The sequence below is a fragment of the Pelmatolapia mariae genome, linkage group LG23 (assembly GCF_036321145.2).
Source record: "Pelmatolapia mariae isolate MD_Pm_ZW linkage group LG23, Pm_UMD_F_2, whole genome shotgun sequence".
In the NCBI taxonomy this organism is placed as follows: Eukaryota; Metazoa; Chordata; class Actinopteri; order Cichliformes; family Cichlidae; genus Pelmatolapia; species Pelmatolapia mariae.
This window is the reverse complement of record NC_086246.1, coordinates 19,614,826-19,754,743: the sequence shown is the minus strand read 5'-3', so window position 1 is coordinate 19,754,743 and position 139,918 is coordinate 19,614,826. Positions and strand designations below refer to the sequence as shown.

The 139,918-nt window shown below is 40.0% G+C and overlaps 10 protein-coding genes across 14 annotated transcripts; 9 read left to right on the top strand and 1 right to left on the bottom strand.

Annotated features, from left to right (window-relative positions):
• Positions 1-23,242: 23,242 nt before the first annotated feature.
• LOC134621387 (uncharacterized) lies at positions 23,243-24,980 on the top strand. The gene is made up of 5 exons (XM_063467862.1): positions 23,243-23,412; positions 23,517-23,837; positions 24,028-24,142; positions 24,546-24,573; positions 24,655-24,980. The coding sequence occupies exons 1-5, from the start codon at positions 23,343-23,345 to the stop codon at positions 24,802-24,804; spliced, it is 684 nt and encodes a 227-aa protein (XP_063323932.1). The 5' UTR covers positions 23,243-23,342; the 3' UTR covers positions 24,805-24,980.
• Positions 24,981-41,518: 16,538 nt separating this feature from the next.
• LOC134621174 (OX-2 membrane glycoprotein-like) lies at positions 41,519-46,657 on the top strand. Its single transcript, XM_063467610.1, has 6 exons — positions 41,519-41,554; positions 43,520-43,622; positions 43,793-44,041; positions 44,224-44,538; positions 45,531-45,618; positions 45,716-46,657. Exons 1-6 carry the CDS (start codon positions 41,519-41,521, stop codon positions 45,765-45,767), a joined length of 843 nt encoding a protein of 280 aa, XP_063323680.1. The 3' UTR covers positions 45,768-46,657.
• A 10,786-nt stretch (positions 46,658-57,443) lies between these two features.
• Positions 57,444-58,964, top strand: LOC134621173 (OX-2 membrane glycoprotein-like; the record flags this gene model as incomplete). The annotated part of the gene is made up of 2 exons (XM_063467609.1): positions 57,444-57,795; positions 58,630-58,964. Coding segments are annotated over 2 exons (687 nt in total), but the record flags the coding sequence as incomplete, so codon positions are not given.
• Positions 58,965-63,448: 4,484 nt separating this feature from the next.
• Positions 63,449-67,187, top strand: LOC134621378 (OX-2 membrane glycoprotein-like). Of its 2 annotated transcripts, XM_063467849.1 has the most exons (6): positions 63,449-63,538; positions 64,934-65,272; positions 65,405-65,704; positions 65,781-65,819; positions 65,913-66,013; positions 66,419-66,525. In XM_063467849.1, the coding sequence occupies exons 1-6, from the start codon at positions 63,475-63,477 to the stop codon at positions 66,422-66,424; spliced, it is 849 nt and encodes a 282-aa protein (XP_063323919.1). In that variant the 5' UTR covers positions 63,449-63,474; the 3' UTR covers positions 66,425-66,525. The 2 variants fall into 2 exon arrangements, with proteins under 2 accessions (XP_063323919.1, XP_063323918.1); XM_063467848.1 differs by lacking the exon at positions 65,913-66,013 and having other exon boundaries at positions 66,419-67,187.
• A 2,758-nt stretch (positions 67,188-69,945) lies between these two features.
• Positions 69,946-72,722, top strand: LOC134621172 (OX-2 membrane glycoprotein-like; the record flags this gene model as incomplete). Its single annotated transcript, XM_063467608.1, has 3 exons — positions 69,946-70,297; positions 70,420-70,713; positions 72,652-72,722. Coding segments are annotated over 3 exons (717 nt in total), but the record flags the coding sequence as incomplete, so codon positions are not given.
• An 11,544-nt stretch (positions 72,723-84,266) lies between these two features.
• LOC134621171 (uncharacterized) lies at positions 84,267-86,547 on the top strand. Its single transcript, XM_063467607.1, has 5 exons — positions 84,267-84,392; positions 84,974-85,107; positions 85,398-85,545; positions 85,916-86,089; positions 86,286-86,547. The coding sequence occupies exons 1-5, from the start codon at positions 84,337-84,339 to the stop codon at positions 86,545-86,547; spliced, it is 774 nt and encodes a 257-aa protein (XP_063323677.1). The 5' UTR covers positions 84,267-84,336.
• Positions 86,548-87,302: 755 nt separating this feature from the next.
• On the bottom strand, positions 87,303-92,497 carry LOC134621384 (uncharacterized). Of its 4 annotated transcripts, none has more exons than XM_063467857.1 (11): positions 91,892-92,497; positions 91,429-91,514; positions 91,120-91,334; positions 90,819-91,015; positions 90,647-90,733; positions 90,387-90,485; positions 90,044-90,198; positions 89,793-89,921; positions 89,423-89,563; positions 89,031-89,148; positions 87,303-87,875 (listed from the first exon to the last, which is right to left on the bottom strand). In XM_063467857.1, exons 6-11 carry the CDS (start codon positions 90,400-90,402, stop codon positions 87,658-87,660), a joined length of 777 nt encoding a protein of 258 aa, XP_063323927.1. In that variant the 5' UTR covers positions 90,403-90,485; positions 90,647-90,733; positions 90,819-91,015; positions 91,120-91,334; positions 91,429-91,514; positions 91,892-92,497; the 3' UTR covers positions 87,303-87,657. The 4 variants fall into 4 exon arrangements, with proteins under 4 accessions (XP_063323927.1, XP_063323930.1, XP_063323928.1 ...); XM_063467860.1 differs by having other exon boundaries at positions 90,856-91,015; XM_063467858.1 differs by having other exon boundaries at positions 91,120-91,514.
• A 3,177-nt stretch (positions 92,498-95,674) lies between these two features.
• LOC134621170 (OX-2 membrane glycoprotein-like) lies at positions 95,675-99,267 on the top strand. Its single transcript, XM_063467606.1, has 5 exons — positions 95,675-95,732; positions 98,197-98,535; positions 98,631-98,936; positions 99,016-99,054; positions 99,161-99,267. The coding sequence occupies exons 1-5, from the start codon at positions 95,675-95,677 to the stop codon at positions 99,265-99,267; spliced, it is 849 nt and encodes a 282-aa protein (XP_063323676.1).
• A 4,890-nt stretch (positions 99,268-104,157) lies between these two features.
• LOC134621169 (OX-2 membrane glycoprotein-like) lies at positions 104,158-110,016 on the top strand. The gene is made up of 4 exons (XM_065469757.1): positions 104,158-104,176; positions 108,890-109,225; positions 109,371-109,685; positions 109,910-110,016. Exons 1-4 carry the CDS (start codon positions 104,158-104,160, stop codon positions 110,014-110,016), a joined length of 777 nt encoding a protein of 258 aa, XP_065325829.1.
• Positions 110,017-112,254: 2,238 nt separating this feature from the next.
• Positions 112,255-125,763, top strand: LOC134621168 (nectin-1-like). The gene is made up of 8 exons (XM_065469756.1): positions 112,255-112,327; positions 112,479-112,492; positions 115,083-115,238; positions 116,093-116,210; positions 124,573-124,920; positions 125,043-125,339; positions 125,419-125,471; positions 125,746-125,763. The coding sequence occupies exons 1-8, from the start codon at positions 112,255-112,257 to the stop codon at positions 125,761-125,763; spliced, it is 1,077 nt and encodes a 358-aa protein (XP_065325828.1).
• The last annotated feature ends 14,155 nt before the right edge of the window (positions 125,764-139,918 follow it).

Sequence of the window (139,918 nt, the reverse complement as noted above, 5' to 3'; positions counted from 1 at the left end):
GAAGAACAGAGGCTGTCAGCCTTGATAATCACATGTTTTATAATAACTGAGACCATTCAGTCTTAACACTCCAACCCTGAAACAGGTTCACAGATGTGTTCTTACATGTTCTGCAAACACTGTTAAAACAGTACAAATAGATCAAACTGTGCCAATATGAATCCTTGTGTGGGATCAGATTTATGTTTTTATTACAGTCACTTTCAGAATATTTTAAGGTTTTCAAGGCCAGACTTCAGACGTGATTCTCACCATCACTGCAACAGAGTGATGAGTCTGGCTGTGCTTCCCATTGTGTTTAAAATGTTGGTTAATAATGAATAATTAGAAGAAAAACAATAGCTCTGTGCAGTCACGTACACAGTATCAATGCTGGATGTAGCTGCAATGACATCATCTACTGGTTTCTGAAGTCCTTTGTTGAAGCTAGAGATGAAGGTTTGTCTTCATTAATCACATTGATCGTATTTGATGGGGTGCTGTTGGTGTCTGACTGTGAAAGCACACAGTTATTGGCTGACTCAATGAACTCACCAGGGAAATGTTTCCAAAGGTCAAGACAGGAACCCCATTTCTCAATATGCGTACTTGCGCGTACTTGCGTTCTCATGTACTCGTGATACGTCATCAGTCGGAGACCAAGTACTGTCCCAATTCAAAGTACGCATCAAGCCGAGAACGCGAAAAGTCCCGGATGTGTTCTCGCTCCGCCCGTTTTATCGAGCATGCATTGGTGGTGACTTGTGTGGACTTGGTACAGCTAAATATCCCAGAATGCATTTCGTCCAAAACTCAACAGCGGACTCCCGGCACATCGTTTTCAACCCCCCCCCCCCGCGGTCTTCTCACTACTCAGGTTAAACAAACCCCAGCAGCTGTCTATTGTATTAAATGTCCACTAAAATAAAAATAAAAGCGTTCTAACATCTCACCTGCTTGTTTTTATTAAGGTATGTACACGTATGTACATGTACACTATTTTTATTAATAGAGGTTTCACTACTGAGGTTAAAAATGATATATAAGTCACTTAGATCACTTCTAAATGTTAATGTTTGGTTTATTTCAGTGTTTTATTTGTCCCTGAGTAAACCGGTTTGGCTGTGATTAAAGTTAAGCTTCATAACATGTTACTCACAGTTAAATTAAGAGGGGACGGCAGTAAAAACTCCGGACCTGTGACATCATCACGTACGCTGGTGTTCCAATTGTACAAATCGCGAGTCCGTGCTCGCGTTCTCGGCGAGTCCGTACTCCCGTGCGTTCTCGGCGAGTACGTACTCCCGTGCGTTCTCGGCCAGTACGTACTCGCCGAGAACGCGAGTACGTACTCGCGTACTTGAGAATTGAGAAACGGAGTTTGCCTTAGACTTCAAGATGGTTGGAAGTGTTTTTGCAGCCACAGCTGTCGCCATCTGGTGGCCTTCAGATAGAAAGCAGGTTTAAGACACTTTCGCATGTCTTCATTTAAGAAATTCCAAATGACTGTCTTACTGCATCCCACCTCAGCAGCGATGGCACGCTGCGAGGGACCCTGCTTATGCAGTTCAACAACCCGACCACGTTCAAGAAAGGAAAGTTGTTTTGCCTTTGCCATCAGAATGTCATGACAGTGTGAGTACCTGACAGAAAATGACAATGAATCCCCATTATTGCACAGATTTGGCCTTTTAAAGGCATGTGGTCGGAAACTTTTGATCAGCTGTAAAACAACGTGTTTAGGTTTAAGCGCTGTTTTCAATAAATTGCCTGCTCAAAAAAATGTTTTGTCTCACTCCCATTTCTTCTTGTTGCATGTTGAAGCTCTGCTTGGAACCTTGTTAAGATCCAACTATGCAAAATATGTTTGTTTGTTTTTACCATTTTTCAAGTGGTTTTAAATTTTTGATCGGGACTGTATAAATATTTGCTTTCAGTTTTTCACTGTGAGTTAATGTCAAAATAAATGGAATAAGTGAAAAACTGTTTATTTGCTCCACATATTTCTGTTAAATGGTGTTCTAAAAGATCTGTTCTTCAATATCTTTTAACTTGCATATATTTAAATGTATATTTCAATAATGCTGACACCTCTTCTTTTTCAGTGTGATGGTTAAAGCTATTTTCATACCCACACACACACACACACGCACGCACGCACGCACACGCACGCACACACACACACGCACACGTGTTTTGCATCACGTTGTTGAGTGCACAGTGCACAAGTTCATTCCTCTAAACATGTGAAGACCACAAAAACCAACCAGTCACTTTTAGCATTGTGACTCATTCTATGTGAATCTTGCCAGCCATACAAATTAACCATTTGAAACCCATGTGTGAATGCTTTATGCTACAGTGATACACTGAACATGCCACTAAAGCTCATCGTCTCCTCTTTCTGAAACTACTTCAAATTTGTCTTTATCACAAACAGTGAAAAGTTACAGTAATATAAAGACCATTTACAAAATTGTCAGGCCCGTGGTAAAGAAAAGGTTGACACAAGTAAAGCACAATTTGGTCTTACCGGCTGCCACATAAAGTGTGGCACTGTTTTTTAAATTTTTTCTTTACCTTTTATTATTACACCTACTGACATGAAAATGAACAAATGAGTTTTATGTTTGTATGTGAGTCTGCTCAGCGTTTCACTTTAAGAGTATTTTAATATAAAGGAACAAGCAGTCATGTACACACACTTCCTTTACAGAAATATCCTCACCAGCATGTACCTCTGTGAGTGATTCTACTTTAAGGTCTATATAACTCTTTTCAGTACATCATCGTCTGTACTGTCAGCAGCAGTTACACTGTTACTTTGACACCTGAGCAAATATGGATGCACTGAAGCTGTACTTAATTCTTCTTATACCACTAACTGCATGCTCACAGGATTTAGGAGGAGGTAATGTAAAGACTGCTTTTGTAATATAACATTTATTTTTTAATGATACTCCAGCCTCTGGTTTGACTCACTCAGACTGTGCATATTGTTGTTACTGATTGCAGAAACTGTGGTGAAAACAATTGGGAAACAACCAGATGTCACTCAAATATGCACCAGTGAAACACAGAACATCATCACGCTGATCGTTTGTACAATTAGAACTCAGAGAATGGAAGGAGGAAATTGTAGTCTGCTGTATGAATATGGATGGGGCTTTCAGCACAAATGTGACTACAGGTTCACACTGATGAAAGAAAATCAGACTGTGTTTCTCCACCTGATCAATTTAACATCAGAGGACAGTGGGAGCTACACCTGTCAGTGTTCAGCTCCTGAAAGAACAAATATTCTCCATCTTAATGTCACTGTGGAAGGTAAACAAGGTAAAAACAACTTTTTTTTCCTTCTTTTAACCATAAATTATTTAGCAATATAAAATCTGTAAAAGGTGACCTTCACGATTTGTTAACTTTGAGGCCAATAGTCATACAACACAATCTTTGTTCAGTAGTAATGCAAATACTACGTCCATTTTTCTAACAACTGCTTTTCTCCTCACAAAGAATTAAGCAGCAGGTCTGGAACAGAAACAGTTCCTCTTACACTGATTTGTGTAACCGTGTTCATCATTGTGAGTTTAGTTATCTTTGGATTAATTCACGGACAACTGCATCACAGGTGAGAAACCACTGTCAGAGCTGTGTTTCATATGTTTCATGATTTACCTTTTAACACGCTTCATAACTTTAAAACATGTGATTCTCTTTGCTCTTTTCATTTTGGTTAATCCACTTTAGCTTAAGTTAATTTTGATGTAACGTCGCCGTATTGTTCTCATGTTTAAGTGAATTAAAGTCAATTAGCTGCCTGATAATAATTTATCAGACATATTGATCATGAAAAAGTAATGCTAACATCATTTCTTATCCAAAGTGGCTGTTCAAGGTCAGAAACATCTGGACTATCAGTGAATGAGACTCACGGCTCTTTGGTGAGTAACTTACTTGTAAAGACAAAGCAGCAGGTTTAAAGTTTGTTTTACATCCTGAAGCTGTCGTGAAGTTACTTTGATTCAACATACCTTGGGTAACTTGCTGGAACAATGAGTTTTCTAAAAAAAAAAAAAATTTTTAAATCAGACTTTTAATTTTATTTTGCAGGATGAAAATACGCAAGATGACCCTTACACAAACCTTCAGCATCCAATGAACGATCTCTACCAAACTGTCACCTCACATCACCAAAAACACAATGAAACTACAAAGTAAGCACAATTAGTGTTGGCCTTTATAATCATATCAATTAGTGTTGGCCTTTATAATCAAACTCTTTAATCTATGTAAATGTTAACAGTTATATATAATATATTTATATATAATATGTAATTATATAATAATAACTGTAGGTGGCACATGAGTATTAGTTGTCTAAAAGAAATTGTTTTGGATTATCATTACCTGCCTTTACTTTCACTGTTTTGTAGTAACTGGGGCCATTCAGTCATGACACTCCAGCTCTTTTAAACAGGTTCACAGATTTATACGTGTATATTCTGCAAAAATGGCTAACAGTATACAAATGCAATAAACTGTGTCAAATATGACTCCTCGTGTAGCATTTTTAAAGCACATTTCTTTTACTGTCTGTTACTGATGTTCCTGATTGTGACGTGTCACAATCAGAATTTTCTTATTCTAACAATAATTGTAATGTCCATCCAGATACACAAAGATATCAGTCTGACTGTCTTAGTTGTGGCTTAAAAAGTGTTGGTGATGAATGAAAAATTACATCAAAATTTAAAATGATTTTCTTTTGTATTTAAGTGTTTATGTGCTGTTTGACTTTGAGACTAACGGGAAACAACAGCTTCCACTTGCACTTCTATTATAGATATGGTGCACGTTGACTTTAAGCATTTCTGCTTTCAACATAGTCAAACACTTCCAGCTGCAGTAACTTCCTCACCCATATGACAGTGTGGAAACTCTGCTCTGTACTGCTTCTACTTCTACTTTATTATAGTACATATTTATAATCATACATATATATATATAAACAACCACCTATCCCTGTGTTTTAAAGATGAATGCTAAACATTTTATTGCCATAATATTACATTTAAATATAATATCTGATTAATTTAGAAGAGTGTGCATATTTTGCTAGCATATATATGTGCCACCTCAGTGTCGCTGTCTGTCAAATTACACCAAGAATGTCAGCTCAAGGGGCAGGACTCAACAGGTTGATTTTCAAAGTTTAAGGCAGAATGAAGCAGGTGGTAATCTTAAAATATTTTTGTTTTTTTACTTTCATCACCTTTTGTTTTCTTTCGTATGTCCTGCAGTAGCGTTACGAAATGTTTCAGTTTCAATATGAACATCAGCAATCTTTTGTCTTCCCTTTCCTGTTTTCCTCTCTCTTATTTCTTCCTCTTCCTTGGCACATTATGTGAGTCTCTTTCACACAGTGGAAATTTATATTTATCTTTTATATTGGTTTTATTCTGATTCTTATTGTTTACTTGCGAGTGCAGTTGTTATTTGCATGATTTTGTTCTGTTTATATTGCATGTTTTAGTGTGTTGTTTCACTGTTTTAATCCACTGTGGATTGGCTGGGCATGGGAGAAATTAGCTGATAGTGATCACCTGCTGAGGCATGGGTGTGTCCAGAGGTGGCCTATCAGCAGTTTAAAGGACCTATTAAAAGGAAGCTAGCGGAGCACTGAAAGGAGAGAGGCCCCAGGTATGAAGAGGAATGCATGAAGGCCAGGTGGAAAAGAGGCCTGATTGTGGGGGTGTGACGCCTCATCTGGAGACGGACCGGTCAGTGTGATGTGGCGACCCTGTCCCAATAGTAGGAGGCAGTGCATGTGATTGAGAGCAGGCACCTCTGCCTGCATTTGTGAGTAGTGTCTCCTCTGTTGTTCACGGGGTGCAGCCGTGTTGGGAAAGGGTCTCCATGGCTGTAAGCCAGGGCGGCTTCTGGGACAATGGTTATGGCCCCTATTTGTTTATTCACACACTGATGACGCAAGGGGAGCCGCGATGGCATCAAGTGACAGATTCTAGTGCAGAATGAAAGCTGGGCTGGGATGTGATGGGCCCAGTGAAGGAACGAGAGGGGGACAGGTGCTCCTCCTCGTCTGCCTGGAACGAGGCTGGCATGAACCCCGCTCTGGAGAAGGAATTTCTGGACTGCTTGTAAACCCATAACAAACATTCATCCTGGGTTGGGGGACAGTTACATCGTGGGACTGGGTGGGACTTTAGTGCATGCAGAAAATTGTATTTTTACAAGTTTAAGAATAACTTTATCTAGTCTTGGTGGAACTTTATCATGTTGAACATTGTATTGTATAAGTTTTCTTAATATTTGGTTTGTTTTATTCCTGCTGTCCACCTCGGGGAATAAACTGTTTCTGATCAGCCCTGCTTCATCTTTGTGCCCTGGGTTTCTGACTCGCTTGCTCCTACCTTGTATCTAAAGAACGATCCTCTAGTATGACATTCTGGCACAACAGCTTTAGTGTCTACAGCTGCAATCAACTCCATACTTAAACACACTATGAAAACACTTTATTACCCTATTTGTGTCAAACACCAACCAGCACCACAAAGTGTTTTAATGTGAACTCTTTCCTTTTCAGTGAGTTCTCAGTATCTTACCATTTTGAACAGGGGTGAGGAATTCAAACTGAAATCATGCTTTTTATACACAAGTTTGAGCTGACACACTGGACTCCTCTGATTCTTTTGCTAAAAATCAAATTTAGTTTTGAGTTCTTGAGTTTTAACTTTGATTAATTAGGAATTCATTAATGGGTAGAATTTTTAACTTGAAAAGTAACATCCAAAAAAGAACTTGAATTCAGCTTCCTTTGTAGTGGACGGGCTTATGAACTCCTTCTTTCAACGTCAAGCAGAGGGCAGAGTGAGGAAGAAAGGATTTAACTCAAAATTGTGAAAGCAATAATGCTTTAATGAGATGAGGTAGAGGAAGGCAAAAGCTCAAAGGTAGACATACCAGCTTGAGAGCTGGCATGTTATAATGCATTGCAATTTATAGAAAAGGCAATAAGTGCCTTTTTAATGCACACAGACACATGCACGTCAGCTAAAGGTTTGATGTGTTCAACTGTTTACCCTGTTGATTTTTAAAACAATGCACTTTTAGCATGTTAAACTATAGTAAAAGGTTTTTACATTTCTGTAACCCTTTTATTTTACAAAAATGCACAAGTTATTATTAAAAATTGATAATTCAATCTCCCTCCCAACCACAAACGGTGAGCGAGTCCTTTCTATCGATCCAGATGAAATCCTCTGGACACAAATAAGTACCTTCAAAATGAATGAATGAGCTTCATAGGCCACTGCTGGTTCAGCCGTTCATGTGGCTTTGCTGGGGGTGCCATCTGTTTCTCCCTTTTTAACTACAGGACAGTCATTACATCTCATGACACATAGCCATAAACGTAGGACCTTGGTCAGGAGCAAATGGCGCTGATAAGCATTTCTGACCAACAGTCCAATGCTTGCGTCGCATTTCTCCCCTCAATGTTAATAGCAGTCTAGCTTTCACACAAACTAGACTGTAAATCTCTTTGGAAAGTAAAAAATCTCATAAATAGAATGGAGCAAAACTGCCTTGATCTGCGAAAAATGGAAATATTACAAAATGGTGAGATGGGAAGTAACGCATTACTGTAATCTGATTACTTTTTTCAAGTAAAGTAAGGGATTACTATTGCAAAAAAAGGTAATAAGATTACTGTTCTCGTGTTTCCTGTAAGCACGCTGCGTTACTGCGTTACTAAAACTGTGATTTTTTTTTTTTGTGAGTGTCTCATGACAATGACATAAGCGAGTGCGGCGTTCGTGACAACAGCTGTGTGCAGATGAACAATGGATAATATATCGAGTGCGGGAGAGTCCCCCGGACCAAGGAAGAAATAGAGAGAGCCTCGACGGGTGCAGTAATTTTTACTTTGAGATTCATTCAGAATCAAACAGTGCTGAGGTGCGCCAATGCACCGTGAAAACTAAACAGAAACACAAAATACATTTTCTTAGACGCTTATTACAAATATGAACTCAAATAAAGCAGAAAATACAACAAAATATCAACTAAGCAATCAAATACAACTTAAAACATGTACCTCGCTCCGCATTCCAAGGGCTGCAAATTGTTAATTTTGGCTAGAGTCCGGTATCACGCTGCTTCACGCTTCATTGAGAGCTGCCTACTGGGACATGTGCGCCACGAAATCCGGTCTGAGCTGGAAGTGCAGCTTGCCGCTAACTAAGCAACAGAGCCCTCTACTGGACACTACGCGTAGCTGTTCAGACTTAGATCAATAAACAAAACTGGACCTTTACACTCCCACCAAATCATGTATAACAAACAACAATCTATACATGATTTCCAGACTTAACATATGGACATTACTACAAGAACAAACACAATTTCAAGTACATCATCAATAAACCTTCGCCAAAATACGCCTGATGTGACAGTATTGATTGAAACATCAATTAGTTATTTTCTAACAGAACTACAAGCTTTTGAACAGGTCGCTCAACTATGTGAGGTTTGTGTGCTGTTCCCTGCTTCTTTATTAAGCCTCGATCGCCAACTTGAAGCTTGACTCTGCAGACCAAACCGTCATCTTCTCCTGGTGCTTCAACCACTCGAGCCAGTTGCCACTGATTTCTGGGAAGCATGTCATCTTTGATAATGACTATGTCATTGACCTTAAGATTTCTACGTGGTACGTGCCATTTCTGTCTCATAGATATGTTCAGAAGGTACTCTCTTTTCCATCTACTCCAAAACTGCTCAGTGAGATACTGTACTCTGCGCCACCGTTTCCTTGCATATAAGTCCTCTTTCACGAACTTTCCTGGTGGAGGCAGTGCAACCTTTGATTTCATCAATATGAGGTGATTTGGAGTTAGAGGTTCAGGAGATTTAGGATCATTGATTCCATCGACGCTCAGTGGTCGGCCATTAATGATAAACATCGCCTCATAGAATAGAGTTCTTAGAGAGCTGTCATCCAGCCTGCCTTGGCATTGAGCAATGGTGGCATTGAAAACATTGCGGATGGTTCAAATCTGTCGTTCCCACACACCTCCGGCATGGCTAGCAGATGGGGCATTGAAGACGAACTCACACTGTTTATTGGCAAGGAATGCTTCTAAGGCATCTGTGTCACATTGTTTAAAAGACTCCCTTAGATCATTTTGGGCTCCAATAAAGTTTGTACCCTGGTCACTGTACAACTTACAAACAGCTCCTCTTAAGCTGATGAAACATCTCAGAGCGTTGATGAAAGAGTCAGTAGAAAGATCCTCAAGCATCTCAATGTGGACTGCACGTGAGGAAAGACATGTAAAGAGGAGTCCGTATCTTTTATGCTCTTTGCGACCTTGTTTTGTGACAAATGGTCCGAAACAGTCCATTCCGCAATACATGAAAGGATCTGAGATTTCAACTCGTTCCTTTGGAAGTTCACACATGCGTTGTTCTTCTGGTGAACGTCTTAGTTTTCGACATTGAACACATTTGGTTATAAGTTTTGCAACTTCCTTGCTCCCACCAATCACCCAAAATCCGTTTGATCTGATTTCCATGAGAGTTTGGCTTCTACCTTGATGACAAATCTGCTTAAGTCCCTGACAGAGTGTGGACTTCTTCAGTCTTCCTCCAACAAGGAGAAGTCCTTGATCTAGTACTGGATCTACTCTAAAGAGGGGACTTGAACTCGGAAGGTTATCTCCCACCTTCAACACTTCCAAACGGCCTGCTGCTGAAGGAGCTTTATTATTGTGTCAGCAGCTGTTTTCCGTTCGTTTACTGTTACAAAGTTTCCATACTGAGCTTTGCTGGATCTCAATCTTTCTATCCTTGCAACCACTTTAAGGAGCACTGACCAGCTTGAAAACCTTGACAAACGGCTGAGGATATTGTCTTGTTCACTTGTTTGAGTTGTGAGAGCCTTGACTGCTTTGACTTCTGGATCCCCTACTAACAACACAGCTGAGGGGCTGGGTGCATATGAAATGTCATGTTCCCACAGAAACTTTGGACCAGACAACCAACATGTTGACATGATCTCTGATGCACTGAGCCCTCTAGAGGCGTAATCTGCAGGATTCTGAGCCGTGTCAATGTAGTACCATTGTTTGGGATCTGTAGTTTGCCTAATTAACTGAACACGGTTAGCAACAAAGACGTGGAACCGTCGTGCCTCATTGTTAATATAGGCTAAGACTACTTGGGAGTCAGTCCAAAAGAACTCTTCATTAATGCACATCTGAAGTTCTGCTTTTAGCATGTTGCTCATTCTGGCTGATGTGACTGCGGCTGAGAGTTCTAATCGTGGGATACTTGTGACCTTGGTAGGTGCGACTCTTGCCTTAGCCATAACAAGACTACAGTGTACCTTCTCGTTGCTGAGGTACCTAATATAGGAGCATGCACCATATCCTAAATCACTAGCATCACAAAAGTGCAATTCCACCTTTACAATGTCTGTCAGTTCTGGTGGGTGGTAACATCTAGGCACTGCAACCGATTTTAGTCTTTCCAAACCATCTTTCCAGTCCTCCCACCGTGAACGTAAGTTGTCAGGAAGGGGGTCATCCCATTCAGTGCCTCTGCGACACAGTTCCTGTAGGATACCTTTGCCTCTTAAGGTGAAGGGAGCTACGAACCCTAGTGGGTCATACAGGGATGAGATCACTGACAGTATGCTCTGGCGAGTAGGAGGCTGGTCCTTAGTGTTTATTTTGAAACTGAAAGTGTCATTTTTGATTGACCACTGGATGCCGAGTACATGGCCTTCAGCTGTTGTGTCAGGTTTGAGATCAAGCGGTTCTGTGGTGTCTGCTCTGTCTGAGGGTTCCAGCTGTGAAAGCGCATCACTTTGGTTGGAGTTGAACTTGTGCAGATGTAGACCACCAAGTCTACAAAGCGCTTGCATTTCGGTGATGAGTTCTTGTGCCTCTTTAACTGATGGGACACTAGTTAGACCATCGTCCACATAAAAGTTCTGTTCAACAAACTCTGAGGCCTTAGGATAGTCTGCTCTGTACTGTTGTGCTAAGTATTTCAGGCCAAAATTAGCACATCCAGGGGATGAACTGGCACCGAATAGATGTACAGCCATTCTGTACTCTCTGGGTTCTGTGTCTAATTGTCCATCCTGCCACCACAGAAATCTCAGATAGTTGCGCATGTCTGGACAAACAGAGAACTGGTGGAACATTCTCTCGATATCACAGATTATGGCTACATTTTCCTTTCTGAAACGACAGAGTACCCCCACCAATGAGTTGATCATATCTGGACCTGTGAGAAGAGTGTCGTTTAATGAGACACCGAGAAATTTTGCTGAACAGTCAAAGACGACTCTTAGCTTGGCTGGTTTTTTCGGGTGATATACCCCATGGTGTGGGATGTACCATGCAGTCTCGCCATCAGACAAAGGAGGGGCTAATTCTGTATCACCACTGCTGATAATGTCTAATGTCTAATAAAGGAACAGTAATGTTCATGATACTGTTTATCAGCCTTTAGCCTTTTCTTCAGGTGTTGCAGTCGGACTGTGGCTAGCTTCTTGTTGTTGGGAAGAGCTGGCGGATCATTGCCCTTGAAGGAAAGCGGCATCTCATAGTGTCCACTGAGGTATCACGCTGCTTCACGCTTCATTGAGAGCTGCCTACTGGGACATGTGCGCCACGAAATCCGGTCTGAGCTGGAAGTGCAGCTTGCCGCTAACTAAGCAACAGAGCCCTCTACTGGACACTACGCGTAGCTGTTCAGACTTAGATCAATAAACAAAACTGGACCTTTACAATAACTAATTACTTTTGTTAAAGTAACTAATTACTTTTCTAAAGTAATCAGTAAAGTAACAGAATTACTTTTTGGGGGAAGTAATCAGTAATTAGTTACTGATGACTTTTTTTCAAGTAACTTGACCAACACTGATGGTGAGGATGCAAAGGAAGGTGAGCCTTTCTCAACCAGTGCAAAAAGTGCTCCTTAGCTCTCTTTATACAGCTCTGGTTTGCAGTGATCTGGACAAAGTGTTCTGTACCCCCAGGAATTTGGTGTTGCTAACAAGTTGAGGATTATCTCCTTTCTTTTGTTGACATTCAGTTCCAAGTTGCCTGTGTTGCACGTGCCCACTGGTTGGTTCCCCTCACCTCTGTAGACCAATAGTGTCAATGTTCTTGATGAGTTATGGCAGATTTTCCTGATTGAGAGTTTTTGATTTTAGATTTCAGGCCTTATTCTTACACCCACTTCAGATGTTATCAGCCCATACAATGGTGAAGCATTCACATAAGCATCTACCTCTGTGAGGTATAATACTTTGAGGTTTATGTAACTCTTTTCGGTACAGCATGGATGCATTGAACCTGTGTCAGAGTGATATTTTAGGATTGTCATTTGTACTTAGAAATATAATCATTTATGCTTAGAGATACGTAATCTTTTGTATATTGATAGAATGTCTCATCCTTAGTGGGTCTGTTAAGACTCTGTGTACCATGAGAAGGGGGGCGTTCACTCCTTAGGGCAGTGGTTCCCAAACTTCTTTTGCTAGGCCCCCCTTTATTTTACAAGAAAAATGTTCGCGCCCCCCCCGCGCGGGCACGTACAACCGCACACACCCATATTTTGCTCCATTGCGGTTTCTTTCACACCTAAAACATTTAGTAAACAATTAAGCAAATACAAGTAAACTGCAATAAATTACAGGTAGTAATACAATAAACTACCAACTCTGTTACGCTACGTCCACACCTAAACGGGTATTTTTGAAAACGCAGCTGTTTCTATGCGTTTGGACCTTTCGTCCACACGTAAACGGCGTTTCAAATCGCCGAAAACGGAGATTTTTTTAAAATGCCGTTTTTTGCGTTTAGGTGTGGACGAGGAATACAGAGTTCGTCACGCAACGTCAAAGGTATGTGCCTTTTTTCACGTCACGCTGTGCGCCACGTTATTGTTTACATGAGATGAATTGCAGAATGGCAGATAGTCAGAGACAAAATACTGTTACTGTTAATCTATCTTCAGTTTTTAAACGCTTAAATATACATACACAGTTACTGTCCCTCTATTTAGAAAGGCAGAGGCTTCACAGTGTAATTATTTTACGTGTAGTTGTATTTTTCCTGTGTAATAATATTCAACATTGCTATCAATACATTTTTCAAAAAATGCCTCTCTGTGCAAAATGGGTTCAAAAACATAAACAACTGTGGGATACTGTTTGTCCGGGATTTGAGCCGGGGAACAAATCGTGGCAGGATCAGCCTGATATTATTTGTATCCCACTGTAACTTTACTGTATAAAGAGCTAACAGCTCCAAAATGTCAGGAGTAGTTAGTCATTACAAGAAGTGTTTGTGAACTAAAAATCAAGAATGTGGGATACTGTTTGTCCGTGATTTGAAGAGCCCAACGCATGGTCCCGACGCAGGGAAAACCAATTCTGCAGGGGAGACCTACCTTGGCACTTGTGCAGGTGAAACCAAAGGGAAGATATGCTTCACCATATTTTCTAGTCTTTGGCTTAGAAAGAAGTTGGTTTGGAAACATATTCAGCGATGCTTCATCTCCTGCTTTGCGTTTGTGTGGGTGCCCCTTGCTAGCAGTGTCCAAGCCTCCCCCCGCCCTTTTCATACCGCGCCCCCCCTGCAATGGCGCTGCGCGCCCCCTAGGGGGCGGGCCCCACACTTTGGGAAGGTCTGCCCTAGGGTGTTCTGGGAGGCCATGGAAAGGTCGCACCTTCTCTTGTGATGTATGACAGAACTTGCACTCTGTATCTGTTCAGTTACAAGAGCCTTTTGTTTAGGTGGACTGTTACACTCCTGGCGCCAGCTATCTGGGGACTCCACACTGCCCACCTTCACCCAGTATGTGACCTGCCCAACCAGAGACAATAAAACACTGGACTTACTGTATGCCAATGCTGAAGAGGCATACAGTTCATCACCTCTCCCTCCCCTGGGCAGATCTGATCACAACCTGGTGCACCTTGTCCCTGTGTATGAGCCCTTAGTGCGCAGGGAGCCACCAGCCACCCGCACAGTACAGAGATGGTCGCAGGAGAGCGAGGAGGCTCTTAAGGATTGTTTTGAGTCGACTGTGTGGGAGGTGATCTGTGATGACCACGGAGAGGACATCGACAGCCTTACTACATGTATTACGGACTATATTAATTTCTGTGTGGATAACACCGTACCTACCAGGACTGTACGGTGTTTCTCCAACAACAAACCTTGGATTACCCCGGAAATTAAAGCTGTCCTCAAGCAGAAGAGGAGGGCCTTCAAATCCAAAGACAAAGAGGAGTTGAAAAGGGTGCAGAGAGAGTTGAGGGGACTGATAAAGAATGGGAAGGATAGCTACAGGCAGAAGATGGAGAACCAGCTTCAGCAAAATAACGTTGGTGAAGTCTGGAGAGGCCTCAGAACCATCTCGGGCCACAAACATCAGAACTCTCTGCCTGGGAGGGATGTGAGGTGGGCAAATGAACTGAATCATTTCTTCAACAGATTTGATTCAGCCATGAGGCAGTCTCCAACATCGGCTGCAGACTCAACCACCCCCACTGCTGCTGTTCCACCTCTGACACCTCAGACACTTCACACCTCCTCTATTCACCCTGCTCACTCCTCCCCACCCCCAACAACAGCATCCAATACACAATCAACACAAGGCTCCAGACTGTCTCTCTCAGCCACCCAGGTTAGGAGGGAACTGAGGAGGATTAATGGCAAGAAGGCAGCGGGTCCAGATGGCATCAGCTCGAGGGTCGTCAGGTCCTGTGTGGACCAACTGTGTGGTGTGATGGAGCACCTCTTCAACCTGAGCCTGAGGCTGGGAAGAGTCCCACAGCTCTGGAAAACCTCCTGTGTTGTACCAGTGCCAAAGACTTCACGCCCCAAGGACCTCAACAGCTACAGGCCGGTGGCTCTGACATCCCACCTGATGAAGACCCTGGAGCGGCTGGTCCTGGCTAAGCTTCGGCGCCTTGTGAGCTCATCACTGGACCCACTTCAGTTTGCCTACCAGCCTGGCATTGGAGCGGATGATGCCGTCATTCACCTCCTACATCGCTCCCTCGCTCACCTGGAGACTGCTGGAAGCACTGTGAGGATCATGTTCTTTGATTTCTCCAGTGCCTTCAACACTATTCTTCCCTCGGTTCTGAAGGACAAGCTGGAGAACTCTGGAGTGGACCATCACCTCACTACCTGGATTTTGGACTACCTCACCGACCGACCACAGTATGTGAGGACTCAGGGCTGTGTGTCGGACAGGGTCGTCTGCAGTACGGGGGCCCCACAGGGAACGGTTCTGGCTCCGTTCCTCTTCACCATCTACACTGCAGACTTCTCCCACAACTCCACCCAGTGCTTCCTGCAGAAGTTCTCTGATGACTCTGCTATAGTCGGCCTCATCACTGATGGGGACGACAAGGAGTACAGAGGACTGACTCAGGACTTTGTGGACTGGTGCCAGCTGAACTACCTCCAGATCAATGCCAGTAAAACCAAGGAGCTGGTGGTAGACTTCCGCAGGCACAAACATCCTCCACTGCAACCACTGAACATCCAAGGTATGGACATTGAGACTGTGGACAGCTACAGGTACCTTGGTGTTCATCTGAACAACAAACTGGACTGGACTCATAACTCAGACGCCCTCTACAGGAAAGGGCAGAGCAGGCTGTACCTGCTGCGGAGACTCAGGTCGTTTGGAGTGGAGGGCCCACTCCTGAAGACCTTCTATGACTCTGTGGTTGCCTCAGCCATCTTTTATGGTGTGGTCTGCTGGGGTGGCAGCATCTCTGCTGGGGACAGGAAGAGACTGAACAGGCTGATCCGAAGGGCCAGCTCTGTTCTAGGATGCCCTCTGGACCCAGTGGAGGTTGTGAGTGACAGGAGAATGGTGGCTAAGCTGTCATCCCTGCTGGACAACATCTCCCACCCCATGCATGAGACTGTGACAGCACTGAGCAGCTCCTTCAGTGGGAGACTGCGGCACCCACGGTGTGGGACGGAGAGATTTCGCAGGTCTTTCCTCCCCACTGCTGTCAGACTCCACAACAAAGACTTTAACTGATCATACACACACATCCACAAATGTGCAATAACACAAATGTGCAATAATCTTTCTGGCACCGTTGTATTTTTCACTCTGTTGTATATAGCATTTGTATTCTATTTTTATCCTATTGTATATTTTATTCTATTTTATTCTACTGTATATAGTATTCTATTTTTATTCTATTCTGTACAGCTGTGTACTGTATTTATTCTTATTTTATTTTATTCTAATTGTCCTTCATAACTTTTGCACTGTCCACTTCCTGCTGTGACAAAACAAATTTCCCACGTGTGGGACTAATAAAGGTTATCTTATCTTATCTTATTCACAGGGTCATATTTTGACCCCCCCCACACACACACACACACACACTTTCACACACACGCGTACCTACACGTGCACACAGACAGCTACTCTTTGTTCATACATATATGCCTGTTTAAGATTTCACATGCTAATGAAACTATTCATATTCATGCAGTGGCGGTCCTACCCCCCCCACACACACACAAAAAACATATTAAGAATTGTACATTAACATAAAACTGTTGTCGGAACCATACTGAATTTCACCAGAGAAACAGACACACACACACATATATGAAGAGAGAGAGAGTATGCATGGTATGCAAACGGCTACCAAACGGCCATCATAATTCGTCATACACTGAGAACAGGACAAATCAACAATTGACACTGACTAATTAATATTAAAATATGTAACATAATGTATTGTTTTGAGTTTAGTCTGTTACTGTTACTATTTTTACCATTTCTTCTTGGAGCAACTGTAACCCACATTAAACCTTAGGGATTAATAAAGTATTCTGATTCTGATTGTTTCAGGATGACCTGCCATTATCCAATGACACATCTGCTTACCTGTATCTTTTGCTCGTTTCTCCTCCTCTTCTTTTCTCTTTTTTCTAAACTGAGGACCTGATGGCTTTGAACTTTTCTTGTCCATCTTCCATTGGTTTTAATTTTGCACTCCAGTATGAACACCCATCCCCCAACTCGAGGATCACCACAACATAACCTAATAGACCTACACCTTAGTTCACAGATTGACTTTGTCTAGGGTTTATTTCTGGGATTTCACACAACCCAGGATTCAAAACATGAATACATGATGGGCTTGGATTTATAACATTATGAATGAAATGCGCTCTATTTGGAAGCAGCCGGCCCCCTCCCCTTTCGACGGGTTGTGTGTGAGACTTTAAATCATCAAACTGTAAATTATAAATTTTAAATTGTTATTGATCCCTTTACCCCTGGTCCTAAAGTGTATATTTATTTTCTTACTCTTCTTATATATATTGTTTGTTTACTTGCACTGTTGTAACTGGAGCCTCGTCGTCTCGTCTCTCTATATACTGTATGTATGACAATAAAGTTTACTTTGACTTCAGCAGCAAGCAGGCGCACCGAGGGCTCTCGCGCTCACTTTATAGAATTTCGAAAAAACATCGGTGCAAATTATAAGTCTGTATCATGATGTCTGGTGTTTTCGTGTTTGTTGGTTTGATTTTATTTTGTTTTATTTTGCGAGTTGGTTATTAGACGCTGCTCCAGCCAGCCGGAGAATTCCCCGCAAATGGGCGATGGAAATCCGATCCGTGCCTATGCCATTCCCAATATGCGCTGGCATGACGTCGGGGCAGCATGAGTACGAGCAATTTTTTTTTCCGATGCCCGTGATGCCGCCCCCCATCACGATGCAGCCCCGGGCAACCGCCCGTGTCGCCCGTATCAAAAACCGCTACTGTACTCATGTAATTGCAATAAAAGCAGCGCTACAGGGGAGCTGGCCGAGAACCTGACGGGGTTCAAGTGGGAGGAACAGCACTTGATCTCAGTCGGTCTCCCTCATGGACGAGAGCACACAAAGAGCTCTGGTGTCTTGTGTCTTTAAGTTGCTTGAAGACCTTTCACCTCTCATCCAAGAAGCTTCTTCAGTTCTAGGGTCAAATCATGGAGAGTCCAAAATTTAAGCTCTGTGGGAGCATCCCCCCGAGAGGGACAAAAGGACCCCCTAATGATCCTCTACCAAATTACATGAGCCAAGGTATGAAAATGGGTGTAGGTCACAATCAGCCAAGGTTTTGGGTGAGCTCATTGATTGATATACCTTTATTAGTCCCACAAGGGGAAATTTCATGTTAAGGCTGCCGACCTATTGCACGCAATGGCGGCGCCATCTTACCCTCCGACCATACATACATTACACAAAAACATCACATGGGGAAGACAGGTCAGAGGGGTATAACAATGGAAAATGCACCACATGAGGAAAGATAAGGAGAAAAAAATAACAACCCTCAGATTGAGCTCCAACAGGGAGATCAGTTTGAGAACAGAAAAAAAAACCACCTCTGCACATAGCACATGAAAAAACTCTTAATACACCAAAGAAACACATGACAAGCAACAGGGGTGGGTAAAGGGTGAGAGATAGCCGATGTAGACAGTACATCCGGGCCTGCAGCCTATGCGCTGGTCTCCATGATCCACCGTCAGCATCGGAAGGGAATAAGCGTTGAAGGCGTTTGGAGGGGGGATGAGTGTACATCTGCATGTATATATATGTCTGTGTGTGTGTATGTGTCCAGAGTTCAGCTGAGACAGTGTCCTTCGCCCTGCCAGGCTAAGTAAACAGTCTTCCAGCCAACCCAGGTGGCCTTGCATAGAATGGGAAGAACAGTCTAAACACAGTGAAACCTAACCCCACCCTATCATGTGATTTCTTGAGGTCAGATGGCCCAGGGTGTGAGTGGGTGTTAAGATGTGTGGGAAGGGATCTTAAAACTGGATTATAGATGGCAGACAGTTGGTGTCGTAAACCACCGCCTCTGTTCAAAGATGGTCGCTCACAGTGGACGTAAATGGCTTCTTTTGTCTTTGGGATGAACCAGTTTCTGTCTGAGTGTGTTGCTGGGTCTGAAGTACACTGGGATGCTTGGAGAAGACTCTCCTGAGTTTCTCTGATACACCGGCTACATAGGGGATGACAATGTTGTTGCGTTTGTCTTTCTTATCCTCCCTAGTAGGTGTCTGATCTTCTTTTCTGTGCATCTTTGCTGACTTTATAAACGCCCAATTAGGATAACCGCATGTTTTAAGAGCTATCTTTACATGTGTGTGTTCCTTCTTTTTCCCTTCAGGCTTAACCGGAACATTCTCTGCCCTGTGATGTAGGGTCCTGATTACTCCAAGTTTAGGTGGTGGGAGTCAGAGAGGAGGTACTGGTCCATGTGCGTGGGCTTCCGGTAAACTTCAGTGTTGAGGTTCCTATTCTCTTAAATGCGCACGGCGCAGTCCAGGTAAGGCAAACAGTTATCCTTTGTGTCTTCCCTGGTGAACTTGATGTTTTTATCCACAGCGTTAATGTGCATGTTCGCTGTGCTAGACAAAGGACTCAAGTTTGCCATTTCTCCTCAACAGTTGCCCATAGTGGACCTCATCACAGCCACGGAAACTGCCATACGGATTAATAAATGATCACAAACAGAAACAGAGCAAATCAGGATGAAAGTTTCAGCCACCCTCTCAAAAGATTTTACCAGCATGTACATCAGGCTACAAATGCATACATCCAAACCTGATGTCTCTTGATGTTAAAGATGGAGCTGCCAGACAGAAGAAAAACCTCATGGATGGGTTAAAGGAGGACATGCGGTGGGTTGATGTGACAGAGGAGGATGCTAAGTATAATGGAAGCAGATATGTCTAGGTTCTGAGTCTTTGACCCAGCATTTTGAGTTTGGTGTGGATTCATTATTCTTTCCTTTGCTTCCAGAGATTATTTAAGTTTAAGCTTTGTGCGGTTTAGCCTTGAGTTCAGTTCTTTTTAGTGTCTCTGTATTTGTTTTTCTGATTCATGGTTCCTTTTGTGCCTTGTCCTCAGCGCCTCATGTGAAAGTCAGTCTTATCTCTTACCCCAGTCATGTCTCTGTTTATTCTCCACTTGTCTTGGTCAAGTTTGTGTGTCTCTGTCTCCATGTTAGACACATGTATAAAAGTGCAAGTAGTGTAGATTGGGTGGAGATGTATGGAGAGAAATTGTCTTCAAAAGGGCTGCAAATGTGTACAATATTATCCACAAACCAAAACTAAGCTTTACAAATGTGTCCAATGATTTGTGTGTAACTTTTGAGGACATCCGTGTGCTTCAATCCACATAAAAATACAAAGTAATTTGACCACACGTAAAACTATTTTACAAATGCCTACACCCAAACCGGAATAAATATTAATCGTTTACACACAATGATTAAGTTTGCCTCACAAATCTGATAATTTTCTCTTTCTGTGCGTACAAATATCTTAAACTACACGTGACATCTTTGTCGCTCGTTGAAGCCACAACAGGTTTCTTACAAGGACGGTTGCAAGGCTTTCTGCTTTTAAAACATTCTACCGCACACTGTCAGCCAAATTACTTCCTCACCAATATGACAGTGTGGAAACTCTGCTTTGCTCTGCTTCTGCTTCTACTTGTGGTTGTTGCACTTGTACTTGTTTCTCTTTCTGTCTATCACATTCTGCCTCTCCGTCTCTCTCTCCCCATTCCCTGGCTCTGTCATGTCTCTCTGTTTCTTCACCCTTTTCTTGTGTCTAGTTGTATTTTAGTCTGCATCTCTGTGATTGTGTTTGTGTGTTATTTTCTGCTTTGCCTTCCTTGGTTCATTAGCAGATTTTGTTCAGCTGTGCTCCTCAGGTGTTTCCACTCTACCCTTACCTCATGTGTTTATTTAAGTCTTCAGTTTTGCTTTTTCCCCTGGATCTGTGCGCTCTCCTTAAGTGGTATTGGTCCCTAGTGTTACCTGGTCTGCAAGTTTTGTATTGTGAGTTCTGGGGTTTCAGCAATAAATCTGCTGTTAAAGTTTAACCTCGTATGTGAGTCCTTACTCTGCAAGCATACAGCAGGCTATGACAAGGTAATCCATCTTTGTAAAACCTTAAAGGGAGAAATCAAAAGAAGAAGAAGACACTATGACATAATTAAAGGTTATTTGATGCTCTATTAAATTAACATTTAAGTGATTATTTGGTTGTATGATGCATGTATTGTATGCTATAATGTCTTCCCTTTTCTTTATATATAGTTTAAATAGCAGGACATCCTCACTTATACAAGAAACTGCACCTGTTTAAGGCGGACATAGGTTTAGCTTATTTGTGCATTAAAATCTGTCTGTGTATAATTATTATATTTGTGGCTACATTAAGAGTTAAATTTCAATAGAAACTGTAAACTGTATGATAGATGTAATTTATGATTTGTGTTAAATGCAGATGATGTAATATGAGATTAAACTATTATCACAATGTTTCCTTATATACTGTATAGATTCAAGTTTATTTTTCTGAGGGGAAAAAAGATCTTTTAAATATTTTAGATGCTAGGGGTTCAACAGAAATATGTTTCCATTTATCTGGTTGGCTCAGTTGTTGGAATCAGTAACTGGAGTTATTCTAGGATTTATGTACACAATGAAAAGTCACAGGTTATCCCAAGTGGATGTTCTAGGTCAGAAACATCTGGATTATCTGTTCATGAGACAGCACTCTGAAAGTAACTTACTTATAAAAAAATAAAAAAATAAAACATATCTATTTCCGTCTTTTATATCCATTTCTATTTCAGGGTGTTAGCTGAGGTTTTTTTGTTTTGTTTTTGTTTTTTTAAATGGCAAATAAAAAAACAGTGGATACAGGAAGATCAAAATATTCAAAGACTGCTTTTATCCAGCTGGGAATATAATTATAATATAAAAATGTATTAACATAATTATGCAGTATGACTTTTTATTGTGAGAGATAACCTTTACACAATCCTTCAGCAGCCAACATATATTAGCTACGAAACTATCATCTCAATTCAACATCAACACGGCACTAAGACAGATTCAGCAAGCAGAACAGAAACTCTCTGCCTGCATAATCAGGAAATGAATCAGAATTCTAAAACCTATGAAAACAACCCCCAGGACAACATCGCTATGAAAAGCAAAGGCTTTGAAACTTCCATATGGGTTTTAGAGATTTTCAAATTCAATAGAATTTTACAATGTTCTGTGCAGTTTGATGATGGGGTATAGATTGTGCATCATTTTATGTTGCTATTCTGACTGGAACTCATCATTGCACATGATCATGGCTTCAAGTGGTTTTAAAAGCCTAATTTTCTGCATAGTTTTGTTACATGTCTCAAATTGACATGATTACTCATCATTTTCTAACAAAGGCTGTCTTTTCTTAAACCATCAAACTCTTTAAATGTGGACTGACAGTTTGAATGAAACGTTTTTTTCTGTTTACATGTCTTTCCAGAGGGCTCTTCCTGTAAGGCCGTGCATAATGTTGCTTACTAACTAATAACCTTTTAAAAAACGCTACATTTCTCTCCTCTCTTCTGCGCTTACTCACTGTTTTACTTCTAGGCTTCCCTAGAAGCCTAGAAGTAAAACAGAAGTTCCTTAACTTTTATTTATAAAGTTCAGGAACCAATATTTTCTGTTTTTCTAGGAAAATGAAAGACGTGCTTCATTTTCAAACAATTAACTGAAATATAATGCTTATTTACATTGTATTTCATATTAAAAGTTACTGACTTATGACAGAGACTCTTGTTAGTTCAGCAAATGTCACTCGAACATGAAACACCGAATATCACACTGATAATCTAAATGTCACCGCAGAAGAGCAGAGGAGGAGTGTAACCTGCTGTAACATTATGTGACCTGCTTCTTTATGAACACAACTCCAGGTAGGAGTCAGGAGCCAAAAAAACATGGGAAGCAGGTCAGTTTACATAAATATGAAATATACAGCATGAAGGTGTGCTGTATTCTATAGTACAATAGCTTGTGTTAATTTAAATGAGTTGTAGTTTTGAATCACTGATAACAACAATCATCAGCCTCATTGATTTTCTGCTTTTCAGTGCACTGCTTTTGTAAAGTAAATTATATGCTGGACTAAAAGCAAAAACAACTTCAGTTTAAAAGTTATTGTGTTTTCTTTTTTTGGACATGAGACCACTCAGTGTTTCACTTTTAGAGTGTCTTAATATGAAAGCAGAAGTGGTGATGTAGGTGCACTTCCTTTTGAGAAGTGTTCGCACAAGACGTACGCAAGACACATGAGAGCTAATACTTTGAGGTTTATGAAGGACGCTGTTTGTCCTCCTTTCTTCAGCGGATCATCTTCTGCACTATCAGCAGCACTTACACTGCAAATCGGACATATTGGCGAGCATGGATGCATTAAACCTGTGCTTTATTCTGCTTATACCACTAACTGCATGCTCACAAGATTTGGGAGGAGGTAATGTAAAAACTGTTTTCATAATGTAACATTTATTTTTTAATGATACTCCAGCCTCTGGTTTAAATCATTCAGACTGTATGTATTATTGTTACTGATTTCAGAGACTGTTGTGAAATCAATTGGGAAACAACCAGATGTCACTCAAATATGCACCAATGCAACACAGAGTATCATCACACTGATAGTTTGTACGATCAGAACTCAGAGAACTGGAGGAGAAAATTGTGTTCTGCTGTATGAATATGGACGGGGCTTTGAACAGAAATGTGACTCCAGGTTCACACTGATGAAAGAAAATCAGACTGTGTTTCTCCACCTGATCAATTTAACATCAGAGGACAGTGGGAGCTACACCTGTCAGTGTACAACTCCTGAAAGAACAAAAATTCTCCATCTTAATGTCACTGTAGAAGGTAAACAAGGTAAACAACAAGATTGTTCTTCTTTTAACCATAAATTATTTAGCAATATAAAGTCTGTACTGGTTTTATAGGTGACCTTCAGGATTTGTTAACTTTGAGGCCAATAGTCATACATCACACTTAACCTTTGTTCAGTAGTAATGCAAATACTACATCCATGTTTCTAACAACTGCTTTTCTCCTCATAAAGAATTAAGCAGCAGGTCTCCAACAGAAACAGTTCCTCTTACACTGATTTGTGTAACCGTGTTCATCATTGTGAACTTAGTTATCTTTGGATTTATTCACGCACGACTGCGCCGCAGGTGAGAAACCACTGTCAGAGCTGTGTTTCATATGTTTCATGATTTACCTTTTAACACGCTTCATAACTTTAAAACATATGATTCTCTTTGCTCTTTTCATTTTGGTTAATCCACTTTATCTTAAGTTAATTTTGATGTAATGTCTTCCTCAGAAAAACTTGCCCTACTGCTCTCATGTTTAAGTGAATTAAAGTCAATTAGCTGCCTGCTAATAATTTATCAGACACATTTATTGTATTAGTGGAAGTGCACCACTGCTATAAACAATTTCTTGTCTTCAAGTTTCATATGAGCTGTTGAAGGAACATAGTGACTTTCATTTCCTGTTGCCCCCATTAAAACGAGCTACACGATGCAGCGACTGATGATCAAGATCATGTTTGTTTTTGTGTTTCTCTTACAGAAAACCATCGCGTAGTCCTCAAAACACGGTACTGAGCAAAATATGTAACTTTTTATTCATTCATATTGTTTACTTAACCTTAATTTTTTAAACATATTTGTTTCTGCAGGGGTCAGAGGACATTGAGCCGTACAGCACCTACATACGGAAAGAAAGTGGACTTTATTCAACTGTTCAAATGCACGACTCTAAACAGAATACTAACAGTTCACATGTGTCAGCAGACACAATTGAGACAGTCTACGCAGGAGTACAATAATATTATATCAAATTTTTCACAACTCACAAGTGTACTTTGGCAAATTCACCACAGGGTGGCATCATTTGACTGACAAATAAAGAACTGACCAGAATCAGCTTTATCATCTTAGCATTTTAGTATTGTGTTTTTATGTAAATATTTTGTTACAAACTGCAGTAAAACTTTATCCATCATTTGTCGTGTTTTTCATTTTTTTAATGCAGAAGAGAGAACTTTGTAAATTATGGGTTTTCATATGAGTAAAATCATATAGTCAACAAAAATTCAACAATTTCAGATCCCTTTTGCTTTATTCACTGTGACCACTTTCATGTAAGTTTGAGGAACTAGGAAGTGGGACATCTAAATAATTCATCTTGTTTTGAGAACTAAGATGAATAAATGTAATGACAGATAAAGGATTACTAATGTCCTGGTCTTTCTCATTAGACTGAATAAACCAGATCCACATCATGGTTTCATTGCTTGGGTCATCTGCAAGTGCTGATATGAGATACTTGTAAAGGATGTGAGTCTCTGAATAACAGGCTCTTAAACAGGTCAACAGTCCATATTTGCAGTACAAACTGTTTGGCCAAACTAGAGAAAACTCAAACTAAAACAAATAATTTATCTAGAGAACAAAAGAAAAATAACTACATGATAACTCCAAAATAAATCAAACTACTAAACAATCACTTCTGCACCAGGATGTACCCAATTTCAGTACAGGGCTCACCACGATGTGCTCCCTGAAAAATGCTTCAACACGAGCTCAAACTCTTGTAAAGAAAAAAAAGTCAGCAGCTCCTCCCAATCCAGAAAAAAAAGAATTAAACACCAATTAAATATTGAATCAATTCATATTAGCGCTCAATCTGTTGTTAAAAAGATAATAGGAATGAGTTCACAGTGGGAAAACAAATGCAAATACATTTAGAAAATGTCCCTGCTCTCCAACTGCATAAAATCCTTCAAACATCAGATAAAACTTCCCCTCTTTAATATGACATGTGGCCCATTCTTTACCATAAAAGGTCTCAAATAGGGTCTGGACTGGATTGTCAGTTCCTCAGTCCACATTATGAGGAAGTCAAGTGCAGTCTGAGGAGATGTGAGAAACACAGAAATTAGTCAAATGCAAATCTTAGCACTTGCATTTTTAATCAGATTCTCTTTTTTGTGATTACACACACAGCAAATATAAAAGCTCATTTTTAGAGGTCATAGCCATGCCTGTAACTGTCATTTAAAAAGAAAAAGGTGGTCACTGAGCTTGTGAGACATTTCAAAAGAGAAAACAATCTGAAAAAAAAAATGCAGTAACAATTTATTAAATTAAGAGCTAACAAACTGGCTGAAGTGATGCATAACGGGACAATCCCTTTTTTAACACTAGACCAGGTGTAGTCTGGTCTATTGTCCACAAGGTGGCATTGTTTGACTTCAATTCATTAAATACACCATTTTTTTTCTTTACGTTGTAAAGGACTTGGTAAGAACAACAAGCAAGGCAAATGTAACTCTGGCAAGAACCACATGATGTAAAATTGGATTACATTCTTTGGATGTCAGCTCCATAGTGTATGAATAAACTTAAATAGTAGAATGTTTCACTTAAAATTGTGCTTATAAAATGAGTCTAGCTGCAGTACTTTCTTTTCTTACACCTAAAATTAGGATGATGTTTTAGATTGTTGGGTTTCCCCTGCTTGCTTTGGCATTTCCTGCTACCTATAGTGGAAGTGCGAGGTCGTGGGATCTGAAACTCCTTCCTCTTTGGTGAGTGTTACATAAACAATGGATATTAGTGATAATTATAAGTGATACTCTCAGCCCAGTAAAGGGAAATGGGTCAGCTATCATGATCGTGGCTCAAGAGTTGGCAGTTCGTCTTGTAATCGGAAGGTTGCTGGTTCAAGCCCCGGCTCCGACAGTCTCGGTCATTGTGTCCTTGGGCAAGACACTTCACCCGTTGCCTACTGGTGGTGGTCAGAGGGCCCGGTGGCACCAGTGTCCGGCAGCCTCGCCTCTGTCAGTGCGCCCCAGGGCAGCTGTGGCTACAATGTAGCTTGCCATCACCAATGTGTGAATGGGTGGATGACTGAATGTAGTGTAAAGCGCTTTGGGGTCCTTAGGGACTAAGTAAAGCACTATACAAATACAGGTCATTTATAAGAGGATCAAACTCAGCATCTTACTGCATATGACATGGTCTACATTTTCTCATGTTTAGGGAAATTGCACATAATTTAAAAATTATTAAGTCAATCCAAAGAGATTCTTTCAAACTCACTTTTTCACAAATGACTGCAGGGCTGGGTGCTTGATCTTACACATCTGTGGCAATGGAGCTGAAAACAACTCAGTTCAACTATTAAGAGATGTGTACCAGTATATGTCTGTTGTTCGTATAGTGTGTAATCTATGCTTTCTTAATGATTCATTAGTCAGATCATATGCATTCATCATGTTAAAAATGAAACTGATTATTAGGCTGAGTTCACTCTACAGTACAAAAATAGTTGTCACTTTTTTTTCAGTCACATACTTGCACAATCATCTTTTGATATTTTAATCCCTTAAACATGTTTTTATTCCCATAAACTGGAATAACCCTTGTACAGATCAGTCAGGGTCTTTCCTGTTCTATGAAAGCACTTGAAGCACTTAAGAGGAATTAAAATTTTCCCTCTTCACATTATTGTGTAAACAAAATGTCACGAGAGACATTTCATAAAAAATTTTTATTGGACAACAAGAGAATGATGGGAACTTGTAATCACATGAAAGCCAAACCAATCTGGCCGTCGTGTTGGATACTGGTAGATTTTCACATGCTACACAATAATGTGAAAAGGGAGAGTGAGTTCATGCTCATTTCATGTGCTCATTCAAACCAGATTTTTAACATTTCCAGGAAATATATTTATGAACCCACATAGCAGACAGGTCTGGCCCAGATCTGGCACCAAGCTGGCACTTCTGGGTGACCGGTGTCATCACAGAGTGTATGTGAACCAGATGTGGGCCAGGTTGGCAATGATGGCACTGTTTATGTTCCTATTTTCCTATTTTAGTTAGAAGACCCAAATGCCATGTTGCAATACTATACTGCTATGGTAGCCAACGTTTCATATGCAGGTTTGACAGGTTTTATCCAAAACCTAGTGACGGTTCACTCATCTTTTCCAGTGGGTGGCTGTAGCTCAGGAGGAAGCTCAGATCACCTACTGATCGGCAGGTTAGTGGTTCGATCCCTGGTTCTTCCAGGCTGCATGGCAAGAGTGAGAATATGTGTGTGAGGAAGCACTCAGTTTAGAGAAAGTGTGTGATTGGGTGAATATAGCATGTTGTATAAAGCACTTTGAGTAATCTGGGAGAGTAGCAAAGCGCTATATAAGAATCAGTCCATCTACTGTCTGAACAGAGTTTTGTCATGTTACTTTTGCACTATTATGTTCCGGCACATGTCGTTATTACATGGCTTGATTAAGGTACACATTCGGCTGACGTCTGGGGCCAGAGCTGAAACTGTTCTGGGCCAGCACAGGGCCAGCAGTGTGTCTGCAACTGGCCTTGTGGCCATGTGTGGGCCACATCTGGCAAACCAGATCTGGGCCACCAAAGGGCCGTCATTCTTTGTGGTATGTGGGCCATGTGTAAGCACATTGTGTGGGCCAGATCCGGGCCATACCAATTTTGCTATGTGGGAATACACAATAGAACATAATTTCTTTCGAAATGCAAAAACAGATTAATTATTAAGGTACACCATCCAGTTGTCTGAAAACCTGTGAAGTTTTAATGTTAGGTTCATTCAGCTGTTTTATGGAACGTTCGCACATTTGGATCACCCAAAAATATAAAAAAAAAAAAAAAAGACAGAGGATCTTTAAAATCTGTAAATTCTCATTAAATGTTTTGCATTTTCTCTGAGTTCTGATCTTACATTTTCTATTACAATGTATTGATGTCACCACTCCCTCCATTTGCTGATGGGTCTTCCATGATGGGTGCTCCTCCTGTTCCTCATCAAAATCTGTCTTCAGTTGCCTGTGGTATTCTTGGTGTATGTCTGTGAAGGTTCTCAGTCATCCAGGTCATCGTAGTCTAAGGAGCTTGGAAAGAAAAGCGTCTGGACTTGTTAAAGTTGCTTGAAGACGTTTCACCTCTCATCCGAGAAGCTTCTTCAGTTCTAAGGTCAAATGGCCGAGAGTCCCAGATTTAAACCCAGTGGGAGTATCCCCCCAAAGAGGGACAAAGGACCCCCTGGTGATCCTCTAATCACATGAGCCAAGGTGTGAAAGCGGGTGTGGGACCTAATCAGCCAGGGTTTCGGGTGAGCTCATTGTTAAACCTGGCCCCACCCTATCATGTGAATTCCTGAGGTCAGATGGCCCAGAATGTGAGTGGGCGTTAAGGCGTCTGGGAAGGGATCTCAAAACTGGATTATAGATGGCAGACAATTGGTGTCGTAAACCACCGCCTCTGTTCAAATATGGTCGCTTACAGTGGACATAGATGGCCTCTTTCACTCCTCTTTCAAACCATCTGTCCTCTCTGTCCAAAATGTGAACATTGGCATCCTCGAAAGAGTGACCTTTATCCTTAAGATGCAGATGGACTGCTGAGTCTTGTCCCGTGGAGGTGGCTCTTCTATGTTGTGCCATGCGCTTGTGAAGTGGCTGTTTGGTCTCTCCAATGTAGAGGTCTGGGCATTCCTCGCTGCACTGTACAGCATACACCACGTTGTTAAGTCTGTGTTTTGGAGTTTTGTCTTTCGGGTGAACCAGTTTCTGTCTGAGTGTGTTGCTGGGTCTGAAGTACACTGGGATGTCGTGCTTGGAGAAAACTCTCCTGAGTTTCTCTGATACACCAGCTACATAGGGGATGACAACGTTGTTGCGTCTGTCTTTCTTATCCTCCCTCGCTGGTGTCTGATCTTCTTTTCTGTGCATCTTTGCTGACTTTATGAACGCCCAGTTGGGATAACCGCATGTTTTGAGTCCTTCCTTTACATGTGTGTGTTCCTTCTTTTTCCCTTCAGGCTTAGAGGGAACATGTTCTGCCCGGTGGTGTAGGGTCCTGATTACTCCAAGTTTGTGTTCCAGAGGGTAATGGGAGTCAAAGAGGAGGTACTGGTCCGTGTGTGTGGGCTTCCGGTAAACTTCAATGTTGAGGTTGCCGTTTTCTTCAATGTGCACAGCGCAGTCTAGGAAGGGCAAGCAGTTGTCCTTTGTGTCTTCCCTGGTGAACTTGATGTTTTTATCCACGGCGTTAATGTGCGCATTGAAGGATTCCACTTCTTGTGTTTTGATTTTGACCCAGGTGTCGTCTACATATCTGTACCAGTGGCTGGGTACTCTCCCTTTAAAAGAGCCAAGAGCCTTTCTTTCCACTTCCTCCATGTAAAGGTTGGCTACAATAGGTGACACGGGGGAGCCCATGGCACAGCCATGTTTTTGTCTGTAGAAACCCTCGTTGTACTTGAAATATGTAGTGGTGAGGCAGAGGTCTAACAGTGTGCAGATCTGATCGGGTGTGAAGTTGGTCCTGTCCTCCAAGGAGTTGTCTTCTTGTAATCGTTTTCTGACAGTCTCCACTGCCTCCGTGGTGGGTATGCAAGTGAAGAGGGAGACTACATCAAAGGACACCATGGTTTCATCTGGATCCAGGGTAAGTTTCTCGACCTTGTCGGTGAAGTCGGTGGAGTTCTTGATGTGGTGTGGGGTGTTCCCCACCAGAGGTGCAAGGATGGTAGCAAGGTGTTTCGCAATGTTATAAGTGGCTGAGTTTATGCTACTGACTATGGGTCTGAGAGGGACACCTTCCTTGTGGATCTTAGGAAGTCCATAAATGCAGGGTATGGCACCCCCTGGATAAAGGCGGTGATATGTGAGGCGGTCGATGATTTTGTCCCTTTCAAGGTCTTGAAGGCAAGCTATAACTTTCTTTTTGTAGCTGCTTGTGGGGTCTCGCTTTAAGGCTTCGTAGGTATTGTTGTCACTGAGGAGAGTAGTGATCTTTGTGTGGTAATCCGTTGTGTTTAGGACTACGGTGCACCTTCCCTTATCCGCTGGTAATATAGTGATGTTGTGGTCGGCCATTTGACCTTAGAACTGAAGAAGCTTCTCGGATGAGAGGTGAAACGTCTTCAAGCAACTTTAACAAGTCCAGACGCTTTTCTTTCCAAGCTCCTTAGACTATTCTTGGTGTAGCTCATCTCGGAGGACCATCTTTCTGATGTTTTTGTGGTTGATCGTCTTCATTCTGGAGACTCGTTGTTGGATGTCTGTCTTTGTGATGTTGTCTGGTTCTTGTTCTGATAGGTTGCTGTGGACTTGTTCTTAGGTCCACCAGCCAAGTGAGACTGGTGTCATGTGATGCGTCTTTCTCCCAAATGCTCTTCCACTATTGCTCAGTCTCAGCTCTGGGTGGGCATGTCTTATAGCTGTTGATCTCTTGCAGCTGAAAGCAAACCCTCAATGGGCCTTTGGGGAAGAGGCCATTTAATCTCTTGGCCTTTGCTACTCTGGTGTATTTTTTCAGCCCAGTGGTCAGAGCTGTCAACCATTGTTTAGCAGTTTCTAGACCCTCAGTTACAAACATCTTTTTTGTGTCTGTTATTCATCTAGGACCCATCTCTCATGACACACGTTCTGTATGTTAGTTAACTGATTAACATCCTTCCAAAACTTCCCTAATTTTGTCTTCCAGCCTTCTTCTCAATGTATCCCTTTTCTACATTTATTCTTGATTTCATACCTAAGTGCTTCCAATGATTAGTGTGGCAGCAAATGCAGAATCCAATAGCTCATATATGAGCTTACTTGTTTTAGTGGTAGTGGTAGTGAGGATGATCGGTGGTGCTGTTCTCTTTAAGCTCCAAGCATCTCCTCAGATGGTCCTTTGTGAGTGAGCTGGGGGACTTGGGACTAGCATAGTAGCGTTGCATGAATTCTACTGTATGTTCTCAGTCCTTGTACATGTATGTCTCATTCCAGTAGCCTAATACCTTGTCAAACTGGGCATTGTCTAAACCTTTATGGCTTTTACTTTTCAAATCTAAAACTCTAAATTCATCGGGTGGACTCGCTTTTAGGTAGTGGCATTCATCCGCAGATATCTTACAGGTAATAAGAATGTGAAAAAAATGTAAAAATTATGAGCTGCACTAAAACACTGGCTGGTAATCACAAAGACCATTATATCAGATGATAGCTTATGGCTTTACAGATTACCTGAATGATAATTTGGTCTCAATTAATGCAAAGGTTAAACCACATAGTGCTAATTAAAACTGTAGTTAAAGACATTTGACATTTGAATGTTACTGTAAATGCTAAGAATGCAGTGACTGTGTTACAGTTAACTCTGTTCCTTTTTGTTGTCATGCATTGCTGATTAACATAAAAGGCTTAATATTTCACTTGAAGTCTGTGGTTACATTCAGCTGTATTTTCTTTTTTTTTGACCTGAACTTCACACATCAGCGTGTATGAAAATATGTCAGCTGACAGGTGGTGACGTTCATTGTGGGAGCATTATGTCAAACTCCACAGATGTGTGTGTCTATTTTTTTTCTTTTTTCCCCTCTTCTCTGGCTTTGAACAGCAATAGTGTTATCCAGAATATTACATAAAAATTAAACAAATCTGTCTTTAAATGTCTATGCAGACTACCTGCTACATTACCTTTTGCCTTTAAGCCAGGTTTGCCTTGTGGCAGAGGCGTTTCAACCTTCAGTGAGCTCAGTGGGCAAAAGGTAACAATACCTTACCGTGGAAAACTTTTCTTTGCAGAAAGATTCGACCTCAAGTGCAAGGTGTATATATATAAATGGCATATAAATGGATAGGAAAATTAAACTTTTAAATAGTGAGAGCTGTAATTTAATGGAAAAAATAGAAACTGCTAAGAAAAAAGGTTTTTCTGACCTTTATTATTATGTTACATGTGATATTGAGCTGGCTGCAGTTCTCAAACTGAGAAGTTTCATTTGTGCATAAAGGTGAACACAATGAACCACACAAAGGAAGATAGAGAACTTGTGTTTAGCTGCTCCACCACATGAAAACCAGCTCCAACCATAGCATAGAACATTTCAGATGGAGTAACCCTGTCCGACCAACTACAGACTGTGACAGTAAAGAACAGTGACCACAAATTCAACACGAGCAGCAACATAACTCTGAAAGTATCTCCCGATTGGAGTGGACACAGTGATAGTGTGTTGAACTTTTGAAAGATGGGAGAGAAGAAGGAGATGATGCTTTTGTGTTTACCAGATGAGAAGGAGAAGAAAGGAGGAGGAAGAAGAGAGACGTATGCATGAGTCATTTTATGGTATTGTGTTTATGTGTGACACTGCATCCCAGCATGTCAAACTGTTTCTGGTAAGTGAACATGCACAGATAGTTCCTCCTGCTCATGAAGTTTGCAGCTGAAATTCCAGGAGACTATTTCCAAATTATGTTTACCGACAGGAAGTTAAAGAGTAAAATAATGGGACAGAATTTCCAATGACAGCCAGCCGATGGTTCTTTAGTCAGTGATGCAAATAGGAAGTTCCTCTGGGTATCTGGTTCTATAGCGAGGTGTCAGCTTCCTTGAAAGCTCCTAGCAGTGCATGAGGTTCAAATGCTCACTGACTCAAAGTGTGTCATTCATTCACCACAGTCTTACCAAAGGGTTACTTAGGTATAAACTATAATTTGATGTCCAATTTAACCCACGAAAGCACACTGCTGTCTTTTTCGTTGTGTTAATGACTTTCTTTTTCTGAATTTCCTTTTCCCCACCCCTCGACAAAACCCACTGCACAGTGCAGCACGTAAAGTTTTATGACTACTGCATTTTAATTTTGTGTTCATCTTCCACAAAACAACCAGAGTCATTGAGCAGCTTTCAAAACACAGTACAATAAAAGTAACATCTTTTTTAAATTTATATTGTTTACCCAATTTTACATTTTTTTAACAAATGTCCTTCTGCACGGGTCAGGAGACATTGAGCCGTACAGCAACTTCATAAAAAAATAAATTTTACTTTATTTAACCAAACAAAATAAAAAGACTCTAAACTGAATATTAATAATTCAAATATGTTAACAGAAAAAAAAAACATTTCAGAAGGTTCTTGTAGGACTGCAATAGTGTCATCACCCTTTTTATAACATTGAGAAGATTGGTTTGGCATATTGTCCACAAGGTGGCGTTATTTCTCGTGAATTTTTTACATGCACTATTATTAATCTAGAAGTAATGTGTGTGACAAACATAGCGCTGATCAGAATCAGCTGATTTAAAATGCATTAATATATTTTAAGTAAACTCATGCAGTCTATAAATCAGCTGAAATAGTTGAAAAAATATATATTTTTGTCATCATTCATTTAGCATTTTGTAGTTTTTATGTAAATATTTTCTCATAAACTGCAGTGATCATTAACTTTTATGTGTGTGTGTGTGTGTGTGTGTGTGTGTGTGTGTGTGTGTGTGTGTGTGTGTGTGTGTGTTTGTATTGTTTCCAATACAGAAGCGATAACTGTGAGTTCAGATTTTACATATAAGTAAAATAAAACAGTCAACAATAATTCGCCAATTTCACTTCCCTTTTCTTTATGCACTGCATGTCTTTCGTGTAATTTTGCTGTTATCGCATCAGTAAGTGCCAGTAAAAACAGAGAAACTGAGCTGAGTCATCTCTGGACAAGCATCACAGACTGGCACACAGTTCAACAGTGTCAGCAGCTTTCTTTAAATCAACATAAGTATATTATTACTCTGACTTTGATGCTCAGTTATTTAAAGCGGTGCTTTTTCATCATGTTCTGCAGAGCTAGTTCATGCTGTGCAAATCATGAGAGATCAGGCTTTCAGTCACTCAAGTAAATCATTCAGGAAGCTTGGATGTCTTTACAGAAACATGAGTTGCAGTGTGGCAGCAAATAGAACAGAGATGAATACGTTAAATGACCATATTTGTCTTGGCTCAGTTGTGAAGGTTTTCCTCAAGCAGGAAGTTTTTTTTTTACTCCCTCAGGATGTTAATTCATCACTCTGGAAAAACCTGACCTGGCACAGCCATGACCCCGTGAGTGCAGGGTTATGGGCAGACGCAGATATGAGATACTTGTAACGGAGTAGCATCATTTAAAAAGAAAAGGTCACTTTTGATTTTTGAGACATTTGAAAATTGAAAACAGTTTATAAAGAATGTGATAATATTGAGATTTCCTTGATGTCCTCAGGATGTACTGGAAATCACTTGACAAATAATTAAAGTTTGGAGGTGTTGAAAAATTGCATAAATTTTCTTTAAATGGAGTCAAGAGAAATAATTGTTTTTCTGTTTTTCTTGTTTTTTAAACATGTGTTTGAAGTGTGAAGATGCCGTCCTGTCTCCTCAGTTATGTCTACTTCACTGGACAGTTCATCTACAAGTCCAATTTTTAATGTAAGCATTTTTAGAAGTTCGATTTCTCAAGAGTTTGATACCCAACTAAGAATTTCAACTTGGCTCTGCCTAGTTTTTATTACATATTTATCTATTATTATTTATTTATTTATTTATTTATTTTATTCAGTGGGGTAAAAAAAAAAACAAAAAAAAAAACTTCCATATGGTTTCCTGGATGTGTCTTTTATCTCTCCTCTGCCTGTGTGAATGCATGCATGGGTGTTACAGTGGTGGGTGTGGTTTCAGGAAGCCCAGTATTACCTGTTCTCCTTCTTCAGTTAGTGCAGCCCTTAAACTTAGCTCCCAACCACCACTCCTTGCCAAGTTGTTTTTCTATGCATGCAGAGACTTGTTGGAAAGCCTGCTAAATAGTTACCTTTATACACGCTTGACCCACCCTCACTCTGCTTGCTTTTGCTTTACTAATTACTCAGTCTGAAGCTTCCAGTACTGAAGCGCAATCCTGGTAAAAGAGAGTTTTTCTCATGACTGTTTAGTACTGTGCCCAAGTGCCACTCAGCCTGTGTACCTGCTTCGAGAAACACCTGAAAACACTGAAAACACTGTTACCTGCAACAGTCATCTTGAGGTTTCATTTCGTTAAATGTGTTACACTTTTCAACTTTCACCCACATTTGAGTCTTCATGGTAACTTTGACACATCTGACCTTTTCAGACTCGGTCAGTGTGACGCTGAGGATCAGTTTATTGTTCAGGATCAGAAGAAGCGCTAGCCTGCTTTTTCAGTCATATGCATGTTGCATTAATATGTCAGAGGGGGTTAAAAATACTGTAAATTAGGGAAGTGGTCATAATTTGTTTTGGGTTTTTTTTGTTTTTATAATGTGGTAAGCTGTGTTTCTCCAAAGGAGGACCCAGCTAAAGTCAATCATGTGTGTTTGTGTTGCAGGATCATTTTGGCTGACAGGCAGGCAGACTTTGAAAAAAAGTGTTATTTCCCCCCTCATATTGTTAGTAACAGGGTATGAGGTAAGTTAATCTATGGTTTACATTATTTCATGAGGTCTGCAGCTGTTTGAGTGCATGTGTGATTTTTTTTTATCGCCTTGTCTAGTCAAATATAGTTCCCTCTTCGGAAAAGGGCACATGCTAAAATTGAACTTCTCTCTCTTTTTTTGTTTTTTTTAAACGTAGATCCTGTCATACGTTCTCACTGACAGTGCACAGATGTTCATGATGGCATTTCCTGTATATTGCCCTGAGCTGGACTGATGCACCTAAATATAGGCTTGCTCTTGGTCAGACCCTCAGGCTGGGATTAGCTGTTTCTTGATGCACACTTTTCTTTACTGTTAAGTGAAACACATTTTTAAAAAATTGACTTTTTAGATATTTTACATGCATATGCAACTTATGAAAGAACAGTCATTTATAGCTGCACTTTTAAATGTGGCTTACTTAGAATTTTGATGAAAAGTAGAAGTAGATCAGACTTGCTTATGAAACCAGAGTGTCTGCACAATAACAGTAATTTCTTTTCTTACACCTGAAGTGAGGATGTTAGAAATCCTTTGTTTTTCCCCTTGTCTGGCTTTCCCCTGCTGCTTTGGTTTAATATTCCCTTTCTAACCAACATAGAGGAACTGTGAGGTCAGGAATCTGAAAGCCCCTCCTTCTGTGCAGTGAGAGTTGCATAAACAGAAGACATTAACGATCATTAAAAGTGATTGTCTCAGCGTAATTAACGGAAACGTGTCAGCTATCCTGATTGGAGGAGCAAACTCAGCATCTTACTGCACGTGACAACCGCTACGTTCTCTCATGTTCATGCAAATTACCGTAACCGTGACTCAGTTGTCAAAAGGTCATTTATCAAACCTGTGAGGCTAGAAAGGTCATTTAGTAAGAAGCTGGGCTTCTGCTTTCTACATAGATGAAAGTGAAAGTTAGAGGAAGCTTAAAGATGTCTACATAACCACCAGAATCTGCTGCAACATTAAATGTATCAGTAGATTTATCTTTACTGAACGCTCGTTGCAGTCATTATTTAACATAAACACTGGATGCCTTTACTGCTTCAAAGTGGGTGAAATCAAATCAAACTGTTGCTTTGCAGCTGAGAGCCAGGGTGATGAGATAAGTCAGAAAACGAGAGAAGAATCGTCTGCAAGTAAGATAAATAATACTGCTTCTAATGATAATCACACAGTTCCTGCCTGTGCTCCCACTGCTGTATTGCAGGAGTTTGGTATCAGAGGTACTTCCCTGTTTTCCTCCTACAGTAAGTCCCTGATTTCAAAATCTCTGCACTCTATTCTGTGTCATAAATCAGAAGTATGAGTGCAATCTCATCTGTATAATCCTAATGACTCATAAAGCAGTCATGGAATAGTTTCCTGGAATCTTCAGAATGAAACTGATAAATTATCTCAAGCTCACTCTGCAGTACCAAGACATTTTTTAAATATGTTTGTTATCTGTATGAGGATCTTTTGTGGTTTCAATCCCTGCCGTACCTGGTATTCACCTACACTGGAGGAACCCCTGCCCTGTGAATAGCAGCTAGGTTCTTTCCTGTGGTGTGACAATGTTTAAGAAACTTCCCTCTATCCTCTATTGTTTTATAGACAAGATGTCAGAAGGAGACGTTGACAGTTTGTTTTATGGGTAATGTGCCGTCAGAGGCTCATTAGGAAGATGGAAACAATCTGAAGTGCGTTCCTGCTGATGTATCACTGAAACATTCTGCAAAGATCTATGCACAAAAAATATAAGAGTCATTGTTTCAATTTGCAGTAACAGGGAAGTCTGTTTAACATTTCCTTAAGATAAAACCACATCACAATAGTTTCAGGATTACACAAGTGCATTGTCCTCAGGGTGTGACTTACTGCACTGTGGTAAATTGGGTAACACCAGGTAACACCGAACGTCATAAAAGACCTCATAAAAGTAAAGAAAACAGGAATGTGTTATTTTTCTTTTGTTGAAGTGACACGTGATTTATAAAGAAATACAACCTTTGCAGCACAAACATGTTTGGCATAATGCTGAGGCTGAAATTGAGCTCATTAAGACTTAACACAAGGCTGGCGTGAAGCATCCGTTGACAGAGTGCAATAATTGTTTTTGCTGATTATTTTCTGTTTAGCAAAAAGCCAGAAATAAAATATGCTCCTAAAATCCTGTTTTATGCTTTTTCTTTTGTTCCACGGTACCTTACATACCTACTGCCCCCTCATCTGGGCAAACTTCCCCAGCACAGGTTTGGACGTCAATTGAAAGCATATTTGTCAAAAACCACACGAATACTTACCATCAGCCTTCAGTAACACATAACAACAAAACTACAAATGGTTTGGGGACTTCTGCTTTTGGGGTTTTCTTATTTTCTTTTGACCATTTGAGATTACTGGAGATGTTGTAAACAGAGAAGAGAAAAGTGGTACGCCGACAAATACATGACTTCCTTACAGTAGTCATGTAAGTGTGAGTCACTGCCTTTTTAAGTGAAGTTAAAATATCTGAGGCTTGATTCAGCAAGAATTTGGCGCAAAACAGCCATCCCACTAGAAACTCTTTTTTTTTTTTTAACAATTATGTCTTTGCCAGTATGTTACTGACATCATTTCTGAGTGTGTCAGAGGAACTGGAATCCAAATGTGTGATGATGGCTTAATCTGTGGTACTCAAAACCTCAAGTACTTTTTTCTTTCTCTCTCTCACACATACACGACTTCATGTTGAGTTTACTCTTTGGTTTCATATCTTAGTGAGGATATCTAACTGACACAATGCTTTCCCTAGCTGCTTACCCTAACCCTAAACATCAAAAATGAATGTCTAATCCTAACCCTTAGCCTAAACCTAACCATAACCTAATTGCCAACCTGTCACTAAAACCACATTTTGAGTCTCGAAAATGCCTTCAAACTCACAGGGACAGGTGTTTTGTCCCCATAAGGGCTGTTGGTCCTCACAGGTACAGTAACGTTCAAATTTTTGGTCCCACAAGACACCTGAGGTGAACCTTTGTAGAGCCTGTGATGTGTCCAGGGACAGCTAATAGAGAGATAATGTGGACAAAATTTTGTATTGTCAGCATATGCTATAAGACTGACACACGGTTTGATATAAAATCAATTCATATAACTGGAGTTATTAGCCAAGTTTATTTTGTGGAGTCCAGTACATACACAGTGAATCACAGATATCCTGCCACTTTAAGAGGAAAAGAAAACTAATTTAATGGTTCCAGTATGATCTGTGTAACACTGATAGAACTCTTTTTAATGGGATGTTTTGGAAACATCAGATAAGCCCAACCATCCCGAAGAGGGTATGACTGAGGGGACAGGTAGAGAATAGTCTTAACAGGGTTGACAGCACTCCATACTGTACATAAATGCCACTTGTTTTGCACAATATCCAACTGCTGACCTCTGTATATTTTATTTTATTTTACATATATATATATATGTATATATATATATTTAGTATACATTTCAGTAATGTGCATACATTCTTGTATTTGTACATATATTTATTCTTATAATTCTCAAATTCCTATTCTTATATTTTGCTTGTTCTTATGTTGTTGCATTTTGCACACCTCTGTTGCTTGTGAAGCTTGCACACAAGAATTTCATTCGCATGTGCTATACCAGTGTACCTGAACATGTGATGTGACAATAGAAGTGATTTGATTTGATTTAAATTACATTATTTATTTCTAGTGTAAAAATATAACATGCAGGCAATTGACATTTAGAATATATCTGCGTAATTTAGCCTGTCAAGACACATAGCCTATAATGTGCATCAGAAATCTGAGTTGTAGACTGTTATGGATGATGATGATGATCATGATGATGATGATGATGAAATCTGTGCATGAAATCCTTGGATCCATTCTCAGACCCTATACTGGTGTAGAGGGTCCTGGGTTCGTCCTGATGTACGACAATTCCTGGATTCATGACAAGTATGCAAGAAGTTCCTGGAGGATGAAGGAATTGATACCACTGCTTGGTCCCCCTGCTCACCTGACCTAAATCCAGTATAACACCTCCGGGACATTGTCTCTGTTCATCTCCCAGGAATAACTCATGCTTTTGTCTAATTTTGTCTCCCATAGTTTGTGTTTTGTGCTGCTTGTTCTTGCTGTAGATGACTGTTCCTCTCTATGTTGTGGTTTTGCGCCCAAGTTTTAAGGTTTGTGTTTCTTTTTGTGATTCTTCTATTATTGTGCTTTGAGTTGCTATTTTTTTTCTTGCAGATATTCACGGTCGGTTTCTTTGCGTATATCCTTGGGCTATCCCTAGTTTTAGTTTTGCTATCTATTTTAGTTCTCAGTTATAGTTTGCTTATATTCCCTGATTCCGTTTGTTCTGGCTCCCCCATGTTTCCTGTATCTTGCTATCTTTATAAAATGTTATTTGTTTCCTGTTTTATTTTGGTAGCGTTTGTCTCACATGTTTAGTAATCAGTTGTATTTCCCCTAGTCTTTTTTCCATGATTGTTGATACCTGTGTGTTCTCCATATGTGTATTCATTTCCCCTAAGTGGCGCTTGCTTAAAAGACACCCTCTAATCTGTTTTGTTGGTGGATTAGTCATCTGTCATGGTGTGTTGCCAGTAAGTTTTTTGATCACATGACTCTTCTGGATTCCACGGCTTTAGCTTCCTGTTGGACTATGTTATCTTCAAAGCATTCACTTAAGTTTTCCTTTAAATCTGTGTGTGTTGAAGACTGCATTTGGGGGTTCTCCTCCTCATTTCATGACACCCTGATTCTGGTTGTTCTTCCTGTTAAATGGGAGCTCTTCCTTCCTACTCTCGCCATATGCTTGCTCATAGAGGATCATCAAATTATTGAATTAAATTAAATTCAATTAAATTTTATTTATATAGCGCCAAATCACAACAGTCGCCTCAAGGCGCTTAAGGAGTTCTCTTTCTAATATCTCTGTATAGCTTCTCAGTCATGGTAATCTTGAGAGCTTAAAAAATGCAACTGGATGTGTTTAGGTTTTTGAAGATGTGTTATCTCTTTTTCAAGAAGCTTCTTTAGTTCTGCAACAACTGGTGGAGAGTCACAGTTTATTAAACCCCCGGTGTGGGCTGTCTTGAGGGTCATCAACCCACTAGTCATCATATGACTCTTCAGATGAGCCAAGATGTAAAAAAGGTGTGGTTCATTCCTGTCATTGGGGCACATAGTCTTATGTTGGAGAAAGCCTTAAAAAATGGGGTTTTCAGTATCAGGATACACGTTTTTGCTTTTTCTGTGATTTCTTTTGCCAACATGATGACTGCTACCTGCTTAGTCCTGCAGAAACAAGTACAAAATTCTCAGAGGCCCAAGATAAGGAAGAGTGAATGAAAAATAATGTGCCAAAGAGATATCCAAAAATTTCCTAGGCGAGACTTATCAAAGGTCAAACGTTGTTCTCTAGAGTCCTTTATGCTGATCATAGACATAGTCCCTTTATTGCACGATGATTTACAGTTTGCCAGCTTCTGTTAACGTTTTTATTATAAACATTCATACAAAATGGAGCCCATAGTCTAGAAGGTCTTCCAGAAGGATTTCCAGCTTAGTTTAATAATGACTTTTGGAAACCCCTCTTTGACGTGAGAACAAAGACGGGCAAACTGGTCACGGAGCCTATCACAGCTGTTAGAGTGAATTGTTAAATGTTTGTCATTTTTATGCTTACCATCCATTTCTACATTGTTTAACTGTGAGGCTGAAGTGTTTTATCACAGGCAACATCCTTGTGGAGGTCTGTTTGATGTTTGGTAGAACTTCCTGCCCTTTGTATGGTTTCACTGTGTTACCTATGGTAAACCATACATTGGGTGTGGGGGAGACTACCCCCTTTATGACCAAAGATGTTCCTCCTGCTTTTATGTTTTATGACCCTTTGATCAGCAGGAGGACACACACACACACACACACACACACACACACACACACACACACACACACACACACACACACACACACACACACACACACACACACACACATTCTTACTTACATGCAGAAGTTCACACATATACACACAATGTCTTAGAAACTATGTGGGCGTTACTTTTTGTGTGAACTGTCTCTCAATAAAAGGCAGCGAGAGGAGGCCATCGTTGGGGTCATTCGTGATGAGCTAAGATACCAACGAGGCCTCCCTTGCGCAAGTAATCGATCGAACGCTGTTGCCTTGTTTTTCTTTCATGGGAATAAGTCCTGGATACAGCGGGGTCTGAGTTTAGACCCAACAACAGCTGTCTTAGGGCAACAGGTAACCAGTCTGTTGTAGGGCTAACACATAGAGACAGACAACCATTTATACATATGGGCAATTTAGAATCGACAATGAACCTAACAGCACTAACTGCATGTCTTTGGGAGGAAGCCAGAGTACCCAGTGAGAAACATGGGAAGAACATGAAAACTCCACACAGAGAGAGCCTGGCTTGATTGTGGACTTGAACTCAACCGTGCTAATCAATGTGCCACGGTGCTGCCTGAAAAAAATATGATTATATTGGCAAATTAATGGGACGAAATGGAATATCAAACAGAATGAATGCAATGAAAATGTGTCAATTAATGTACATTTATTTGCATTAATCAAGTATTTCTTCAAAAAAGTTTTAGGCACACCATGGCTTGACTACATTTTTTTCATATCTTGCAAAAATATATCAAACCACCAATCACTGCCTCATTTATGAGAAGCTTATAAGCTGAAATACAACCAGAAGCCTATATCATGCGTTTGTCTTACCTCAAAGGGTTTCATGTGGGTCTACACGCAGTCAGGAAATCCCCTGTTACAGTTTCATTTTGAGCAGCATAAATGGCCAGTACAGGGACAAAACGAAAGTGTTGATTACACAGCAGTGAAGCAAAGATGATGTTCCTCCTCCTGATTGTTTTTTGTTTATTCAAAGGTAAGTCTCTCTAAACGCAACTCCTTTATATTATTATTTGCTATTATTATATTAATCATAATAATATGATATACATTTTTACAACCCTGCCTTTTTGTGGTTTTATGATCCAGATCATATTAATTTTACTTTTAATATGCAGAGGGAAATGTATTATACCATTTAAAGAGTTCTACCTGGATTTTAAAGTAAAAATGCAAAAACAAAAAAACAGTGCGAGTTGTAATTTGGTGAAATTTACAGTTTATATAGGAGATTAACTGTCAGGTCTGTTCCTTTTTACTGTACTGCATTACTGAGTAGCATAAAAGCTTTTTTTCCTATCGAGTCTGCACTTACTTACATTCAGCTTCCATTATTTTCAGCCTCGGCTTCACTCAGTCTACATGGAGACACAACAGCTGAGTACGGCAGTGATGCGCACTACAAGTGCGCGCTGTCAAACTCCACAGGTGCGCTTGTTTGTTTTTTTAATTATTATTATTATGAATTCTATCATTCAGTTGTTGTCCTCGCCCAGATCCTAATCTCTGAGCTGCTAATGTTATCCAGAACATTAGTTAAATATTGACACACTCTATGCAGGGTGCTTACTGGATTACCTTTTGGCATTTACCGGTAGGTGTGCTGCAGGTCACTTGGCAAAGGTTCGTCAAGGGGACAGTGGAGAACATGGCAACATACAGCGAGCGCTTTGGAATAGACGTAAACACGCCCTACCGTGGAAAAGTGCTCGTTACGAAAGAGTCTTTCAGCCCTTCGGCGATCAAACTGACGAATCTCACATGGGAGGATGAGAGTTGTTTAGTCTGCGCCTTTAACATCTTTCCTGGCGGCTCGAAAAGAAGTCAGATTTGCCTCAAAGTGCAAGGTAGATTGCTGCAAACCCATTCATATGAACGGACATTATAAGTAACCTCTTAAATTGAGAGAGCCGTTATGTTAAAAAAAATAGTCAGCTTTTTTCTTTCTTTTTTTTTCTTTTCTGTGTTACTTGTGACATTAAGCTGGCTGCAGTTCTCAAACTGATCAATATTTCATTTTTCCGTAAAGGGATATCAAAGGTGAACACAATGCACCACGCAAAGCAAGATGGAGAAGTTGTGTTTAGCTGCTCCGCCACAGGCAAACCAGCTCCCACCATAGAGTGGAACCTTTCAGATGGAGCCACAATCGCAGACCAACCACAGACAGTGACAGTAAAAAACAGCGACCACACGTTCAACACTAGCAGCAACATAACTGTGAAAGTACCTCCCGGTTGGAGTGGACACGCGGCTTGTGTGCTGAACCGTGGAAAAATAGGAGAGAGGGAAGAGAGGATCGCTTTCTCCTCCTCTGCATTGGAGGACGTGGATGACCCGAGAGGTATGCACAAGTCGTTTTATGTAACCGCATTTATGTATAACACTGGCGTAATGCTTGGCAACAAAATATTCCTAATAAATTAACACGCGCTGGGAGTTAATTCTAATCATCTGATTCAAGCGTAGGTGGAGTTTGCAGGGAAAAAGACTTCCATGAAACTATTACTAAATATCTAAATATCGGGAAGTGAAGAGTGAAATTATGAGACAGAGTTTTGAGTGACACCTTGGCTGTGGTCGTTTAGAAAATGATGCAGGTAGGAAGTCCCTGTGGTGATCTGGTCCCAGCTTCCTGGAACGTTCCCAGCAGAGTGCGCACTGACTGAAAGTGATGTCATTCCTCCACCACAGCCTGACCAGAGTGTGATATTGGGATGCAAATCTTGCTTAAACAGGTTTTGTTTTCAATTCGGTGCTAATCAAACAAAGACAGAATACTGTTTGTGATTAACAGCTAACGGGAAAATTCAGACTCACTAAACTGCGTCATTTTTGTTTGTTTATTTGTTTGTTTTTGACCGCAAGGTACCAGCATCGGTGTTCCTTTTTTCACTTATCAGGAACGCAGGAATTCCCTGAAATTCCAAGTCATGTTAAATTCATTTCCTGATGACTTGGGACAAACAGTGTGACAATGTAGCAGACAAGGAGTGTCACACTAGAAAATTAACAAACAAAAGTGACTAAGAGCAGACTGAGTGAATGCTATGCTGTGAGTCAGCTGATGCTTTCAGTACGGCGATGACGCCAGTTTCGCTTCTGGCTTCAGCTAGGAGTTAAAAAAAAAAAAAAACACGTCACGATACAGTGAGCGGTGCTGATGAGCTGTAGCTCTCTGGGGAGGTCATCTGACGGATGATGGACATTAGTTGTTTGGCTTTAACAGTAAATGTGTGACCGTGTAAATCCCCACCCCACCCCCTTTTCCTCTTTCAGAGAAGCGTCAGTCATTTTGTTTCTGGAACAAACTAACCAGGTGCTCTTTCTCTCCAGGGACAGGACCGTCTCCGTCAGCGATCACACTGATCTGCATTACTATAATTGTTTGCTGTATAGCTGTTGCAGTGTATGTGATTAAAAGGTGAGTTTTTTGTGCTGTTTTATAACATCTTAGAGAGTTACTTAACAGATGAGCCGGCTGATAAACTGTTTTCTTTGTATTTTCTCTTTCTTTCTAGGAATTCTAGGAATCACAACCAGGGCGAAGGATCATGCTGCATGCATGCATAACCAATGTTAGACTTTCTAGCTGCCCCTTTTGCGATGCAAGCATTAAAAACACCTTTCTTTGCATATGAAGTGTGAATTAAGGTCATGCATTGGCAGGTAGCTCTAAACTTTCACATCAGTGGACCTGTCCATTGACATTTCTTGTGAACTGCGCTACTCAGCACTTTAATGTCATGGAGCTTTGAGCAAAACATGTTTCATCCGACTCTGAATGTAAAAAAAAAAAGATAAATACACAAATATCATGGAGAATAAGCGGTGCAAAGCCACAAGGATTTGATAGGAATATAGCTTTCGTTTTTTCGGAATTGCATGCAGAACCTTTAAGCAGTAAACCGGAGTGTTTTTCAACAAAAGTTTGTGTGTGTGTGTGTGTGTGTGTGTGTGTGTGTGTGTGTGTGTGTGTGTGTGTGTGTGTGTGTGTGTGTGTGTGGTCACTGGAAGTAAGGAAATACCCTGTAGGCGGTATTACACTGGGGCTGTGCTGCTATCTAGTGGTCCTATCAGGGAATACAGGGAAGCACATGCAGACGGATGCAGGGTCCACATGGCTCACATGAAGCAACTCAAGGAAACGTTCCTAGCAAATCTGAGCAAATACCTCAACAAAATAAATTCTATGTTTAGATGTTATTCACTGCGTCCATATAGTAAATGTGTACTTTCAGTTTGGCACTTTTCTGGCAGCTTGCACTCTAGTGTTTGTACTATTATTAAATATTATTTTTAGTGATACAGTGCAGTCAGTATGCAAATGTGCTGGCATTTAGCTTAAATACATTTCATTTACATTTAAGCTACATGCCAGTTTTAGCTGTGGTAAAATGAATGCGAGTTAGTCCCAGTCTTTATTATGTGGTATTAACCTGTGGTGTGGTTATTCTAAATGTTTGCACTGATATATCTTTAATAATTTATTTTCAAATATTATTTATTGTTGAACTAATTAAATGTGTCTAAACTGTGTGTCTGATTTCATTTGTACAATATTTTTTTCATTTTTTGATGCGGTGATAAAAAAGATCTTGTTTTTTCTTTTTTAAAAATATTGCTTGAAAGGGCTCTGGTTGGGCTGAAAATATACTGTAATTTCTGACATCTAGCTTCTTTGGGATCCTTGTGATAAACCTACAATTTGCAAACCAAAACAAGGATTTTTCTTTTTCTTTACTTACCTGTCATAAAGACTTTCAGTCCAGGTTAAACATAATTTGTTGAAACACATACAGATCTAGAAAGGAAACAATGTTTGTGTTAACATCATTAACACAAAAACTGATCATTATGATTAGGAGAAGTAATTGTAGTAGCCGTAGTAATAATGGTAGTAGTGGCAGAATCCTCCCTTAGTTACGCTGCAATAGCTCTAGGCGTGTGTTGTGTTTCTCCTTTTTCCCTATTTATGTGTTTATACACCTCTCTGCATTTAATCATTAGTTATTATTAATCCCTGGCTCTCTTGCACAGTGTGTCTTTTGTCCTGTCTCTCTCATCTCACTCCCAACCAGTCACAGCAGGTGGCTGTCCCTCCCTGAGCCTGGTTCTGCCAGCAGTTCCTGTTAAAAGGGAGTTTTTATTTCTCACTGTTGCCAAGTACTTGGTCAAAGGGGCCATATGAATGTTGGGGTTTTTTTTTTTCTTTAAACTGAGTTTAGTAATAGTAGAAGTATTTAGTCAATCATATAGTACTTTGGGTGGACTATACCACTAAAATGGAAGGGGAAAACCAGGCTGACACATATTTTAAACTGGGAATAAGACTGTGCTTGTCAAATACTAGCCTTTGTTTATTATATAATAATATTCACATATTATCTTTTTGTCTTAGGGTTTTTACTTAGTTGTTAGTTTATGTGTTTCCGTGGCTGACCTGATGAACAATTTACCTGAAACTGAGTTCAGTACAATTTGAATTTTTGGCGGCACAGTATGAAACTATGATGCTACATCATGGAGTTACACATTACGTTAATTCTGTTTTTATATTTTGGAGTCCTTGACAAATATGAGAAGTTGTATCTTAATAAAACAAATGTGTATATGACGATATGGGAGTTAGGTATTTTAGTTATAGATGGGAAAGTTTTAATTTTTTAGTGATGATCATCAAGGTGAGCTGGCATGTTAGAGAGTTTAATGGTGCAGCCTTGTACAGTATAAACATATATTTTCTCACCTCTTAGCAGAGGTGTGGTGTAATTTGTTTAAATAGGCCTCACTCAAGGAATAGCCTGCATTAGCGGGTTTGAGTTGTTAATTTCTAATGCCATGTAACCAAAGTAGTAAACTTGAACATATTACTCCGATTGGTGGTGATATATCAATAATGCGCGAATGTAGCAACAGCAAGTTCATTGTGGGAATAAACACTTTCTACCAAGAGTAGCAAAAATTAGCAGATCAAAAACAAGCAAAGCTAATGGTAGAAGAACAGAAGAGAAGGACAGAAATACTATAGTGAAGGTGCAACTTTTACACATGTGTTTTCTCTACAGAAATGAGACATATCAATGAGAGGAAACAGTCTTGTTGAGCACCAGAAATATGCGGGGTACATATTGAGATGACAGGAGTGACTACAACAACGCTACCACCTGATATAAGTCTTGTGTCTGTCTCAAGGCAGCATCTGACCTCTGTATAAGCTCTTTCCCTCATGTGCACCATCACTGTGTTGTTTTACTATTTCACTGTTTAGAGATTCCCAAATGATCCTTCAAAGATCTGCAGGTTTTTGTCTCTATGGAACCTGAGCAAATTCTTGCAACAGTGTCAAGGTCCTTGCTAAAAAGTCCTCCTGCCAGGGCGTGCGTTACCTGCATGGGAGGAGCATGGCTCCCCCAGGGGCCAATAGTCAATCAGAGTGCACACCCGTCCTCTCCTTGCTGTGGCAATTAAAAGTATAGTCGGAGAGTAACGCTGCTGCAGGCAAGTTATGGACTTGGATTGAATCGGACTAAGGCGGGTGTTGTGCCAAAACGTGATTGTCTTCCAAAAACTGATTTCCGGTATTTGCCAATTTTTAAGTGGACAAAAGGGAGCTGATTGATTATAATGTAAGTGCAATAACACAGTTACAAAGATACTTGAGAAACAGGTAAATCTTTAATTTTGTATATAACCCCTTTGTAATACCTGTTCACCAAAGTCTATTTAGCAACATATGTAACGATTTTACACATAAAAAACACACGGAAACATTGGAAATCAGTTTTTGGCACAACACGTGCAAGTGTGCGTTCATAGACCCAGTAAGTCACATTGGGAACGTATTTTATTTCTGTTGCTGTTATGTATCAATGTAAACAGCTGTTACTATTGCCTTGTGTGTTAGCAGCTATGCTGTAGGAATAAAGTAAGCAGTAGCCTGGCTCCACAGGATATTCCTTATTTATAAGTTGTTTCAGTTGTTGTCGAGAGTTAATGTTCACAAAGATTTTACCTGATGGAGTTACTAAGTTAGCATACGAGTTTGTTCTTGTTTATAAAGCCTGCGTAAACCTGGCGGCCTTTGAGTGAGCAATTGTGTCCACTAGAGGGTGGTGTTGACTCATAAATGAGGGAATTGGCTTAAATTGATTATGATTCTGTGTTTATGCCATCCTGTTACGTTATTATGATAAGCTCTTTTTCTGGTTCTGTTCATTTGTAATCTGGTATGGTGTTCTCTGTAATACTGAAGTGTGAGAAATGCTAAACATTATATTATTTCTTATTTGTATTAATTTCAGACACACATCCTTACTTGCCAACGAGAGTGTGTTTGATGTGGGCTCATGGTAAATAAAGTTCTTCCACTCTGACATCATTCCCCGTCTCTGACCGGACGTTAGTACCAGCGAACAGTACAGAATCACGTTTCAGAGATAGTGGTCCAGGGCGTCCGCTATAACAGTCTTCCTTGAGCTCTGTCACCACTGCCTGGTTAAAAAATTCAATGACTCAATCAATCTGTTGCTGCTTCATAGGTTTTCAGGTTAATATTTCCTTCTCGACTCTCTTTTTCTTTAAGGAATCAGGATTTCAGTCATCATACCTTGTCTGTGTTGTTGATCATCAGCTGCTCTCATCTCTGTCGAGCTTAGAAAGAAATCTCAGGATAAGTACTTCTCTTAAAATTGCTTATGTACCTTTTTTTTTATCAGCTAATTCAGATGATAATAGTTTGCGATGATCACTCTTTATCATCCTTTGATTTACACCTATAAAGATAAATCATTCCTTTTGAGTCTCTGATAAGTTGTGACATTTGAAATTTTTTAAACTTATTTCTGGAGCTTCTTTTATTCTTCTATTTCCTTTCTAATCTGGTGTGAATTGCAAATATCAGGCAAACTCTTGATTGTGCAATATCAACAGTGTTTTATTTTATTTCATTTTATTTTATTTTAACAATTCAGGACACTTTCTGTCAGTTGAAAATCAGCTCTAAAAGCAGACAGCTTTTAGTTATTTGCTTGTTACTGTTGTTACTTGAAAATGTTTTTTCAGTTTTTACATCATGGGTGAGGGAACTTGACTGCTAAAAAAGCGGCAGTTCCTTTTACTTTAATTAATATTATGAAGAAGTTGAGTTCAGTAGTTGAATTATATTCAAGGCTTCATTCAACAATACTGTGTAACACACGTGTGTTAGGCAGGTTGTATAGAAAAACGTGGTCAGATTCATGCTTCTGATTGGCAGGTGACACTTGGTTGCACTTTCAGTTAGCATTCAGCTTTGTGTTCTGTAACTACAGGGGTTCAACAAACAATGGCCATGCATCATACTGATGTCTTCGGAAGTTTATTTTTCTCTCTCTCTTATTTTCTTCAGTCATTGTGAAAACTGAAGAAAACACAAAGTTTACAACGCAAATATCTCTGACCGTATCAAAGTCTCTCATCTTAGTGTCCATAAACAGTCTTGAGCTAAAAAAATGCAATATAATGGATATCACTGAAAATGTCCTCTTACTGCCAGTGTAAAACATGTATACAACATTATATACACAATATATATGAAAACCATTACTGTGTGCGCCTCTTGGACAACATGCAGAATAACATTACTGTTGTGACTTTAGCTACATATGTAGCTCTGTGTCCATGCTCTGACCCTCAATGCCATGGTTCTGCTCTCATCTAAACTCTGGTCATGTGACCATTACAAACTCTACCTCAAACAAACCTTACAGCATTTAAAACCAACACATTTGACAAACTCTTAATTTGTAATCACATATTTTAGACAAGTTTTTAATCATTGCTACCCTTTTTATCATCTTATCCAATAATTTTTTTAACCCTTTCCTACAAATAAATGAACTAATTTAAACATGAATGTATCACACAAACATATAAAGCAAACACTTATATTTAAGTGTTTCGGGGACAGTTACATCCTCTTTACATTATTCAGCATTCCTTAAGCATTATTACAGCAGAATGAAAAACCTTGATTCATCAACATAAACCTTTATGTTTATTTGTAGCAGATAGTGCACTTGACTGACAAATGGAAGAGCCATGCTTTGTAGCCAATAGTGAACACAAAGTGTTCACTATTGGCTAGTTAACACAAAACTCTTCAGACACTATTCAGAAGAGTCAAGTTGCCAGAGCGTTTGCCTAAATGTGTAAATCTTAAGTCAGTAACACCAGTCAAATGAAAAAACTCAAAAATGTACTGAATCATTATCCTGCTCCCTTGGTGGTCCTCAGTAGCTACAGCATTGTAACGATAGAAAAAGTAATTAAGTAGATTGCCAGTCACTGAAAAAATGTAACAGCGTGAGCAACACAGTTTATTTTAGCGCTGTTATTCCCATCACTGTTGACCGTATCCTTCATTATTTGTTTATAAAATCACACCAGTGTTTCTTGTTAGGAATTGTTGGTATAATGTTTTACTCATTTTATATTTAATTTAAAAACATACAAACAATTACAATATCATTTACATTGTATTGCTTAGCAAAATAAATAAAATTATATGGAAAAACAGCTGATTGTTTTGTGTGTACTCCTTTACCCATTTGTTTGTTTGTGGTAATTTCGATGATTTAAAAGCAGAAGAAAGCAAACAATTTGAGACTTGTACAAATATCCTTGGCTTCTATGGCGTACACCACCAGCCTAAAACGAAAGTGAAAGTAAATTTTTTTATGTGTTTTTCCACTTTTATGAATAGGGGACAATCAGGAGTTGGGTGCTGTAAAATTGCTTTCATCAATGTAAAAAATCTATACTACACTATCAGATTAGTTGCTTGTTAAACATCCGAGTGGATCCCAGGCTTTGTCATGTGTTAATAATAAGCGGGATCTCTGCTTACATTACGGCTTTTACATATACACCCCTTAAAATCCTAGACAGAGGCTGAGTGACAGTTCTCTTTGTTATATTATTTTTTACAGGAAAATCTGTGATTTTTAGATCAGAGACATTTTATAAATTGTACAACATAACACCAAATGAAACTGAAAATCATTTTTGTACATTTATTATACTTGTAGAATATATATATACTGGAAGTGATGGGTATACAAGTCTGGCCTAAGTCTTCGGTCAGAAAGACTGCAGCAGTCCAGGAGTTTAGTTCACTGTCTTTTATGAAGCTTCACAGAAGAACTGGTTACAGCAGGGCTTGCCATGATAAATCCAACTGTGATACAGCCAGATATGCACTTATAATTGTGGCAGATGCAGTATAGGTGACTATAAGCATGGTTTTCTGGAAACAGAAACAGGTAATACTATAATTAGCAGGGTCAAAGATAACTAAGCAACAATCAGAACATATCATCTACTCAGACAGAGCAATATTTTACAATGTCCACAAGGGGTCGCCGTAAGACCAGAAGTTGGCTAAATAGCACATATCTTCCCAGTTGCTAGTACTAAGGCAAGAATGTGGCAAGCTAACAACAGTTAAACTAAACAATAAACAACAGAAAAATCCTTTAACCGCGGGATGTAATCATTGGAGGAGATTCTGGCCACTGGTATTAACTTAGTGCAAATTAATTAAATAAGTAAATAAACCTACTAACGTGATATCAGTGTACCGGGGCATAACTTTAGCTTTAACATGCACAAACAACTATAACTATTATCATACCAGTTAACCTGTCAAAGGTAATAACACTTACAGTTTCATTAACGCACACGGAATCACACAAACTGCGTTACAACTGCCATCCTCTGCCGCTGCGCCTTTCGTCTCTCACTCTCCCTCTGCGTGATGCGCACATGATCACTGATGCGCTCATTTGGGTGCGTTTGATTCTGGCCTCTAGACATCCTGAGGGCGAGTCAGCAGGGAATTTGCACAATACTAAACACTTGTCACAGTTATTACTGTATACTAGTCATTAATGATATGTAAAGCTTACCAAAATCAACATTTTCTTGATTTTGTATTATGATATTTCCTGATCCTTCACAGAGCTGCATGACCCTGTTGTTGATGTCAGACAGTCAAACTCTACCGAAGAGTGGGTTGTTTCCTGTTCAGCCACTGGTCGACCTGCTCCCACTGTAACACTCAGTGTCTCACAACAAGACCTCAACTTCTCACAGTACAACACTGTCAGTGTGTCCAACACCAACTCTACATTCACTGTCACCACTACAGCTGTGCTCTCAGGTTCACGTAAACACAGCGCACAGGTGAGATGTGCAGCAGGAGTGCTCTCTGCTCCTCACAGAGAGGTGATGGTGATGATTCCTGAGGTCCAAAAGACTTCTGCAAATGTTGGTAAGAAACTCTAAAAGTTGCAGACTGACGAGTAATTTATCATGCTAAAGTTTGTGTTCATTTTTCAAGATTTAATGTTAGGTAGATGTTAGTCATTGCATCTGTACTGGTGGCCTGTGGTTGTGCAGCAGTCATCGCTGTCCTGCTTAAGAAAAACTCCCAGAGCAGGTATTCTTCTCAAACAGTATCTGTAGTGCCTGAAATCATGTATCTTAATCTACACATAAAGGTGTGCATAGTGTAAGAGTCAATAAACCTTTCAGGCTCTCACAAATGGACCTTGAGATGAGTAAGACACCTAAAAGCAGAGACACTCACAAGTAAGTCACTCTTTATCCTTTTCTGTACTTGCAAAGTTATTCATTGCACATGTCCAGCATCCCACTGTTTAAAGCTATTGATTTGTTCATAAAACATACCATACAATATTAATGTATTGATGAAAATTATGAGTGAAAACATGTTTTATCTTTGTTTTAAGGGGTAGAGGACATTTATTGAATAGCGATCTCAGACAACAAACTTCTCTTCAGAAAAAGAATGTTGACCAATGTTGAACCTGAAAAAACTGAAGCTTGAGACACAAGTACTGTCACAATGGGATACACTCGACCATCCTTCCTGCCCAGATCAGAATACCGCTCACTGACGAGTCACAATTGGAAATATATCTCGAGTAGGTTTCTCTTTATAGAGTTAATTATTTATTTTTTTGCATTTTTTTGTAATGCAGAGTATAATTAAAGTGTACAGCATCTGTGCAACAAACACAACATATGAAGTCATAGTTCTCAGGTATTTAATGCAGGAATATTTGTCCATCTGGTAATGTGAAATAAAGCAAGAATTTGAAAAAAGAATTCACAATTTGAGTGTTTAGGAGGAGCGTGTGAAGATTTTATAGAAAACCAGTAACAGATTGATTTAGACAGGAGGATCAATCAACTTGGACATTTTTTTTTGAACTAACTGATGAAAGTTAGCTAACTATGAAGATAAGATAAGATAAGATAACCTTTATTAGTCCCACACGTGGGAAATTTGTTTTGTCACAGCAGGAAGTGGACAGTGCAAAAGTTATGAAGGACAATTAGAATAAAATAAAATAAGAATAAATACAGTACACAACTGTACAGAATAGAATAAAAATAGAATACTATATACAGTAGAATAAAATAGAATAAAATATACAATAGGATAAAAATAGAATACAAATGCTATATACAACAGAGTGAAAAATACAACGGTGCCAGAAAGATTATTGCACATTTGTGTTATTGCACATTTGTGAAGCCATGATTGTTAAGTTCCTGAGTTTTTTTTGTTTTTGTTTTCCTTTTGGTGCCACATTATTTATAACATAATGGTGATTGACACTGTTTGAAGAACCCAGCTGTGAATTTTTCCTTAAGGAAAGAACAGGCTGTGGAACTGCCACTGATCTCCTGCAGAAAACTCCAGTCTCATTTAGATTTGTGTGGCTGCGGAATGGTGCAATAAAGAAATACAAGTTTTCTTACACTGCAATGACCTGATGTTATATAGTGATAGAAGCCAACTAAAAACAAAAATAGCCAGTGGGAGATAATGTCATCAGTGTAACACACACGTATAATTAATTTAAACATGTTGTACGCCAGACAGTATGTAATGACTTGTTAAGAACCATGTGATGTTTCATGGAGTAAACTATCTATTTATTCAGCATTACATGAGTTTATGGAAACATAAATGTCCCTGATCTTTAAAGGCAAAGTTTTATTTGCTGCCATCATGCATAGCATATTTGCATAATGCATAAAAGGTTCCTGGTTTGTAAATGAAGAGAAGCACAAACCCAGCTTCAGGGAAGATAGAAAATACATGACACTGTTAACCTGACAGGAATATTGTAATTTGATAAAGGAGGTTGCCAGAGGAATTGTCTAAATGTGCAAATCTTTGTAAAGTCAACAACAACTTGCAAAATGGAGAAAATGCAAACACACATGTGATATTTTGTGTTTTCTTAATTTACACAGTGTTGTATTGTGATATTTTGTTTCTCCACAATATCTCATTAAATGCTTCTTCTTTTGTGTCTTTAATGATATATTGTGTCACTTTTGGCATACTGGTTGTTTATTTGTATGTGTAAATGGCACATGTGACTTTATCATATTGGGGTTTTTTTTACATGTAATCATAAAAAAAAAAGTTTTAGCTCTATTTTGTATTTTTTTTACTCTAAGGTCTTCAGTGGTGCTGAGAATATTATGTAATTTACACAAAAGGGTAGCCTACAGCCTCTCTGGGATCCTCAAGATAAACCTACAATTTATATGCCTGAAATGTTAATTATCTTTGTTTTACTGTGATTTCCTGTCAGGAAGAGTTTCAGAACAAGCTGGAAAAAAAAACTTGGACAATGTAACAGAAAAGTTGATTTCCATATTTGGGGCAGTGTTATGTGGTTACATAACAAGAGGACTGTACCACTGCAGCGGAAGAGGGGAGACTCGCTCTTCATATCGCATGTTGAAGTGATAACTGGACATTGCCTGTTGAATAATTCATTTGTTATTATATTATAATACCACTCAGGTGTGATTTTATCTTAGGGTTTTTTTTGAGCTACTTTATTAGTTTATATGTGATTATATAAGTGCTGTGATGAACAATTAACCCGGAACTGCTTTGACTTGCCCAGCCTACACTTAAATCAGTTTGAATTTTTTGGCGGTAAAGTACGGAGGCATAATGCCGCGCTTTGGAGTTACATATTATTATGTTACTACTCTTCTTATTTTCGGAGTCTTTGACAAAGGTGAGCTGACTGGGTGTCAATGTTACACACGTGCATGGGCCAATAAGCGATTCTTCCCGAAAATACTGACTTCTTCCTCTTCTTTTTTAAACGCGAGGATGTTCATTAAGGTGAACTGGTACTTTGGTGGTACTAACACGGACAGTAGCCTATAAAGGACTGTTTGGGTTTAACTGAGTATTTAAGTGGGAGGCAGATTTACACGCAGTTGGTTTTTAGGTCTGCCGTGTACACGCAGAGACGCTCTTTCGTACATCCGTATCCATGATGGCGCTGTAAAAATATTCTTAGAGCAAATTTAAGAAGAGAAGACAAAGTCCTCTCTCTGTCCAGCGTTTCATCGGGAGATAAAACGTAATCACGACAAAGTATTTTCACGGGTGCAGGTATGCAGCTCTCGCGTTTAAATTCCTTGCGCATAGTCTGAGCTCTCAGAGTTCCCACTGACAGCTCCGCTTTCCCCAAACTGAATTGTGAGCCCGCCATTCACCGACTTTTCAAAGTTTGGAGGGCGGAGCCAAAAGGAACATGGGCGACGTTGGACACTTTCAAAGCAGTACGAAGCAACCTCGAGTTGTACCGTGCGGCAACGTGACCGCTGTTTTATGCTGTGTTTGTTCTTGAAAATAAATTAAAAATACCGTCATTTTCTGGAATGTATGAGTGCAAGTACTGACAACTACCATCAGAATACTTTAATGCAAGGGCAATCTCAAATTCCAGGAGATCCTAAGGCATGTCCTGAAGCATTTCCGTCCACTCACAGTATGTGCAGTTACACGTGTTTGCTGCAGATTGGCCATTAAATTATGTTTTATCTCGCGGAGGACTTTTGACATATTTCAATACAGTCTGATGACAGAGCAGAACTGAACTGAAGTTAATGTGTTTAAGCATAGTAATGACATATCTGTGTAAATAGCAGCCTATGACAAAGTTATTCCAATTAAAAATATTCACATTTAATATATGTTGGAAGCACTTAACCTATATTTACCAACCATATTTATAATAAAACTTTAATGACAGTACATAGACTAATGACTACTGCAAATACTGACTTTGAATTTAAACAGAAAACGGAAAAAAAGGACTAATTGAAAACTGAATGTGCCTCACATCTTAAACTATATCTTCTACAGCTCTAACAGCATTGATACAAACACAGGAGACTGTGCTGGCAGCAAAGAGAGAAGATGCTGAAGTCAGCTGTCAGCTCTTGGAGCCTAAAGACGTCGTTCAGGTCACATGGCAGAAAACTTCAAATAATGTGGAGACAAATATTGCCACCTACAGCAAGAACTTTGGTGAGAGAGTGAATTCTGGCTTTAAAGATAAATTTGAGTTTAAATACACTGGACTACATAACTGCTCCATAGTCATCAAGAATTTGACGGAGGAGGATGAAGGCTGCTATCGCTGTCTGTTTAACACTTATCCTGAAGGAGCCTTTATCGGTATAACCTGCCTCCAACTCTATGGTAAGAACTTTAACCTTCCTTTTCCAACAATAAGTGACTCTGATGACAGATTAGAACTGAAGTTGTAAAACAGCTAACTAATCATATGCAGAGGAATGGCTTATTTCAAGAGTACTGTACCCTCATCGCAGTACAGAAACAGGTTTAGGGCATGCATTTTCACTGTTATGCAGATGACACTTAGTTAAACTGCTGGGATGTCTTAAAGAAGTAAAGACCTGGGTGCCCTCTAACTTCCTGCTTCTAAATTCAGATAAAACATGCTTTACTTGGCACTAAAAATCTTAGAAATATGGTTTCTAACCAGATACTTACTCTGGATGGCATTCCCTTGGCCTCCAGTAACACTGTGAGGAACCTTGGAGTCATTTTTGACCAGGATATGTCCTTCAATGCACATATTAAACCAATATGTAGGACTGCTTTCTTCCATTTGCACAACATCTCTAAAATTAGACATGTCCTCTCTCATAATGACGCTGAAAAACTAGTTCATACTTTTATTACTTCTAGGCTGAATTACTGTAATTCATTATTATCAGGATGTCCTAAAATTCCCTGAAAAGCCTTCAAATCCAAAATGCCGCAGCAAGAGTACTGACAGAGACTAGAAAGAGAGAGCATATTTCTCCTATATTGACTTTTCTACACTGGATCCCTGTTAAATCTAGATTTGAATTCAAAATCTTGATATCCTGACAGCTCACATGCAAGGTCTTGAATAATTAGGCCTAATTTGAATTGAATTGAACTCAAACAAACAGTTGATATAAATTTGTTAGCAGCTGGTGTGTTTGTAAAAACATGTTGACGACATTTCCTGATCCTTCACAGAGCTGCATGACCCTGTTGTTGATGTCAGAGAGTCAAACTTTACTGAAGAGTGGGTTGTTTCCTGTTCAGCCACTGGTCGACCTGCTCCCACTGTAACACTCAGTGTCTCACAACAAGACCTCAACTTCTCACAGTACAACACTGTCAGTGTGTCCAACACCAATGCTACATTCACTGTCACCACTACAGCTGTGCTCTCAGGTTCACGTAACAACAGCACACAGGTGGGATGTGCAGCACGAGTGCTCTCTGCTCCTCACAGAGAGGTGATGGTGACGATTCCTAATGATGATGATGATGGTGATGATGATGATGATGGTGAGAAACTCTCTTGAAGTCATTTATTTATAAATTAATGGTTACTTTGTGATTGCAATGTTTGTGTTTCTTCTACCAGATCTTGATGAGAAATCAAGATCTAATCCCAGGAATTTAGGTGTGTTAACATTTGTATGTTTTAAAGACAGCTTTCCTGTTCCTATTTTGTTTTGATAGATGTTCAAATTTTTATAACTTTCTTTCTCCTGTTTGTCGTAAAGGAATCAGGATTTCAGTGACTTTATCCTCTGTGGTGTTGGTGCTCGGTGTTGCTGTTCTCATCTTTGTCTGGCTTAGAAAGAAATCTCAGAACAGGTACTCCTCTTAAACCGTGTCTATGTTGCATGTTGTCCTGATAGATTTTTGTGCAGCAAATATCTTCAACCTGTTCTTACAAACACACCAGCTGCTGACACATTTATGTCCACTATGTTTGTTTCAAGAACTTACCATAGACTTGGAGGCAGGTTCTACTAATGAAGGAGCCTTCAGGATAAGTGTTAAACAGACAATAGCAGCCTTCATCCTGCTCCGTCACATTCCTGATGGCTATGGAGCAGTTCTGCAGTCCAGTGTATAAAAACTCGACTTTATCATTAAAGCCGTTTCGAAATTTGTCTCCACATCGTTTGAGATTGAATGTTCAGATAGGAGAAGTGAAACACACACAGTCTGTGAAACTCTGAATGGTTTCTGAAAAGCTGTTTTCAGTTTTTCTGCATAAATTCATAATTTTCATTATTATTGTATCAAGATTGTGTATATGAATGTTTCACCATTATTACCTGTCAAATAATTAAAATGGTAGCTTTTATTTTCCCTAAGAGGTTTAAATAAAAACTATGATTTGTGTTAATAATTTCCACTCTGTTAAATCTCATATTGTATTTAATTACAAATATTAAGTAGACTAAACTCAGTTTTTATCAACTTGTTATTAGAACTCAATTTATAAGTTAAGTTACCAGTACTTAACATTCAAAAAGCTGATCAACTCAGTTTGAGCTCGAAATTTTGCTTCTCAGTGTGGAAGGGCAAAATAATATGATTTGAAATAGTCATGGTTTGCTGTGTGGCAGACAGGATGTTGAACCCAAACACGGGACTGATACGCAGAGAGTAAACTCAAAACAGCAGCTTTATTGCTGGAAAAACTCGAACGATTAATACAACAAACTTAACTGGAAACTGGAAACTCGAACTAGAAAACAAACTGGGAACAGAACACTAGGAAGTTACTAGGAGCATGGAGGAAATGTACAGCGATAAGTTTGTCTGATGGTTATGCCTGCACTATGCTGTTGCTGTTGACTCCAGTAAATTCTTCAAGACATCCTGTTTAAGTGAATACAACCAAAAACAGTTTGGTCTGCATTTCTTGAAAGATCAAATCCCACAAACCTAGTTTAGAGGGTCCACACTCTCTGCACTGTATATAGTGAAGTCTGCAAGGTTTTGAACAGTGAAGTTTGTTTTGTGCCCAAGTTATTCTGCAGATAATCAGTTACAGTGGGAGCAGGTCAACCAGTGGCTGAACAGGAAACAACCCACTCTTCAGTAGAGTTTGACTCCCTGACATCAAGAACAGGTTCATGCAGCTCTGCGAAGGATCAGGACATATCATCAACATGTTCTTACAAACACACCAGCTGCGAACACATTTATGTCCAGGAAATGTAGCTCTGACATTTGTTGACAGAAGATAAAGGTTCTTACCAAAGACATGGAGGCAGGGTTTACCTGTGAAGGAGCCTTGAGGATAAGTGTTAAACAGGCAGTGATAGCATCCTTCATCCTGCACCATCACATTCCTGATGACTATGGAGCAGTTATGTAGTCCAGTATATTTAAACTCAACCTTATCTGTAAAGTCAGTATTCACTTTTTGGCGAAAGTACTTGTTGTAGGTGGCAACATTTGTCTCCACATCATTTGAGATTTTCTGCCATGTGACCTGAAGGACGTCTTTAGTCTCCAAGAGCTGACAGCTGAATTCAGCATCTTCTCCCACTGCTGCCAGCACAGTCTGCTGTGTTTGGATCACTGCTGTTAGAGCTGTAGTAGATATAGTTTGAGAAGTCAAGAACTTTCAGAACTATTGTGAACTGTCCATTTTTCTTAGAGGTCAAGGGTCCAAACTATGGTTTTTATTATTTATTTCAAGTATATCATAATGCATTTGTGTGAGTTTATTAGCAATAATAAATTTAATAAATAATAAATTTCTTACATTTTTCAGTCTTTCACACATGGCGATTCAGTCGAATGAAACACCTGAAACTGCAAACAGAGACACTGAGGAGTAAGTGACTCTTTATCCTGTGAATTTACAACTGGAAATTTAAGCCTCTGTTGTCACATTTCACTTTCAATTTTTAAATGTTCTCACACTTTGCTGTAACTTTATTCTCAATCATACAGTAATATTTAAAAAATGTAACTTTTTTGTTTGCTCTCATTTTAAGGACTGATACACAAGAGTACAGGGAAGTCAGACAAGAGACTCCTGAGCGAACTCAACAAAACCATAACCAAGTGTTGCCATCAGCACCAGCAAGAAGACTCATTTTTGATGAAAACTGAAACAAAGATTTGAATGACAGAAAGTATCCCACAAGATGGTGTATACGAATTTCTTTTATTCATGTATTATTCGCATTAATTAATTTTATACTGCCTTGGTGCCACTTGACTTTAGCATGTTTCACATTCATGCAGTTAGACAGATGGTGGGGGCCTGGTAAGAAAGTTGGGGGGAAGCAGACCACTCCACAGGAAAAGTCTTTTGTCTCGGCTACGTCCACACTAATGCGTTTTAGTTTGAAAATGCATCGTTTTTCTCGGTTTGGCCTCGCGGCCACACTGAGACTTTTGAAAACTCTCTTGAAAACGCAGACTTTCTAAAACGAAGGACGCATTTTAGTCATGTGATGCAGTCACGTGACCAATTAAACAAAAATAGCAGAGTGCATTATACAGCAGTTGTTTTGATTGCTCTCAATTTTGACAGCCCTAAAAAAGATTCATATCAGTTTGTACATGCTCCAGATAGCTTTTCTTCATATTCTTTAATTATCACTTGCTTTTGCGCATGCGCAGTGCTGGAACATAAGCGTTTTCGGCTGTTTCAATGTGGACGCACAACTCTGTGAAACGACTGAAAACGCTAGTGTGATGAAAACGCCTTTTTCAAATCTATCCAGGCTAGTGTGGACGTAGCCTCAGAGAGACTCTGCTGACCGTCTCTCCACCAAGCTTAGTTTTCTGTTCTTTGTTTTGCTTAAAGAATGTTAGCTACCGCTCACCGCTTGTCTGCAGGCTTTATTTAATGGAAAACTTCCACAACAACGGTAACAACAAAGAAGTTCAATCCTGAAGAAAAACGAAGGACTACACCAAAAGAAATCATCGTACTGGGGCTTAATTAACTTTCTGTTTACCATAATGAATTTTTTACACAACTGTACAGTGTCTGTGTAATTATGTAACATACTGTAAATATGAAAAATATGTCTGTTTGTTTTCACTGTGCATATTTTCATGTTGTTGTTCTTTTTAGTGTTCTAGGTTAGAGAAGTAATCAAATATGTAAAAAATATATATACTGTATATAATTGTTTTTGTTTTGTTTTGGGCCATCATGTTACTTTAAATTCAAAAAAATGTTGATTTATTTAAGTGTGTGATTTATTGATTTATTTTGGAATCATTAAATATATATCTATATGTATTTATTATAAATGTTTGGCACCTCTCTCTAAAGGGAATGCCATATTTTAAAAGGAATTATGCATGTAACTGTAGAAAGATAACAAAACAAAGGATTTGTGACAGTAGAATAAATATATATGTGTTCAGCTTCAATATGTTTTAATTATGTTGTGTGGTTTCATTTGTATATTATTCTTGACTCACATGTGAATAGCATGTATTCAATATTAATTTCTTTTCAAAGAGTTTCAGTTTATCTGGTAACTTTACACTATGGTGTGCAGCTGGTTTTGATGAACATCTGTGTTCAGCAGCTGAAAGACTTTGGGATCTACACAAACAACCTGCAATTTAGTTGTAAATAGATGAGAATATAACAGCTTTCCACAGAGAGACCTCTCACAACAAATGTCCTCTAGCTTAATATCCCATCTGAAAACATGACTTTAGAGAAAATTCTAACATTTCTTTTTTCTTTATGACAGAAATGCTTTTTTTTAAACCACATGAAATGTAGTAAAAGATAATATGATTCTGGTCCTGTACTATTATCATACAGGGGGGGGGGGGGGTCAAAAAGGCAACTGCGCTGTATATTATTGCACTTTTAAGTAATAAGTAACCATCAGTTACTGACAAATTCTGTTACTATGTCCTTATAATCATGAAATATATGTTTTATCATCAGGCATTATTGCCTCTTTACATACATTACAGAAATTGTTACAACAATTTACCCGGAAGTAGTAGCGGTTTCTTTCGCAACCATACTGTCCAGCTTTGGCGGTATTTCTGGCGGTACAGCATGGAGGAACAATGCGACAGCTTAGAATTACACATTATGTCATTGCCGTTTTTATTTTTGGAGTCTATGACAAAGGTAAGAAGAAGCTTTTATTCCAGAATACCTACGTCTGTGCATGTTACCATACTAGGGTGAGCTTATTTTATTTCCAAAAAAAAGAGGACACTTGGCTCAGTCATGAAGAACTTGCTTTAAGAAACATATTCATAACATATTTAAACGATGCCTTCTCTGTGCGGTTAATGAATTGTGGAATAAAATATGTCATATAGGCTTTTACAAGTCAACAATTACAAAAAAATAACTTAAAAGCCTCTGAAATTAAATAATGGTACAGAAATAATGCCTCATCTGCATAAGAAATATTACCAGTACTGGGTCGGTACGAGGGAAATTTCTTTTGCAGTTCGTCTGAAAAGATGCACTTGCGCTTTGGGATCTTTTAAACATTACGCGCGTTGCTGCGCGCAGTCTGTGAGCGCAGAACACGCGCTCACAAAGCAGCAGTTCGGGGATGACGTCACACACGGGTCCTCTGGCGGACTATAGAAAAATCCGGACATTTTTATCAATCTCGAAAATCCCCCCGGACGGAACGTGAAAAGTGGGCATGTCGGGGGAAAAGAGGACGGTTGGTGAACCTTGACCACACGGACATGTTACACTTTTTGTTTCGTACAATTCGTCAAATTTCAAATAAACACCTTGTTAAGAAACGAAGTGTTTCTTTTAAAGCGTTTTACATTTGAAAGGGGCTACAGGAAAAGTTGAGTTTGCATGACGTGACTTCAACAGCGCAGAGTGTAAATAACCCGATGTATTATTATACTTTCACTCATTATTGTATCAAACAAAAGAAAAGAGAAAGGTTACGTTCAGCAAGATGAAGTTTGTGTAAATGAAGTAACGCTGTTCCTGATTTTGCTCAACCTACAGTTTGAGATTCTTCAAATACTTTCGCTGCTTGTCATTTTAAAAGCAGACGCAGCTACTAGCAGCTTTTGAGGTACAAAGCTATCACGTCACGCGTTATTATGGACTGTAGAAAACAGTCATTGGTCATCACCCACAGAACTTTCTTTCTTTTAAAATGTCTTTCTTTTTATTGCTTTATATTTCTGTATTTTTATCGTCACAAAAGTTACTTGAAATAAATAATAAAAATAAAATTAAAAAAATATTTTTTATTGCTAATAAACTCACACAAATGCATTATGATATACTTGAAATAACTAATAAAAACCATAGTTTGGACCCTTGACCTCTAAGAAAGATAGACAGTTCACAATAGTTAAACATTTATGCACACAATAGTAGTAGAAAAAAAACCTAATGTAAATTCAGAATTTGAATTTAGAAAAAGGTATCAAAAATTCCTTTAGTACAATGACCAGACTTAGTAAGAGTGACATGATAATGACAGCGTAATTGTCTGAAAGTTCTTGACTTCTCAAACTGTATCTCCTACAGCTCTAACAGCAGTGATCCAAACACAGCAGACTGTGCTGGCAGCAGTGGGAGAAGATGCTGAATTCAGCTGTCAGCTCTTGGACACTAAAGACGTCCTTCAGGTCACATGGCAGAAAATTTCACCTGAGGTGGAGACAAATGTCGCCACCTACAGCAAGCACTTTGGTCAGAGAGTGAATTCTGGCTTTACAGATAAAGTTGAGTTTAAACATACTGGACTGCAGAACTGCTCCATAGTCATCAGGAATGTGACGGAGCAGGATGAAGGCTGCTATCACTGTCTGTTTAACACTTATCCTGAAGGCTCCTTCACAGGCACACCCTGCCTGTATGTCTTTGGTAAGAACCTTAAACTTCTTTAACCAACAACAAGTGCTTCAGACATTTATGTCAATATTTACTGAACATAAATGTGTTAGCAGCTGGTGTGTTTGTGAAAACATCTGGATGATATTTGTTGATCCTTCACAGAGCTGCATGAACCTGTTCTTGACATCCGAGAGTCAAACTCTACTGAAGAGTGGGTTGTTTCCTGTTCAGCCACTGGTCGACCTGCTCCCACTGTAACACTCAGTGTATCACAACAAGACCTCAACTTCTCACAGTACAACACTGTCAGTGTGTCCAACACCAACGCTACATTCACTGTCACCACTACAGCTGTGCTCTCAGGTTCACGTAACAACAGCACACAGGTGGGATGTGCAGCACGAGTGCTCTCTGCTCCTCAGCGAGAGGTGATGGTGATGATTCCTGATGATGATGATGATGGTGAGAAACTCTTTCAAAGTCATTTATTTATGAATGAATCATTACTCTAATCTAATATTTGTGTTTCTTTTTCCAGGGTTAAATGAGAAATCAGGATCTAATCAAATAAATTTAGGTATGTTAATGTTTGTACTTTTTACAGATTAAGTGTATTGTTACTTTGTAGGTGTTCAGATTATTTTCTTCTCCTTTCCCGTTTGTCTCAAAGCACTCAGGATTTCAGTCAGGCTGGCCTCTGTGGTGTTGGTTGCCTGTGGTTTTTTAGCTCCACTCATCTTTATTCCGGCTCAGAAAGAAAACTCAGAGCAGGTAGTCGTCTTAAACAGTGTCTGTGTTGCACTTTCTCTCTTTGATTCAACTGATAAAAGTTTGTGCAGCTTTAACTGTTCTTAAATCCTTCAGTCTGTCACACAGGGAGACAGTTAAAATACTTGAAACCACAGTCAGAAGTAATTCCATCTTTATCATCCTGTCGTCTCACATTTGGAAAGTTACTTCATTCTTTTTCACTCTCTGATATGCTGAGACATTTCACCTCGAAGTTACCTCTAGAGCTTCTTTTTTCTCTCATTTATTCGTAATCTGATGTTTACTGCACATCAAACAATCTCTGATACATATTCCGTTGTGCTGTCTAAGCTGTTAATCTGTCCAGAATACTTTGATTTGCAGTATTAACAGAGTCATGTTTCACTGTTTTTGTTGTATTTCAAGGAATGAAACACCTTCAGTCAACCAAACTGAAAATCAGCTCAAAAAGTGGAGACCTCCTGAGAGAAACCAACCAAACCACGATCCAAGTCTTTCACCTTCACCTGCACAAAAACTTACTTTTTAACAGCGTTGACTTGCTTTTTGGAGCAGGGTTTGCAGCTAGATGTCCGGCTTTTCTGGACAGCTAGCATGTTCTGAACTCTTTTTAACTGGTCTTAATCAGTTAAAACTGAATTTACAGTCACTAAAGTGTCTTTTTTCACTTCCATTTCGTTCAGTAATCAGTATCCTTGCCCTCTTTGTCTTTGAAAACAAATTAGTGCCAGTTTTAATTTGTACAACACTAATGATTCACTTGATCTTTGAAAATGTGCTCAAATGATTTCAAACACTAGATGTTAGCGGTGTAGCAATTCTGTAAAACCTTTAATACCTCGATTGTTTGAACGCAACTTTTGCCGATACCTCAAAATTTCTTTAGGGTGAAGGTATATAAAAAGACCAGAGGTCTGATCACTTGATCAGGACTGTATCATGGTGAATAATTTCTATGTATTTTCAGTTTACTTTGTGGATGTACTTAATTTGCAGAGACCAAGTTTTGTGTGCATCTGTAGTGTAGTGGTTAGTGTGCTTGATTGAAGAAAAGAAGGTCTCTGATTGGCAGCTCATATGTTTTTTTACTCAGAAAGAATTTTTGTGTTTTTCTTGTTTTGAAATTTCTCAGCTTTTTCAGTTTTACAGTATGATGTTAAGATTTGAAACACAAAACCAGATTCATATTAATGTGTTGTGATTTGCTTTTTTAATGTAAATTCTTTGTACTATTTTAAACATTAAACCTTTTTTACAGTAATTTTGGATGACTGGTTAAACTGCTTTTGTAGCCGAATACTCTTCAAATACAAATAACCACAATTAAAATCCCATATTGTGTTCACTTAGACGACAACAGATTTTCATGTGAAATTACACAAAAAGACCACATGAGGTCTCTGTTTATTCATGGTGAGGTTTTTCAAAATTTGAAAAAATTGCCGACACGACAGAAGGCAGCAAACTGCCAGGTGACACTTGCTACAAGGTAACAAAATCACAAACAAAACAAAAAAACCTGCTTCACCAATGATTTAGTAGTAAAAACACAGTAGTTCTGTGTACAAGGTAATTATTATTTTCTCTTTTTAAAGATAAAGACTTACCGTTAGAGACAGGAGTTATTAGCCCCATATGAATATTTCTGCCTTTAAAAACTATTTTCAAGGTGCTGTTTAGCAGAGCAAAGTATTTTAAACGCAGCTTTTCCAAACGTCCCAGTTTGAATTTTGGATGTTTGCATTATTATATTTTGCTCACAGAAAGAAAATAATTTCATAAAAATAATAATGATATTAATAATTTTGTTCTCATGTGCATGACGGGTCCTGAATGATCAAGAATAAACTCGTTAAGCTGCTCGTTTTGATGAACCTGAATCTAGCCAACAGTTTAGATTCACATGAACAACCTGCAATTTAGCTGCAAGTATACACAAAAACACCTTAGAACACATGCCTTTATAAAAGCTCTTAAACTCTATTTTCTTTATGAACAGACAGTTTTTTTTAACCACTTTAAATGCACTTGCTAATATAAAGAAATAGCTCCTTGTTTCTCTCTCTATAAACATATCCTGTGACTCAGTGTCGGAGGCATTTCACCGGAACCCATTACTTCCTCAGCCTTACATTTCCGTTAGTTTGAAGTTTTAGCGGTAAGTGTGGAGCCACGATGTCGCATCTTGGAGTCTCATTTTATGTGATCTCCGTTTTTATTCTTGGAGCCTCTGACAAAGGTGAGAACAAAGACTGTGTTAATGCAACATTGCGAATTAAAGGAGGCCATATCTCTCTCTCTCTCTGTCTCTCTCTCTCTCTCTCTCTCTCTCTCTCTCTCTCTATATATATATATATATATATATATATATATATATATATATATATATATACGTGTGTGTGTGTATGTGTGCTGGATAGTTTACCACTCAGTTTTACTAACTTTCTAATCATTTGAAGTATTTGTACTTTCCCATGTTCAGCGCGTAGGCGTGACAGGTATTACTCAAGTTGTGATAAATAAAAACTTGAGTTTGTGTAAACGGTGTAAGCCAGTAACTAACAACGCGGTGTGAGGTTTTATGATTTTAACAAATTTACAAATTGGAAAAAATCATAATCATAACGACGGAATACAATGAATGCATCGATGGGAGCGGAAAGGTCCGCAATAATGTACCAATAAGGCGCTAATTTAAAAACACCATGTTCACTGTGATGATGAAAAGCGCATTCTCCCAAGATCGGGGCAAACTAGCGGATCAAAAACGATCCTGTTCAGGAGAACAGTAATGTGTGTGCAGTAATGGAGCCGCTTCACGCACGTGTTTCTCCCCAGAAACAGCACGATGACTCAGAGAAACGAGAGGAAGCGGAAGGAAAATCAGTGTGTTTAATATCAGAGAAGCTCGTGTTAAAAAAAAGCTGCGTGTGGATAAATGTGCGCATACTTGCACAGCTCAAGTTTCATCCAGAGGAGGGCTGCTTCATTACAAACTCTTCCACCATGAACATCAAGTCTTTTTAACAGCTCACGTGTACAATGTGAGGAAGAGCACGAAACATTATTTACAGTCAAACCCTGAACCATTAGAATAAATATGAGCTTACATAATAACTGTACACACTGTTGTCCTTTACTAAAGTCGATATTCTGTACTGAGAGTGAGCAGACTAGTTTTCAGGGTTTCAGGTTTTGAGTCACATTTCTGCACAGAGGCACATAATGAAAAATGTCTCACATTAAATGACTTTTGGTAAGTACTTTTTCTGCTCACTGCCTGCAAACCAGGCAGTGAGCAGCAAAAGGGACAGTTACAGTATCTTCATTAACACAGGGACTGATGGGGCTCTGATCATAAATGTTCTTCTGTCCATCATTTAGCTCAGCTGTTACACAGAGATTTAGAGATTCATACAGTGGAGCAGTTTGTAATGCCTCAGATTTCTCTGGATACTCCCTGAGTTTCAGTCCTCAGGACCTCACAGAGTCCCCAACAGTTTTGAACCTGACTGGTTCATCCTTATATCAAGAAAAGAATAATTGCCCTTCGGCCTCCTCTCATTTAGCCAAAATGCCGTGCTGTTTACAGAAAAACACTTATACTCTGTTATTTTCTTTTATACATTTATATTTCTCGGTCCCTCACACCTCGTCAGGTCTGCTCATTTCTTTACTCTTAATTTGTGATGCTCATTTTGAAATGTCAGTCAATACTGAATGCCTCCTTGCAGTGTTAGAAAATCACCGGCAGAACTTACTGTACCTATTAGAGCATTTCTATTCAGGAAGAAAACTGGAAAAAAAATTAAAAAGACTGTAAAACATGTTATCAAAAGTGAGAAAAACAAAAAAGTTTTAGCAGTGAAACTCCAGCTTTGTGTGTTACAGTTCACCTGAACAAAAAGTGAATTTGCCTCACATCTCAAACTATATCTCCTACAGCTCTAACAGCAGTGATCCAAACACAGCAGACTGTGCTGGCAGCAGTGGGAGAAGATGCTGAATTCAGCTGCCAGCTCTTGGACACTAAAGACGTCCTTCAGGTCACATGGCAGAAAATCTCAAATGATGTGGAGACAAATGTTGCCACCTACAACAAGTACTTTGGTCAGAGAGTGAATGATGGCTTTACAGATAAATTTAAGTTTAAATATACTGGACTACAGAACTGCTCCATAGTCATCAAGAACGTGACGGTGCAGGATGAAGGCTGCTATCACTGCCTGTTTAACACTTATCCTGAAGGCTCCTTCACTGGTCGAACTTGGCTCGAGGTCTATGGTAAGAACATTTACCTTCTTTAAACAAAGACAATTGCTTGAAACAAACATAGTGGACATAAATGTGTTAGCAGTTGGTGTGTTTGTAAAAACATGTTGATGATATTTCCTGATCCTTCACAGAGCTGCATGAACCTGTTGTTGATGTCAGAGAGTCAAACTCTACTGAAGAGTGGGTTGTTTCCTGTTCAGCCACTGGTCGACCTGCTCCCACTGTAACACTCAGTGTCTCACAACAACACCTCAACTTCTCACAGTACAACACTGTCAGTGTGTTCAACACCAACGCTACAGTCACTGTCACCACTACAGCTGTGCTCTCAGGTTCACGTAAACACAGCACACAGGTGGGATGTGCAGCACGAGTGCTCTCTGGTCCTCACAGAGAGGTGATGGTGATGATTCATGATGATGATGGTGAGAAACTCTTTAATACACTTAAGTCATTGATTTCTAAATTGATCTATACTGTAAACTAATTTTGGGGTTTATTCTTCCACGTTTTGGTGAAAAATCAGGATCTAATCACAGACGTTTAGGTGCGTTAATATTTGTATGTTTTAAAGCAGTTGCATTATTCAATCTATTGCTTCTTTATAAGGTTTGAATTGATTTTATTTTATTGTCTCCTCTTTTTCTCATAGGAAGGATTTCAGTCATTGTTTCCTCCGTCTTGTTACTGATCGCCTGTGTCGCTGCACTTATCTTTTTGAGTTATATGAAAAAGAGATCTCTGAGCAGGAAATCCTCTTAAACACTTTCTCCTTTTGATTCACCTCATAAATATTTGTGCAGCTTTTTCTCTTCATAATTCTTTCAGTCTGTCACACACACAGTTCAAGATGAACGAGACACCTGAAACCTTAAACCAGACACACTCAGGTTTAAGTGGTTACTTATCATCCTGTCATTTTGTGCTTGGAAATTTTTGTCATTCTTTTTCATTTTGTCATGTTGTCACATTTCAAATCTTCCAACTTGCCTCTAGAGCTCCCTTTTTTTCTTCCTGTCTAATCTGATGTGTATTACACCTCAGTCAGACTCTGCTGCATTTGTCTTTGTTCTGTCTAAGCTAATCTGCTCAGAATGCTTTCATTTTGCAGTATTAACAGAGCAATGCTGCAGTGTTTGTTGTTTTTATTTTAGGGACTGAAACTATAACAGGTGGAGTTTATTTGCAGTCAGATGGATGGTACAAGGATGTATGGCATAAGGTAGAAGGATGTGGAGGGGTGTTATGGTGTGCATGCGATTAAGAACAGGGTATATATTAGAACGTGAATAGAGATTAAAAGGTCATAAAGCTGGCCACAAATTCCTCCACAATAACTCTGCTAAGGCAGTACATCAATCTGATACCGCTTCTAATGGCGTTCAGATTTTCTACCCAAAAGGCGCCACAAGAGGGCACTCCAACACAAGGGATGAAATATTTATACTGAGCCAGTTAGTTAGCAGTCAGCCCTCAAGTTAGCCACTAAGTAATACAATAATATTATAGCTTTCAAAGTCACATGAATTGGCAGAGGGAACAAAGCTGAAACAAGGCCAGAAACTATCAGCTCAAGAGTCCCATGAATTCCATGACTGCCCAGAGGCTGCTGGGTAATGTAGTTCATACTAACACGTACGGTGGCCCCTATAGACAAAGCACGTACAAACTCCTTAACACTTACAAATTCCAAAGCACGTACAAACTCCAAAACACTTACAAACTCCAAAACACAAACTCCAAAACACGTACAAAATCCAAAACACGCGCAAACTCCAAAACACAACAGAAGTGCTCCAGGACGCTAGGGGCAGTATTGAGCTTTTGTTACCTAGTAGCTACACAAGCCAGGAAGTACCAATGACCGGATTTGGTGTGTGGTAGTAACAGGTAAATAAACATTTTTTTATTATTATTTGAATATATATGAGTATGGTTGTTCTATCCTTGCAGGTGTTTTCCACCGGTATCCAACTCCATGTGTTTGCAACAAACTTGCCGTTTATTTTGCAAATCGAGCTCAACACTGCCTCTAGTGTCCTGGAGCACTTCTGTTGTGTTTTTGAGTTTGCACGTGCGTCGGAGCTTGTACGTGCTTTGGAGTTTGTACGTGCTTTGCAGTTTGTACGTGCTTTTTGGATTTTGTGCATGTTTTGGATTTTTTACGTGTTTTGGAGTTTGTAAATGTTTTGGAGTTTGCATGTGTTTTGGAGTTTGTAAGTGTTTTGGAGTTTGTAAGTGTTTTGGAGTTTGTACATGCTTTGCAGTTTGTACGTGTTTTGGAGTTTGTACATGCTTTGCAGTTTGTACGTGCTTTTTGGAGTTTGTGCGTATTTTGGAGTTTGTACGTCCTTTGTCTCTAGGGGCCACCGTAAACACGGACTTTTCTACAGAAACACCTTCAGCCAAACATGGTGACAATCAGCTCAGATAATGGACAACCACGATGATCCAGGATTTTCATCTGTCTGTCTCCACCTGTCCTGCTGTCCCTGAAATAGGGAGAGTGTGACGGACCACCAAGTGGTTCCATTCGCACCCAAGTTTAACCCTTGTGTTGTCCTCGGGTCAAAATTGACCCCAGGTGTATCGCAAACAAGTGTATGGGAATCCCGAGGACATTACAAGGGTAAGGGTAATTGTTGGGGTGGAGATTTTGACGCTTTTTGAATGTGGAGTTCTGGTGAATCCGTTAAAAAAGTTGGAGTGAGACATACTGAGACCTCTCCTGTTGTCGTTACATACCTCCACATTGGTGACGCCTGTGGCGAACATGCTAAGGTTCGAAGAGGAAGCCAGCTCCGGCCTGGGAACATTGGCTACTGCTGGACTTCCACCTCCGCCGATGGCTACATTTGCTGTGGCACTTAAGCTGCCGGATTTTTGGCTTCACGACCCTCCTTCATGGTTCGTGCACGTAGAAGCTCAGTTTGCTCTTCGTAGAGTTTCAGCCAATGATACCAAATACCACCATGTGGTGGCCTCACTTGATCCGCTGTCCACCCGCAGCGTGATGACTCTCCTCCGGGACCCCCCCGCCCGAGGCAAATGCACCGCCCTCAAGGCGCTGCGTTACTCCCTCTCTGATGCTGAGCGGGCCGAGAAACTCCCATGGCCTGGGCGTTGGTACCGCTCTCGAGCTCATGGAGAGCATGCTGTCCTTACTGGGCACGGATGACGGAGGATTCCTCTTCACCCACCTCTTCCTCCGCCAGCTGCCGGCTCCAGTGCGCGCTGGCCTTGCCAACTTCCCGCTATTGGCCATGAAGAATTACTGCTCCCTTGCAGAAGAGGCGGATCGCATCCTCCTGGCTACCAGGTGCTTCGGTGTCCAGCGGCTTGTTTTCATGACCAGGACTTTCAGTGGAACTTTGTAGCTGCTGCTAGCTCTGTGCCTATAATAGGCACTGATTTTCTTTGTTCTCACGGACTGCTGGTTGATGTTGCTAACAGATTTTTAATTGACGCTGTGTCATTTTCTTCATTACCCTGTTTGACTCAGGGTGCTCAGCCCATGGTGCACGCTAACTCAGTAGCTTCGGGTAACGCTTTTCAGTGTTTTCTTTCTGAGTTTCCCTCACTGACTGTCCCCACTTTCTCGAGCACTGTGACGAAGCACGGGGTGGAGCATTACATAACTACAGTAGGGCCCCCGGTGCCCCCTCGACCCTGCCAGGCTAACTGTCGGTCGGGAGGAGTTTGCCACCATGGAGCGCCTGGGCATTGTGCAGCGTTCAAATAGTACCTGGGCTTCCCCATTACACATGGTGCCCAAATCTGACGGTCGGTGGCAATCTTGTGGGGATTTCCGCCGCCTCGATAATGTCAGAGAAAGCGATCGTTATCCCATTCCCCCATCCAAGATTTTGCGGGGACCTTGGTTTTTTCAAAGATTGATTTGGTACTGGGATATCACCAGGTTCTCGTGCTCAGGATGTCCAAAAACCCGCCATCATCACACCTTTCGGCCTTTTTGAGTTTCTGCACATGCCTTTCGGCCTGAAAGGTGCCGCCCAAACCTTCCAGTGGTTGATGGACTCGGTCTTGCGCGGGCTGCCCTTTGTTTTTGTATATCTTGATGATATACTGGTGGCCAGCAGCTCGGAGGAGCAGCACATGTTCCATCTGCGTCAGGTTTTTCAGCGTTTGGCGGAGCATGGACTGATCATTAATCCGTCTAAATGCCAGTTCGGGTTGCCGGTTCTAGACTTCCTGGGGCACTGTATTTCTGCTGAGGGTACGGTTCCGTTGCCTAACAAAGTCCGAGCTGTTTCAAACTTTCCGCTTCCCACATCTGTTAAGGCACTGCAAGAATTTTTGGGGATGGTGAATCTTTACAACCGTTTTCTCCCTGGAGTGGCACATCTGCTGCAGCCGCTTTACAGGGCATTGAAAGGTAAGAAGGCTAATGACTCTGTTGACTGGTTTCCGGAATGCATCCAACCGTTTTCTGATGCTAAGTCGGCGTTAGCTAATGCTGCCCTTCTGACCCACCCATCACTGTCTGCGCAGATTGCGTTGACCACTGATGCATCGGACATAACGGTGGGTGCGGTGCTGGAACAGCGAATCTCGGGTTTCTGGTAACCGCTCGGATTTTTCAGCCTCAGACAGCGAGCGCAATTACAGCATTTTTGACAGGGAGCTACTATCTCTCCACCTGGCGACCCGTCATTTCCGTTTTTTTCTCGAGGGTCGTCACTTTACCGCGTACGTGGACCACAAACCCTTGACGTGATGTCCAAAGTTTCTGACCCATGGAGTGCGCGCCAGCAGCGCCAGTCAGCAGCCATTTCTGAGTTTACCACGGACATTCTGCGTCCGCTGTGCGACGGCCCATTTAGGGTTATCGAACCGGGCCAGAAACATTTTGTTTTGGATTTTGGGGGTCGTAGGGAAACTGTGTGTGTTGACAGACTTAAACCTGCACATATTCTTGAGGACAGTCATGAGGACAGTCATGTAGTGGCTTCCCTCCTTCCACGCGGTTAACGGACTATGGTTTTCCCCCCAGGAGCACCCCCCAGCTGGACATTCAGCACGTGGCTGGTAATTCATGTACTTTATCCCGTGCGCTGTTTTCTCCCATGTTTGTCGGCATGGCGTAAAAGGCGTGACCCAGACATCCTCGTGCTTAAATCTGCACAGACAGGCCTCATGCTGGAGGACAGACCCGTGCAGGTTGGCGGTCCTCTCCTGATTTGTGACGTTTCCACCGGCCGCCCTTGCCCAGTAGTTCCCGTTTCATGGCGTCGTCATGTTTTTGGCTTGGTACATGCTCTCTCTCATTCGGGGGTCCAGGCCTCTGTTAAACTGGTCAGCTTGTTTGGCCAGGCCTTCGCAAATCAGTGAAGGAATGGGCAGCGGCGTGCATTCCATGCCAGCGTGCAAAGGTTCATAAACACATCAAGGCACCCCTGGAGCAGTTCTTCATCCTTTCGATCATGTGCATGTTGATCTGGTGGGTCCCCTGCCATAGTCAGAAGGTTTTACGCACCTTTTGACTATTGTTGACCGCACCACCTAGTTGCCAGAGGCAGTCCCCCTGGCGTCCACTACCGCGGCAGTGGTGGCTAAGGCGTTTTTGTCAACTTGGGTTTCGCGTTTCGGCCCCCCACGGACATTACCTCTGACAGAGGCCCCGAGTTCGTTTCAGAGCTTTGGTCAGCTATGGCTGATGGACTGGGGGTCAAGGTCCACCGCATACAACCCGCAAGCTAATGGGATGTGTGAGCGATTCCACAGATCACTTAAGGCTGCTTTTCGCGCTTCCTTAAAGGATGGCAATTGGGTTGACCGCCTCCTATGGGTTTTGCTTGGGCTGCACTCTGCGGTTAAGGAGGATCTCGGCGTGTCCCCAGGGGGTCAAGGTCCACCGCATACAACCCGCAAGCTAATGGGATGTGTGAGCGGTTCCACAGATCACTTAAGGCTGCTTTTCGCGCTTCCTTAAAGGATGGCAATTGGGTTGACCGCCTCCTATGGGTTTTGCTTGGGCTGCACTCTGCGGTTAAGGAGGATCTCGGCGTGTCCCCAGCTGAACTGGTTTTTGGTCAGTCCCTCCGTGTGCCTGGAAAATTCCTGCCTGAGAACCCTCCCACCTGCTTCAATCCATCTGTGCTATCCCTCAACCCGCTTTTGCCCTCGCTTCGGGTTCCTGGTCCGGTGCACCATTGCATGCCTGACACTTTTGTTCCAAAGACTTTAGAGACGGCTAAGTTTGTTTTTGTCAGGCACGATGCCCACAGGACGCCGCTGCGTCCGCTGTGCAACGGCCCATTTAGGGTTGTCGAACCGGGCCAGAAACATTTTGTTTTGGATTTTGGGGGTCGTAGGGAAACTGTGTGTGTTGACAGACTTAAACCTGCACATATTCTTGAGGACAGTCATGTAGTGCCGGTCCAGGCCCCCCGCCGTGGCCTCCCTCCTTCCACGCGGTTAACGGACTATGGTTTTCCCCCCCAGGAGCACCCCCCAGCTGGCGTTTGAAATTCCTCCTGCCTTTCCTGTTCGCCTACACCAGCCTCGTTCACAGGATGGACCTTCCTCTGCCAGTTCTCTCCCTCCCAGGTTCAGTCGTTCTGGCCGTTTGCTTAGGCCCAGGGTCCTGGACTGAAAAGAGTTCCACTTCCCTTAAACTCAAGTTTAAGGGAACTCAAGTTTAAGGGAAGTTTTGGGGTTGTGCCTTTTGAATGTGGAGTTCTGGTGAGTAAAGTTGGAGTGAGACATACTGAGACCTCTCCTGTCGTCTTTACATACCTCCACAAGAGCATAGTTACTGAATTGCTTCCAGCAGCCCTGCCAGCCTCCCTGGCACAGCCCCTCCTTTGCAGCAGACCTACAGACCACACTCTGCCACAGTCCTGTATGTCTCTCAAGAGTTTCTGGTAAAGGATTTGTGAAGACCTGTCCACATGGTTTAGTTGCTGCATCGCAAACTCAAACAAACTATGTATTTTTGGTGACTTAAGTGAATTAGAAATGGAAGCAAATATATTGCACATAGTTCTTACTGCATTAACCATTGCTAAGAAAACTGTCCTCATGAACTGAAAGTTCAAAAATAATTTATGTTACTCAATATAAAATGTACTTTTACATCACATTAGTCTGGAAAGAATCTCGGCCTCTTCTAAAAACCTGGGTGAATTGGATTCTCTCTGGGCCTCACTGATCAGTTTCTTTAGTTATTGGTGGTGGTCGCTGTGGTCTGTCTTCTTGAATGCCTTCCGGGCCTTAACTCTGGGTGGGCCTGGGGTCTCACCCTCGGCTCACTTTGGGGCGGCCGGCCTCTGGCAGGGTCGGCTGGTTGTTGCCTCTGGTCTTCTAAGACCCTAGCCCTTTGATCGTGAGGGCTCTGTCTCCTGCTGGGGCGGGCATGTGGTTTTCATTGGGATGTGGACTCCAGTCTTCAGTTCTCTGCAGGCTGTGAATGGTGTGGGAAATTTGTGTCATTCTTTTTCACTCTATCATGTTGTCACATTTCAAATCTTCCAACTTGCTTCCAGAGCTCCTTTTTTCCCCTTTAATCTGATGTCTATTACACCTCTTTTCCTGTCTTCCTCTGACCACAGCAGGAGTGTTGTTGCAGCTTCTCACCCTCAATGTCAATTACATTTCTTTATAAACTCCCACACAAACCACACACAGACATAATCTTTGTGTAATATGTTTGTTTTTGTCTTTCAGGTGCTGCGAGCTTTTTGACTGTGTTTTTTACAGATGCGGCAGTTGATGACCCGTTGTGCTCATCCTTATTTTTTCTGTTTATTTCTCTCCTTTCTCTTTTCTTCTCCTTACCGCTCAGCTATGGCACATTTACACGATAATAATAATAGTAATAATAATGAAAATCATAAAAAGAAAAAAAACAATAAAACTAAACTAAATAAATAAATAACAAGATGAGCCTATAGAATTTACAGATCTTCTCTTTGCAAAGTAAATGTGTTTGGCACAACAGAGCATTCAGTTCATGATTCTGCTTGCAAAGGCTGCCAGACAGGACAGTCGAACAAAGAAACAAAAATAGATAGCTAGATATATTAATGAATTAATATAATGGTACATTGCAATTTTACTCTTGGTGCTTTGTGCTTTTTTTTGTTTATCTATTTACAGATTTACCTAAACACCAGAAACCAAAGTTGCATTACACTGGTCATTTTAAACCACTTCAAAGTCACTTTAATTCTCAATTGTAAATTGTACATTTTAGACTGCTATTAACCCCTTTACCTCAAAGTGTATACTTACTCCCCTTATCTTGGTCTCAAAGTGTATATATATTTATTCTTCTAATTCTTATTCTTCCTATATTTATTGTTGTTCTTTTGCACTGTATGGAACTGGAGCCTCGTCTCTCTATATACTGTATATAGCAGAGATGAAAATAAAGTTTACTTTGACTTGACTTTGATAAATATTGGCTTATTCTGTGATGGTTACAGACAAGAGAGAAAATCTATCTCCTAACTTATGTTGTAACTGGAAACTGCTTTTATCCTTACACCACAACCTTCCATGCCATTCAGCTTTGTCCTCTTTACTTTATGCCTCACTTACAGCAGCAGCATGAAAAACCTTGATGTGTTTATGATCAGTCTTGTGTGTATTGGTTGGTATTTGTAGTGTAGTAGTTTGTGTGGTTGAATGACAAGCAGAAGATATTTGGTTTACAGGCAGTAGTGTACATGTTTGTTTAAATTCGTGTTACATGGTGTTAAAATAATTTTAAAAAACACTTGACAATTTACATATTAATGATCAAGAAACTGACCTCAGCCCATTGTTCATTCAGTGGAGCTAGTTTCAGTCAAAGTGCAAATGTACTTTTTATAAGATTGGGGAAACCTGCAGTCAGCTGAGACTGAAGAAGTCACTTGGATGAGTGATGAAACGTTTCTCCCACTGAAAATGCTATGTCCAGATGAACAGAGTCAACCTTTTGGGATTTGTGCTACTTAGAATATTTTCATGTGAAATTACACAAAAAGGCCACATGAGGTCTCTGTTTATTCATGGTGAAAATATGCAGGCTTTTACAAAACAATAAATCAATGTATGTAAATACATTTAAAAAAAAAAACATGTTTACATACGTGTACATTTAGAAAGTTTTGAGTTTTCAGTCCAGTAATATTTGTCATACAAGACCATGCTGGTGTTTCTTGTTGGTATATTGTTTTAGTCATTTTATATTTGAAGTTTGTCTACAAACCTGCAGGCAGTGACATTAAATCTTTAACATTATGTTGTTTATACACAAAAGTGCCTTTAGTCTACTATTACAACAAATCAGAGATGAAGCCTCAACTAAGTGAAGTAAGTAGAGGCTAATTATGCTGCCTGTCTGTTATTTAGTGTGTTAGTAATTCTGGGCTCACAGCCTGTTTAGTTCAGCATCAGTATCTCACAGCTGAAACAAAAGTTTTAGGATCTTCATGATCAACCTGCAAAATATTTGAAAATCTGTGAAACTATAACAGCTGAACACTGAGAAACAAAACCTTCCACTTAAAATAAAGAAATCTGGAAACGAGACTAGCCAGGGGACGTAACATTGTGTGTATTTGTGTGTGTGTGTGTGTGTGTGTGTGTGTGTGTGTGTGTGTGTGTGTGTGTGTGTGTGTGTGTGTGTGTGTGTGTGTGTGTGTGTGTGTGACAGCTCAGGATTCATCCAGAGGAGAGCTGCTTTGTTAGAAACTCCTGCACCATGAACATGAAGTCTTTGTAACTTTGTAACACCTGACATGTACAATGTGCAGAAGAGCACAAAACATTATTCACATTCAGGTCTTTTTTACTTCCTGCATGACCTGTAACATTGTAGACATTTATTAAAGTCAATATTCTGTACCAAAGGTTTCAGACGTGAATCTAACTCACTTCCAACATGAGCGACACTAATTGTAGCATTGTGACAGATGTGGCGCAGGTCTAAGAGAAGAAAAAACTACATCGAATTGATTTGTGGTGTTGCAGAGGTGTGTGTGTGTGTGTGTGTGTGTGTGTGTGTGTGTGTGTGTGTGTGTGTGTGTGTGTGTGTGTGTGTGTGTGTGTGACTCCAGTTTTTGTTCATCATGGACCGATTTCTAAATGTGAATAAATATCTGAAACAAGTTGAGTCACTGAAAAACTCACTTGATTGTCTGTGTGTGTCTTGTATTGTGGATCTCCTCCTTGACCCCGAGGCTTTATGTTAACTTCAGTTCTGCTCTGTTTCATAAAAACTGCAGAATTACTGAGAAGCAGAAAATGCAGAGTCAAAGCTTTGAACGCAGTGCCAAAACTTAATCTTTCCTTTAACTCTTTCTCGGTCCCAAAAAGTTGATTCTGTTCATCTGGATGTAGTGTTTTCAGTGGGAGAAATGTTTTGTTACTCATCCAAGTGAATTCTCAGCTGACTGCAGGTTTCCCCAACCTTATAAACAGTACATTTGCACAATGACTCTTGGTCATTAATAAATGCAAATTGTCACTATCAGAGAGAAGTGACTGTGACAATTCCTGATGATGATGTTTAGAAACTCTTTTAAAGTAACTGATTCATAAATTGATGATTGGGCTGTGATTCTAACGTTTGTGTTTCTTTTTCCAGGTTTGGATGAGAAATCAGGAACTAATCACAGAATTGTAGGTGTTTTAACATCTGTGTTATTAAAGCCAGTTTTTATGTTCAATGTTTTGTCATTTAATAGCTGTTCAGATTATTATATCCTTCTTTCCACTGTTTGTCTCGAAAAAATCAGGATTTTAGTCATTCTGTCTGTTGTTGGTGGTGGTGTGTTACTGCACTCAGTTTTTTTTTTTTTTGGGGGGGGGGGGGGGGGGGGATGCACAATTCTTTATGTTTGTACAGTTCTTTATTATTAGGGAAAACTGTTGTTTATAAAAGGTGAAATTTTGTCTTGTTTGTCAAATATTTTGACATCAAGTGATTTTAAATGAGAATTGTGAAAATCAACAAACAAGCTGCTTGTGTTGCTGAAATGAAATCTAATGCAACAGTTTATTCACTGCACTGCTGTCTCACCTCTTTGCAAAGGTAAATCAAACTCACAAAGACAACCTTGTTGAGTGAACCTTGATTTATTTAAACTTTCCACAGGAAATGTTTTTGAAAACACATTAATAATGTCCATTTATTGATGTCAGCGCATATGAGGTAATTTGTTGGGGATCTTTTCACATTATATGTTTAATATTGGATACAAAAACAAAAAAGGAAGTTGAGAGCATCAAGCTAAGGCTTCATTCGATTTGCATTCACTGGATGATATTGGTTTCGTCCAGACATGACGCTTGGCATTCAGGCCAAAGAGTGTCATGTTTGTTTTCATGATGTGTTCCTTTTAAAATCCTGTCCAATCAACTGAATTTATCACACATATAGAAACATCTGCCAGATGATCATTGGCAACAGGATACACCTGAGCTCTAGCTCTATATTTATGTATGTGTTATAGTTTTGGTTTTATTTTTAATAAATTTGCAAGAATTTCAAGCAAACATTTTCACTCTAGTGTATTTTGTGTAGAGTTTCAAGGTGAAAATGAACTGAATGAGGCAGTAACATGACAAAATGTAAAACAAATCACTGTGGTTACGTTCAGAACAGACTGCTACAGAGAGACGTGCCTCCTTATTTATGGTGACCGGACTTAGGAGACAGAGGTATCTGTAGATGGTTACTCTGCTTATTCACATTTCAGAAATGCTCCAGTGTGATAAAACAAAGCGAGTAAACTGACCATTCTTCCATCAACCATATTTCTCTAGTCTGCCTCGACACTCTGAATATGTGTTAAAGTCAGGTACCAATGTAGTTTGAAGGAACTACTAGAAGCTAATGTCTTGCTCCAGGCTGCACATGTTTATATTATTGTTGTAGAAAAGCCTGTGTTAGTGTGAACTACATTACCCAGCAGCCTCTGGGCAGTGATGGGATTCATGCAGTGGCGGTCCTAGCCTGTTTGGCGCCCTGGGCAAACACTCCCTCGCAAACGGAGGGCGCCCTTACTCCCAGCAAATGGGCGATAGAAAACCGATCGGTGTCTATGCCATTCCCAATATGCGCTGGCATGATGTCGGGGCAGCATGAGTACGAGCAATTTTTTTATTTTTTTTGCCGATGCCCGTGAATCCGCCCCCCACCACGATGCCGCCCCGGGCAACCGCCCGTGTCGCCCGTATCTAAAACCGCTACTGGATTCATGGTACTTCTGAGCTAGATGGTCTTCGTTCGTTCCTGGACTAATGCTAGAGGAGAGAGCTGCTGGGAAGGAAAGCAAATAGCCCATCCTGTATTTGTTGGGGATGGTGTGCGTCACATAAACGTGAGTGAATGTTCCATGCTTAAGATGGTTACACTGCTACTTCTGTGTATTGGTTTTAGTTACCTTTAGCATATGTGCTAATTAGCGATAGCTATGGCAGCCCAGTTATTTGATTGTTTTGGGCTGGTTCCTGCTTTGTTTGTTCCCCCTGCAAGTTTATGTGAATTTGTACACTGTAATATCGCTGTATTACGTAGTGGCTAAGTAGGGGGCTGACTGTTTACTAAGTGCATCAGTGTAAATAGGTCATCTCTTGTGTTGGAGTGCCCTCTTGTGGCGCCTTTTGGGTAGTGCCTTAGTAAATGTGAACACTCTAAGAAGTGGTATCAGACTGGTTTGTAGTGGAGGAATTTGTTGCCAGTTTCCTTAATCTTTAATCCGTATTCATGTTGTAATGTATATCCTGTTCTTAATCACAGAAACCACACCATATCACCCCTCCGCATCCTCCTACTGTATGCCATACCTCCCTGTACCATCCATCTGACCGCCAATAAACTCCACCTGTGGTAATCTAATCCCTGGATGTCAGCCTCTCCTTCTGACCGAGGATAGTTACTATTGCAGCACCACCCAGCATTAAACTGACGTACACCATTCTGTACAATTGTTATTTATTTATTTTATTGTTGTTGCAGCTATTGTATGTGATAAGCCCTGACTCCTATACAGTAAGATATTTTGTTTCCTCTCTGTCAGCTGATGTAAGAGTTAGACTGCAGAACCATAAGTGCCATTTAAACATTTTATTTTATACAAAGTGCTGCTGCTACACCACCTGGTGGTATACATGTACATCGAGCATGAGAAGCTCGGGCTTAATGAGCTTTAGTTTACAAACGAATCTCTGCACAAAAGTCACGTGTAAAAATCAGACAATTGAAATATGGAACTCCAAAGTGTTCAAAATTAAATAAATAAATAGGACATGATGAAATAAAAAACTATGTGAATAAATAAGACACAGATATGTAATGCGAGAATGATATTGTGAAATAATGGAACACATTTTGAAAATAAAGCTCATTATTGTGAAATATATTGCATTCTGCTATATAAATTTACTTATTATTGTGAAATATTATTTCATGGTCATTATTTTTCACAATAACAGAGATTATTCCTGAGGCATTTTATTTATTTCCAGCCGTTTTTAATCCAAAATGGCCTTTTTTCAAAGTCAGTCTTTATTTCAAAATCCCGTTTTTCCCAATGGCCTATTTATTTCATAATGCGACTTTTCAGCAGAATGACTTTGTCTGTCAATCAGTGTGAGTGGGCTGGACCTTTGCTCCTATTGGCTTATCTTTTACTATCGACTAGTTTTCCTGGATACCTGCTCCGCGGACGGCTGCCACAGCTAGCAAAAACGTGCTAGGTCAAAAGTCACGGAAGATGGCGGACTGGTGTGAACTTCAGTCAATTCTGCTCATTTTAGCAGATCAGATAGAGAGGGATAATTTACCAGTAGATATTGTTTTGAGTCGTTTAGATGATGTTTCTGAAATGCTTGGGATGATAATTGCTCTTCAAGATGTTAGCATCGATGACAACATTGTCGAAAGTTTAAGATCAATTCAGCACCGTGTTCGTTTGGAATACGCCGAGGAATAACTGTCTTCAAATGTTGGTCGTCCACGTCTTGAAATCCCGGCTGCAGCACTCAGGACTTTAGTGCTGTCCGGGATAACCATCGGGGTAATTGCCGATATGTTTTCTGTGTCTCCGAGCACAATTAGGAGGAGAATGACGGAGGAAGGTCTAAGGTAAGTTTACGCTGTAATTTAACACCTGTGTGAGTCTGTACACAGCATTATTTAGATGTTGTCCTTAATTATGACGTTTGACATTGAAATATTATCGCTTACTTTTTTATTGTGACTGTCTAAAATAAGTGGGGCAGCTACGGCTAAAGCTATCGGCGCCATCTCGGCGTTGATACACGTTTAGCCGGCGCAGTGTTAGCTGTTAGTGTGTTAACTCTGAGGCTGGGGGCAGTGGAGCCTGTAGGAACCTTTTACACAGAGAGTAGACCCACCAGCTTTCCACAATCTACTTACTTATCACATCTTGGTAGACAGCAGGGTCATTAGTGCTTTAAATAGTACATAGTTGAATGTTTCATTGCTGTTTGCAGCTCATTGTTCTCTGATAACACATAACAAAGTTGATGTTAAATAGCGAGTTTATTGAAATGGTTTTGTCTATTACAGCAGCGTTTTAAATATCATACTTTCTCTGGTGTCTTCAGTCAAGCTAAAACAAGAATACATTTACGTCCTTGGTTCTTTCAGGAAAACGTTTTGTTGAGATTTGCTGTTATACTAAAAAAAAACATTATGTGCAGAAAATCTGATAGGTATTCTTCTATTGGAGATGAGGACTTGGATGCAAAAGTGCTGGACATTCAGCGTCATCACCCAAATGCCGGCTGCAGAATGATGATCAGACATCTACGATCCAGAGGCATACACATTCAAAGTAAGCTGATATTGTTTGAATATCCAAACACCAGGAAAGCATGTGTCAGTGTGGCCATGATGTGATATTTTAATGTTTCCATGAAAAATGAATAGGCATGTTCTCATCATTGTTATGCAGTTATGTTCCTGTTTGAATCAGTTTGTACACAATTCTCTCTCCTCAGTAAATCTGTACAGCACTTGGATACTTACCTGAAGCAATGAAGATCTGTCCCATAAGCATTATAGTGTTTACAATACAGTCTTTTGTAGTTGGTAGTACTAAGACATGATCTGTTTGTTAATCAGGATTTCGACTGATTTATTCAATGAGGCGAGTCAATCCAGAAGGGGTCATGATGCGACGGTTATCTATTCAGACTGCAAGGCGTCGTCAGTACAGTGTACCAGCACCAAATCACCTTTGGCATATCGATGGAAATCATAAACTAATTCGGTCAGTACTTGCATCACCTTTTCCCTATTCCATTGAAGTAACAGGATGCATGTATAAAATTGTAAAATGAAGCCTTGAGTTTGTAAATGTCATCTTAAATGCTGTCATATAAGGCAATTTACAGGATGAGCTATAGTCATGTCTGAGGCTTTACATTATGCATGTGATTCCTTGCACTACAGATCTTTCTGTAAAGTGTTTAAGTTTCCCTTCTATTATTTATTTTACATTCCTGTTATAACATGTTGTCACTTTATATGGAACTGAAATATTGGTCTTGCTTTTTCCTTTAAAGGTAGTATTCTTCTGTAAAAATGTAACTGGGGACATGACAATGTTTTTGTTTTTTCTTTTAATTCTGCCTTGTCAGATGGAGGTTTGTTGTCCATGGTGGGATAGATGGTTTTTCTAGGTTAATTGTCTACCTTAAAGCTGCCACCAACAACAAAGGAGGGGAAAATGTGAAGGTTGCACATTTCTTGGTGGAGACAATGGGGGAGAACAGGAACTCTCACATTACAGGCAGAAGTGTTCACAACCAGCGGTAAGGCCAAGTAAATTGATGGCCTGTCTTACATTTTTTTCCACACATGCAATTGTAATAAAACAAATGGTTTCTGAGCATAATTGACTGGTTTCACAGCACATTAACACTACACTAATAATTGACTTGGAAGGCTGTTGACGTAGGAAAGCCTGAAAAACCATAAATGAACAATTTCCCTCACTGTGTCTTATAGCATTGAGCGCCTGTGGAGGGATGTATATGAAAACGTCCTTGACCTTTTCTACACAATCTTCACCCAGCTGGAGATTCAAGGACTGCTCAACCCTGGTGAAGAAATTGACTTGTTTGCACTGCACAGATGCTTTTTGGATCATATTCAACATCATCTTCAGTCATTCCAGGAAGCATGGAATCAGAACAGCAAACAACCATTCACCTCTGCAACTCTGGTTGCTGCACAGAAAGGAGGGACAAGATTTGTCACAGGTACATGACTATTTGATCCGTATTTGTTCTTGTGTGTAAAACTCTGCTATCTGTAGTGGAGATGAGTTTATTTCTACTGTGCAAGTTGGTGTACCAAATATTTCTCCTGTAAGTGAAAATGTCTCCCAAGCCATTCTCTCCTTATATTCCATCTGTCAGGTATAGATGGCAATACTTTAAACAAAGTTAAATTTGTTATACCTGAAAAGAACCAATCCTGACCTAGAATGGGTGAATGAATAATTATGCCTTAGAAACTCACATAGGCCCTGACAGACTCAATAAGTCCCTCTAGGAACAGCTGCAGGAATCACCACTTCAGTTTAGATTTAAGACATGTGCATGCTCTTTCAGGTTGATGAGGATTATGGTGTGGGCTGGACAGGACCACATAATCACCACCCATCAAATGAGATCATTCCTGAGATTCAGCTCCCACGTGCACTGAGTGAACGAGAGCTTGCTGTGCTACCAAACAACAACGTTTCACTCAGTCAAGCTTTGGATACCTACTATGAAACTGTTCAGTCACTCAAACTTATGTTTGATACCACACCTTAACTCTTCAAAGTAAGCAGGTGCAATATGTTCACACCCCTTTTTTAAGTTTCTACATCTATGGCTTTGTAGCTAATACTGACTCATTCAACATAACCAATTTCATTTTGAACAAAACAGTGAGTGGCTATAAAACAGGATTTGTTTTACACAGCTGTCACTTTAATAATAATAAAAATAAGTGACAATAAAAAAAGTGATTTGATATTCATTTCTTGGATGTACAGTACATGTCAACTCTGAGCAGATTTAATACAATGCACACAGTACAGTAGTATAACATCTTAATGCAAATAATTTTTCCAGTAGCGAGAATAAACTAAACATACTGTGTAATTTATAATGTACAGTGAACAACTGATTTTGTTTTCTGAACTCTTTGTAATATAAACTGACAAAAAGCCATAAATGCTCCACGGTACTGTGTATTTCTCACTGTCAAGTGTATTAAAGGAACTAGAACTCACTAGATTGTCAGTTTCTTTGAACACTGAGTACAGTAATGTGATGCAAGAAAGAAAAAAATGGTCTAATCTTACCATGTGGTTATGGAATCAATCCTAAACCAGACCAAAACCTGAGTCAGTAGAGTTGAGACACACCTCAATGTCCATCAGAAATGACTCATAGGTACAGTAGTGTGCAGGAAGACGTAGAACTTCAAAACAGGTGGAAGACTTTGGAAGACTGCTGTTGACCACTTCCACAGTCATTTCTCTCGGCAAGACTTCCCATCCTGTCCAAAACTTGATGAGGGCTTTTCGTTGTGCACAAGACGCTGCAATGGAACATTGTTTTGAGCTATAATGACATCCTATATCCATTATTTTGAATCTTTTATCGAGAAATACCATAAAAGATGAACAATTACATAAAGACCACGAGACATTTTTGCCCCACTCAAATTGCTGTTGTAGCTGTCATAGATATTTTTATGGTAACAAAGTTAAAAGTAGTTACATACAATTATAATGCAACTGACAATGCCACCACTCTGTTTTTTATGTATTGCATGGAGGCAGTATGGAGCAAATAAGAAAACAAAATTATACTATAGTGTAGGGCTGCACAATTAATCGTTAGAAAATCGCGATCTCGATTCATACTTATGTGCGATCTCATTTCCAAATGACAACGATTTAAAAAAATAAATAAAAAAAGACGACGACGATTGTACCGCATTTTGATCCGGGACGTAATCTGCATGAAAACAAGCGCTCACTCTTCCTGCTCAACAAATGACCAGGGCGGAGCCTTATACCACGTGATACACAAGCTGTGCCGTGATGCTCAAATTGGCAGGGAAAAAACAACGGAGAACACGTCAGGGATGACGAGAAAGTGACAGGAGAAAATCCGTCCCGGTCAACCACCCAAACATCAATAACGGGAACCTTATACAGCGCTTCCCTATACACGTCGAACTCCCGCAGGCACAAAGAAATTACGGAGGCTATTACTTATCACCTGACCAAAGATATATCAACACTGTGCAAAACGAGGGATTTAGGAAAATGATCAACACCCTAGACAAACGCTACACAGTGCCGTCCCGCAACTATTTTTCTATTGTTGCACTACCTGCTCTATACACGCAGTGTCGAGCAACGGTGGAGACGGAATTTCAAGCAGTACAACATTTTGCGGCAACCACAAAATGTGAGGCATTTATTGTTTTTATGTTCAGTTTCAACTGTTACGAAGTTGATGTGCAGTTAATAAGTGCAATAAATATTTATATTGGAAAAGAAAATCGTGAGAGAATCGTGATCTCAATTCTAAGCAAAAAAATCGTGATTCTCATTTTATGCAAAATCATGCAGCCCTACTATAGTGTACTTTGTTAATGACCCGAGATCACTGGACTGTATATAATTTACCAAAGTATAATCAGAGAAAACCAAGAGCAAAATACCTATCGCAGCAGACTTACCATTTTCAATGAAGGACCGAAGGTAACCTGCCACTTTGCATTTATCCTCAAGAGAGCATTCCTCTTCCTCCTCATCTTCATCTTCTGTGGCAGGCCACACTATCCTTTCTAGAATAGACTGCATAAAATAGTTCACCTTGGTTAATTTTTTCTCTTAAGCTTATTTTATCTTGTAGCATTTAAGTAAAGATATAAAATGACAAATTATCTTGTAGTCTTAAGAGCGTCAGCAACATTAGGTGTATTTTTATTAAATGTAACCCAGCTGTTCAACTTGCCCAAGCATACAAGATAGTATATTGATGTTTTGTGTCAACAATTAATGTGCATCCTTCATAAATTAACCAAATACCTTTACTATTCAGATGTTAAAAGATGTGATCTGACTTTACCTCACAACAGGGAGCAGTCTCTGATTCCCTTGGTAAGAAAAGAGGAATGATGTCTGATCTTTCTGTCAGAAGTGGCCATACCATGGTCTCCTTAAGCCCTTTCCTCAGCTGCTTGACTTGACGGCTTGTTCGTGTTATGACCTACAACAGTGAGACCAAACCAAAACTGAAGTGTGAGTCCGTAAAGTGAGACACACTTTAAATGTTAAATACTTAAAGAACATCCACTGTACTGTTAAAAGCATTTCAAATGGCCTCCAAAGAGATTTTTTTTAATATATATGAAAAATGTACTTATTCACATCCGAAGGTTTGATTTGCTTTTCTATTTAAAATTTACATTTATTGGGGAGAGTAAGTCCGTACTCACAGCGTGGAATAGCAGACGTTCATACAGCCACTTTCTATTGGTTTGTGTGACACCTGGCAGGTCCCAAGCCAGGGCTAGCTCGAGAACATTTCTTCGTTCCAGTTCTGTTAATTCAGCAGTGCCATCAAGCTAGGACAGAGGAAAAAAAAATAGTAGTCAGTAGTAGGTACTGATGGCTATTCAATCTTGTCTCTAAATTTAATATTTAGTGAAATAGTAATTCTTTAAAATAATGGTACAAAAATGCAAACCAGCTGAATAGTGCTGTGGATATCAATATCAGGGCAATCCTCAATCTGAACCGTAGCTGTTTCAGGTGAGCCACCAAAAAGGACATGGATGATTGCAGGACTTATACCAGACACACATGGTCCACCATGAATGAATGAATGTCCCATTATTCTTCCTAAGATCAAACATAATAAATTCACTTAGCCTAACATTGCATGGGGGTAAAAACAAACATTCAATCTATTTTTCATCTTTATGGTTACAGTTAGGATAATGTAACACAAGTAATGCTGTTTCCTTTAGTGCTGCACATGTAATATTTTAAATTACTCCTCCTCTTATTTCTGTACATAACTTTCTTACCTGCCACCAAAAACATGTCACTCTCAAGCAAGGTCTGAGAAGTGGATGGAGTCAAGTGTTCTGGCTCACCGTCAAACAGTCTTGTAAGATCTGTGTTCCCTGAAAAGAGTACAGCTAGGTTATGGTGAGTATGAGAAATCCAGGCAGTAATTTTAACACAATTAACTCATTTACATAACAAACACATTTTCTTTATATGATGAAATATTCTCTTATTTAATCCACTATACATGTTCCCAGTCTAAATATAACATACATACCAAAATTCAAATGCAAACCAGACTGTACTAGAGAAACTGCCTTTGAGAAGAAGAATCTCTTCACCCCTTCTCCAACAGCAACATCCCCTAAAAGGAAGAAGAAAAAAAAACTTGTGAAGTTTCGGATTAGTCAGTCACTGGATTTCTAATGTTTTCCCAATACAGAAACTACCTTCCAGTTTGCAGCTGACAGGGCCCGTCCACTCTACCTTTGGGGCTTGTAGAGGGAGATAAGTGATCTCTGTTGATCCACAATACTTTCCCGCAAGTCCATTTGCAGGACTACTGCCTTTCTGGTCTCATACTTTGAAAGTAACTCGGACTTGTAGAGCCAGGCTGCTCTGGTTGCATCTTGTTCACATTTCCACTCTGAAAGGTACACATTTGTATGGATCACATGAATCAAAAGAAATAAAAAATATGTATTTTTTGCCATTTGTCTGGTATCTTCCTAACTTAATTCCTGTCACTACCTGGTTTTTCCCCTAGAAGTGACTTTTCCTCATCTTGATGAGATGCATCTTCCTGCACTACCATATCACCTGACGATTGCTCTGCTCTTGCTGAGGTTATGGTGGATTCCAAGATGATACCATCTGGTTCCTCTACCCCGCAGGACAGATTCCAGGCATCACTGTTGCTACAGTCCTTTCGAACATGAAAATCCGTTTCTCTCCAAGTCCAGCTGCTGCTAGGTCAAATTTGACTGCTTTAGCTGGCACTGTGTCTGACATATGATCATGTAAACAGAAGAAGGTGTGTGTGTAAATGGAGCGGCATACTTTCTTGGAAGAACGTGGGGTCAGAGATGAAAGTGGCGCTGAGGAAGGCCTCGCTCTGTAAGGGGCAAACAGTCTTGCGACTTCAGCTTTAAAAAGGGAAAAACAATATTAAAGAAAAAATTCTAAAAGCTTAGATTAATTGCTACTTAATTTGCAAGTATTATACCCGCTTACAAAATCACTACATTGAACTAGAATTGCTTTCTTTGCATTCACATAGATTACTTGACTTCCATATTAGCAGAGAAGATAAGACACTTTAAAACCTCATGATTTAACTATTACCTACAACAATGTAAATAGTGATACAGACATTAACCCAGAAGACGATTATCTTCTCTTACCTAATTTATTGAGTTCTTTGCTATGATAAAACAGTATAAAAAATCTGTGACTGAACTGATTAAAAAGCTCATTTTTGGCAGACAGACTAACCAACCAGTAATAACACATCGTTACTTACCCTGAACAGCGTTTGGTGGAGTGGAGCTAGCTGTGATAGCATTAGCATTTGCTAACGTTAAAACTGTGCTGTTTTGATGAGAACTTGGACCAGGGACCGCTTCATCTCCAGTACGCTGCTGCAATACTCTCTCAGACTGAGGCGAAGACGTACAATCTAAGCGGTTAGCAACTTCTCTGAGTAACTCAGAAACGGACTTGTCTCCTGCAGCCATGTAACCTGTAACGTTATTCACGCCCAGTGTTTTACATTTGTCGGTGCCTTAACTTTATTTCGAGCTGCACACTGCCGCCGTCTGCGTAGGAGACGCATTGCACCATTAGACCTAAATCGACACTTCATGTGCTATTACTTATGTCTGAGCAAAGAAGCAACCAATCACACAACTGGCTCCGCCCTGTCTTTCTTGATTGACAGACAAAGTCATTCTGCTGAAAAGTCGCATTATGAAGTTCACACCAGTCCGCCATCCTCCGTGACTTTTGACCTAGCACGTTTTTGCTAGCTGTGGCAGCCGTCCGCGGAGCAGGTATCCAGGAAAACTAGTCGATAGTAAAAGATAAGCCAATAGGAGCAAAGGTCCAGCCCACTCACACTGATTGACAGACAAAGTCATTCTGCTGAAAAGTCGCATTATGAAATAAATAAGCCACTGGGAAAAACGGGATTTTGAAATAAAGACTGACTTTGAAAAAAGGCCATTTTGGATTAAAAACGGCTGGAAATAAATAAAATGCCTCAGGAATAATCTCTGTTATTGTGAAAAATAATGACCATGAAATAATATTTCACAGTAATAAGTAAATTTATATAGCAGAATGCAATATATTTCACAATAATGAGCTTTATTTTCAAAATGTGTTCCATTATTTCACAATATCATTCTCGCATTACATATCTGTGTCTTATTTATTCACATAGTTATTTATTTCATCATGTCCTATTTATTTATTTAATTTTGAACACTTTGGAGTTCCATATTGAAAAGCTGAGCGACTTGTAACTGCAGATATTTTAAAAAAAGAAAAGAAAACTTCTCCGGGAACATTATTCATGTTTATGCGACCATTTTTGTCTTTGTTACCATAAATTGTTCAGCCAATTAAACATGTGTGAATGGTAATTGTGGTTTCACGCGTGTACTGTGTTATAACATTAAGATGGAAGTAAATAATAAAAACAGTCTGTGGGATTGTGCTACTCTTGACCAGTGTTGGGTAAGTTACTTTAAAAAAGTAATTAATTACTATTACTAATTACTTAGTCAATATTGTATTTAAAATACTTATCTAATTACTGTGTCAGAAAAGTAACTTAATTACTACATAAGTATTTAACTAAATACTTCTTAAAATCCATATAAACCTTGAGTGGACAAACAATAGAAATTAAACTCTTTAAATAATAAATAAATTTTTTTAAAGACGGACACGCTACAGTATGCAGCGGTAGCATCTGTTCCACAATGTAGCCTGGCAGGGCTGGACTGGGACAAAAAAAATCGGCCCGGGCATTTTGACTAGAGACCGGCCCACCAGGTATTATAGGAAAAGCCATAAAGCCTTTGAATGAAAACAAACGCTGTTGTCACAGTGATGTACACTGTCTTGTTGGTATAAATGTATCAATCTAATAAACTTAAACCTACACCATCCTCCCTATTCTGGTATTGGTCGAGTTAACCTCCTGAACTATCTACAACACATAGTGAAAACCTGAAAGTAAGACAGAGAAGACTAGAGGTGAGACATGATCATTACTGATTACTGATGACAGATTTAGATATATTTTCATAAATCATTCATTTGCCACATCAATAAACAGCATGGCAGGGCAAAATATTTTTTCTAACATGGCAACCTTTAAAAAGTGAAAGGAGACAGAGAGACAGGTGAGAAAGAAAAACTTAATTGACTTTTTGATGGCATTTCACACACAGTACCGGTACAGAATCTAGAAAATGTGGGAAAATGCTGGCATCATAAACAGTACTTAGCTACTTCTGAAGAAATTATGATGGGACCCTAAAAAAATACTATGTACAATAATGGATTTCTATACATTTTACATCAGATGAAAACGTTTGTTGTAAGATTCAGAGCGATAAACAAACAAGAGAGAAAAGCCGATCAGCTGATTACTGATCAGTTTCATGATTGAAGTAGAAACAGAGGGAGATCACCATCGGCCCACCGGGCAAATGACCGGTATGCCCGATGGCCAGTCCAGCTATGTAGCCTGCAGTCATATTTTAAGCTCACCTTCAGACGCTTTCTGTGCTGCTGAAGTAAAATCACGTTTTGCTGCTTAGCAGGAGTTGCTGCGGTGTTATCCATGGATGATGAACAAGGATCACTCAGAAGTGTTCGTCTATGCTCTGTGTCAGGCGCTTCAGTAGATTACTCGCGCTATTAACAGCAGCCGATAGTTTTTTCTCCCCAGCACATAGCTTACATGTTGCTGTAATATTCTTGTCTGCTTGTTTCAGAAAAGTGAAGAGACGGGAATATGTCCATTTCGTAAAACAGCCACACACTTCAGCCGAGTCCGACGTCTTCCGCTGTAGAATACGACTATGCAGCAAACTGGCGCGAAATGACGTGCAGCTGCACTACAGCGATGTTAGAGCGGCAGAGTTTACTTCTACGTTTAGAAGATAAATTAATGAAATTAAATAATGATATTCAGCGAGTTTAATTATTTTACAGTGTAACGCAAGTACATTGTAAGTAACTGTAATTAAAATACCTAAAAATGAACAGTAATTAGTTACTCTACTTTTTCAGTGGAAAAGTATTTTAATTACACCCAACACTGTAGCTGACCGAATGAATTTCTCAACATCAGGGAAATATTCCCTAACATTCACCTTTTTACCAAAGGTGTCATCCAGAAAAGCAACGATTTCCTCCAAAGAATACAAATCCGCATTTTGAGAGACACTGTCTGCTACAGAAACATTATCAGAGTCAGAATCACACTCCATGTCATTCGCGTCGTTACCATAACAACCAGCAGGCGTCCTGCTCTGCTGCTCCTCCACCCCTCCTTCCCCCGAGGCAACAGCACACTCTACACCCAACTCAGAGCTCCCCATTTCCTTCCCATTCTGTGCCGTACTGACCGCAGGTCCAGCCTCCACCCTCTCTTTCGACTTGGTTGTAGTCATGCAATCACTCACATCACTCCACACCAAAGCCGTAGCATCCGCGGGAGAAACGCCGACCTCACCTCGCATCGAAGGCGCAGCGTCCTCTCCAGATAGGGCAGTTTCACCACACGCTGGAGGCACAGCTCCAGCCGGGTCAACAACGGCTTCGCCCCGTACTATAGACACAGCCTCAGCCGGGACAAGAGCAGCTTTGTCCCGCACTAGGGGCACAGCCTCAGCCGGGGCAACAGCGGTCTCACCCCGCGCCGGCGGGGCAGCCACGTTTAGCGCCTGCTGCCCGCTAATCCACTCCCCACTATCATCCACAGCAGGTCCCGCCTCAAGCTGGTTGTGAGGACACATTATATTCTTATGACCCACATCTCCACCCTCAAAACATTTCATGTTCCCAGAACTAGCATACACCATGTAGAACCCTTCTTCGTGTTTGACACGGAAGGAGACATCCAGTGTCTGTGTGGGACACAGTGATCCGAGTGGAGGGCACTGCGAGGGGTGAAACCTGCATAAATTCATCATTCAAATACAGGCCACTCTCTATAAGCTGATTGACAAACCCCTGCTCTTTCAAGAATATGACAACCGCTTTATTCATACGTGAAGCATACGGAATGTTTCCATGTCCCACCTGCTCACCTACAGCCAACAACACCTACCTACTCGACAGAGGTGCTCGGCTGCGGCACCACCCTGACTCCATGCTTCAAAGACAGGGATAGCGTCCCATGGACACACACTCTCACTCAGACACGCCAAACTCACCACCATCAAACTCCCAGCATGCAGTGCGAGAGAGAGAGAGAGAGAGAGGATAACTTTTCTATAATCCTGGTTGCGTTCAGATATTGTCCGGGAACATTATTCATATTCATGCATTTCTTGTTTTCGTCTGACTCTCCATAAATTGTTCCGCTAATTAAACACGTGTGAATGGTAAATGGGGGTTTCACGCGTGTACGGTGTACTGACATTAAGATGGAAGTAAAAACGGTCTGTGGGATTGTGCTGCTCTTGACCCATCAGCCAGAGTGAAGTTCTAACAGACAAAGATCTGAAGAGAAACCGAAAGTTACGAACAATGAAACGTGTTCAGTGCAGCCGCTGTCTGTGCTTTTAATGCTGTCTTGTTATTATTTTAGATTTCTGTGCTTCTCCCGCTCCTGGTGACCTCCGCTTTCGCTCCCTTCCCTTTTCCCGTCCACTTGTCAATCAATCAGCACTCGACCAATGCACAGGTCATCGCTGTCCAGAGACATGCAGGTAGCCTCTTGGAGGAGTGCATAGGAGCATGACTGAGGTGGGTGGAAAGCCCTCTGTCCGAACGGAATGATTTAAGCGTAAATTATCGTCCCAAATGTGTCTGTGTACATTCACGTCTCCGTTTGGACCACGAACTGAGAACTGGTGGTAAAGCTGCTCCGACTTTCCAAGCTGGAATTGATGTGAAGGTTTTGAGTTGTGGAGTAACATAACTATATGCGAGGTGTACAAAATTGATTGGATAAACCGTTACTATGGACTGTACCATTAAAATGGGTGCAAACAGGCCAAACGTGCATTTTATATCGTGTTTTAAAGTTGTACCTCACCATCAACTGTTAACACCATTAACAGTAGTTTCTCTTATTGTATTATAATAATGTTTACATATTTTTAATCTTTTTTCTTTTTTTAGTTATGTTGTTAAGTATTTATATTTCTCCACCGCAGAACAGTTTACCCGGAAATCCTGAAGCGGTGACCTAAGGAGGCAGGACAAAAAAAAAGAATGAATGGAGTGAGAAAGAAATGTACTTCTTCGGAGTTTTATACTATATTATTGCTGTTTTTATTTCTGGAGCCTTTGAAAAAGGTGAGAAGAAACTATATGTTAATGACAGTATGTGAGTTAGGCTTTTTTTTTTTTTTTAAATAGAATGATCTTTTGTTTTTTATAAGGAGATTTCAGTTGTGGTGGTGTCAGAGGTCATTAAGCTGACCTGAGAATAATGTAGTGATACAGGTACAACCGCAGACAGTGTTACAGTTTATTTTTTCTGTGAGGTTAACTGAGTATTTAGGAGGGGTTAGTGACGGTCAGGGGGCTGCTGGTGGTTCTTAGGAAAATCATAGCAGCACTTCAGCATTCCCAGTAATTTTTTTGTGTTTATTTAATCTAATTCTGAATCTGTTTTTCAGTTTGAATATGTTAATATTATAGTACTAAAAACCTGATCATTTATCAAATTTGATTACAATATGAAAACTTCAGCCTGTTTTTGTTAAACATGCTGATGTCAGCAGTGTTATGGAAATCTAGAGTCGTATATGAATCTTTATATTTCTCATTTTGAATTCATAATGTTGTATTAACAACTATTTGTTAAAGAACTCAAACAAAGAAAGTGCATATGTCCCCCAGTGACTACTGTATTGGTTTAGCTTTAAAAATTTGGAAATTATCCTAAACTGGAAACTGAAAAAAAAGTTTTTCCTTTATCTTTGACGTATGACCTCTATGCATTACATACTATTGTATGTACTGTAACTGACCTTTCCTATGATATATTACTTTATATGGTTTCTTTACATTTTTTTTTTTTTTCAAAGTCAAATTTGACCTTGGGCACTAACAATGAAGCTCAAGGTCAGCCTGTTTTTTCTAAACAGGCTGTTTTTTTTAAACATTCCTTGTCATAATTATAAGTCTGTCTATGCAAACATCGGTATGAATCTTACATCTAATATATTCTGTGAACTGAAAGTCTTGCCTTGGGTCTAAAAAGGGTGGGTAGTGATCTGTATGCGCGTGTATGTGTGTGTGTGTGCGCGCACCTCTATGGTTGTGTTAGGGGCGTTGCAGTAGAAAGAGACATTGAGTGACCCCCATAGCAGTGGCTCTGTCACCATGAATGAGCTGACATAGCTCTATGAAGCCACATGTACTAAAAAACCTGAACCTGCTGGAAGCAACTTTGATTCCTGTTGCAATAACCCTGTTACCAGATTTGTTTGGGCAGAGTGTCAGTGTGAGGCTGAAGGTAAAAGTGTGTGTTGCACCGCCAGCCAGTAACACTGGACCTTGTGTGTCAGCAAGTTGGACTTGAGCATAATATTTAAAGTGCCTTACATCTTGATCTATATCTCCATGCAGCTCTAACAGCAGTGATCCAAACACAGCAGACTGTGCTGGCAGCAGTGGGAGAAGATGCTGAATTCAGCTGTCAGCTCTTGGAGACTAAAGACGTCCTTCAGGTCACATGGCAGAAAAGCTCACATCATGGGGAGGCAAATGTTGCCACCTACAGCAAGCACTTTGGTCAGAGAGTGAATGAGGGCTTTACAGATAAATTTGAGTTTAAATATACTGGACTACAGAACTGCTCCATAGTCATCAGGAATGTGATGGAGCAAGATGAAGGCTGCTATCCATGTCTGTTTAATACTTACCCTGAAGGTTCCTTCACAGGTAAACCCTGCCTCCAAGTCTATGGTGAGAACTTTTAGCTTAATGTGATTAAAAGCACCAGAAGCTAGTTTCTTTTGGACAACATTGTCCCTAATAATATCTTTCCTGGTCCTTCACAGAGCTGCATGACCCTGTTGTTGATGTCAGACAGTCAAACTCTACTGAAGAGTGGGTTGTTTCCTGTTCAGCCACTGGTCGACCTGCTCCCACTTTAACACTCAGTGTCTCACAACAACACCTCAACTTGTCACTGTACAACACTGTCAGTGTGTCCAACACCAACGCTACATTCACTGTCACCACTACAGCTGTGCTCTCAGGTTCACGTAACCACAGCACACAGGTGGGATGTGCAGCACGAGTGCTCTCTGCTCCTCACAGAGAGGTGATGGTGACGATTCCTAATGATGGAGATGACGATGATGGTGAGAAACTTTTTTGAAGTCATTGATTTATAAATTGATGGTTACTTTTTGATTGTAATGTTTATTTTTCTTCTACCAGATCTTAATGAGAAATCAGGATCTAATCCCAGAAATTTAGGTGTGTTAACATTTGTTTGTTTTAAAGACAGTTATTATGTTCAATCTACTGTCATTTGATCAGTGTTCAGATTATTATATTCTTCTTTCTTCTATTTGTCTCAAAGGAATCAGGATTTCAGTCATTCTGTCCTCTGTGGTGTTGGTGGCCTGTGCTCCTGCATTCATCTTTGTTGGGTATAAAAAGAAACCTCAGAGCAGGTACTCGTCATAAACAGTATTGATGTCTGTGCTATAGTTTCAGCGGATAAATGTTTGTGTAGATTTACCTGTTCTTAAATCTGTTGTCTGTCACACAGAGAGGTGCATGATAAAAGATACCTGAAACTAGAAACACTCAGAAGTCTCTCTTCATCCTGTCAAACTGCATTCGGAAAGTTGCTGATTTCCTTCTCATTCTTCAGGATATTGTCACATTTCAATTCTTCCAACTTACCTCCGGAGTTTCCTTTTACTTTTCTACTTCCTTTCTAATTCATCAAACTTTCTTTTTTGTTTTGTCTAAGATATTATTATTATTTTTTTTAAAAAATCAGATTTTTGCAATATGAACACAGTGATTCTAAAATTCTTCTTCTTCTTTTTTTTTTTTAGAACTGGATCATTTTCAATCAAATGACGGGACTCTTAGCTTACACAGCAGATGCTTCCTGATGAGCATTTTTCTTGAATAAAATGGTGCTACTTTGTGCTATTTATTTATTTGATACAATGAAAATGGTGCTGTTTATAAAAAGTCATGTTTTGGTGCTTTGTCAGATATTTAAACATTAAGTTACTTGAAATGAGAACTGTGAAAATGAGCAGGTGTGACTAACATGAACCTTTCTCATCAATACCTTGGATAAACTGCTTTTATTAGTGAAATTGATACTTATGCAAACAACTACAAGGAAAACTGTACTGTGCCTTTGTACATGTCAATATATTTCCAACTGGAATTGCAGAAAATGGCAGCTGGAGGTCTCCGTTTATTCACTGTGAACATGTTGAGCTCAATTTATTACTACTTTTATTGTTAAAAAAAAACAACACATGTGTTCAGTTACTCAGACCAGGAATATTTGTCTATCTAGTAATGCAAAACCGCTCTGGTGCTGGTCAAGAATTGTTTTCATAATGTTTTAATATTTTTGAATCTGCAAACATTGCTCTGCTTATCAAAAAGTGTAAAGGGAAATTTTAATCTTCTGCTTCTTATCTGTGTCAAACTGGACTTACTGATTTAAAAAAAAAAAACACTCCATATTGTCTCCATGCAGTCTTGCAGGTATGCCATCTGTTGCTATGAGTGACCTTTTGAACACATCAACATAACAGGTGTTATTCCCTGATGTGACAGATAATTTTCAGCCTGACAGTTTGTCAGTCTAAAAACATGCAGACTGTTGTCATTCTCACTGTACTGCTGACTGACACATTTTTAAAGGTAAATAAATTTCACAAAGTCAACCTGCTTGTAGGCATCTTGGTTTGTGTCAGATTTCCACAAAAAGTGTTGTCATAAAGCAGATGATCAGATGGATGCTTTTGATTGCCAGCACAGCTGTAAAGCTGTGTTTGTTTTACATATACAGAACAAGAATGAAAATCGTTTTAAATATCTGCTGAGTTCACACATACAGATAACATTTTTATGTTTCACTTCAGCTCATCAAAACCTTCTTTCTTCTCTTTTCCTCTAAAGAATCAGTCAGTGCATCCTCTGTGTTGCTGCACTGACGCTGTACAGCAGAGCATCTCTCATCTGTGTAGTGAACTTCACATAAACCAGGCCCTGATACAGATCTCTTCCTTATAAGCATTTTTTAAGCTTTTAGTATTTAGTATTAACAGACTAACATGACATTATTTCGCTTGTTTCTATGTTACAGCACCTTTCGTCAAAATACAGGACACTTAACTCAAAAAGCGAAAACCGAGAGAAGCAAATCAAACGATGATCCATGGAGTTCACCTTCACAGCACCCATACTCAGTTTTGGACCGTTTTTGACAAACCCCAAAATTATTAACTATAAATTATTACACTGAAACACCTTGAAACACTCAAATAACATCAGAATAACAGTCTAAATTTAAAAATACTAGAGAAAAAACCTTAACAAAGACTTCAAATAAACAGATTTTCAATATGATATGAAAACACGTTGCTACAAAAGATGTTCACGTGTTATTAAAATGTGATAAATGACCCCCCCCCTACCAAAAAAAAAAAAAAAAAACAAAGAAAAAACGAAACGAACAGAAAATCAACAAATTAGAGTGCGGAAAGTGTAGCATTATGCCGTGGATTATGAACGATTGTTCTACATTTCATAACAACCACTTTAATAAAAATTAAAATAGAAAAACGTAAAACAAAACAATGAATCATCCTGCCATTTTCTTCCACTTATCTGAAGTGAAGCGGCAGGCAAGCCAAGACAAGCCCAGACCAGGTCAGCCGAGAGGTGCAGTTATTAATATTGTGCCAAAAAGGGATTTCTAGTATTTGTAAAAACATGAGTGTCGTTATATAAACAGTTGTAAAGGACTTGTTGGTCTGATCTGTGGATTGATTTCAACGTAGACCACAGAGGTACAATCGGAGTCATACAGATACTTGTAACACTTTTTTTTTATTGTATTTATAACCCCGTAAATCTTGTAGACCGCAGACTATTTTGGCACAACACCCAGGAGGCGACACCCTCAAATGTCTCCTTTCGGTCTGGAGCACTAACGTCTGTGATGGAATGACTGAACTCCTCCTGTGCTAAGGGAGAGCCCATCCACCCTTCAGACAAAGCATTTCGTTATAATTCTGTCGCTTTTAAAAGAACTATAAGGATAATAAGATCAGATCTAAATTATTACCATACTTATACCTATTTATTTTTTTCTTCCTTTTGTGTCTTTTGTTTTATATGTTATTACTTTATTTAAAGCAACATTTGGGGGTGCATTTTGTTGCTTCTTTGCAACGGGGAGTCACCATATGTTCGCTTTAGCACAGTTTTACACTGTAACCCCAATATTATGTCTTATGACTCCTGCTAGAACTGAACCAACAACCTTTGACTTAGCAGGTTTATTAATCCCTTTGGTTGTTTTTGTTGATGTGGCTGCAGATACTGCTAATGAAAGCAACTATTTGAATCCCAGTCAAACATCTTCCTTTCTTTCTTTCTTTCTTTCTTTCTTTCTTTCTTTCTTTCTTTCTTTCTTTCTTTCTTATGTAAATAATTGATTCCTGTGAAGTTCCCACATAGGAGAAATTTACATTTCTCAGCCATTTAATTAAAATGTCATTTGTCGTAATGTCTTGCTATTTGTAAGATAAAAATGTAATAAATTGATCTATGAAGTGTTCTGTTAATAGATGGAGATTAACGGGGTTTTTTTCTCCCTTTCTTGGTATTATTGCTGATTGGTTGAAATTAGATTGTATTACAGTTTTGTTGCTACGAGTGCGATATAATAATTACGCAGATAAAATAATAAATGTTACACGTTGTGCTTGTTTAGTTATAATGTTTTCTTTAATGTGTCTTATTTAGCGAGTGCACTGCTCTGAATATCGCCGGATATTCAATACAACGACCACTTGGGCATCATCATCATCATCATCATGACCTTTATTTATAAAGCACTTTAAAACAACCACAGCTGACACAAAGTGCTGTACATTGGAACTATAAAATAAAATTACATGAGATATAAATACAAACCAAATAAAAGAAAGGTAAAATGATTAATTAAAAAATGAATTCCATTAAAAGAGAAACTAAGTCTCAGTGAGGTTAAAAGCCAAAGAATAAAAGTGAGATTTAAGATGTGATTTGTGAAGTGGTCGCACTGTGGACTCAAATATCCTGAGGAGTTTGGAGGACTTTCATGCTTCTGTAGAAACAGTGACACATCTGTCGAGGCAAAGTCTATGCTTGAAGCCACTGAGGAGTACGTTGGAGGGGGTGACGCGATGTCACTGGTATGAATGAACTTACTACAGTCCAGTAACTCCAGCCGTAATTATCTTGTCCTTGAATCTTTATTCCAAAACCATTAAACATAACAGCGCAGCGGTCACAAACTGTTCACTTCCTCTCAAATAACAACACCTGCCGCTAATCACGTGTGTCTACGTTGAATACCTTCACGTACAACACCGAAAAACTCAAAAGGTGACCTCTAGCGACATAGCCTACATAAGGTACCAACCATTGTTGTCCGACAACATCCTTTCTGACAGTTTTTAAAAACAAACAAACAAACTACGAGACAGTGTTTCTCGTCGTGTACTGAATAATGTTTTAATTTGAGAGTTTTTTATGTTCTACATTGTGTTGTTCGTGTGAAAAGATGTTTTGTTTTGTTTGTAAAGGTTCATATGATCAGATTCATCTTTTTGTAGGTCTGAATATATTGGGCATGTTTTACTCAGTCTGGGGTGTTTCTTTTCCTTACACTCTTATTTTTGTCCCTTATTTTAGTTTGTTGTAGGACTTAAACAGGGAAAGCGCACCGCTTCAGCTTGGAAAGATCTGCTCGGCGCATTTAAACGAAAGTGAAAGTAAACTGTGAGACGTGTTGGTGAGACTATTCCACTGCATAGTGAAGACGGTGGAGCAATGATGAATAAATGTGCATTAAAATAGCGGAGCTGGTTTGTAAAATAGCAATCGCTTATCAAATCAATGATTTATTAGACATCCTAGTGAACCTCGTGATATGTCATGTGGCTGTTAAAAATGAGAAGAGTGACTTTTTTCTTTGCTGTTTTCACGCACACACCTGGTGATTATGGACCGGCTGAGTGGAGCGCTACTTTTTTTGAATTTTTGGCGGACATATGATAATGTGGGACAGCGTCCAGTCATACTTTTCCTTTCCTTTCTTTATTTTTTTCTAAAGGTCAGATAAATAATTTGTTTTCTGTATTTATTTGACGTGACTGGGAGTCACTGTAACTTCAGTCCTGTGAACTAAATAGCAAATGAGATCAGCAGGAATCTGTTATAATGGCTCTGTGTCGGACGCTGCTTAAGCCCTACACCAGCAATAGTCCTGCTATTTTCTTTGTGCAAGACTAACACAGCAGACTGTTCTGGCAGCAGTGGGGGATGAAGCCCGTGGAAACTGGTAACGAACAATAAGTTTGTTGGTCAAAGACCGCATCCGGACTTTACAGAGAAAGTGGAAGAAGCTGCCTCTAAGTCTAAGGTAAGAACTTGTGATCTGGAATCATGGAGGAAAATATGAACATCTAAAAAAAATCCATACACAAATAGCACAAGCAAATTAGAGCACAAACATACACAGTATGAGCATACTCAAAAAGATAGCTGTACAGAGAGATTCCAGTGGATCACGATATGTTTAGTGACAATTGGACTATATAACTACCTTCAAACACATAAGGAAAAGGGAAGAAAAGAAAAAGAAACAGAAGAAAACAAAAGAAAGAAATCAGGCGAAGCACTAAAACAAATCTTGAAACATATACTAACATAAAATACACAAGAATTACAAACCATTCACTGAGCATATTTGCTGAATGTCGCTGAAGCGAGACTTTCACATTAATAGTTTTATATTTCATACCTTTTAGAAAATATCATTTTTGGTAGCAAGCGTGAGACGTTGTTTATAATCCCCAGCTCTAATTTACTTTTTCAATGTGATTTTTCTATCAGTTACGACAGTAAAACTGTTTATAACGAGAAACTGATGTGATTGACTGAAACATTGCACAGCTGCACTAAACAGACACATGACAGCATGAAGGAGTTTGATGGTTCTACCTTTTACCACCGACACATACATAAGGAAGCAAAGCAGCTACACTGTTACCTTTCATGTATGAGTAAAACTAGGTTCAGTTTGGTCACTCATTCAGTGCAGTGTGACGGATACTGACAGATATAGAGACGAAATAGGGAACGCAGTCGACTGTACCATTGTAAGAGAAGGGGCAGGAGGACCGGATTGACATGTCTATTTTTTGTTTCTGCTTTTTAAACACACTTAAAATTAATAATTCTCAATTTTAATAGTAGTATTGTTAATATAATATGCTGACATATATTTTCTTAGCACGTGTTACTTAGTTGTTAGTTTATGTATTTTTGGATGGCTCCGGAGACGCCCACAGGTTTAGCAGTGCAACGTTTTAGTCGAGTGGAAAAGGGTACCGTTTAAGATGTCACCGCTTGGAATTGTACATTGCATTATTGCCTTTTTTATTTTTGGTGGCTATGACAAAGGTAAGAAGAAGTGTAGATTAATATTACACACATATGTGTGTAGCAGCATGCGCGTTAGATATATTTACACAACGACAGGTCACGTCTTTAGTTTGTGGCAATAACTCGTTTAAAGAGCGGTGGGTGATGAGAAACATAACAATGTTTCTATTAAACCAGCTTCTGTCGATCATAAGCAAATATGCGCGTATATATCAAGAAAACAAAATCCAAGACTGTCAAATTGACATATTGGTTATTTATTCGATTAAATATTCAAAGTGATATGCCGTCTTATTCGAGAGATTGCTGTTAACGTATTAATATTGTCTTTAACTTTTGTTGAAAGGAAACTGTACATTAATACTAAACACATCTGTTTATATGTGTTAGATATATTTACACAACGACAGGTCACGTCTTTTAGTTTGTGGCAACAAGTCGTCTAAAGAGCGATGGGTGATCAGAAACAAAACACGAGCTATATTAACTGCGGAATACTGTAGTGGTAAAGCTGTATCCCTTTAGAGTCGGGGAACGTGGATTCGACTTCAGTAATGGCCCCTATGCATGAGAGACTTTAATGAGGCATTAACATATACACAGTGTAAACAGACTGTACAGTGCAATCTCAAAAGTAGGATCCAGCTGCTTTTCTGAAACAACATCTACCTCTCTCGTTCCAAGTACTGAGTCTTGATCTATTAGGAATGACAGAAAAATATAATCAGAATGAGTATGTAATGGGCATGGGTGATGTGCGATATGACGACGGTGCCTAAACTTTCCCTCGGTCCTGTAACTCTTCAATTGCCCCCCGCTGTTTTTTTTTCTATAGTCTGTGTGAGGCTGCCTGCAGTGCAGCTGAATATGACATATTTTAATCTTCAGGGAATAATCTGACACATTAACAGCTACGTTTTAGTACATTTTGGTGCCTGTGGCTCTGAAAGAGTGGTTTTTTAAAAAGAAAAGAGAAAATCAGTCAATTTTAGTAAAATATAATTACCGAAGAACAGGAAGTGACTTTACTGGAAACATACAGGTTGATCTCTCTGTGAACATTTACAGAACAGAGTTTTAGCACTGCGGTCCAAATTTTGAGCCACTCACCCCTCACAGTTACGCAGTAGCGGTTTTAGATACGGGCGACACGGGCGGTTGCCCGGGGCGGCATCGTGGTGGGGGGCGGCATCACCGGCATCGGCAAAAAAAAAATTGCTCGTACTCATGCTGTCCCGACATCATGCCAGCGCATATTGGGAATGGCATAGGCACCGATCAGTTTTCTATCGCCCATTTACTGGGAGTAAGGGCGCCCTCCGTTTGTGAGGTGCGCCTGCTGCTTGCGGCAAAGGGAGGAGAGGAAGGGGGCTGCGGGGATTCTCTGGCTGGCTGGAGCAGCGTCTAATAACCAACTCGCAAAATAAAAACAAACCAACAAACATGAAAACACCAGACATTTTGATACAGACTTATAATTTGCACCGATGTTTTTTCAAAATTCTATACGCGAAAAGTGAGCGCGAGAGCCCTCGGTGCGCCTGCTCGCTGCTGAAGTAAAGTAAACTTTATTGTCATCTCCGCTACATACAGTCCAGTATATAGAGAGACGAGACGACGAGGCTCCAGTTACAGCAGTGCACTTAAACGAACAATAAATATTTAAGAGTAAAAAAATAAATATACACTTTAGGACTAGGGTTAAAGGGATCAATAACAATTTAAATGTATATTTTATATTTTGTTGATTTAAAGTCTCACACACAACCCGTTTTTAAAGTTTTAAAAAAAGAGAAAAGAAGAGGAGGAGTTTAGCGACTTCCACAGTCGCTAGAGGCCGGGGATTGAGTCTGCCTATTTGCCTGACGCGCTGTCAACTGTACGCAATAATGCGAGAGGTGGAATTGCTTGCTTGTTTATTAAAGTGCTTGAAAAGTTACAGAGTAATGTGATCGGCTCGCGATTCAAACTCTTAAAACATCACAGCTCTAATGCAACAAGGGGAAACTCGTTGTGCTGCGGTCAACAAAAACTACGGCTACCCAGCCCTCCTCTCTGTCAAAATCAAACCAGTGAAAGACAGACTGACAACGCCCTCTTAATGTCACCGCTAGCACCCACGTGACTCCCGTTACACATCACCATAGCAACCAAACAAATGAAAACCCAGTGATCATTAAAATTCAATACATTTAATTATGGCTCCTACAAGGAGAAACGAGCAAAAGATACAGGTAAGCAGATGTGTCATTGGATAATGGCAGGTCATCCTGAAACAATCAGAATCAGAATACTTTCTTAATCCCTAAGGGAATTATGTGGGTTACAGTTGCTCCAAGAAGAAATGGTAAAAATAGTAACAGTAACAGACTAAACTCCAAACAATATATACAATAATATAATATTAATTAGTCAGTGTCAATTGTTGTTTTGTCCTGTTCCCATTGTATGACGAATTATGATGTCTGTTTAGTAGCCGTTTGAATACTATGCATACTCTCTCTCTCTTCATATATGTGTATGTGTGTGTGTGTGTGTGTGTGTGTGGGGGGGGGGGGGGGGGGGGGGGGCGCCAGAGGGAGTGTTCGCCCAGGGCGCCGAACAGGCTAGGACCGCCACTGCAGTTACGCACTGTTTTTTGATAAAAATTTCCCTCTTACTCCAAATAAATGAGTGCTAGAACTAAATTTTAGTTAAAATGTCGCGTTAAACCCTTTAGTAGCCTGAAGCCTGAATCTTTTATGTGTTATTCTTCTACATTTCTGTGTTCTGAAATGAAAACTTTGAAAAATATATCCAAAAGGCCAGAAACTAAAATACCTGCTGTGTTCACGCTTCTCAGTCCAAAACTGGCACTTTTACAAAAGTTACCTTTTCCGCTAAAACGGGATTTTGCTTTGCTGCAGACGAGTAAATCTGACCCGTATATTTGTAGATTCACTTTCACAGCGCCACAGAGGAGCTAGGAGATCCAGTTAATGAATGTATTATTTTAAGTTTAATTGGCAGATTTGCAGTGATTCCCATTTTTGTTAAACAATAAGATGCTAGTTGTTTCTCTGTGGACACCTGTGTTTAAGAATCTATATGTCTCACATCCTTTTCATGCAACTCCTTTTGCTGGGATTACTCGAGTAGTAGCATGCCAACAGCGTTGCCTGTGCACTTATTCCCCTCTTGTTCCAGTAGACCTCTACTCATCAGTCTGTCCTTGTTCCTCAACACCTCGCGCAGGCAAAGTGTTGTCTGAGCTAGTATGGCTACAGTTATGTATCTCTTGCCTAGCCTGGGAATCGTCAGGCACTGGTTGGGATTCCAATCCCCAATCTGTTGGTCCATATATACTAAATGAATCACTTGGTTCAGGTATATATATATATATTGTGTGTGTGTGTGTGTGTGTATGTGTGTGTGTGTTGTAACAGTAAACGGTAAAACTCTGTTATAGCCCATCTCTCTCAGTCTGAAAGTATATTGAAATATACCATAAGGTAAATGTGTGGTTGATATGGGAGCAGTGTGAGAGTTGGAAACCCTGCAATTCATATGTCAGTGTTGGAATTCTGACAGAATATGTTCCTTACATATTGATCTATATCTCCTACAGCTCTAACAGCAGTGATCCAAACACAGCAGACTGTGCTGGCAGCAGTGGGAGAAGATGCTGAATTCAGCTGTCAGCTCTTGGAGACTAAAGACGTCCTTCAGGTCACATGGCAGAAAGTTACTACTGGGAAAAAGAATGTTGCCACCTACAGCAACTACTATGGTCAGAGAGTGAATGAGGGCTTTTCTAATAAAATTGTGTTTAAATACACTGGACTACAGAACTGCTCTATAGTCGTCAGGAATGTGACGGAGCAGGATGAAGGCTGCTATCACTGCCTGTTTAACACTTATCCTGAAGGAGCTCTGACAGGTAGAACCTGCCTCCAAGTCTATGGTAAGAACTTTACCTACTTTAATTAGATTAGACCGAAAGAAACCAAGTAAAATTAAACTGAAAGAAAAGAAACTGTAAAATGCATCAGGAGCTGGTTTCTTTTTGACAACATAGTCCTTACAATATATTTCCTGATCCTTCACAGAGCTGCATGAACCTGTTGTTGATGTCAGAGAGTCAAACTCTACTGAAGAGTGGGTTGTTTCCTGTTCAGCCACTGGTCGACCTGCTCCCACTGTAACACTCAGTGTCTCACAACAAGACCTCAACTTCTCACAGTACAACACTGTCAGTGTGTCCAACACCAACGCTACATTCACTGTCACCACTACAGCTGTGCTCTCAGGTTCACGTACACAGAGCACACAGGTGGGATGTGCAGCACGAGTGCTCTCTGCTCCTCACAGAGAGGTGATGGTGATGATTCCTGATGATGGGGATGATGATGATGACGATGATGGTGAGAAACTTTTTTGAAGTCATTGATTTATAAATTGATGGTTACTTTTTGATTGTAATGTTTATTTTTCTTCTACCAGATCTTAATGAGAAATCAGGATCTAATCCCAGAAATTTAGGTGTGTTAACATTTGTTTGTTTTAAAATCAGTTTTCCTGTTGAGTCTATTGTTGTTTGATAGGTGTTCATATTAATATAACCTTCTTTCTCCTGTTTGTCTTAAAGGAATCAGGATTTCAGTCATTCTGTCGTCTGTGTTGTTGGTGCTCTGTGTTGCTGTTCTCATCTTTGTCAAGTATAGAAAGAAACCTCAGCGCAGGCACTCGTCTTAAAGAATGTGTGTGTTGCACTTTCTCTTGACAAATATTTGTGCAGATTTAACTGCTCTTAAATCTTTTGCCCGTTAAACAGAGAGCTCATGATGAATGATGCCTGAAACTAGAAACACTCAGGAGTAAGTCACTCTTCATCCCGTCAATCTGCATTTGGAAAGTTGCTGATTTCTTTTTCACTCTCTGACATTTGACATTTGGTATTTTCTAAATTACCTCTACAGCTTCTTCTTGCTCTTCTACTTCCTGTTATTCTGAAGCGAACTGCACATGTCAGCCTTACTCTGATACATATCACGTTGTAGTATATAAACTATTAATCTGTACAGAATACTTTGTGTAATATAAAAAGAGTTTTTCTACTGTGTGCTGTTTTATTTAGCTTTTCTTTATGTTAAGTGCTAAAACACCTTCATTTAAACAAGGTGACGATCAGCTCTAAAAGCGGACACTAACCAAAGAATGATTTAAGCCTTTCACCGTCACCATAACAAATGTTGTTTGTTTCTTTGTTTGTTTTTTTTCCAGAAGTGTTTTTCCTATTTAAATAAAAGCTGCTAAAATTTGACAGATAACTGTTACACTGAAGCATTCAGAACACAATAATTGGTATTAATGCAAATTACAATTTTTATTCCAAAACTTTGTACGATTTATTTGTTTTTTTTATTATTTCTTTGACATCCAGTTTATTACAAAACCACTTTTTGTTGACTTGTTTTTCAGCTGCTCTGTTAATAAGTTACAATAATAATAATAATGACTTTGAAGATGAGCAGGAGTTACTAACATGAAATGTTTCTGTTTTTCTCATTAATAACTTTGATCAAACTGCTCTTTTTGACAAAATTAACACTAATGCTAACAACCACAATAAAAACTCCATACGATGCCTATGTTGAGAAATTTACAGCTCAATAAAATATCTTTGTACAAGGAAAAAAAAGTCAGTACAAGTTTAGAGTTTTTATTTACTCAATCCAGAAATATTTGTCAATCTACTAAACTAAAACCATACCAGTTTAAAGGTATTGGTGGGATAGTGTGTTATTGTTTTTGAATCTGCAGACATTGCACTGTTTATCAAAAATGTTTGTTTTTTTAATGTGAAATTTTAAGATTCTGCTTCTTCTCAAATCGACCTTGCTGAAAGAAAGGCCCCATATTTTCTTATTCTGCCTCCATGTACTCTTTCAGGTATGTTGATGTTTGAGTTACCTTTTGTACAAAATGAAAAATAAAACACACTGTATTCTGTGACGGTGGCAGGTTATTTGTCTGTATAACTATTGCAGGCTTACAGTCTAAAAACATGCAGACTGCTGTCATACCCACTGTAGTGTTGTGTGACCCCTTTGTAAAGGTAAATACATTTTACAAAGACAACCTGTTTGTGTGCAGTTTAATTTATTTCAGACTTCCACAACAAACGTTTTAGAAAACAAGTGTTTATTAAATTTAAGGTAGAAAAACACGCCTTTTTTTGCACTTCAGGAAGTCCTGTCGGTATACTCTTGGGTATACTCTTGCTTGTTAAACGTAATTTAAAATGCTGCTGCATTGGCCACTCTATAAAACACTCGCTGAAAAAAAGCTTTGCGGGTATTTCCATATATGATGTTAGCTCCTCGTGTATCCTCTCATGTCTATGTGTATTTCTTGAATTGGACATCTTTGACAGAGTTCAAGGGGGCAGCTTTACACAGTCATAGCAGCTGAGTGTGTTGACACAACATTTGCTCAGAGAGACTCACCCACACCTGCAGAATAATGTATGAATGAATAAACAAACTAGAAAGTCTTGTGCTTTAATCGTTAATTAATGTCACTTTTTTTTAAGAATTGTGAATGCTCATTAGTTTTTTTTATTTGTTCATTTGTTTGTTTTTGTTTTTTTGTTTGTTTTTTCTGAGTGATGACAGTGTGTAATGGTTGCATTCGTTGTATTTGTAATTCCAACAGTTCCAGAACGTTTTTACCATTTTCCCCGTCAGTAAAACGGGAGATTTTTCAGCAGCAAAACAAATAAAACCAACGTGAAACGATCAGAAAAAACCCCAAATACTGCTCTGAGAGTCTGAATTATTAACTGTATTTATTGATGTGTGGTTAAAGAGTATAGGGCTTTGGAGCTTGATGTCACGGGGGTGGGTGTGGAAAGGATTTTGGCCCGATCCGCCATTTTGGGGGTCTAAACAAAGCGCAAGCGAAAAAGGAGCGAAGGCACACACAACAGCCATGGTTCGTATTTGCTGTGTGGTCGGCTGCAATGTTCGATCGCACGACCGGCAAGAGAATAAGCTTGAAAAGGGTTTGTCTTTTCATTCTTTCCCAACCTGGAAGCAACATGAGGCAGCTCGTGTATCGATGTTACCAAACGAAGGCGTCTAGCCTGGATAGCAGCTGTGAGACGAGCTGATATCCAGTTCTCTTCCATCTCCAAATATCTGTTGGTGCTCCAGACATTTTCATTCCGGTAAGTTTTAAATATGTTCATATCACTCTTTATAGCCTATTGGTTTTATTTTCGATGCACTCTGAGGTCATAGCAAATTAGAACAAACATCCTACTGAATGATTTTGCAGAACTACCTTCTATTTATAGAGTTGCTAATTATTTGGCATTATTGTTTTCTACAGTCAATGGGCGGGACGAGTGTGTCTGAGAGAGGGAGGGCGTCTCATGAGACCATCAGTGTTGCCAACTGTCTCTGGCAGAAAGTAGCTGAAGTTGCCCCAGGATGTCACACCAAAATAAAAGCAGCGGGGTAAAGCTCCCAGCCTGAAATGTCGTCCCAGTCCAGGCCTGTGCATGACTGTCTGACTGCTTGTTTTAACTTTAAAAACTAGTCAATGCTAGCTTTTTCTAAAATATTGAAATGGCAGCTGTGAGAAAATAAAACAAAGTACTACTGTGTCCCATGTGTGAAAACACCCACTGTTGCTGCACCTAAGTTTTTTGGGTTTTTTTTGGAATTGTGAGATCAAGTAAAAGATTTTTGAATTGATTTCATATTATATTGGGTAGTGTTAGAACGTCAGTGCTTAATAATTGTTTTCATAACCGTACTTCCGCAATTTTCGTCGGGCCACATATAGTCGATGTTCTAAAAGACAGCATTAAGGAGTCCTTTGCAAGGAAGTTCCCCGGGGAAGACTTCGTGAACATGACAAATAATGCAACCATTTTAGGCACAGACTATAATATTGGTGTGATGCTGCTGTTTGGCTACAGGAGGCCTACCTGACTTTGCAGAAATCCATCAAATAATCATTGTGCACAAAACTCCTGTTTTTGTTTTTAAGTTTCTTAGAGGCTGGTACTGTGAACACCTGAGGAGTTTCAAAGTAGAGCCCACGGGAGAGACAGAAATCCTTAAACATTCTGAACTGAAAGAAACATACCTCATGGCTGCATACAATACAGCGGATGGCTGTATGGTGTCCCTTAAACACTTCATTTGCACATCAGCGTAAGTGTTATGGGTTGATTATTTCTGTTATATCAAATGTTTGTGCACTTATTGAAATTATTGGAAAAAAAACTATGATTTTAACAACAACTATATGGGCAGGCATCCTGTCTTATTTGTTTATTGTAATGTTTATTTAACAGGGACAATACATATAACATTGAAAAAGAAAATGGAAACATGTGATGCATACTTAACTCTCCTCTATTCTTCTTCCTTTACCTCCCTCTTCTTAAAATGACAATCAAAAATTATTTATTCAAAACTTTACTGAACTAAATCTCTGCTTTTATTTCTTTGGCAGAAGAATAATGAAGAAAATATATGCAAGTAAGCTTATCAACTATTAATAACCTGTCTCAATTTCTTTTCTTTCTCTGTCTCTACAGCTAAGCAAACACAAACCAAACAACAATGGCAGTCCAGTTAAGAGTCATTTTAGAAGAAGACAGCATTCAAAAGTTGACACTTCCAACAGGAATTCCTAATACAGTGGACAATCTTGTTTCCATAATTACTGAAACTTTCCAGTTGCGTGGGGAATTTGGACTGCTATACCAAGACAAAGACTTTGACAATCAGTTTTTCAGTGTCATCTCAACTGTTGACTTGTATGACAAGGCCACTGTAAAAGTGATCCTTAAAGAGCCAATAATCACCCTTGACTTACAACCAGTATGTGAATCAGGATCATCGTCTACATTGAGCTCTTCGACTTCAGTGAGCACACATCCTGCAAGTACTCCTGAAAAGGACATCTGCCCTGCCAATCATGATGCATCCTCACAGGTGTCCGACTGCGTATCGGCAAGTTCCAGTGACACCATCATTCTCCCTGATTCATGTCGCCCTGATGCATGGCCAGTGCCATTTCAAGTACCAGAGTTTTCCCGAGACATACAACTAATCCTCGCTGAGGCAAACAACTCATATCACGACACTGGAAGACCTTTCATGGATGCCAGTGTTAAATCAGCAGTAATGCAAGACCTTGCAAAAGTAATTTTTTCGTACACTGCTTACCCAACCAATCAGCTGATCCTCTCAGTGGCTAAAGCCGTGGTTTCAAAGTTTCCGTGTCTTAAGGAGCCAGGATCATTTGCCGGCTTATATGGCTGGCCGCAGCGCATAAAAAAACAAAATGCACAATTACCGCGCCAAGCTAAGATCTCGAAAATTTTCTTACTCGGAAATTGAAATTAACACCTTAAAAAGGAAGCATCCAGCTGATGCAGTGCCATCAAAAAATGTAAAAAAGCCAAAAAAAAGAGCAGAGGTTAATTATCTCCCTCCGCATCCTACTGGAGAAACCCAATAGACACTGGAGAAAGAGAGGCTTGAATTAATTTATGAAATAACGCAGAAAAACAACGCAAAGATAATTGCAGATAAAATCAATAAAACGTTCTCTAGCTGAAGCATTGAAGTGGTCAGCCTCTGCCCCTCTGTGGGTGAGTTAAAAGAAAGGTGGCCAGCATTATTCACTAAGTATGTCTGATCATTTTTTCTTCCCACCAAAAAACATTCATGTTATAACTATGAGACCTGGTCTGTCATTTAAAATTTCATTTTTTTTGTCCCCTTACTTCTTAGATCATCAAAGAGTTCAGACGCATCACCACAGTTTCCTTGGTGGAGACATTCATGCTGAAACTTGATGAGTACACACCAGGTCTTTTGCAGCTTATGCGTGCCAAAGGAGGAGCTGCTGGTTCTAAGATGAGACCTCTGCTGGACACTTTGAATAACGTATGTTATTTGACTTTTTTCACAAATATGTAATTATGGAGGGCTGCAGTGGGTAGCAAGAAGGTCCTGGGTTCGAATCCCGGCCCAGGGTCTTTATGCATGGAGTTTGCATGTTCTCCCTGTGCATGTGTGGGTTCCCTTCAGGTCCGGCTTCCTCCCACAGTCAGAAAACATGGCTGTTGGTTAATTGGTCTCTCTAAATTGTCCTTAGGTGTGAGTGTGTGCGTGCATGGTTGTTTATCCTGTCTGTCTCTATGTTACCTTGTGATTGACTGTCCAGGGTGTACCCAGCCTCACACCTGTTGAAAGCTGGAGATAGGCACCAGCTTTGAAAGCTGGAGATAGGCACCAGCTTTGAAAGCTGGAGATAGGCACCAGCTTTGAAAGCTGGAGATAGGCACCAGCTTTGAAAGCTGGAGATAGGCACCAGCTTTGAAAGCTGGAGATAGGCACCAGCTTTCAACAAGTTATACAACATTTTTGTTTTTAAGGAATTCAGTCTTAATGTATGTAAATCACTCGACTTAGTATTTCCACTAAATTGTATCTCCCTACAGACACAGAGCATTGAGAAGAAAAGGGATGTCGTTATCTGCTGCCTCATTAGCTACCTCAGGGAAAGACAAGAAGATCTTTTTCATGACTGCCAGGTTTGTCATATTGATAACAGATTACTTATTAACTCAAGGGATCCTAATGTTCTTCTCTCCTATCCTCTTCTATCCCCTGTTCTCCCCTTCTTCATTCATCTTCCGTCCACTTCCCTCTTTAGATAAACTGAAATGTATTGAAAAAGCATCTTAAATAAAATAAAACATGTGTATGTTTTTTGTTACTTTCTTTTTAACACGTAGGAATGTGAGGATTACACAGACAATATGATGAAGGTGATCGTGATCCACAACATCATGGCTGAGGAGGATCCATCAGATGTGCTCATTGTGATTGAGGGAAACCAAATGATGGAAGGATGTGGAAGTCGAACAAAAGCATGTGTACTGCTGATGGGACTGATATATGCCCTTTAACCTCAAATATCAGAAGGAGCTGAAGAACACATTTGACACTTTTCAAAAACTGTTTTTTGGAACTTGACGGGGCGAAACTACTGAAAAACGTCCACGGCCTCAAAAATAAGCTTATGCAATGCACACACATTTCCCCTCTTGTTCCAAAAGGATCTTTTGTCCAGACATAGCTTGATGGGGATGGAATTTTTCTTCTGACATCAAGCACAGAAACTTTAGAATGTTGATGTTAGTGTTCGGTTGTACATGCACAGAAACAACCTTGTAGAGTTTCTGTATGTAACATTATTGAAACAACTTTTAAAGTTGTTAGTTTAGAAGTTATAAAACAGGTTCATTACTTGAAATCTTGCTTGAAGCTGTTGTGCTGCACTTTATTATGTGTTTTTATGAAATAAAAACATTCAGATGATGAACCATTTAAATGTCCTTTTTTGGGGGGGTACATTTTACCTTATGAATAGGTAATGTTTATCAACTGATAATAATTAAATTTTATTAGTAATTATCAGTTATTACCAACTAGCAAACAAGAGATAATTTTACCTAATTTTACCTCAATGAGTAAGTAGCTGTTGAATAGATACATAAATACGGGGTAAATTTTACCCAATTTAATTAAGTATTTCATAGCTTTTTATTGAAGCTATTTTATACACAATATATTGAATTAAATCTACCCCAAAAAAGTCAATGCAAATTGTTACCTCAGATTTATTGGATAAATTCTATAGATTACTTCTTACAGTGCATTTAAATCTTTACCACTGTTTTGGGCTTCATTTTGCTTTCTCAAATACAAATCACGTTCACTCTCCCTATTCTCTGAAAAATCAATCAAGAATTAATAATCCACAAGGCTATTATAAATTCAACTGTAGTTTAGACTCCGCGCATGTTTTACCCATTCTGAGGTGTTTCGTTTCCTTTTCGCTCTTATTCTAGTTGCTTATTTTCTCGTGTTATCTCCAACGCGTATCTCGGACTTAGACAAGGAAAGCACACAGTTTCGGTTTGGACAAATCTCAGTGCACTCAGAATGAAACTGACAGTTGTGAGGCTGTCCCATTGCACACTGAAGAGGGGGGACAAGGAGGAATAAATGTGTTGTCAAAAAGCAATTACCTAGCAAATCAGTGACTTATTGGCTATTCAAGTGAAATTTGCGATATTCCATGTCGCTGTTATTGCAACACGAGGTCCTTTTTTCTTTGCTGTTTTCATGCACACACTCAGTGAGGTTGTACACTGGCTGAGCGGAACACCTACTGATTTAAGAGCCATGTTTTTTTTTAATTTTGGCGGACAAAAGGCAGCGCGGCAGAGCGTACAGTCATATTTATATTTTCTTTGGTCGTATTTTTTTCCAAAGGAAAGACAAATATTTTGTTTTCTGTATCAGTTTGATTTGGTTGTAAAATGTTTTGTTACTTTCAGTTTAAACAGTTTGCATTGTGGAAAACGTGTGACGTGCTGAGTTTCACTGTGACTTCAGTCCTGTGAATGTTATAATCGCTCTGTGTCGGACACTACTTAAGTCCTGCACCGATAACAGTCCTGTTATTTTTTTTCTGTGCAGCTCTAACATCTGTGATGCAAACACAGCAGACTGGCAACAGCAGAAAAACGGAGCTCATGCCGTCTGAAGATGTCACTCAAGTCATATGGAAGAAAAGAAAGACATGACTGCCAACAAGTTGTTTGGTCAACGAGCGGAAAGGAATTTAAAAATTGTGCATTGCAGAACTGCTCCACAGTCATCGAGTATGTGGCAGAGAGATAAAGTCGGTTAGTTTCACAAAGCTGTCTCCAAGTCTAAAGGTACGAACTTTTGATCTGGAATCGCGGAGAAACAATATGCCTATCTGATAAATGCATCCAAACATTTATAATACACCCACTCAAAATGTGGCAGAAGCGAGGCTTTTCACATCGATATACTGGTTCTCAAATTCTAGTAGTACAAGAAACCAAATGTTGAACCTGGAACAACATTTATTATGATGATGTGGGAACAACGCCAACACGAGGATATCAGATCGTCCGTACATATATATGTACATATGTCAAAGCAAGAATAAATGATTTCAAATATTTGAAATCATTTATTCTTGCTTTGACCTCAGAGCCTAGAATCAGTTCATACATTAAGTTGAGTTGAATCTGTGTAATATACTTTTACAGTTGCACTTTAACTACATTGTCATTCTTCGAGTACATTTTTGACACTTTATCTGTACGTTAACCTAAGTACCTGTACCATGCTGTTTTTAGAGGCAATATATTTCCTATAAAAACAGCATGGTGTGAAACTCGTTTGTTGTTTCGTAACAGTGATAGCATGTTGCTGTGTGTTGCTGGATGACGATGTGGGTAAATGCACCTCACATGGTGAAAGAGATTAATGAATGAAAAGACACCAAACCTAAGTACACGCACAACACAAAATTGCAGCACATAAAAAAACAAATTTTTTTTCAGATGCTTTTATCATGATGACTTTATGTTTTGCTGTTAGAAGCCAGTCAGAGTTACATGAAGGAAACAACGGCGCTACTTTCAAAATATCCTTCTTTGTAAGGCCACCGAAGAGATAGTATACATGATGCTTAAACTCACAAAGCACTCACAATTCTCTGTAATCACCCTCTCCTTCCCTTTACTCCCTGGTCGGTGCACGTAAACGGCGCCCACTGATTAACCCACTTCCACTCCTTTCTGTTTGACCCATTTCCACGAGTCCCTCTTTGCTGGATGTTGTGCCAGACATTTCTGTATGTTTTTATGTTAATTATTTTTACTTATTTTGGTTTTTAGACTGTTCAGAAAGTTTGACTTGTGTAAAGGAGCCACTCTCATGATTCAGTGATGTCAGTGGAAGTATGGAACAAAAGGTGAAAGTTTTTAATTTGTTTAGCGCATAAGTCTTTCTGTGCACCGTTCAACCGAAGGTGAAAGTAACTTGCACAATGGTCTATTCCACTGCACACAAAAGAGGGGACAATGAGGAATAAGTGTGTTGTACAATAGCGGACGTTTTGCAAAATATTCAATCTTATGGAATCAGTGATATCACATTGAGCATAATATGTCATGTAGATGTTATTAATGAAAGGGGCCATTTTTACTTTTTGTCAGGTGAGATAAAGGACTGGTCCAAGCTCAGCTACAGCTGAGTTCAGACTCAAATGTTTAAATTCTTGCGCCATGCAGACATGGCAGGGCGTACAATCACACTGGTCTCTTCTTTGCTGGCGATGTTTTTCAGAAGGTGAGCGAGCGACTCTGTTTTCTTTACGACCTAAATGCGTGCTGATTTGCTGTAGTCGGTTTTCTCTGTGGTGATCATATATAGTAAAGTGTACTTCACTGCAGACAGGACATACAGTGAGATTTGGCATGTGGGTTCTATGAAACGGAGCGGCAGACAGGGAAAATAAACTTAGTGTATAAGATGGAATTTATAAACAAATCAGCAAATATAGTAACTTAAATGTAAATGGGAAGAAACTGATCTTTATTATGAAGCAGCCACACACAGAAGTCAAAATAAGAAATGCATATAACAAATATAATATTAAATAAGTAAAAATGGCAGACGCAATTAAAATAAGGCATTGCTAAATTGCACAATTAACATGATCGCACTTTGCATAACACACACTGATATGAAATAATTGTCATCTAAATCAGAACCTTTCTTGCCTTCCTTGGTGCAAAGCCATCAATAATGTCATCATATGAAATCTGGTCAGCAATTGCATGATTGATGCTGATGATGGCAAGGCTAGTGAGGTGTTCCTGAGACATAGTGGACCTCAGATATCTCTTCACAAGTCTCAGCTTTGAAAAGCTCCTCTCTGCTGAAGCCACAGTTAGAGGCAGAGTGACTGCAATTCTCAGAGCAGTCCACAGATGTGGTTATATTTGAGATTTCACTGTCAGGCACAAAGCTGAGCAGCTCAAGAGAGGTAATAGATGTTGATGCTAAGTCAGGCAAATTTATAATCTCTGGCATCCAAGTCTAATTTGCCCTGAAAAAGCAAAGTAGCACTGAGGGCCTCACACTGTTCAGTGAGGTCATTACTTGAGAGATTTGGAAAATATGTTAGTAGTTAGTTTTCCAATGTGGTGAATTTCGCTTGGATGGAAGACGCTGCAGCATCAACAACAACATTAAAAAGGTCACTACAGCTTCTTTAAGGCATCACTCAATGGCTCATCAAATGATTTGTAAGAGAAATGCTGCTTTGTAGACCTCAGTCTTTTCTGTTGCAGAACAGCCTCTATGTTCATGTCCTCACAGATATCCTTGGCTGACATTTGTGCAGATGCAAAGCCTGTTGCCCTGTAGCTGTGGCGACCTCGCTCTGTCTTTTTGAGCAGATTGACCGCTACATCCACATGCATGTTGGGAGACTGCATGAGTTTGCTCACATGGTGGGTTTGAATCAAGATGTCATACCACACCCTTGTACAAATGCTGAGTATGTATAATCCCACCTCCTCAGACAAAGACCGGGCTTTGGTGTGGTCTCTCAATTCAATCAAAACCTCTCTCACTATCTTCTCTTGTAATGACACAATCCGAATCGCAACTGACAGATGTTCAGTGTGGCTAATATCTGAAGTGCAATCTAGAGTTATGGAGAAAAAATTTCCAAGCTTGATATCATCAACCATTGTTGAAGTGATCCTGCTACTCAACAAATCAATGAGTTCATTTTGTACATGGTAACATGGTAGCTGCTGTGACTGCAAGTGCCTTTCTGGACAAGGTTAATGTACTCCTGCATTATGAGTCAGCACCGCTCTCCATCTTATTTTCTCAGGCTGCAGAAGTGCCGTCTCTTGTTTGTTAATTGTTTCACCTTTTTAATCCTCACTACCAGTATTTTCCATGCTTTCATGGAGTTGTGGTGTTCATGACCATTGTAATGCATTACTTTGTAATTACAGTAAGTTCCTAAATAATGCAACTTAATAGTGTAAGGATTTTTGTTGTTGTTGTTTTGCAAAGTCAGCTAGACTACAACATTATACTGTTATCCGGTTTTAGAGTAGCACAGTATGCAAACGGCCAACCAACAGCTATTATAATACGTCACACATTCGTCATAATGATCAGCTTGCTCGCTTCTCCTCCTCTTCTATCCTTTCTAAACTGAGCAGCTGATGGATTTGATCTTTTCTTGTCCATCTTCCATCGGTGTTCATTTTGCACTCCGTAACAACACCCCTCCCAATCGGAGAATCATCACTACGTAAACTAATAACCTGCACCTTAGTGCGCACATTCAGTTTGTATCGTTTTTTTCCCTGCGATTTGGCACAAACCAGGATAAATTAATTGTGACATAATGGGCTTGGATTGACGATATTATGAATGAAATTAGCTTTATTAGGAAGCACCCCGCCCCCTCCTGTTTTGAAGGTAAGGTGCCCATTTGAAATCATCTATTCTTGAACGGGCTGTCTGTTGAATTCTCTCTCTCTCTCTCTCTCTCTCTCTCTCTCTCTCCTCCTGCAGGTCAAAACCTGTAACCGTGAAGAGTTGTAACTAGTTGTTTTGACCCTTTTTTACTAAACGTTAGCGCACAGCGAAGAAATGAACCAACGAGCTTGTTTTCGCATACACACACGGTGAGATCGTGGATGTTTAATTCCCCGGGGCATGCAGACAACATGGCAGGACGCGCAGTCATAATCGTCTTGTCTTTGGTGGCGATCTTTTCTAAAGGTGAGGGAGATACTGTGTTTTCTTTATGCGTGCCGATTTATTGCTCTGTGGTGAGCTTCTGTAGTTAAGTGGATTTTACTGCAGAAAGTGGATTTGATGGGTGGTTTCTGTCAAGCGCAGCGGCAGAAGGCGGTGGTAAACTTAGTAGGAGGTGAAATTTCTTAAGAGCTGCTGACAGTTCAGCAGTCTCTTTCTTTCTCTCTTATCCACATGATGGTTTATTTACTCATTTAAGAAGGAAGAGTGTGGGCTAGAGGAAAGTAGGTGTTAGAAAGCCCACTGTTTACACGTTGTTTGCTTGGTTGAAGTGTTGTGGTTTGATTATTGATAGTGTTTGCGCAGTGGAAATTGATATGTCCTACGTCATTGAACTCACAATATCTATGCTGACGCTCCTTGAATGCACCACTCTGTGCCATGTGCTGCTAGTCTGCGTTCGTAGCTGCTGATAGCCAGCATTTTCCTTGTGTCCTCTCACCAGCAGGGGCGGATCTAATGACATTTTCTTAGGGTGGCATGAGGGTGGCAAAGAAATCAAATGGGGTGGCAAACTCAAAGCCTTTTTTTTCATGCAGGTGGTTACATATGGTTAAAATAATTCAAATGCAGTAAGTATACATGCTTTTCATATAGTCTATAACTTAATTATTGTCTGTAGCCCACATAATTACACACTTTAGTTACATAAAACATGTGAGTTTTGATCTTATGTACTGTATAGCCTGTATAATAAATAAATATGTAGCCCAATAAGTATAAAATACATAAAGCTACACAACATGGGGTGGTTCATTTACAAACAAAAGTCTAACTTAAGTTTCACACTGCTTTTTGTTAGAAATCAATCACATTGTTGCAGCTTAAATTACACAAAATGTCAGAAATCTGCACGGTCATGAACAAAAATGTAAACCTAATTTTTCATGATTTGTTGGATTAACCCACTGAGGTCTGAAATACAACCGGCCATTTTTGACTCCTTTTGAGTTTATGTTTGTATTTCACGCTCAGATTGTTTCATTTTATTTTTTCCCCTTGCCTTGTTTGGTGTCATTCTTTTCAGCTCAACTGAATTTAGTTGTTTTTTTCACTGACATACTGCATTAGTGTTACTGATCTGAAATCGCACAAAGAATTTAAAATCCTAGCAGTATTTTTTTTACTGTAAAAAACCACAGACATGTTGAGTAAATTTTTATAACTTGAAATGCAAATATAAATTGTACATTTTGAAAACATATACAACTATTTATCTAAAAATGCAGCCAATACACCTGCCGTTCTTTTCATTTTGTACAACCATTTAAAAATATTACTAAAACTAAAATGAGAGAACAATCAGGTTTCGCAATAAGATGCCCCACAAATGATGTGTGCCAGTAAAAAAAAAGTTTGTCCACCAAAAGACAGAGGAGAAGAGCACAGGGATAAACCTGCAGGCCTGACAACAGGAGGTGTATCACTCCGCTGGTTTTCTACTTAATGACAGTGTTTACGTTGCAAATGTGCCTTTGTGACATTCATTAGTGCCCTCACTGACACACAAAACAAAACGACTACACAACAGAACAACTACACACACTAAGTATACACTCCACACTAAACTCCAGAAATCTCCCACATCTAAAAACTCTCTCGCTCGCTCTCTCTCTCTTTCTCTCTCTCTCACTCGCTCTGTCTCGCTGCCGTTACCGTCACTCCCAAAACTTTTCCCTCTTCCTAAACAACCAAATCCCACGTGTTGACTTTTCTTTTAATTGGTCGACATGGTACATTTTTCCACCGATAGGAAAGAGGTGGCTTTTTTTCCTTTTTTTACTGTTTTCGCGCTGTCCTTAGAAAATGCTTAAAACACACACACACACAAACGTGACGACAGTATTTAGAAAAAAGCATGGCTTATACATATTATCATAACTCTGGATTTACTGGCCTGTAATTAAAATGTAAAAACTTTGAAGTCCGAACTTTCAATATGGGCTGAAATAGAGACTCAGCATGGCTGCAGCTTGTTGCTATGTCAGCTTACATCAGTCATGTGATTTGGAGGTGCAGCGTGTCCGTGGACCACGGAGGGTTAATAACACTCACCTTCCTTCCATTTCCAAAGTGTAACATCCAACCACCTGTGTAAAAAGCGAAATTCCCATGGTGTTGTTCAAAATGTGCTCTGGCACAATCATAAACATCGCTTGCTACTGAAACCTTGCCACTCTAAATCAGCTAAACTCCTGGAGACAACATTCTCTCCATTTTAGTAGGCTACTCAAAGGAAGAGGTTAGCAAAGAAAAAGTGTGATCTCATGAGAACAATGTAAAGTGTTGCGTTGAATGGAATCTGGTCAAACGAAATGTACTTGACTGGTATACATTCAGTTTAGACCAAACACATTTTCTTTAATAATTTCTTTGATACTTTCATTTATTTAGCATCAGAACTATTTGGGCAGCATGTAAGTGTGAGAATGAAGGTAAGTGTGTGTTACATGTGTTACACTGGACATTCTGTGTGAGTAAGGGTTGGACTTGAACTTGAACACAATATTTAAAGTGCCTTGATCTTTAGCTCCTACAGCTCTAACAGCAGTGATCCAAACACAGCAGACTGTGCTGGCAGCAGTGGGAGAAGATGCTGAATTCAGCTGTCAGCTCTTGGAGACTAAAGACGTCCTTCAGGTCACATGGCAGAAAAGCTCACATGATGTGGAGACAAATGTTGCCACCTACAACAAGTACTTTGGCCAAAAAGTGAATACTGACTTTACAGATAAAGTAGAGTTTAAATATACTGGACTACAGAACTGCTCCATAATCATCAGGAATGTGACGGAGCAGGATGAAGGATACTATAGGTGTTTGTTTAACACTTATCCTGAAGGCTCCTTCATTGGTAGAACCTGCCTCCAAGTTTACGGTAAGAACTTTTACCTTCTTTAACCAACAACAAGTTCTTCAAACAAACATAGTGGACATAAATGTGTAAGCAGCTGGTGTGTTTGTAAGAACATGTTGATGATATTTCTTAATCCTTCACAGAGCTGCATGAACCTGTTGTTGATGTCAGAGAGTCAAACTCTACTGAAGAGTGGGTTGTTTCCTGTTCAGCCACTGGTCGACCTGCTCCCACTGTAACACTCAGTGTCTCACAACAAGACCTCAACTTCTCACAGTACAACACTGTCAGTGTGTCCAACACCAACGCTACATTCACTGTCACCACTACAGCTGTGCTCTCAGGTTCACGTAAACACAGCACACAGGTGGGATGTGCAGCACGAGTGCTCTCTGCTCCTCACAGAGAGGTGATGGTGATGATTCCTGATGATGATGATGGTGAGAAACTCTTTTGAAGTCACTGATTTATAAAATGATGACTACTTTGTTATTGTAACGCTTATGTTTCTTCTACCAGAGCTAGATGAGAAATCAGGATACAATCCCAGGAATTTAGGTGTGTTAACATTTGTATGTTTTAAAGTCAGTTTTCCCTGTGAGTCTATTGTCTTTTGATAGTTGTTCAAATTATTATATTCTTCTTTCTCCTGTTTGTCTCGAAGGAACCAGGATTTCAGTCATTCTGTTGTCTGTGGTGTTGTTGGTGCTCTGTGTTGCTGCGCTCATCTTTTTCGGGTATAGAAAGAAATCTACTCGTCTTAAACAATATTGTTGTTTGTTTTTTGTTTCAGCTGATAAGTGTTTGCGCAGATTTAACTGTTCTTAAATCTGTTGTCTGTCACAGAGAGAGCTCATCTTCTGACTAATCAAACGCTGATGAACTTGTCTTTGTTTTTTTCCAAGCCATCCTTCTTTCCAGAATACTCTGATTTTGCAACCTTAAGAGTGACACTGCAATATTTTTCTTTTTCTGTTGTTTGTAGATCTGGATCATCTTAATTCAGTAGAGGTTTCAGCAACTACACCACGATCCACGACTTTCACCTTTACCAGCAAGAAACGTTTTGACAAATTGTTTCTACTGCTCCATCTTCTGTTTTTGTTTCTTGGTCTTTTTTTAACAAAATTTGAAAAAAAAACCCCACACACAAAGCATTCATTTTTACTCATGTTGCAGTTTTTATTTCAGTAGTTTCTGCTTTTATTTATTTATTTTTATATTTATTCAACATTGTGTTTGTTGTCAGATTTTTAACATTAAGCTACTTGAAACAAAAACTGTAAAAATGAGCAGGAGTGACTAACATGAAACTGTTCTCATAATTTTGGCTGATTGATTAAATTGCTTTTATTGCAGTAATTGCTCCTAATACAAACGACCATGAAAACCTGAAGTTGCACAAAACGGCCACTGGGGGTCTCGGCTTATTCATGGTGAGCATGTTGAGACATTTACTGGTCAATAAAACAATAGTTTTTTTTTTTAATCAACATATACATTGTTCAAACTTTAAATTACTCAGTGTAGGGTATTTGTCAACCTAATAAAACCATACCAACGATTTTTGTCAAGTATTGTGGGTATGACGGTTTATTCTCATGGTAAATGTGCAATCAACACTGTGCTTCTTATCGAAGATGTGTGTAGTAAATGTCATCAGCTTTTCACCTGAAACTCTATAAAAGATTTTGTAAGTTCTCTGTGTCATACTGAACTTCCTGAAAGTTTCCATGTAGTCCTGAAGCTTTACTCCATGTAGATGAGTTCCTTTGCACACATTAAGATAACAGACTGTATTCTGTGAGCATGGTTATTTTAGTTCAATATTGCAGGCTTACAATGTGTCTGTCTAAAAACATGCAGACTGTTGTCATTCTCACTGTACTGCTGATAAACACATTTTGAAAGGTAAATAAATTTCACAAAATCAACCTGCTTGTGTGCGTCTTGGTTTATTTCAGATTTCCACCACAAATCTTTTAGAAAACGTGATCGGATGGATGCTTTTGATTATCTGATTGTAAAGAATTGGAACACAAGAATGAAAATCATTTAAACAGTTCACACATGTACATATGCATAGAGTAGATGCACTGTCACCACTACAGCTGTGCTCTCAGGTTCCCGTAACAGCAGCACTCAGGGGGGATGTGCAGCACGAGTGCTCTCTGCTCCTCAGAGAGAGGTGATGGTGACAATTCCTGATGGTGGTTATAATGAGGAAGCACACAAGCACACATTGTGTCAAAATGCACACAACATGTGTTGTCCCTGAGCTGATGCAGCATGTGTTAAAGTTCAACACACTATGTATTGAGAGTGAGGGGGGCCTAACCAAAGCACGCCGTTCAATCTCTATTAAAGATTGAAAATGTGACGTCATTCAGGGGTAAAACCACAAAGGATTCTGGGAACTCGTGGCAAAAGGTACTAGCGCACGCAGGCTTTCAATTGAAATCAGTTACACAGCGATAAAAAGAAACACAAAAAATGGCAATAATAGCTGTTGTATTATTAACTGCAATAGCCGGTCACATGACAGCCACGGGAAACCGACGGGTAAAGAGATCGGTTGTTATCGGATTATGTCGTGGAAGAGAAATTGTTCAAGCCATGTTTCCGAAGTAAAAAAGAGCCGACGGATGGCCTGGATTGCAGCCATTCGAAGACCAAATATAACGTCCCAGAACACTCCAGCTCACATGTTAGTCTGCTTCAAGCATTTCCACAAAGGTCAGTGTTTTGTAGTAGTTAATAGGTCATTTTTCATAACATAATTGGTGATATAGGTTACAAGCAAGTCTGATGCTGAACAGAAATTGTTGCGCTATGCTCCTTTGTTTATTGTGCATAAATAGTGAATTGTCCTGACACAATTTTATTACCATGGTACATTGACAAAAACATATACTTTTATTCACAGGATAAAACAGTTTTTTTGTATCACTAATTGCCCAGTACGATTACAGCATACAATATTATTGTCACTGCTACATTTCTGTAATGTAGCAGGGACAATACTAATTTCCACTACTAATTAATTACCGTTGAGCTCAAAGGTTATATTAATAAACGGTTAACGAATGTGTATTTATGAAGACGATTTGTGAGACTGGTAAACTTACGATACGTACGATGGTCTTTCGTTCTACACGGTGCATTTCAAGGTCCTGTACCCATCCGTCGGTAAACTGTACCTGGGCTTGTTGCAGTGACCTGAAGTTACTAAACTTCATGAGTGTATGCACTCACTCCAAGAACCGTATCATTATAAATCTGAGCGTGGTGAAAGTTGGGCAGCACGCTAACGTCTTTTGTCCACTCTGTGTGCTCGTAAGGGTCTGACCCTTTCACTCCTTTGATTTTTTCCTCGTATCTTTTCTTTGACTTTCATCAAGTCTGTCTTTGTACGGACCGGCATTGTTCTCCTTCGTTTTTGTACATACCTTTTTTGGGGGGCAAAGAAAAAGCAAGAAGGTATTGGAACCGGAGAATGAACGTTTTGCCGTGCTGCAAATGCTTGCATTTGATGCGGTACTTGGATTGTTTTGCCATGAGTTCCCGGCATGCAATGCGCGAAAGTCACGTGATCTGTCAATCTCCGGGTTAAAACCACTGCATTTGTGTGGATTATATTTCTTGCCGAGTGAGCCCACTAGATGGCACTACAGCGTCAGTGCGCAGGACATTTCCTTGTTTTCACTTATCACGAAAACCTGCTCGCTGTGCTTGAGTAAAACATGCGACACTGCTCTGTGTTGTAGTGGAGAAGGTATGTTTTACTTTCATTTTAAGGATTAAACCATGTTTTGAAACACAAAAATCTTAATGCTGTGGCTCAGTTAACTTTGTACCACTGCACATGTAATTTAGTAACACTGTATATAGGCCGACATAATCGATGTATTTTTTCAGACTGAACGTAAATTCAAAATTTCCATGTCTTTGGTTCTAATTTAGTTATTTTTTTAAAATAATAAGTCAAAAAAATAAAGTAAATAAACTGAAAAGCATAGCTGGACTTGCCCGATGGCCGATGGTGATTTTTCGTTTTTATGGGCTGATGGGGTTTTTTTGTAACGATGAATGAAATGAATAAAAGGTGGTGGATTGGCCAGATGCTGGCCCATGTGTAAAAATAACTCAGTTGTTTGGTGGTGGCTATGGCGGAGCTCCTACACAGACCAGCAGATGAATGATGGAAAGGGGAGGCAGGAGGAGCAGAGACCCGAGGTGGCCGCGGGTCCAAGTGTCAGGTGAACTGAAGTTATGACCTGCAGTCTATCTGGGTCAGATATAAACCAAGTTTAGGTGTAGTTTATTTTCGTTATGCTGACTTTTTAGAGTCAGCAGTACTGCGCACTGCGTACTGGCTAGTTTCTACAGAGCTGAGTGGGTGCTATGATGTTACTGATAGTGAATTTTATTTTATTCACAAGTTGAGTAGAGTTTCCAACCGTCCCATAAAAACGGAATCGTCCCGTATTCAGAGAAAATATTACGCGTTTCATATTGAGCTCAGAAGGAACGCAGTTTGTCCCGAACTTCAGCTAGAATGGAAAAAAGACACAAAGCTGGAGTTATTCTGTGTCTTTACGCTGCACAACTGCTGCTTCTTCTCTCTTCTCCCTCCCTCTCCTGTTGCTACTTCAATCATGAAACTGATCAATGACCAGCTGATCGGCTTTTCTGACATAAGTCCCGTCTCTCTTGTTTGTTTATCTCCCACTTTGCGCCAGAAAGAACCAGCGGATGTCGCGCTAAACAACAGCAGCACGTTTAAGCTTTGTAAGCTGTTGTTAGAATTTATTTAATATTACTTTCTAGTATCAGCTGATGTTTGCTGGAGCTACAGCTGTAAAGCTGCTGGTCATGATATCGGTTTGGATATGTGGTGAGAGGGAAACATGAAGATGAAACCAGGAGATGTCCTTACTGCAGTGGTTCCCAAACTTTTTTTTGCTAGGCCCCCCTTGTTTTACAAGAAAAATGTTCACGCCCCCCACCCCTGCGCGTGCACACGCACACGCACATCCTCCAACCACACACCCATATTTTGCTCCATTCCGATTTATTTCACACCTCAAACATTTATTAAACAATTAAGCAAATACAAGTAATCTGCAATAAATTACAGGCAGCAATGAAATAAACTACTAACTCTTTTACGCTACGTCCGCACCTACACGGGTATTTTTGAAAATGCAGCTGTTTCGTCCACACGTAAATGGCGTTTCGAATCACCGAAATGACCGGAGTTTTTTAAAACTCCTTTTTTGCGTTTAGGTGTGGACAGTAGCGGTTTTAGATACGGGCGACACGGGCGGTTGCCCGGGGCGGCATCGTGGTGGGGGGCGGCATCACGGGCATCGGCAAAAAAAAAAAAAAAATTTGCTCGTACTCATGCTGCCCCGACATCATGCCAGCGCATATTGGGGATGTCACAGGCACCGATCGGTTTTCTTTCGCCCATTTGCTGGGAGTAAGGGCGCCCTCCGTTTGCGAGGTGCGCCTGCTGCTTGCGGCACAGGGAGGAGAGGGCGGGGCGGCGGCGGATTATCTGGGTGGCTGGAGCAGCAAAAATTACCAACTCGCAAAATAAAACAAAATAAAAACAAACCAACAAACACGAAAACAGCAGACATTATGATACAGACTTATAATTTGCACCAATGTTTTTTCAAAATTCTATACGCGAAAAGTGAGCGCGAGAGCCCTCGGTGCGCCTGCTGCTGAAGTCAAAGTAAACTTTATTGTCATCTCCGCTACATACAGTCCAGTATATAGAGAGACGAGACGACGAGGCTCCAGTTACAGCAGTGCAAGTAAACAAACAATAAATATTTAAGAGTAAAAAAATAAATATACACTTTAGGACCAGGGGTAAAGGGATCAATAACAATTTAAAATGTATATTTTATATTTTGTTGATTTAAAGTCTCACACACAACCTGTTTTTAAAGTTTAAAAAAAAAGAGAAAAGAAGAGGAGGAGTGTAGCGACTTCTACAGTCGCTAGATGCCGGGGATGGAGCCTATTTGCCTGACGCGCTGTCAACTTTATGCAATAATGCCAGAAGTGGAATTGCTTGCTTGTTTATTAAAGTGCTTGAAAAGTTTACAGAGCAATGTGATCAGCTCGCGATTCAAACTCTTAAAACATCACAGGCTCTAAAGCAACAAGGGGAAACTCGTTGTGCTGCGGTCAACAAAAACTACGGCTACCCAGCCCTCCTCTCTGTCAAAATCAAACCAGTGAATGACGGACTGACAACGCCCTCTTAATGTCACCGCTACCACCCACGTGACTCCCGTTACACATCACCATAGCAACCAAACAAATGAAAACCCAGTGATCATTAAAATTCAATACATTTAATTATGGCTCCTACAAGGAGAAACGAGCAAAAGATACAGGTAAGCAGATGTGTCATTGGATAATGGCAGGTCATGTATCCTAATACATTAACCCTCTGGGGTCCAGGGTATAATTGGCCGTTTTTGACTACTTTTGATTTTACCTCTATATTTCACCTTTAAAATGTGTTTTTCTTGCCTTGTTTGGTATCATTATTTTCAGCACAACCTCAAATATCTGAAATTTGAGTTAGTTTTTCATTTTGGTATACTATATTAGCACAGTTGATCTAAATTCAGACAAAAAATTCAAAATCCGAGTAGAAAAAAGTTATATCTTTTACTGTAAAACCCACAGACATGTTTAACGAATCATTTTCATAACTTGAAATGCAAATAGAAATTGTACATTTCTAAAAATTATGCACAAGTTTTGCAAACAATAAAGTTATATGGTACTATTTACCTAAAAATGCAGCCAAGGCCTCAGGCGTTTTTTATATAACCATTTAAAACTATTTACAGAACAATCAGGTGTGCTGCATCAAATAAGAAGGCACACAAATTATTTGTACCAGTCCAAAAAATGTAGTTTGTGTTCAGTATAAGACAGAGGAGAACAGCACAGGCCTAAACCCTGCAGGTCTGACTGCAGGAGGTGCATCAGTCCAGTTTCCCATGTGGAGACAGCGTTTACACTGGAATCCACCTTTGACGGCTTTTTTTTGGAGAAAATTGAAATTCAGCAGTATAACTGACACACAATACAAAACAATAACTACACAACACACTAACTATAGCCTCCAAACACGCTAAACATCACTAATGTCTCAGATATGAAAACTCGCTCTCTCTCTTTCTTTCGCTCGCCCGCTTTCCGTCGCGCGTGTCGCTCCTAAAAACTTCCCCTTCTCCCTAAACAACCAAATGTCACATGTTGCCATATCATTTTTTTGATTGGCTGACATGGTAAACTAACACCCAATAGGGAAGGGGTGTTTTTTCTTTTTCTTTTTTCACTCGCAAAGGGAGAGTGTTTGCTAGCGCTGTCTGTGGAAAACGCCGTTTTTACCGTTCTTCCCGCTGTAAACACCACTGTTTTGTTCAGAAAAAAACATCGCGTGTATTTTTTTATCATAACTCTGGTTTTACGTGGCCTATCGACACAATTCAAAAACTGGTATATAGTTTGAAGTCCACACTTTCGACCCAAGTTTAAATGGAGACTCTGACTCGCTGCATCTTGTAGCTGTGTTGTCTTAAATTGGTCATGTGATTTTGACGCGCCGGCGCGTCCAGCGACCCCAGAGGGTTAAGAATCAGAACACTTTCTTAATCCCTAAGGAAATTATGTGGGTTACAGTTCCTCCAAGAAGAAATGGTAAAAATAGTAACAGTAACAGACTAAACTCCAAACAATATATACAATAATATAATATTAATTAGTCAGTGTCAATTGTTGATTTGTCCTGTTCCCATTGTATGACGAATTATGATGTCTGTTTAGTAGCCGTTTGCATACAATGCATACTCTCTCTCTCTTCATGTGTGTGTGTGTGTGTGGTGGTGGTGGTGGTGGGGGGGGGCGCCAGAGGGGGTGTTCGCCCAGGGCGTCAAACAGGCTAGGACCGCCACTGGGTGTGGACGAGGACTACCGAGTTGGTCACGCAACGTCAAAGGTATGTGCCTTTTTTCACGTCACGTTATTGTTTACATGAGATGAATTGCAGAATGGCAGATAGAGACGAAATACTGTTACTGTTAATCTGACTATCTGCAGTTTTTACACGCTTACATTTACACACGCAGTTACTGTCCCTCCATTTAGAAAGGCAGAGGCGTCACGGTGTGATTATTTTACGTGTAGTTGTTTTTTTTCCCTGTGTAATAATATTCAACATTGCTATCAATACATTTTTCAAAAAATGCCTCTCTGTACAAAATGGGTTCAAAAACATAAACAGCTGTGGGATGCTGTTTGTCCGTGATTTGAACCGGAGGAACAAATCGTGGCAGGATCAGCCTGATATTATTTGTATCGCACTGTAACTTTACTGTATAAAGAGCTAACATCTCCAAAATGTCAGGAGTAGTTAGTCATTACAACAAGTGTTTGTGAACTAAAAATCAAGAATGTGGGATACTGTTTGTCCGTGATTTGAAGAGCCCAGCGTGTGCTCCCGATGCAGGGAAAAGCAATTCTGGAGGGGAGACCTACCTTGGCACTTGTGCAGGTGAAGCCAAAGGGAAGATATGCTTCACCATATTTTCTAGTCTTTGGCTTAGAACGAAGTTGGTTTGGAAACATATTCAGCCATGCTTCATCTCCTGCTTTGCTTTCTGTGGGTGCACCGTGCTAGCAGTGTCCAAGCGGTTTTTTTTTTTTTTTTTTTTTTCCCTTTTCATCCCGCGCCCCCCCTGCCATGGCTCTGCGCCCCCCCTAGGGGGCGGGCCCCACACTTTGGGAAGGTCTGCCTTACTGAATCATCAGAGCTGATGGAGAAACAGGTTTTTTTTTTTTTTTTTGCCTGTCCCGTTTGGCTCTTTTGCCATCAGAATTATTGTCTAAAGGCGAAGAAAGATGCCCAACGGATTTACTTTACCAAATGGACCATCCCAGCCTTGCCGTAATGGTCTATTTGATTCACCTTTTATTGTTTATTTCATTTTCACTTGCTGAATACGGGACAGACTTGACTGGGGGAAAGAAAGAGGGAAAGAAAAACAGCTGAGAAGAGGGACGGCGAAAAAGGGCAAAAAACAAAAACCAACAAAATAAGCAGACAAAAAATACATATATCGATCACCTGGATCACCTGTTGAGAAAGAAAAAAGAAAACAAGCAGAAGAAAACAAGAGTAATAGAATAAACAACATCACAATGATATATGGGAATATAACACTAAATACTTAATATTAAACATTATTGTGCAGCACGTAAGATTGACAGCGCACAGTATGCTTTGAGGTAGGAGCCAAAAAGGGTGTTGTTTGTGTGTGTGATCACCCGTGTGTACACCTGTGAGCATGGACGTGCTTGTTTTTAAAAGGTTCATTCATGTAATGATCTGCTAGAGGGTGTGGGGGGCCACTGCCCCGTCCTCCAGGGCATGAAGCAGGTATGGAGCAGATCAAACTCCAGACATCCAGAGGCCCCCAGAACACAAGAGACCAAGGAAGACCAACAGAGGGGCAGCTGCGCCACTGTCCCAGAAAGAGCTGAGGAGAGTCCCAGATGAGGGGTCACTCAGCAGCCGCGGAGCAGAAGCCAGGGGGGGTTGCAGTGACGTGCCCGTGAGCTCCGCCGGCAGCCAGCTGTGCCTGAGTGACCGAGCCCCAGGCCGAGAGGCCGAGGGCACCCCACCCCCGAAGTGGCCCGAGCGAGCCCCAGGCTCCAGGCCCCGGCAAGCAGCCACCAAGGAGTGAGCCGGTGTGTACCTGGACGCCCACCCCCGGACACAAAGAACCACCAACGCACCGATGTCTGAGGGCGTCTGCCACCGGCAGGGGAAGTGGTGGGGGGAGATAGGCCTCCAAAACTTGGAGGGCCTGAGATGTCCCCAGAGAGATGGCGTCTGATACCCAACCTGACATATAGACACAGACATACAGGCACACACAGATACAAACATCCATTCCCACCCTCATGCTCTCTCATAAGCAATTACTCCACACTCAACCAACGTGGAGACAGACATAAAGAGACACTGTACACCAAATCACACTCCCCAAGCTTACTCTAAGAACCGGGTCTAGGTACCCTTGCCCCTAGAGGGGAAAACTGCACCCAGACCCAGGTGGTGTTACCCTTTTCCCTGCGGTGGGGAGAAGCAGACCGCCCCGACTCCGCAGCAGCAGGGAGGCCCCACATTCCAGACCCCAGTCGGACGGCCAACTCCTCCTCCTAGCCCCCCCGCTCCGGCAGGCCGCAGAGAACGGGGGTGTGAGAAGACTCCAAACCTCCCTCCACCCGCTCATATGTAGTGTTGATGTATGTGTGTTCTAAGGTGCATTTAAAACCCAGGAGGGCATGGCGCTACCTGCCAGAGAGCAGCAGGTAAGCGCATAGCCCCTCCTGCTGGCCCTCAATGTCTACGTGTATTTAAAATTGAGAGGTGGGCAACGACGCCAGGGGTGAGTCCGTGTTGCATGCTCACCCCCAAGATCCTATATGTATGTGTTATGAGAGTGTGAGTAATGTGAATGTCTAAATTGTGAGATAAAATTGAGGCAGAGGCAGCCAGAAGGGGACAGAGGGGGGGGGATGCCTCCCCTGCACCCAGGTGACACACGTTTACCCAAGGTCCTGCATGTGTCAATGATTGTGGTGGAGCAGGAAGAGGCAGGAAGCTGGAGATGGGGAGGGAAGGAAGGGAGGGGCAAGTGACCCCTCCCTGGGGCCAGCTCCCCCGCTGACCCCAGTAGGTACCCCCATACTCCGCAACCCGCCAGGGAAAGGGGGCCCAGGCCCATCCGGACCGGGGCCCAGTGCAGCAGCGCCGCCCGGCCCCACAGAGCCCGGGACAGCCCACCCGACCCCACCGCAGAGAAAACTGCACCCACCCCATCATCCACTCGTCTTCCAGACTACACAAGACAATAGACGCCCAGGCTGAGATCTTCCTCCACCTCTCCTGTATCTCCCCCTCCTGCAGAGAGAGTTCCTGAAGAGAGGAAAGCTCCTGCAAGATGTGACAACCTCCCCCACCAGTTGAAGAGCCCCCCAGGTGGCTCGATGCACCGGCGGCACCCACCCGCCCACAACCCCGGCAACACACCAACCAGGACCCAAGCCCCCGAGGCCCAGCCAGGGCCCCAGCCCAGAGACAGAGCGCCCCCAGAACCTCACGCCTGTCCCGGACCCACCCAGGGGCAGCCAGGCTACCAGGTCAGTAACCCACGTCCGTCAGCACAGACCCTCCCCTAGCCCCGCTGCACGCAGCCACGAGGAAACCGTCACCTAAGAACCAACAGAGCCCTTAATAGGCCATGACCGCTACCCCGGGTTGAGCCCCCCAAGGAAGATGCTCCTGGGGAACCCCCCAACGCCCTAAGCCTGTCCCTACCCCCACACCAATCACAACAGTGAAGGTGGGACCCCCCACCCCCACTAGGTGATGGAGCTGATCAAAGGAGCCCAGAGCAATTGATCTGATGTGGTGGCAGAGGCTGTATCAAGACTAATGTAATCTAATAGATAATTTCTATATTGGTTAGAATTAAGATTATTTTTATTTTTCCAGTTCATGAGGACTGTTTTCTTGGCTATGCATAGGGCAGTGAAAACCATGTGGGCTATATTCTTTTCTGAAGTGACATTATCTAAGCTGCCCAACAAACACACTAAAGGGGAAGTTGGAATGTTACATTTCAGACACTTTGATAAGTCTTCACATATCTCGCGCCAAAACTTCTGAATTGGTGGATAGAACCAAAGAGCGTGGATATAATTGTCCAGTGAATTGGTTTGGCAGTGTGAGCAGTTGTTGGTAGACGTAAAGCCCATCTTGAACATCCGATGACCTGTATAGTGCACTCTATGTAGTATTTTGTATTGAATTAATTGAAGACTGGGATTTCTAATTAGATGAAAGGTTTTTAAGCAAATCTGAGACCAGAAACAGGTTTACCATTTAGTTGACATGAATGAGTTGAAGGGAAGTTATGAACTGTTTCTGAGAGACAAATAACACCAGGATCTTTTTCTACGTAGCTGACAGCTGGTAACTGTGCAGGGGCGGGTCTAGCTAGGTTTTGCCAGGGGGGCCAGGTAGGGCATTAACAGGGAAAGGGGGGCACAAAGAAATACTTTTCTTTCTTATTCTCACTTAAAATGTCTAGCTTTTATTAAATAATTATCTGAATCTTACTACCAAATTTTTTATCTGACATACAACGTATAGAAATCATACATATACCAACAAGACAGTGTACATCACTGTCACAACAACATCTGTTTTCATTCAAAGGCTTTATGGCTTTTACCTCGTGGGCTGGTCTCTAGTCAAAAAGCCGAGGCCAATTTTTTGTCCCAGTCCAGCCCTGCTGAAAAGTGAGATGCTTGTTTTATTTCTAGTAAGGTTTGGACGTCATGTCACTCAGCAGGTGTAACATTCAGTCATGTATTAATAACCTGTCACAGTAATATACGATTGATACACAATGTGTCTCCTATTTTTTTGTTTTTTGCTCATTGGTAAAATCCACAGTGTTGCTATGTGAGATGTTGCTAATAAAGACAACATTTTTATTCTGGTTTTATTTTGTATTTTTTCTATAATTTGGGCTGAAACATTATTTATGGTTATGTAACATTTTAATGTCTGGCATCCCATAATTTAATAAGTTAGTTAAACATGTTTTCCTGGGTCTGATTCCACCATCTGACTGTCGCCTTTCTGGAGTTTACATATTCTCCAGGATTTGTGTGGGTTTCCCAGTTTCTTTCCACAGTCCAGATAGATGCAGTTAGTGGGGATATCTTAACTTGTGATTCTAAATCAGCCTGTGGCTGCCGTCAGCAGCAGTTATGCGGTTTAAGATAATTTCATGGTTTAAGTTACAATAAATAAGTTACAAAATACTTTATTTTAATATATCAGATTTAATGTATACATTGTTGGTTTAAAAATACACATTTAAGGGTTTACAGAATGTTTCCAGGGTGAAACCAATGTTCAGTCTGTTGTTTGGGTTGACAGTATTTTCAGTTACACGCCACACTCGGTAGAGGGCAGCATGCTTTCCTCTCTCGCTTGGTGGTAGAGCTATGTAGACACGTGCAATGAAGTTTTCGTGCAATGAAGAACGCCTTGTGTCCGTTTTTCAACTTGGAGGGAGTTACAGTGAGTACTCAGTCTGCTCGACATGAGGCGAGGAGACGAGGAGCTGTGCCTGTCATACACTGAGCAAGAAGAAATCTGAAGATTCATCGCATTCTAGCATCAGCTAGATAAGACTGTGCATACGCCAGTAACCCAAGCAGCAAGCAGTTGAAGTTTTACATGGATGATCCTTTAAGTGATACATTTAAAACAAGTTAAATGTTAGGAAGCGGATCAACTTTGTCAACTGCTTTAAAGGAACACTGTAAGAACTGAAACTTTAAGTAATCTGGTGCTCTGCATATTTCCTTTCTAAGTTCATGGTTCTGTCCAATTAAGATTTTTTATCGGTGAAGTCATTTTACCTATCTGTGTTATTTGGATGCTAGAAGTGTTGTAGAGTTAAGTGCTGCGTCATATGTGTTGTTGGTTTTAGGAACAAAGTTCACCATATTTATACGACTCAAGATGGTATTCATTCAGATATTTTATTAAGGTTTAAGGTGTTGTAAAATCTTGAAGGTATTATCCATTCTTAATGTTTTTTAACAAGTTCATCTAAAGGCAAGGTTAAGCTTGTCGCTATTAATATTCCAGGCAATTGAGCTGGTCTATTGTTAAACCACATGTCTGTTAAAGGTATAGCTATAATTAATTTTGTGCCAAGTAATTAGTAAACATTGCAGAATGGATCAAACGACTGAATATGAAACTAAGAATGGCGATTTACTTGAGGATAGTAGTGCCACAAATGTACAGCAGTCACGTGAAGAGGAGCCACGAAGAAGTCAGAGACCTCGCAAGCTTACTGAAAAGGCTCAGGAACTGCATGATGATAAGTCAAAAAAACTTCAGCATCGTTTCACTATAACTTATGATAAATGGAAAGCAACCACCAAGCAAGCTAAGAAAATGATAAAGGGAGCCCCCTCTGTTGAGGTTGTGAAGGATTTGATGTGCAAGTTGTGCATCAGCAGATGTGAAACACGCATATGAAGATTTGCGCGAATGTGCTTCCCCAGAAAGTGAGATCCGTCGTAGAGTAGACACCTGTGACGCGGTATCTAAAATAATCTTGGACAATGCAACCACTTATCTTCAGAATAAAGATAACGAAGATGTTCAGACAGAGGATTTAGTCTGGCCTGAGTCTAGTTCAGTGTTTTCATCTTCAGCTTCTCAAGGCACAAGTAAGGGCTCTCAAAGAAGTTTAAGCTCTGCAAGCAGTTCCAGCATAAAGTCACGAAAGTCAAGCCTTTCCTCCATTAAGAGACAAGAGGCTGTAGCAGAGCTGGCTGCCACACAAGCTGCACTAAAGGTCCTGCAGGAGATAGAATTTGAACAACAAGAACTTGAAAGCCTTGAAGAAGATAGAAAGAGGATTGCATTACAAGAGGAAGAAAATGTGGCAAGAAAGAAAGCACTGGAAGAGAAGCGCAGACAAATAGAGCGCTTACAGACTGTTTTAGTTACTTCATAACCATGCAGCTCAGCAACATAGATCTCCAGGAGCTATAAGGATTCCACGTGAGCATCCCGTGATACACCAAGCAGATAGTGTCACAGTCCTTGCTGAAGCAATAGCAGAGTCTATTAATGTAAGCCATCTCCCAGCACCTGAACCTTCTGTCTTCATGGGAGACCCACTAAGATACAATGATTGGAAGATGTCATTTCAAACCCTAATAGGCAGGAAAAACATTCCAGTAAATGAAAGGGTCTATTACCTTCGTAAATATGTTGGTGGACCTGCGAAAAGGGCCACTGAAAGTTTTTTCCTATTAGAAACGAATGCAGCTTACGACTCAGCATGGGATATCCTGGAAGAAAGATTTG

Coding starts and splice junctions, on each gene's coding strand:
- LOC134621170 (XM_063467606.1), top strand. CDS start 95,675: ATGTTTCCATGTCCCACCTGCTCACCTACAGCCAACAACACCTACCTA. Junction 95,733..98,196: donor CACCTACCTACTCGACAGAG/GTGCTCGGCTGC, acceptor ATCTCCATGCAG/CTCTAACAGCAGTGATCCAA. Junction 99,055..99,160: donor ATCTAATCCCAGAAATTTAG/GTGTGTTAACAT, acceptor TTTGTCTCAAAG/GAATCAGGATTTCAGTCATT.
- LOC134621169 (XM_065469757.1), top strand. Junction 109,226..109,370: donor AACCTGCCTCCAAGTCTATG/GTAAGAACTTTA, acceptor GATCCTTCACAG/AGCTGCATGAACCTGTTGTT. Junction 109,686..109,909: donor TGATGATGATGACGATGATG/GTGAGAAACTTT, acceptor TTTGTCTTAAAG/GAATCAGGATTTCAGTCATT.
- LOC134621384 (XM_063467858.1), bottom strand. Junction 89,564..89,792: donor AACGTCTGCTATTCCACGCT/GTGAGTACGGAC, acceptor TCACTGTTGTAG/GTCATAACACGAACAAGCCG. Junction 89,149..89,422: donor AGACTGCTCCCTGTTGTGAG/GTAAAGTCAGAT, acceptor TATTTTATGCAG/TCTATTCTAGAAAGGATAGT.
- LOC134621387 (XM_063467862.1), top strand. CDS start 23,343: ATGGATGCATTAAACCTGTGCTTTATTCTGCTTATACCACTAACTGCA. Junction 23,838..24,027: donor CACTGTAGAAGGTAAACAAG/GTAAACAACAAG, acceptor CTCCTCATAAAG/AATTAAGCAGCAGGTCTCCA. Junction 24,574..24,654: donor CGCGTAGTCCTCAAAACACG/GTACTGAGCAAA, acceptor TTGTTTCTGCAG/GGGTCAGAGGACATTGAGCC.
- LOC134621168 (XM_065469756.1), top strand. CDS start 112,255: ATGGTTCGTATTTGCTGTGTGGTCGGCTGCAATGTTCGATCGCACGAC. Junction 116,211..124,572: donor AAACCAAATGATGGAAGGAT/GTGGAAGTCGAA, acceptor CTTGATCTTTAG/CTCCTACAGCTCTAACAGCA. Junction 124,921..125,042: donor AACCTGCCTCCAAGTTTACG/GTAAGAACTTTT, acceptor AATCCTTCACAG/AGCTGCATGAACCTGTTGTT.
- LOC134621171 (XM_063467607.1), top strand. CDS start 84,337: ATGTTTTCTGTGTCTCCGAGCACAATTAGGAGGAGAATGACGGAGGAA. Junction 85,546..85,915: donor GGAAATCATAAACTAATTCG/GTCAGTACTTGC, acceptor CTGCCTTGTCAG/ATGGAGGTTTGTTGTCCATG. Junction 86,090..86,285: donor AGAAGTGTTCACAACCAGCG/GTAAGGCCAAGT, acceptor TGTGTCTTATAG/CATTGAGCGCCTGTGGAGGG.
- LOC134621378 (XM_063467848.1), top strand. CDS start 63,475: ATGCGACAGCTTAGAATTACACATTATGTCATTGCCGTTTTTATTTTT. Junction 63,539..64,933: donor TTTTGGAGTCTATGACAAAG/GTAAGAAGAAGC, acceptor TATCTCCTACAG/CTCTAACAGCAGTGATCCAA. Junction 65,273..65,404: donor ACCCTGCCTGTATGTCTTTG/GTAAGAACCTTA, acceptor GATCCTTCACAG/AGCTGCATGAACCTGTTCTT.
- LOC134621174 (XM_063467610.1), top strand. CDS start 41,519: ATGATGACTGCTACCTGCTTAGTCCTGCAGAAACAA. Junction 44,042..44,223: donor GATTTGCCTCAAAGTGCAAG/GTAGATTGCTGC, acceptor TTTTCCGTAAAG/GGATATCAAAGGTGAACACA. Junction 45,619..45,715: donor GCAGTGTATGTGATTAAAAG/GTGAGTTTTTTG, acceptor CTTTCTTTCTAG/GAATTCTAGGAATCACAACC.